The sequence below is a fragment of the Conger conger genome, chromosome 13 (assembly GCF_963514075.1).
Source record: "Conger conger chromosome 13, fConCon1.1, whole genome shotgun sequence".
Taxonomy (NCBI): Eukaryota; Metazoa; Chordata; class Actinopteri; order Anguilliformes; family Congridae; genus Conger; species Conger conger.
Window position 1 is genome coordinate 13606559 of NC_083772.1, and position 144179 is coordinate 13750737.

Sequence of the window (144179 nt, forward strand, 5' to 3'; positions counted from 1 at the left end):
TCACTGTTATCATGTCACACTCAGGAAACCATGGGAGAGAAAATCTGTATTTCAGATAAAATCAGATGAGATTGGGAAAGTTTCTAAACCAGAGAAAGGGTAAGAACTTCTAGTGGAAAAACTATCATGGGTCACAAATAACCACATCAATGTAAAGACGCACAAAGACCTGACAGATCTAGCCAAGCAGTCACTTAGTTTGCCCTTATGTGCCCTTCAACCCATGGTCCTCTTTCCTTATACTTCCATATTCACTCCCTACTTCATTACTGTTCCATTACTGCTGCCCTTGTGTGCTTCATACACACAGATACACATACACACATGCACACACACACACATGCACACATATACACACATGCACATACACATTTACATACACACATACACACATATACACACATGCACATACACACATATACACACATGCACATACACATTTACATACACACATACACACACACACACACATGCACACATATACACACATGCACATACACATTTACATACACACATGCACACATATACACACATGCACATACACATTTACATACACACACACACACACATGGACACATATACACACATGCACATACACATGTACACACACACATACACACATACACACATGCACACACACACACACACATGCACACATATACACACATGCACATACACATTTACATACACACATACACACACACACACACACACACATGCACACACATACACACATGCACATACACATTTACATACACACACACACACACACATGCACACATATACACACATGCACATACACATGTACACACACACATGCGCACACACACACACATGCACACATACACACACATGCACATACCAATTTACATACACACATACACACACATACACACATATACACACATGCACATACACATGTACACACACACACACATACACACATACACACATGCACACACAGACACACACACACATGCACACATATACACACATGCACATACACATGTACACACACACATACACACACGCACACACACACACACACACACGCATTCTTGAAAGCAAGAAACAAATTACAGGCAATACAGTGCTGCTAACAACCGATAAGCCGAAAGAGAAAAAAAGATGTGAAACCAGATAGAGAAAAGGGGACTGGGTGAATGTGCGTGGGCGAGGGAGAGAGAAGCATGACGAACAGGAAATCCCTGGCTGCACAGCGAGAGAGAGAGAGAAAGAGTAATATGAGAGAGAGAGGGTAAACGGTGAGAGAGTAGCGCAAGACAGAGGGAGAAAGAACAAAGGCTGAACTCAACATCACGAGGAAACAACGAAAACGCAGAAACATCACAAACAAGATCAGATTCGTCAGGGGCCAGTTCATCCACCTCATCTTTCACAGGGACGTTTGAGATCCCTCCTCTTGGACTGGTGCCTGGGCTATGTGACGGACAGCTTCCCATAGTCTGCTTTTGTTCCTGAACCGGGGGCAGATCGAGAGGGTCTACAGTGCCGACCAGGAGAAGAGATGCTCCTTTCCTGACGGAAGGATGGCTTACAGTTCATGGACTTTCACCGTCATTTTACTGTACTCACTTTGGAGACACACAGCAAGTAAGACCAACATAAATATTTATGTATATATTATTGTTTATGTATATAATGTTTTTACAACTGGTTACAGAAAAGTTACATTTTTCACAGTTCTTCTTCACACAGTTCGCACAACAGCAGTCTGTGGACAGCCGACGATTTCCCACTGCTTTGACACACAAGGCATACAATGATCACAACTTTCAAAATTATTTAATTATTTTCGTACTTTTCTCAGCCAATTTTACTAATATTTGCATTCATTATTTCAAAACCTGACATACAAAATTCAAATGGATGGCAATTTCCATACATATAATGAAATATATTCAAAATCCTAAGAAAGTGGACATGATGTTTATGGAGACAACTGGTGAAAAAACATTGATTTACAGTTTTCTACAATCACTTTGACTCTAATTTCAGAACCTTGAGGTCATTTTTTAAAACTGTAGACACAAAACTCAAAACGGATAATCAAAATGCCCATTTTTCTAAACTCTAAACAGTTTTTTCAATTGCTTTGGATACAATATCCATGAACCAAAAATAATTTGTTCGCTGAACCCAAATCATTTGTTCAGAATGACGCAAACTTAACGTTCAAAGTATTAGTATTTCAAAATGAAATACACAAATGACATTTGAAAATACTGTCTTTTCATTCATGACAATGCATCTAACTACCAAGGTACTCAACTACTCAAAATGATAAGTAACTGCAACATTACTCCTAAAGCATAGTTTTATGGAAACAGATTACTTGTAACAACATTCCAGAGGACAGTGTCTTTCACTGCAGTTGAGGATCTTTTTCCCACTTAGTACCTATAATTCTGTTGCTATGATTACTAAAATTCAGCAGAAGCTTGTGATATTACCACCAAAGTGATTGTAAAAAAACTGTAAGTTATGTTAGTGAGACCGACCACAGCTGAATCCCTCAAGTGGAGACCTACCCTGGTGTTTTCAATGCGATTACCTATATTAAAAGGGGACATTTTTAGACACCTCATTTTTGAAGCATCAACAGTAATGCTAACTTTGTTAGTGCTTCTTTTTTTTCTTTTTTTTTGTCTTTGTGTTATGTGACAGTTTGTTCTTACACTTTTGGTAGAATTATTTTATTTTGAGATGAATGTGCAGTGTGTTGGTAGTTCTGGGCATGCAATTAACCGTTGTGTCAAGCTGCACAGATAGCCTCACTGTAAAGACTTCAGTTTTGAGAAATGCTTGTAAACAACTGCAAGTCTTCATGAAGCGAGTTATGCTCCAAATAGAATTAAATATGGCTGGAGGATCTTTTCTAAATGTTATAATAGTAACATGTATACACAAATGACAGATCAAAGGCGTGTATTGCGTTTGAAACGTTGCGTTTTATACATTCGTAAGACTGGAATATACCGTATGTGAAAAACGCGACTGCCTGCTTAGCAGAGTTTTTGTGGTTGGTACGACTGTTCGCAGAAGTGCTTAAATTTCCCTGCAGTGCGCGCGGTTTTATTTTTGCGTATTTAAATTGTAGGCGACGTTTCCGTCTTCCACGTTCCGTCACGTACAGTCCAGTGAGTCAAACTTAAAAGATAGCTTACGATATTAATTATTTATGTGCCCGATATGTAGGCTACTATAGTCATCTCCAAATGTATTGGATCACAAAGGTCTATACCAAAGGTGTAATATGTTCTAAGTAATTTAAATAAAATCAGAAATTCTTAACTCTTGTCTCATCTTCATCTTTTTATCTCAACCCAAAATGTATTCAGTGTATTGCAAAAACAAATGAATTGGCTTGCTGTTCCAATACCTTTGGAGGAGACTGTATATTGCAGCTGCCATATGCAAGTTATTTCAGTTATTTACATTCAGTTCTGTCTGGCTACCATGCACAAGGGAGGTGAAACTGTGAAGTTGCAGTTCTGGAAACCCCGGCATCAAAGCTAACATTGTCGAAACACAGGGTCTTCCACTTGTCAAGAATACATTTGTTCTGCGGAGTGCTTACATATGAACGTCACACATAAGATGTTTATCCTGCTCGTTTTATCCTAAGTTCAGAGCTGTACCCCTCCCTCTGTCTCTGGGTGATTTATAATCTCTCATTTAAAAATTATATTCTTTCGCTCTCTCTGTTTCCAGGCCAGGAACCACAAAGCCCCAACAATGTGACTGTGGTCATTCAGGATGGAGAAGTGTCACTTGTCTGGACCCCCCCTGCCTCATTAGAGGCCTACTACAAGGTCCAAATTAAAAAGTGAGTGTCTGCATGCAGGGCCCTTTCCTTGTGGTGCCCCTGTACACTACAATAGTGTGCCTCACAATCAGGCTCCACTGACCGCCGCAAGGAAAAGAAACAATTCGTTTTATCATTATATTGTAAGCAAAATACGTCGTATGTGATTATCAGTAACTGAAGAATATTTCTGAGGGCCCCTATCATCCGAACCTCCTGAAACTCAACCACCCGACCGACACAATGTTCTCATCGTAACTGTGGGCAGAAAGCCACAGGTAGAAAGTCTTTCAAAATCGTGCTCACCATTAAACATGCGATTAATGAAGTTGCATTGACAGGTATTCCGGGTGCAAAAATTGGACTACCGTGCCAGGCTGTGAGCGGGTGAGGACCCCCCGCTGCGACCTGACGAGCCTCACTAATTCCCTGGACATATACTGGTGTCGGGTTAAAATGATCAAAAAGGAGATGACCTCCAAATGGACAATAAGAAGATTTAATATAATGAATGATGGTGAGTATTTGAAGTCTCTCTCAAACAGAAAGACTCACACACACACACACACACACACACACACACACTCTTGCACATGTGGCCACACACACAGGTCAGGCAATGTTAGTCGCCCTTTCAGCCTCTCCTTGACGGAAATGAAGGTTATGCATTCTCTCTCTCTCTCTCTCTCTCTCTCTCTCTCTCTCTCTCTCTCTCTCTCTCTCTCTCTCTCTCTCTCTCTCTCTCTCTCTCTCTCTCTCTCTCTCTCTCTCTCTCTCTCTCTCTCTCAGATACTAAATTAGTTTTTTTACTCCTTGTCTCACAGGTGGCCTGCTGCCCCCTACCTTCACTCTGTCATCCAGCTCCACATCAGTCAAAGTCAGAGTTCACAGAAAACCAGCCCTGGTGGCTACCTACAAACGTGGGCTCGACTACACATATTACCTACGAGAGAAAGAGCAGGACATCATGGTACGTCCATACAGCCTACCACCGAAAGCAGTACTGCTCATACTCATACTCATACGTGCCTGTGTTATAGACACCTACCATACACTTCAGTCTACAGTCGATAAGCATTTGCTTGTCTTTAATTCAGTCTGCATTCATGAGAAGTGTGATAAAGGGCACGAGGTGCACGATAGTAATTTATCATTATCTCTCTTTGCGGCCATGCAGGATTCAATTATGGGCTTGCAGGTGAACAAGACTCGCCATTGGGAGGCAGACAATGCGGAGGAGGAAGATGTGGAGTTTGATTACCTGACATGGGGACAGGAATACTGCGTCCGTTTGGACGTGAAGCACACCTCTGGGAATGCCGCCAGTCCAGCATCCTCCGAACAATGCATTCTTCTCCCAAGGCCAGGTAAGGACACGCTCCCCCTCTCCCTGTTGAGCATGACTTCCACGCCCCAGCATGGCATAACCCTTGTCTATGCTTACCATTCTCTATACTCCCCCTGTCCTAAGGGTAAGAAATGCCCGGCCTTCACTATTTTGCATGAAGAAACAACCTGACATTCACCGCAAACTTTGTCATGAAATTTTAAGTTGAAAAAATATATAATTTAAGGGGTTTTCTCTGCTGTTAAACATAGTTGTAATAACATTTTTGACCCTTAAGACAACACAAGGGTTAAGGGCCCTTGAGCTTACGCATAGGTTTTAGACAGAGTGCGATATGAATATCCGTCCCTGTGTATCCTTGCCAGCTTGTGCAAGACAACGACTCTTTTGTACCCAAAGGCAATACAGTTTTCTGCCCCGCATAACATTTTTAGTTGTATAGTCACAGAAATGACTAATAGGTAATGGTAGAAGCTCATGAATAGTATATTCAGAACTTGCAGTATGCAGCACTTTTGCTGAAATGAGGGATAAGGCAGGTTATAGTCGGGTTTCAATCAGTGTTTGTCCTTAACTTTTCTTCCTTTTCCACCTCAAAAACTAATTGATACAGTTATAATGATTGAAACGAGGTCTCGAAGACCCGCCCCTGTGTTTCTGGAGTACGGAATTACAGCGTGTGTTCTTCATCCGTTGACAGACTGGTACATAGCGGCCATATTGCTGGCCATATCGCTGAGCAGCCTAGGGGTGCTGGGCCTGCTGACTCTCCTGCTGCACTGCTTCCTGTGGCGGCCCAAGCCCCTCCCCAGCACTCTGGTGAGTGACCCCTGAACCCCACTCTCTCCACTTCAGCTACCTTCACCACGCGGCCGTATGGATGTGAAAAAATATATATTAGCAATATCAGACCTGAGCACAAAATATAGTTGTTTTGGATTTCTACGCTGTACTGGGCTGGGTCTGGTGTATTGGGCTCTCAAAAAGCGCATACCTTGCAACTGACAAATTGAGCACAGAAAAGTATTTGAAACTAAAAAAGTTACATATTTGACCTAGGTCTGATCAATATATTGGAAGACTTCACAATATATTATTTGCAAATATACTGTGCTAAGTATTGCCACTATAATGTATTGATCTTAGTAGATATTATACTGCTGTGATATATTTATCATTATATTTTTTTAAAAGGTCCATATTTTTAAAAATACATTGCAGTATATGCCATTTCCATAAGGGTAATTCCACAGTGCAACATATTGCGTGAAAGAGCACTTAAATCCACAATTCTAGGAATGAAAGCGGAATGAATATAAAAGGTCAAATTCAGTTCTCTTTTTTCATAATTGTCATTTGTGTATAAGGGGGAGGGACCAGGTTGCATGCTTTCGTATTTCAATTTCGCTCACATTCAAAGTACAAAGCCCAAGATGCAGTGGGTTTCTGAATCGCAAATAAATTAAATAAAATCCCCACCCCTCCATAATCACAGTGGTCAGTCAATTTTGCTGACTGTTGAACTCGCCAAATGGGGCTTGTATAGAAAATATCAAGTTGTGAGTTTAGGTTCATGGAACCTGCTATAATCGCAGTTCGTGTGAAATGTTTCTTTCTGTCCCTCAGAAGTGTCCCAGCAATGTCCAGGGCCCCCTGATCTTGGGTGAGGTCCTTGTGGAGAAGGTGACGGACCAGGGGTGGTTCCTGCTTAGCCGGAATAGGAGCAAGGAGCTGGGCTGGAACCAGAAGGCGAAGGAGACAGATGAAGGGGAGACGAGGAGGGGCAGCACGGACAGCGGGGTTAGCGTGGAACAGCCCCCATCGGAGAGGGCGGGAGGAGGAGAGCTAGGCGAGGCCAGGAAACGGGAAGACAGCGGCTGCGGAAGCCTCCAGGAAACCGACGGCGGCAGCGGAGGCAGCGGCGGCAGCAGGCGAATGTCTGGAAAGCGCCCCCTGCTGGAAGGGAGGAACTCCGGTGGAGACTCCCCTCAGATGGAGGACAGTGGCTTGAGCCTGGGGTGCGGGATCCAGTACAATGGAAGCGGTAGCCTGCAGGGGGAAGACTGCGGGCACCTCCCTGTGGAAGGGGTGGAGGCTGGGGATGGATACCGCAGCCAAAGGCCGTCCTTTGTGGTTGTCCAGGACTTTGAGAGAGAGAAACCCGGCGAGAGGACCACTGCTGAAACGGACAGCAGCACCAAAATCCCTGTGGGGTACCGGTCCGGTCTGTTCACCTGTGTGTGCCGGGGAGAAGGACTATGTCTTCGGTGTCAATCTCTCGCACCTCTCCCCGCTAAAGAACACTCAAAGTACAGCTATCCCACGGCACACCACAGTGACCAGTTCCCTGCATCTTCAATCACCCGCGTCCCAGGCAGCTATTTAACGAAGAGCCATCCGCACAATGGGGGCGATCTGGCAGGCAGAGACATGCCGTTTGTTTGCCACGTACCTCAAACAGAATCAAGCGAGTCTATCCCGCTGCTGATCTCTGTGCCACAGCTCCCCCTTCTGTGTGGAGGACTAGACGGCGGCGTGAATGCTCCATCTTTCTCGCTGCAAGATGTGGAGTTGACCTTTGGGTGAACGGTTACACCGCTTCCGTGTGAATGCAGGGAAACCAGCCACCAGCCATGTGTGAAATTCTAACCGCCGGGTGCCAAAACAAGCCCTCCGAAGGGCAACAAGCTAACTCAGAACGAAGAGAGCTGACATAGAGCTAACACAGAGCTAACTCAGCTAACTCAGAACTACAAGAGCTGACATAGAGCTAACACAGAGCTAACTCAGCTAACTCAGAGCTAACGTCGAGATAACTCAGCGGTGACACTGAGGTAACTCAGAGCCGACAGAGCTAACTCAGCTCAGGGCTAAAACCGAGGACGCTTACATATGTCATTACAAATATGTGAGGCAACAGACATTATACATCTTAATAATTTGCTTTGGAGACTGGTGTATGAGGGAAATGCAAATTGTAACAGACTTGTGCCTAAATACAATGAGGGTGTGAAGGGCACAAGAAGGACGGCCAATCATTACCTGTTCCATCTGATAGCCATTTGAAATAGACAAAGGCAATAATAGTGGAACATAGGCTATGAAAGGGGGGAAAACTGACACTCACTCGATCATTTATGCAATTTATGCCTCACCTGCCAGATGTGGATGATATTAGTGTGTGAGGCATAAGCAAATTACAAGGGCTAAAATCATAAGAAACAAAGACTTTTACATATTGTGTATCATTACTCGTTTTGCTTTGCAAGTTGTTGTATAGATGTCAAAATCTGCATATTGTCAATGATTTGATCTTTCACAAGATGTCAAATTGTAACACCATAAACCAGCAGAAAAGATACATTACTATGATCAAGTTACATTGAGACTTTGACAGCCCAGAAACTACAAACTACTACATTTCTGATCAAAAATCCATGACAGAGATTTAATTTAATCCCCAGTAGATATAAAACAAGCCAAGGAACCATTGAATGTATTTTGGGATGGATTCTGTGAATCAGGCATTTGCATTACGGTAGTTTCCCCCCTTCGTGGTGACTAATGTGCTGTATGAATATCTTTTTCTGCAACAGAAAAGGAACGCTCTGTGATCACTGTTTCATCTCACTTAATTTGAATTATTTCAGTTTTTCAAGCTATTGTATATGTATATTTATGAATAAAAGTGTTTTGTAATTTCACCAAATGACCTGCCACCATTTATGGTATACCACAACAAAATACAGAACGTACTGTAGTTGGTGAACATATAACAGTGTGATTTGATGGGAATTTCCTCAGAAAAGCCCAAAATATTCACAATAATGACTGCCTAACAATTATATCAAATGGAAGTTCCAACAATCTGGTTTCACAATACCAGTACTTTTCATAGAATGAAGGTCATACAATCCCAGAGGGCCAACAAATCAGAAGAGAAACTCAGCCAGCAAGTATCAGACCAATCAGACTTAGCCAGCAAGTATCAGACCAATCAGACTTAACCAGCAAGTATCAGACCAATCAGACTCAGCCAGCAAGTATCAGACCAATCAGACTTAGCCAGCAAGTATCAGACCAATCAGATTTAACCAGCAAGTATCAGACCAATCAGACTCAGCCAGCAAGTATCAGACCAATCAGACTTAACCAGCAAGTATCAGACCAATCAGACTTAACCAGCAAGTATCAGACCAATCAGACCTAGCCAGCAAGTGTCAGACCTATCAGACTTAGCCAGCAAGTATCAGACCAATCAGACTTAACCAGCAAGTATCAGACCAATCAGACCTAGCCAGCAAGTGTCAGACCTATCAGACTTAGCCAGCAAGTATCAGACCAATCAATCAGTTGTTGGCATTGCATTACAGCTGTCTGCTTCTGACCGGGCCATCCATCAACTATTGATGGCCCTGTACTATGCCATATTTCAGCGGTCTTGCCTCGGCTGTCTACAACTGGGCCACTGTAACGCTGACTTGATAAACGCCAGCGGGCTTATTGCTCTGCCAACTGCTAGTGGCTGCTGAATGCCTGCTAGCCAGGTTGCCATTCAGTGTACGCAAGCACATGCCAGATGTTCCACTGTCAGATGAAGATAACACCATTGCTATTGGCAGCATTTCCCTTTTAAGGGTCTCATGACATTATGAAGACAGGAAGTTGATATAAGTTGCAGCATCTGTGTTTGACGCAACCGTCGTGTTGACCAAGAAGTCGAATGGGTTTCGCTGAAGGATATATTTTAATCTGTGGGGAAGTTGGTGTACTTACGTACGTACGTGCGAATGGGCTTCTCCATTACAGCACTGAGTTATATATAAATTGATCCCTTGAGCCCTTAATACCTCAGAGAGGGCTTGTGTGGTGGGGAAGATGATATGTTTATTACATCATTGTTTTTGACTTGATTGTGTAATGGCCAGTTTATCGTATCCATGCTGGTTTTATGTCATATTGCTAGCTGTACAAGTCAGGATAAGAGGGTCTTCTGTGTATGAATTTAAATCAGATAATTGCCTTATTAGATACTTGGTGCCATCATGCAGTGTCACAAAGTGACAGCCCAATCTGAGCGCTTGTGGGCTCAGGGTAAGATCAGACAACACTTCCTCCAGTTCCTTCAGCTGAAACCAATTTCATTTAGCGCTTTTTACACAAACATTGTCAGGAGGATACAAAACAATATCCATCAAACAAGGGAAAAAAACTGATCAAACTCTTAAAGTAGTAAAACATCTCATCTCTGGAGGGGGCCCCATCCCCCACTGCTCAGCGTAAGCTTTTATGGAAATATATGGGTGCTGAGGAAACTACCAGCGCGAATAGACGGCGTGGTTAGGTAAACGCTGCAAACTCGCCCCTTGCACTGTGGTTCACAGCATGGACATCGCCATGGGAACACACAACCAGAATCATGAGATTGCATGAAAGAAAGTGCTGTGCAACAAGACGAAAACTATGACAAGGTAAGAGCGTAGCGCAACGGCATTCCCACATGCAAAACATCCCCGCACAGGGGAAGTCTCCACAACTTCCTGTTTCAAGCTGCCCCGGGGATTCCACACCTCTGCACGTGTCACATGTCATGCTTTCATGAAGTCTAATTAAAAACCACCGCAAAACAGACCACACAACACATGAGCAGGACAACTTGTGTTTAACGCGTCTGTAGTCTTCAAGGTAAAACATTGCTCTTTCTGAGTTTAACAGCAGTGAAACACAGTGGTTAGATGTAACATTCTCAGCATGTGATGGAAATTATGAAATTTCCTGGAGAGACTCAATTGTTAAAAAGTTGAACATCGCCCTTCTTTATATTTGAACTGAAGTGGTACACCATCCATTATAGTAATAAAAATCACTTATGCTGTTTTGTAGAAAAAACGAACAGTGTAGATTGAAGAAATACAGTCCGTGACATGCAGTAGGACTGTGAAGTAGGAATTCACAGGTTTATTGATTGAATGGCAGGTTTTTGTACATGTAAAATACTGATGTTGGGTTTAAAATTCTACGAAGAAGCCTTATCACAGGCACTCTAGCAAGGGTGGGTCATTTTTAACCCTGTGGACATGGGGTGCATATACAATATAATATGAACACAGTAAAATACATTGGTTATGCTACAGTTTAAGAAATACTCCTAAATAATTTTACATTTATAGTGTTTTCAGTGTCATCAAATCTAAAATTTGGTTCTGTCTTTTGTTTAGAGAACAGATACCAGAGTGGCAATGTTTCCCTTTTCACATGACTCATGTGTAAAAACCGAAAGCTTGGGGTGGTGTTTTGGGGGGGAGGGGGGCTGACCTTCACAATGAAAATGAAAATGAACTTCACTCCACTCTCTGACAAACTTTGGCAAAGAATTTCAAAACAAAGATGAAAGTAAAAAGGAATTAAGGGTTACTCCAAAATATTCTGTCATATTTTATGGACGACAGCATTAAATGCATTAATTGTGCTATTTTTTTATGTCTTATGATACAGAATGTTATATTAAAATATTTAAAGCTGTGTCTGTTTAGATGTCTAATCTGTAAGGGAATGTATCTTAATGTACTGTAATATTTCACTGTAAGTAAACATATTGACACTCAGGCAACCAACATATTTCGCACACACTAATGGACCAACTGGTGACCAATTCAAACGAATTAAAAAGAAACCCCAATCAAATAATAACTGTTTTACTTCATTTATTTAAAATACATGTAATTTTCATAAAAAAACAAAAGCATATAGAGTATCTGTATTATTACATTTATTATTACATTTCGTCACATGTAACTCATGTCACCTGTGTGTGGTCAATATATCATGTTATTGACATAGATTTGTGATAAATTGCATACGGCCTTATTTTGAATGTGATATGACTGGAAATGACCCGAATGAACGTTTTGAGAGGAAGCTGTTAAAACCCCCCACCTCTGTTGCTGAAATTACAGGTTGCCATTACAAGCAAGATCCCACAGGTGCTCTTACAAAAAACACAGCGAATTTCTTTCCAGCAGCGTATCAAACAAACAGAAAGCAACTCCTCCGTTTTCTCAGTTTCGCTCCAACTGTGTCAGAAAAGGCAGCACTTTCTTTCTGTGAAGGCAGCATATTTTATTGTCCGCTTTTATCACCGTGACGCCCTGAGTTTGAAACTGAGGGCAGACCTAATCTCTTCTGTCTGTGAGTCGTTCCATATCCCATTGACTCGTATACAAAGAGATAATGTTCTCAATAACAGGGAATCTAAGGCATTCCAAGAACATATACATGAGCAAACCTTGCCAGATAAAGAGATGCTTTGCACCAAGTTGCAGAGAAATTGAATAAGCAATATGGATAAGCTACTGTTCAGTCACTGAATTTTCCTCCTGAAGGCCTACATACAGTTTAATGAAAGAATCCAAAGATAATGTTTCATTTTTATTTTTTAGAAATGGAAGAGAAAATCATCACACCCTCAACATATTTTGATTTGACATTTATGTTAGGTTTATATTGATGGATATTTTTTTTCTATTTATTGAACTTTATTTTTGGATATTTGATAACACAGAAATCACAGGATATTGGATAACACAGGAATGAAAAGATAACCCAATAATTCAGTTAGTGATGTTGTAAAGGAATTAATAGAAATAAAAAATGGAATGACTGGAAGTTGGACCAATATTCATGTTATACCTCTGGACAAAGTCAATGAATGAATGAATCGATCAATCTATTCATTCATATTTGAATATAGATTTTTTCGTAATTTGTCTGTCTCAGGATACAGATACTTATTGGAAATGAGCAAGTACATCAATCTCACTCAGGGCCACACTAATATTGCATGAATTTAATCATTGGTATACAGATCTGCACTATAGTTTATACAGGCAGTGTGGAACAATTGGTTTCGGGGGGGGGGGGGGCAATGTACCATTCATGTACCATGGTACCAATGTACCAATGTACCATTTTCATGGCAATGTACCATTTCAAGATAAAGAGATTACTCAACTTGCCTGAGCCACTGGTGTGAAATGCGTAGTGCATTCATGCTTGGCACTTTTAAATTGGCACGGAAAGGGCGGTGAGATAGATTCTCACCGGTTTAGAAGAACCGCTGCCTGCAGTTTACAGGAAAGCAGGCCTGTGTACCTCCGGCCAGTGACTCTCACTTCTACTCTCACTTCACAGTAAATGTGTGATGAGACGCACCCACAGACACCACACACCGCAGAGGGTGACCCACGCTCCTACGGGGAGACCGTCAATCAACGGTGATCCATATCATATTTCCAGATCGTTGGCGAGAAAACTGGGGAACAATAACCGATTCCAAGGGGGAGATAACTACGGCTTGGTACAATAATATTTACCACAAGGTCAGCGCCTCGGGTTTTGGTGTGTGCGTGTATGGGGGGTTGTGTGGGAGGAGGAAGTGAGTGGCAGCTAGTCATGTCAGCCATTTTCTGAGCCAAGAGGGAAACAAAGCAGCACTCAAAGGATGGAAGCTCTTCCTTGTGACTTGACAAGAAGATTCCTTTCCATGTAGAAGGAAATTTCTGTGAATCAATTATCGAGGCTCAGCAGAAAAGTCCCCTAACTGGCAAGGACAGCCATTTTAAAAAGCACATTACATCAATACCGAATGCATCAAAATGGAAAATGGAACCTGTTTAATGATGAGATCTGCAGAATGTTTGATTTCCAGTGTTTTACTTCCCCCAGTGCTTTATTCCTACTTCTCTCTCTTCCTTATTACGTTTTTTTTTGCTCATTTCTGTTTGGTCACTTTGGTCATTTTATGTAATAAAATGTTTTTAGGTACAAATGTTCAAATTATATTTTGATGCTGAGTAGAGAATGAAGTGCCTTTTGATATTTTAGCTGCAGTCTAATGTTTGGCTGACCTTGAGATATAGCCCACATTAGCACACGTCAGTCTGTGGGAAGTTGTCTCAATGATTTTGGGGCAAGTTGTCACTTCTGCATTATCAGAAACTAGGTTTCTTGTATTAGGGCGGCCTGTAGCGTAGTGGTTAAGGCAAAGGACTGGGACACGCAAGGTCGGTGGTTCTAATCCCGGTGTAGCCACAATAAGATCTGCACAGCCGTTCGGCCCTTGAGCAAGGCCCTTAACCCTGAATTGCTCCAGGGGAGGATTGTCTCCTGCTTAGTCTAATCAACTGTACGTCGCTCTGGATAAGAGGGTCTGCCAAAATGCCTGTAATGTAATGTAATGTAATGTAATGTAATGTAATGTAATGTATTAGTACTTATGGTATTGTAAATGAATTACTGTACATGTATATACATAGATATAGTTTAGAGCAGCAGACATATCCCAGAACTACTGACAGACTTTAAGCTAAGTCTGACTATAAAATGGATGCCTGTACCCAAGGCCAGGGAATTTATGTGTGTCGGAACTGTGAATCTGACTCTGAGTCATATTGGTCAGATATTCAGTCAGCTAAAACTGCCAGATGCCACAGCATTCCGCTGTAATTTTGGAGATCGTTGATGGGGCCGGGGGAGCTTTGTTCATTGTAAAGATTATTGATGGGGGATGGGGGGTAAAGCAGGATGTTCTGCAGTTGTTCGGGATGGGGATTATTGATGGTCACTGACGTTTTGAAATTAATACAAATATGTGCCTGAGACTCGATTCTTTCATTTTGGTATGGCATGTATTCAATTATTATTGCAGGAGTATGTCTTAACTAATTACCATGGCTGTCTTGGCTTTGTTTAGAGGGAGAGTGAAATAGATATTTTTCCTGTACCTTAGTGAGTTGACTCAGAAGAGCTTTGCCTCTCAGCAAGTGTCATATCACTCAGCTCCATCCTTCTTCATTGGCCTGCTACATTGGACAAAATCGATCATTGGATCCTCCTCTCAACCTTCTCAGAGTGGGCTATCAGAAGCTCCACCCTCGCAGCCATATCCTGCTGATCGGTGGCATAGAGGGATCTGTCTACCTCCCCATCTTACTCGGTGTCCCACAGGGTTCAGTGCTTGGTCCGCTCCTCTTTCATCTTTACACTTGTCCAGTTGTCTCTACTCATGGAATGTTTTCTCATTCATTGGTGACATTCAATATAATATATATTATCTCATCTTCCAGAAACATTTAAAAACCTTGTCTGACTGCTCATATGTTTCTATTTAATAATTAAAAACTATCTAACTCCTCTTTCTCTTGAGGTATGGAAATTCTTGGCACTTAAATGACTGTGATCTTGCCTTTATACAGCTCTAGTGTTTGTTGACCATATAACTGCATTTCTATAAGCCATGTTTGCTAAAAGCACATTCTGTACTCAGGAAGGCACAATGGCTGAAAAATCTAAGAATGTTCAAGAAAGAGCAGTCTTGTGAACATTTAAGCAACTTTATTGGCTCTAAAAGAACACTGATTGCTATAAAGCATGAACCCTGAAATACATCCATGAAGTAAATCTAATTAAACTCAATACTCATTGACTGAACAATATGAATCAAGGGGTATCTATACAGTGAAGTCGCCAACAATATAATCAAACACATAAGGATTCTAAAGTGACTTAGTGTAGCAAAAAATATGCTTTATGAAAATAAAATATATCATTTAAATTAAACAAATTTAGTTATGAACATTACAAGAAACTCAAACTCAAGCCATTCTTCATGAGCCCAGTGCTTTGATACAGTGTTATATTTTTATACTTAAAGTATACGCAAAACAGAACATTGGCTGAACGGCTGACAACAGATTATATTGCCGAAGGGGTAAAGGAAACAGAAAGACAGGAAGGTAAGATATGTTTTTGACAAGAGAATGGTGTTCTTTCTTTGATTGACAGTGTGTTTATTTCACACCTTTTCTAAAAGCTTTAAAAAAAAAGTAGAAACCACATCCTGTTCATGATTGCCTTGCTGTCTCGTGCTTCACATGAAAACCATATTCTAATTACATAATCTTTAAAAAAAAAAACGAATTAAAATGGAAGATGGAAAATAGAATTTAGGAAAATGTTAGGGAATTTCTTTGCTGCCCCCTCCAAATTATGCTTATATCACAGGGATGAAAAAAACATGCCTCATTCTCAACAGCCAAGAGCCAAGGCAGGTCTGAAACAGAGTGTGGTTTTGCGGTAACAAAGAAATAGAGAAAAATTGAGAGAGAGTGAGTGAGAGAGAGAGAGAGAGAGAGAGAGAGAGAGAGAGAGAGAGAGAGAGAGAGAGAGAGAGAGAGAGAGAGAGAGAGAGAGAGAGAGAGAGAGAGAGAGATAATTGCACAAATTCCCCTTAAACTTGGGTGGCAGGCAAACTCAGAGGGTTAAAAGGTTTTGGGCATGGATGTGGAAAGTGGCGGATAACTTCTCCCTGATAAAAAGCACATCCAACTCCCACTACCCAGACTGTCATAAATACAAAATATACAAGAGACATTCACAGATCGCTAAACACATCTTTACACACGTATACGAGCAGAACGTCAGTGCAGAGACACTCAGGATGACATCTGCAAAAGCATGAATTAAGTGATCATATCCTATTTGATTGTATGTGTTCCACTGGTTGTGAAGCGATGGGAAGGTGTGGGAAGTATAAAGGATATAACGGACTGCTTACACACAGCTACAGTAGAGTGGGAAGGCACAGAACACTCATTCTTATTGCATTTTTTTAACAGGAAGCTTTGTGCAGAGTGTCCATCTTTTTGGAGGTCAAGCTGGTCACTGAATGGTGTAAACGGTGTAAAAGCATGTGACAACCTGCTGGCTCTGGGAGGGTGGGGTCATGGGGAATGGGCAGGTTGGCTGTTGCCACGGTACCCGGCCAAGATGCCCTAGCCTCTCCTCTTGCCAGCGGATGTCCCTCTTCTGTCTGTCCGTTTGTCCTGATGGAGAAGATTTGACCTCTTGGACTGTAATCAGATGGGGGGAGCGAGCGATGTTTTGCAAAGCAAAGAGATGGAAAGAAATCCCAGAAAACAAGACCAAAGACCATCCACACTTCACATGCCATGTTGACAGCCTTCTTCCTGCCCAGTGTGCATTTGCACACTGCTACTTCTTGTCCAGGATGGCACTGATGGAGAAGGGTTGTTGTTTTTTCTGCAGGCCCATTTTCCTGCACAGAGACATACAGTGAGACACAGGCCATCCACACCTAAGCCAAACCACCCACACCTAAGACAAACCAGCCACACACTAAAGAGCCAGCCAAAGCAGCCACACCCAAGCCAAAGCAGCCATACACTAAAAAACTAGCCACACCTAAGCCTGAGGTCTGCAGAACAAGGGAGGTATCAGTACAACACATTCTGTAATAGAGGACACTTACTTCATCATCTTCTCCTTCAGAGTGGGTTCTATAGTGAGAGAGGATGAGAGTGGGGTTATTATCATTAATGCTGAGGGTTTCTGCCAGAAACCAGGGCTGTGGTACAGTGAAGCTTACTTAGGCAGTATAACGGTATAGACGGCCACTGTCATGACATATAATAGCAGCGCAACAACATAAGCAGGCATATATGGATAGGTGTATCAAAAAGGGACAGAACCTCAAAAGCTCGATATGGAGTTTTCGAGATCGAGTCCTGGGTTTAGCTTTAATAATTTAATTTAATTTAATTTAATTTGTATTTAAGAGACTTACTTTTGCGCTTGCAGCACTTGCATTTCCGCCTCAGGACACAGATGATGATGAGGAGGAGGATGACACATAGACCAACAATCACCCCGATCCCAACTGGGCTCACCTTACTTTCTGTAAGAAACAGTCACCACTGGTTTACAATGGCACAAAGCCATAATGGACTGCATTCCACTGAAATTCAACAGGGCAGCCAAAACCTAGTATGTAAGAACCCTAGGATCTTAGCTCATAACAATACAATAACAAATACTCATTGTTCATTTTGGTGATTGCTAACCACAGCAACAGTTTATGAGGGAAAGAAATGGATATAGCAGGTTGGGTACTGACTTAATCTTGGCTGTGATACACAAATCTCTATTCCATTCTCAGAACACACAGACCCAGTCCTGACTTGCGGGAAAAGGAGTGAACAGTTTTGCACTCACTGAAGGAGGGAAACGGTGGGAAGGTAGGCAGGGATCCAAACGGGCTGTCCGTGTCTGAGAAAGCAGAAATCCCCGCAACAGAATTAACCACACCAGTCAAAGCAGGTAATGCTGTCTCACCTTGAACACTAAAAGGGGCATTACGAGGAAATCAGAAGTACTCCGTAAACGTTCTGATTGTGGTGGACGATTTCCATGGTTCCCCAATCATCTTCCGCATGCATTCGCATTTCAACTGGGGTTTTTCTGGGTCTTTGTGATCAACTTCCACATATATGGTTAAACTACCCCTGAAGAGAAATCACTTGGGTAGTTCTGTTCTTATCAACTAAAGGCACACATCAAACCATCAAAGATTGTATTTTAATCAGCTGAATGAGTTCATCATGTGTTCATCCAATGTGTTCGAGACATTGCAGTCTGGTTTTATGGCAAACCATAGCAGAGACTGCACTAGTTAAGATCATAGGGGCGGCCTGTAGCGTAGTGGTTAAGGTAAATGACTGGGACACGCAAGGTCGGTGGTTCTAATCCCGGGGTAGCCGCAATATAATCCGCACAGCCGTTGGGCCCTTGAGCAAGGCCCTTAACCCTGCATTGCTCCAGGGGGGGATTGTCTCCTGCTTAGTCTAATCAACTGTATGTCGCTCTGGATAAGAGCGTCTGCCAAATGCCAATAATGTAATGTAATGTAATGTAATCATAAATGATCTCAACATGAACACCGATGCCAATAAGCTCTCTGTACCTGGAGGTACTTCATGGGTGATTTTGAGGTACGCTTTGGATCATTGTTGTTGCTGGAATACCCAGCCTTCAGCTTCAATATCTGGACTAACCTTTGCTGCAGAAATGTCTCAATTTTAACTAGGTACCATTTAGAGTTCAGGTTTGTTTTCGATCATCTACAGGTTCATTCTGACAGACATTTAACCCAGGGGCGACCACATTTTAGCTCCATCCACACCTTAGTTAAGTGCATTTCCGATATAGAAGCTTGGATGACAGAAAACATCCTCCGGTTGAATCAAGACAAAACAGAAATTTGACTCATTGGGGCAAAGACCCTGAGAGAGAAATCTTTACTTGCGCTCAACACCACTCAATGTCATAATTGACACAGATATTAATCAGGAGGCTCACATCAAAAATGTGAAATGTTATCTTTTTACCATCTCAGAAATATTGCCATGGTTAGACCGCTTCTCTCTCTGGCTGATGTGGAAAGATTAGTGTCAGCAGGCCTGTTTACTGCAATGCCTTCCTGTCTTCTGGTATACAGAAAAAAGCTATTAGTTGCAGCAGCATGTGTACTGACCAAGACCAGACAGAGAGCACACATCACTCCAATTTTAAAGTCGCTGGTCAGTTTTAGAATTTTTTGTTTAGTTTCCTTTTATTGGTTTTTAAGTCACTAAATGGCAATGCACCCACTTATTTATCAGAAATGCTTTTAGCTATGCCCCTAGCAGAGCCCATAGGTCCTCTAATGCCGGTCTCTTAACTGTTCCAATGTCCAGAACCAAAAGGCATGGAGAGGCAGATTTTAATGCTTATGGCCCAAGAATTGGGAACAGCTTGCCAGAGGTCTCTGCATCTGTGGGCATTTTTAAAAGATAAATCTTAAGACACACCTTTTTAGCATGGCTTTTATCCATTTTCTTTTATATATTATTATTATTATTATTATTATTAATTCATTAATTCATTAATTCGTTAATTCATTAATTCGTTAATTCATTAATTCATTAATTCATTCATTAATTCATTCATTCATTATCCTAACCCTCTTATCCTGAACAGGGTCCAAAGGGGGGCTGGAGCCTATCCCAGCATATATTTGGCGAAAGGCAGGAATACACCCTGGACAGGTCGCCAGTCCATCGCAGGGCACACACACCATTCACTCACACACTCACACACTCATACCTATGGCCAATTTAGACTCTCCAATTAGCCTAACTTGCATGTTTTTGGACTGTGGGAGGAAACCGGAGTACCCGGAGGAAACCCACGCAGACACGGGGAGAACATGCAAACTCCACACAGAGAGGCCCCGGCCGACCGAGATTCAAATCCAGGACCTCCTTGCTGTGAGGCGGCAGTGCTACCCACTGTACCTTCAATGCCGCCATTATAATAATAATAATAATAATAATAATAATAATAATAATAGTATTATTATTATTATAGTATTTATTTGTATTATTACTATGACTACTTTTATTATACATTTTTATTTGTTTATTTATTATTTATAATGTTATTTTATTACTCTTAGCATGGCTCTTACCCTCCCTAATTTACGTTTTATACATATTTTATTTATTTGTACTGCTTTTATTCATTTTTATTTTATTTTAACTACTTACTCTGGCCATGTTTGCCTGTGCCACTTTTACTACTGCCCATTTTTTATAGATTTCATGTCCTTTGGTGTGAAATGTTTTTTGTATCTTTCAATCTCCCCGTTTGTTTTATATACATCACATTTCTATGCCCGCTGCAGGAAATGTGCTTCATAAATCAAGTTTGATTGAGTGATTCATATTTCATGTTTATATCCAGCATTTCAGACACACACACACACACATACAGGCAGATAGACACAAAATTGCACAGACCCACTTGAGTGCACACAGACAGAACGTACAGCTGTAACATCAGTAACCTGATGAACCACTGTTATTAGTAGTAGTGCTATTTCTGCATGGCAAATAATTTACTTGTAGATGTAGTAGTGTAATAGAGAAACAACAGACCCAACTGTCATGACATGCACACTGCTTGTTCTGAGTAATTGACTCATTCATTGAGAGGGGCATTTTCAATATACTAGCAGTGTGGCGTTTAATTAGAGAATAAATTAATTCTGTGAAAAAACAGGTGCCTCAGCTAAAATGATCACAAATGCTTTAAAACCCCATTGAAAACTTGTCGGGTGACATTAAAAATGCAGTTTCGGAAGCAAAACCCAAAAATTCACAGGAACTGTGGAATGTAGTTTATTCATCCTGGGCTGAAATACCTGTTTCTAGACGCCAGAGGTTGGTTGACTAGATGCAACGGAGATGCGCAGCAGTTGTCAAAAACAATGGTTATGCAACTAATTAATTTAAAGTGAAGCTAAATCATTAACAATTTCTTCAGTTTATACAGTGTTTGAGTTTGAAGAGAAAAATGTTGACACTGCCATTTTTTTGAACAGATTAATATTCCTTTTCTTTACTTCCTATAAAAGAATAACGCAGACTTCATAAAATTTGCTAATGCTTTGATTTGGAATTGAATGTGTAATGTTTCCACTACATTTGAAATATGGAACTAAAAGCTATTGAAAAATATTTGCACTTAATTCACTTTTTTTAACGCACTGCTATTTATTTGAACACAACTGTACGTGCATACATATATGTTTAACCAAAAATATATGTATGTTTGTAAGTTTAAGTTAAAGATTCTCAACCTTCTTTGTTCAAGTACCTTACTTCAGAGAAGGGGAACCCCTAATACTTAGAGGTTACAGCCCTGCACAAAACACCGGCATAGTTTACATTTAAATGTATGTAAAAGCAAATTACATACAGCCACGGCTGCCCAATACCGTTCATGGAGATCTACATTCTTATAAATAAATAAAAACACACCTCATTCAACAGCAAGCGATTGAGCTGCTAGTTAGTAGAATCTGGTGTGAATTTAAGGTTGAAATGAAAACCTGTATGACAGCTGATCTCCGGGAAACATGTTTAGACAGCCCTGACCAACGCCATCTTCGGCCTCAAAACTAAGTCCCTTCTTGATCGTAAACAGGTACAGTTCAAGCTCCTTACCAGTGCTCTCACCCGTAGCTTCACTCATGGTGGAGTTTCTCACAGTCTCTCTTCCGTCCGCACTCTTTGTCTGGATCTCAAACCTAGATTTTCCCCCTTCTCCTAATGTAAACCCGTAGTCCTTTATCGCTCCATTAAAGCAGAGCTGTTTATGCTGTTGTCCTCTCAGCCTTTCACTCTCTTTCTCTCCCTCTTGTTTTCCAGCTCTCCCCTTCTGTCGGGCAGTGCCTCCTCATCACTGCATTGTTGTCATTCTCCAAACTGGCCCATCTTCATTCCCTGACTCTCTGACGTTTCCTCCTCTCGTTGACGTAACAATTCATTATTTTGATTATATTTAGATATTGGACAAAAGATATTATAACTTGGCAACATTTGGTACAATTTACAGTGTATTTCTATATATTATTCTCTTGCACAACATGGTTGAGATAAAAACGCAGCAATAAAATATTTCGCCATATGCTGTAATACCTCTCTGTAATACATTTAATAATACATTTGAATGCATGTGTGCATACTTTATTAATATATATTGTCAGTTACTGTCAGAGGGCAAAGAAACTGCAATATAGCAATATATTTTGTAATATATTTATATGAATCCCCAAATTTCTCAATGAAGATGACAAAATGTTATTTCAGAAATACAATACCATTCGTATATGCTGATAAACAAAAACAGAAGGAAATATGAGCCTTGCATCACCAGTTCTTTTGGGGGGAAACACAGGGGCACACATGTATGAAGCCGTTAGCCAGTCATTCTGTTGCAGATCAGATCCAGAAATATGCTTGTTATATATGCATCAGCTACAGGCACACGAGGCTGTGTGAGTCATCAGGCGTGTTTCGATCCCTAATGCATTTGCTTTTAAGGGAGCATCACACAAATAAAAGGCAGAGATATTACAAGACACAAGCAAGATGTAGATACAGGTATAGGCCTCAGAGAAGCACTGAAAGGATCTTTACAACACAATGTGTCAGCTACCACAGCCAGAGAACATAACAGTACAGATAAAGCAGTCATGCAATAATTATTATTATTATTTTTTACAATTGATCATACCCGTGTCTCAATACTGAGTACACATTTTCAAAAAGTTATTTTCCAACATGCAACTTGGCACAACAGTAAATCTTGCACACAAAATGTACTAAGACTACCAAAACATTTAATACATGTCGGGCCACCAAAACACTTAATACATGTCGGGCTACCAAAACACTTAATACATAGGGGCGACATGGCTCAGGTAGTAAGAGCAGTCATCTGGCAGTCGGAGGGTTGCCGGTTCGATCCCCGCTTGGGCTGTGTCGAAGTGTCCCTGAGCAAGACACCTAACCCCTAAATGCTCCTGCCTTGCATGGCAGCCAATCGCCGTCGGTGTGTGAGTGTCTGTATGAATGGGTGAATGAGAAGCATCTATTGTACAGCGCTTTGGATAAAGGCGCTATATAAATGCCAACCATGTCTCAAAATAAATTAATTCTACCATAACACTGGCTAAAGGTGTCACCCAACAAGACTTAGTCACTCATTACAGAATGACCTAAAAACACTAACAAGAGCTGGCATTGCAAGATCATTTTCATTTGAAGCATCTTTTTTTACATAAACTCAAGATTCAATATAAGAATGGTACTTTGTATGCAATGTAAAAAAATATATTTCAAAGGAATGAATCAATAATGCAGCAATATTCCTCAATATGCTTTATTTTTGCCATATGTTCGCATATGCAAAATGCCAACGCAAAATGGAAACACAAAATACACAAAAAGAAACAACAATTCCAATACCATATTAGGGAAAAACACATGCTGTATATATAGAATATGTACTCATTGATAAATACTGTATGTACATCAATGCCAGACAACCTGGTCCTCTGGATTAGGCCACAAATTATCGTCTATATTACACCCTATATTCTCTCTTGCTAATCACCCTCTTTGAATGTCTAATCCATCCCAGGCAATCTTCCGCAGATGTCCTGGTATGTAGCATTTGTCGCATTCAGCAGAGACATTTTACATTTACATTTTAGTCATTCGGCAGACGCTTTTAATCCAATGCAATTTACAAGTGCATAGGTTCTTCCACAAGTTAAAGCATCACATCCATAACTAGTAAAATACACATGAAATTCTGTTCTGTTTTTTTTTTGGGGGTTAGACAAGAGGGATATCAGAAGGGGGGGGGGGATCAGGAGGGAGGACTAAGGTACAGTTTGAAAAGTCTGTGGAGGATTCTGGGGGAGGGATTCTGCTGTCCTGACAGTGGTAGGCAAGTCATTCCACCACTGAGGAACCAGAACAGAAAACAGGTGTGAACGTGCAGCTCGACCGCCAGGTGCTCGTAGTGAGGGAACCATAAGGCGACCAGAGCTGGCAGACCGGAGTGGTCTAGCTGGGGAGTAGGGAGTGATTAAGGATTGTATGTAAGGTGGGGCAGTCCCCTTAGCAGCCTGAAATGCCAACACTAGGGCCTTGAAGCGGATACGTGCGGCAATAAGAAGCCAGTGGAGGCCAATGAGGAGTGGGGTGACATTAGCCGACCTGGGCTGACTGGTGATCAGGCGGGCTGCAGCATTCTGGACCAGCTGGAGGGGCTTGATGGCACAAGCTGGGAGACCGGCTAGGAGGGAGTTGCAGTAATCCAGGCGGGAAATGACGAGTGCCTAGACTAGGACATCTGGCATCTGATCATGTGGACGGTGGTCATATACCTTCCACCTCCGAGACGAAAATAATTCCCCTGTGGGGTTAAGGAATGGTGTAAGGTGGGAGGAAAAGTGACGTCATCCTTGGACGGGCTTTGGACGAGGGCACGGGCGTGGTGAAACGCCACACTGTTCCATATGATGCCACATTTCACCGCACGTGTCCCCTTTCCTCACCTGGGACAAGCCTTCCATAGAGTGTTAAGAGTTTTGAAGAAGCGTACTCAGTGTTAGGACATGGGTATAACCAATTGTAAAAGAAACAGTAAAGCTAGGCGTTTATTGCAAAAGATATTGGAGATAGTCAATGCACTACTGCCTTTTCAGCTCTACTTCAAGTGCATTACATTACATTATTGGCATTTGGCAGATGCTCTTATCCAGAGCGACGTACAGACTAAGCAGGAGATAATCCTCCCCTGGAGCAATGCAGGGTTAAGGGCCTTGCTCAAGGGCTCAACGGCTGTGCGGATATTATTGTGGCTACAGTTGGATTAGAACCACCGACCTTGCGTGTCCCAGTCATTTACCTTAACCACTACGCTACAGGCCACCCCTACAACATATGTAACATAAGTGCAACATATGTAAGTCGAGGCCAGCCCACCTCGCTGATCGCATATAGTCACAGTAAATAAGACTTTCATTTCATGCAGATTCTGTATGAACAAACATACCGCAATGTGTGATTTCATGTACGTACACGAGGCCCTGGGTATTTCATTAATGGATCTTTCAGGTTTTTCTCCTTAGACCACATGGGAGCAGTGCATAGTGCATCTGTGGTCATGCGTGCAACTATTTTTAATTTCTCACAAAATATATATTCCCGGGCCTAACAATTCCTGTGTATAATGGATCATACGGTACCTATTGCAGCTGCCTCCTTTCTCTCCACCCAGTTGCCCAAATCTATCCCGGCATGCACCCCCAATTCTAGGCCACATTAATCATTCACAGCGGCACAACAGAATTAACATATTTTCCAACCCTTAGAAGGCCTTTCCCCCATCTTAATAAGTGCTCCGCAATCACATTGCTGTTGCAGCTCCATTCTCTTTTCTGCTAGAAAAAAGCCAGGCGAGATTTAATTCAATGAAGTGACTGCATTCTTTGTTTTCAAAATATATTAGCCATTTTGAAGTGAATTTGAATGCATCGCAATACATTACCATGTCAATTCACCCAGCTTTTCCCAAAGAACACATAACAACTAATTATTAATTACTTTTAAAAGGAAAATAAATTGGATAATGATTGTATTGATTATAAATTGTCTTTATTATTTTTATAGGTAGGTAAGCAGATAATTGTCATACTGCTCTGTCAAAACCACATGTTTTGCATTGTACTGTCATTGTAGTGCAGACGTGTGAGTGCACCTGCTTGAAGCCAGCTCATTACCTGCCAATGAAAACATTGTGAGAGGAAGCAGGACAGTGACATCTGCTGGTGAGATGTATTATTACTGCACATGAGCGTATCTCTGCTCGGGGAGTCTGACTGGGACCGTCTTCAAAAGGTTCACAGGGTTCCAGACTAACTCTTCCACTGGTAGCACTGGTGCTACCAACTTTCTCAGTTGGTCGCACCAGCATATGATTTGGTCGCACCTTTTTTCTTTGTACAGCATGGTATTAATCAATGACCTTGATGAATAGTTGCATACCCTAGTTTTGCATTGATGTAAAGATTGACAGTGACTCCAGACTTGTTATTTGCAAAATATTTTAATCTGAACATAACTGAACATAACAAAACATAAAAGCAAAGCATAACAGCTTTGCTTAGCATAACACTGTTGTATCCTTCTTACGTCATTTACATAGTTACAGAACTGTCCGATCACGCCGAATTACTGATAGAAACAAGATGAATTAATGACGATTCAGAAAATGTATAACTTTTAAAGATTTAAATAAATCCTATGGTGGGACTTTTGCCATTTATGGACGGTATGACAGAAAATTCCGGTGCCGTCGAACTTAATCGAATGCTTTTATTTATATCGTTCGAATGACCAAGTGCCGTTAAAAAGCAAATTGTATGGCTTTGTGCTATTCGCGTATGCTAGCTACATCATGCTAACATCGTACAGGGACCAGTAGGCTTAGAACACACTAGCACTTAGTTATTGTAAGTTTGATCACCTCTACTGTGAAGTAAAAACGTGGACAAATTACGTTTTGTGTGAGAAATCTATTGGCGAACTCACGTGCACACACAGCGGTCTACATTCTAAAGCTCCACTTTGCCCTCCCTACTAACAGCATAACTTATTAGCTGCAGCATTCATACGTGAACTGAACACTGCCAAACATTTAATGTTTTGGACCCACAAGATTAATGAACAGTTTTTATCCCAAGGCCATCACCACACTGAACTCTGAATTTTGTGGTATCCCAATGTCAATAAAGGAAATCTGAATCTAAATTCACCCGTTCGTACCGCAACCACGGGTACTGCGTTAGCCATTGTGTTCGAAAGCAATACTTTTTTTTCTTCAGTCGCACCCTGCTTCCACCTGCACTCTTCTCCCTGCTGCCTGCACTCTCATCATCAGTCGTGTCTGATTCGGGACATATTGTTGGCTCTCCCTCTCCACCAGCCTCCTTCTCTCTCTCCTCACTTTGTTTTTTAAAATAATCTGTAATGGACCGCTTAATTTTTTTTGATTGTTTGTTTGTTTCGCGCCTTCTGTCTTCAGCGCCGCTACGTGCACGCGCACTAATGATGAAGGTACAGACAGTAAGAGCGCAGGTAGGGAGAGAGCGACTGAGCCAGTGAAGAAGAAAAAGTACTATTTTCAACCACAATGGCTAACGCAGTACGCGTGTGATATTCGCTGCCGGAGCGGCACCAAAACACCGGTGATCATCATGCACTCGCACTAATGCGACCACGTGAAATTGTAGCTCGCACACTCTCAAAAAATGGTCGCATATGCGACCATTTTGGTCGCAGTCTAGAACCCTGGTTCAGCATAGGAAATTTCACTGAATTGCGCTGAAAGTTCAATTCATGGCAGCAGTGGGAACCCAATCATTGTGGCAAGGAAAGGCACCTTCCTGTCAGCATCACCTGTTCTAACAGCAAGAATCTCTTTTAAGAGCGATTTTCTGATATACACTTCATTCGTGAATGGATTATGGTTTATTATGATCATCGCAATGATTAAATGATCATATTGCAGTAAATCTCCACAGTTCATATACAGTTATTAATCACAAAAAAACTATGTTTTAAGTTAAATGTTTGCATTTGCTGAAAGTCTCAAAAGACAGGAAGTTAAACTGATCAGCCCTAATGCTAACATTAGCCTGATCTCCATCAAGGTATCAGCACAGATCTCTGACAGCATGCTACAGGCATGTACAATGTCTACTCTACGTGTTCACCACTGGGCAACGTCTAAAATAATTAATAATCTTAGCGTCATGAAATGTAAAGAGTATTAGCAATTTTGCATATTAAAGTTAGAGGCAATGTACTTTTCTAAAGCATGCTTTATTACCAGCATGTCCAATATGTCCTATTTGGGACAACATATCCTGTATTACTTATTCAACATAGCTTGCCCATAAACCGTGTCGGTGCATAGCATACAATTCTTGAACAAGTGTGATTAATTGATTGATTCTGCATTAAAACGTTTATTGCAGAGTATAGAGTGCATATTTCTATGATCTCATTCATATAGGCCCACTGTATGTCATTCTGGATAAAAGTAAAGAAGCAGATATATGGCTTACATTATGTACGTACACTCACCGAGCACTTTATTAGATATTTTTTAGACTTCTACTGCTGTCGCCTATCCACTTAGAGTTATGATGTGTTGTGTGTTCAGAGATGCACTTCGGCATACCATTGTTGTAATGTGTGGTTAAAAACATTAAAGTCTTATTGCACTTAATGCAATTTTTTAAGGGTATCCGTAACACAGAAATGGCACAACATAGTAATATCATAATCAGTACCATTGTAGTAGACCTGTGAAATGGCATTGTGATTGGTGTTGAAACAGGTGATATACTGCATTTATATATACAAAATATATTTGCTATTTTCAATGGCTATTTTCAGGCTTCTATTGTAGGGGAGACTGGAGATGGTTGTCACACCATTTACTCAGTTGTGACACACTTAATTTCAGCACGTCATATAAGAGTTTCAACACTAGCACTACCGTTTTAATCTTAGGCAATAGTATGTCTAACTTTTTCCTCTAACATTAATATAAGAAGGGCTTAATATCAGAAATGCTGATAAGTCATAATATATTTCTTGTATGTCTTGTGTCATTAGTCTCAAACCACTTTACGAGGAAGCAGGGTAGTTACTCTCCCCACCAGGCACAAATGAGCAGTGCTTTTTTCAGAAAATGTACTAGCTTATACAGTGGTGTGAAAAAGTGCCCCCTTCCTGATTTCTTATTTTTTTTGCATGTTTGTCACACTTAAATGTTTCAGATCATCAAACAAATTTAAATAATATAAAATTAATACATTTAAGGTTCACAACTGTTCTATGTTTTCGCCATTGGTGGATAATGGCTCTCACTGTGGTTCGCTGGAGTCCCAAAGCTTTAGAAATGGCTTTGTAACCTTTTCCAGACTGATAGATCTCAATTACTTTCTTTCTCATTTGTTCCTGAATTTCTTTCGATCTCGGCATGATGTCTAGCTTTTGAGGATCATTTGGTCTACTTCACTTTGTCAGGCAGGTCCTATTTAAGTGATTTCTTGATTGAGAAAAGGTGTGGCAGTAATCAGGCCTGGGTGTGGCTAGAGAAATTGAACTCATTTGAATTGATAAACCACAGTTAAGTTATGTTTTAACAGGGGGGGGGCAATCACTTTTTCACACAGGGCCATGTAGGTTTGGATTTTTTTTCTCCCTTAATAATAAAAACCTTCATTTAAAAACTGCATTTTGTGTTTACTTGTGTTGTCTTTGACTAATATTTAAATTTGTCTGATGATCTGAAACATTTAAGTGTGACAAACATGCAAAAAAATAAGAAATCAGGAAACACTTTTTCACACCACTGTAAGTATTGGCAGTTTGCTATTATTATTCATTGTTACACATAATTATTTTATACATACAGTATGTTAATGATCTCAGTACAGAATAGATGCTTACCCCGATGATGTTAAAATAATGTGGCCAAGGATAAGGCTTACAGAGGTTATTGGGGGGTGGGGGAGAGGCAGTTGGGAGGGTTTTATTCTGGGGAGAAAGTTGGTAAATGGTCTCCTTTCTAGAATTTTCTTTGAATCATTCCACAAAAGCCAGGCACCTATTTTTATACAGTCTATGGTTGGCACACCTGTTGGAATTGACACAATAGTTATTTTAGGTGCTGGCGAGACAGAATGGCCAGAGTTGTAAATACGGAACAATCAGCTTTTTTTTAAAGGACTGGAGCATGCTTTTTTTGTTCTCTCCAGAATACACATTACGGTCAGGTGACAGGGAGAACAAAGAGTGTGAAAATGATCTGAGAAAACCACAAAAAAATAAGAATAACGCAAGGAAAACCAGACCTGATTGAAGCAGAGTAGGAGGAAGAAGTCATTAGAGTGGTCATTAGAATCAGAGAAGGAAGTATCAAATAAATATTGCCTCACTCCTTCCATGCCACCCCCTCTCTATTTTTACAGATGCTCGCAGATTTTTATGACAAAGCAGCGCACTGCTGCTGCCAGTAAACTACTGGAGTGAATGAGATAACATCACAAGGGAAGTACTAAAATAAGCAATGCATTTCTAAGAATTGGGACAGTAGTGGGTGATTCATGGCATTGTTACTGGGCAAGAGGGGATCAGCATATGTGTGGGTCTGGCAGGGGAGTGGTGTGTTCGTGTGTGTGTGTGTGAGTGTGTGCTTGTGTATGCTTGTGTGTGTGGGTCCATCCACAGAGCCGTCCTTACAGAGTTACAGGACACATTGAATGATTACAGAATGGATGAGCATTTCCCCTTTAAAGCAGAAAGCACCAGCACCACCAGCTGAAATACAAACAGGTGCAGTTCAGAGATCAGGACAATGGAGAGACACAGGCAAGTGCTACCTTTCCCATCTGTCTGTCCATTCATCCCTTCTCCCTCCTCCAGAACAGTTGCCGAGAAGCTCCTAACACAAACCCACACACACACACACACACACACACACACACACACATTATATACCAACATCACTTTCATTTCTCATTTAATTTTCTACACACTGCCTAATTTTCTACTGTTTGTATTCTTTCTTTTTTAAATAAGTCTATTTTACACTCTATAAAATTGTATTTATATGCTTTACTGACTGTTTTTTAATGTTTCCGTTATTGTGCCTTTTTGAACTTTAAACTTCAAGTGACTCCAATGCAGTGTTTACAACGGCGATTCATAACACTGTACATCATTTTATTTCACGTCATCATATAACTCAACAGCAAATAAAGCTAATTCAGATTCCCCTGACTATATCACAATGATCCCTTGGTAAGTGCAGACTATATACAGATAAATACAAAAGTATTGGGGCAATGACAGATTTTTGGTTCTTTTGACTGTATAGTCCAAGGGGCCTGTATCAAAGATGCAAGATTACGGAGGTTTCCACGTAAGAGTCCACGTTCCTGATTTGGGAGGTTTCTGGGCGAACTCAGTAATCCTGCCTCATCATGCAGACTCAGGACATTGGATTTGAAATAAAATAATGAAAAAGTACAGACTGCCATCTTTAATTTGAGGGTATTTCCATTTACATTATAGGTCCTTTTATATACATACATACACTTGGTAGAAAAAAGGCTGTAATTCCCATATAGTATGTGGTGAATGAAGGCACTGCCCAGCAATCAGGATTTCTGGAATAAGAATGAATAAAATGTATTTGACAGTATCTAAAAATCAATCTGGCGAGGGTGCTCCAGTAGTCCTAGACTGCAAAACTATGGCACACTGTTAATGTAGTGCCCTCCCCATGCTGTCAATATTGAACAGGCACCAGATGATCCGGGAGGATGCTTAGGTGTGTGTGTGTGTGTGTGTGTGTGTGCATGTATGTGTGTAAGTACAGGGCTGTGAAAAAGTATTGTCCCCTTACTGTCCCCTGAACTCCTCTATTATTGCATATTTGTCACACTGAATGGTTCAAATCTTTCGAAGAAAGTTCTGACTTGAACCCAATAGAGATGCTGTGGCAGGACTAGAAACAAGCAGTTCATGCTGGAAAACCGAGCAATTTGCCTCCAATTTGGTTGCAATTACTGTGGCAGAAAGTAGTACAACCAGTCATTAAGTTTAAGGGGGCAATAACTTTTCACAGGGGTGGTTTGGGTGGGTGATAACTTTCTTAATTAAATAAACAGTCATTTAAAAAATGTGTTTTGTGTTTCCTCAGGCCCACTTTGACTAATAGTCAATTTTGTCAAAAGATCGAAAACCATTCAGTGAGACAAATACAGTATACAATAATGGAGGAAATCAAGCAGGGGGCAAATACATTTTCACTACACTGTATGTGTGTGTGTGCGTGTCTGTATGTATGTATGTATGCATACTTTTTTTTACATTTCTTAAGATTTGGGACAGACTGTACTCAGCTTTTGTATGATGCTGACAATACTATAGTTACACGGTTGTTACATAATTCATTTATGGGGGCATGTCTTTTCACAGGTTTTGTGATGTTTTTCCATGCCTGTGGGGAGGAAAACCCAAACGTGGCAAAGCTATTCAGCACATTCCCCATGACACTGTTGCGTAAAGATAAAAAGCAGTAGTATTACCAGACCAGGAAGCTCCTCAAGTCTATTTACTTAGGGGTAGGCGAGTTGATGTTGGCTGTTGTTATTGTTATTATTATTGTTATTATTATTATTATTGATTAAATTAAGTTAAAATATCCTTAGTGACAGCATCACAATGCAAACTGATAGGTGTTACAATACAGCTGTTGACATCTTAGCCAAACCAACCTCAGCAGAGCAAAGGGAAAATGTCACAACCCGATCATGTGGCAGTTGAGTGATCATGTGGCAGAGACGTGCGTCACCACGGCGACAGCAGGCCAGATAAAACCACAGCATGGGACACGAGGAAATAAGCTCCTGTATTTCAAGTTGGCTGGGGATTTAAATGTATGGAAAATGAGTCATGGCACAGAGTAGTTTCGTTGTGGGTCTGACGACAGCCTACTCATTGTCGAGAGGCAAGCCACAACCTGCCCAAACAAACATAAACAAATACACCTAAGAACAGCACAGCTAAAATGGCTTCTCAAATAGTGATGGGAGAGAGCATCTTCATGAACCCTAGTAATGGGTGGAGCTACCAATGAGCTGTCAATTGGACAACCTGAACTAATCAAAAGACCTGACTATTCAGTGCAGAATATACTGCACAACATTAAATTACTATCACTTATTAGCATGTCTTACCCAATGTCTGATGGACAATGGAGCCCCCCCATTCTCAGAGTTTTATTTTAGGTCCTGGTGTCCATAAGAAGACGTTTATGTGGTTTTTAAGTACCAAAAACAACCTCTATCCAGTTTTACATTCTCCAGTCCCTCTCATGAACTTTATCAAGAACAGGCTGTTCTAGTGACCGCGTCTTTAAGGCTCATAGACGTCAATTAACCGTTGTCCTGATTGGCTGGGTTGCTCCAACAAACTGAATACTGCTTGACATGTTCTGGCTAGAAGGGGGCTAAAGCAAAGAGCATGTCATTGTGATGTCACAACTTCACAGAATTCCAAACGGCTTGTTTCAATGTCCATTTCCTTTGTACGAATTGTGTGGATTTATTTGGGGACTGCATTTCGATACCTTCACAGTGTTCTGATAGCGACTTCAACCCATGTAGCAAGAGAAATGTCATTTTCCACATTATGGGACCTTTAATTTAAATGCTGTGTCAGGGGAGGCTGTAGATCCGGAGAGGGGCAGTGTTCCTGATGAGATGCAGGTCTGATGAGAACATGAGTGTCATGGCTGTGTCAGGGGAGGCTGTAGATCAGGAGAGGGTCAGCGTTCCTGATGAGATGCAGGTCTGATGAGAACATGAGTGTCATGGCTCTGTCAGGGGAGGCTGTAGATCAGGAGAGGGTCAGCGTTCCTGATGAGATGCAGGTCTGATGAGAACGTGAGTGGCACGGCTGAGTCAGGGGAGGCTGTAGATCAGGAGAGGGTCAGTGTTCCTGATGAGATGCAGGTCTGATGAGAACGTGAGTGGCACGGCTGAGTCAGGGGAGGCTGTAGATCAGGAGAGGGGCAGTGTTCCTGATGAGATGCAGGTCTGATGGCCAACACGGGGAGGCCAGTGAAGAGGAAGTTGCGGTAGTCCAGATGGGAAATGATTAACACGAAAGCCACACCCATTTTCAGGTTTGTTGACATGTCGCTTGCCTAACACTCTCCCAAGTGTTTGCACATGTGCATATGCGCACTCCAAACACCAAGGGAATGTGTTTCTCACCCCCTGCAACTAGGCTGTGTCTGTAACGGAGTCATAACGTTTTATCAATGTTGTTGAAACGCTGTGGATATGTTTGCATGAGAGGGAAAACATTCAAATTTCTTATTCTGAGAGCTTGCGTGGAACATCCCACTTAAATGTCCAATGAGTCCATTGTGCAGGGAAAAATTCCCTTTTTAACATGCACAAATAAGGTATCACAGGTGAGCATCGTCTGATGAAGCAGATCCAGTAAAAACACAACAATAGCTATTCTTCTATTTAACTTTCGCATTTATTTGCAAAGAAATGACAGAAAGTGAGAGAGCTTACCGGCTTTCTGATTTGAATCAGACATAGTAAGACTCTTATACACACTTTTCCTGAAGGGGGGGCTTTACCAAAACAAAAAGACATGAAGCTGGCCACAAACATTTATCAGTATTTTGTATACTTTGAATACCCCTTGTTGACCTTGCTGTAAGACCAGAATGTGCTAGCTGAGAAGCAGAGACATTAAGGTGAAAGGCTGTCTGTCTGCTGGAGAGAGACAGAGAAAGACTCATAGTAAGCACTTCATTCAGAAAGTGATCGAAGAGTAATAAGGATTATCACTGAAAGGTTATTTGTAATCACGTGATTGTCTTTATGTTAACACACATTGTCAATTAAGAATCAATTAAGAAAATTACCCTTACAACATTTATTTATTTATTGTAATATGTGTGTATATATTTAACATGTATTGAATATTTGTCTTTTAAGTGTGTGTGTTTCTTATAACATCCATGTATTTCTCAATTTAACAGTTTGTGTATTTTTTTTTTTATCTTTTGCCTTTCTTTTGATATAAAAAGTCTAACTAGGAACTGGAGTTGTGAAACTAGCAATGTTACGCTGGGGGGAACAGAGGAACCAAAAACAGACAGGGGTGAAGAAAAAATGGCAGATTTAATTGCAACAGCAGGGGCAGACAGAGTGGAGTCAAAAAACAGGCCAAGGTCAAAAACCAGGGCGTCACTCAAACAAGGCAGAGGTACCGATATCCACAACAAGCAAAGAAGAGTCCAGAAAGCAGGTAGGGGTCAGAACAGGAAATCCAGATATACAAGGGCAAGGACTCAGGAACAAGGGCAAGGAAACAAGGAGGCTAGAACTGGGGGAAGGAATAAAGGGCTCGGACTAGGGAGTAGACAATTTGTAGAGAATCAGGAGATGCACAGATACGGAGAGACAGGTGCGAATACTTCGCTGAAATTAAGCAAGTGATCAGCGATAGAATAGGGAGGCGGAGTTACAGAACAGAATTGAAACTGGAGATGCGTTAGTAAGTTAGTTAAGTGATTTAAATTACAAATACCCAAGACTAGTGAATGTTAGTTTGTTAGTTTGACAAACATATTAGTGTGTTACTATAATTAGTACTGTATATACTGGGATTAGTATATTTAGTGCTATGTACAAACATGAAATGGAGAGAAAGGTTGAAGGTTGAACCCCGGAACTACCATAAACACCCGAATAGTGGGGCACGCAGACAGGGGAGTGGCTGGGCTAGTAAACATTCAGACTCAGACATCACAGGGGAAGACTAGTGCAAAGACTAATGAATATAAACAGAACACCAGACATGAATATGAAAAATAATAAATTACAAGAATAATGATAATAAACAATGATAAACTAACACAGGACAGAACAGAGGAACAAAACAAGCAATAGCTATAATCTCTGAATGCAGAACATCACCTACATGAACCTGGTGTAAACTAGCAGTAATGATGCTATGTCTCTTGGTATTTTCCCAACTCAAATAAACATTAAATAAAATAAAAATAAAATTGAACTCTAATAAAAATAACAATGTCAAGAATGGGATCAAATATTGTCTATCAGGATAAAATATACTCAGTAGTAGTTGATCTTTTGCAGACGACCTTGCAGTGTATAAGGTGAGACCTTTATCACGTCAAAATGTGTCACTTCAGACTGCATGTCCATTTACTTTAGGTACTGCTGTGCTCGCTTCAAAGTCATTTTATTCAACTTGGAAAAATATGAATAGACATTTATTCCAACAAAACCTAAAGCCTAATCAAGTCTTTTAATTTGTTCAGATTGGTCAATGATTAAAGGGGCATATCATATTCCTCATGTGATACAGTTTATTACAAACGAATGACTGACCTGACATGGTTCGAAGTCTGCTGAACTCTATTTGCCCCCTTCAGAATGTGGCTGCATGTACACTCGGTGAGCACTTCATTAGGTAGACCTGTACACCAGCTTGTTAATGCAAATATTTAATCAGCCAATCATGTGGTAGCAACTAAATGCATAAAAGCATGCAGATGTGGTCAAGAGGTTCAGCTGTAGTTCAGACCATTATATTACATTAATGGCATTTGGCAGATGAGCGACGTACAGTTGATTACACTAAGCAGGAGACAATCCTTCCCTGGAGCAATGCAGGGTTAAGGGCCTTGCTCAAGGGCCCAACGGCTATGCGTATGTGGCATAGCCGTTGGGCTGTGGGTCCCAGTCATGTATCTTAACCACTACAATACAGGCCACCCGTCAGAATGGGGAAGACATGTGATCTAAGAGACTTTGACCATGGAATGATTATTGGTGCCAGAGTGGGTGGTTTGAGCCTCTCAGAAATTGCTGATCTCCTGGGATTTTCACACACAACAGTCTCTAGAGTTTGCAGAGAATGGTGCGAAAAATGAAAAAACATCCAGTAAGCAGCAGTTCTGTGGGAAAATGAGAGCGGTCAGAGGAGAAGGGCCAGACGGGTCAAATCTGACAGTAATGCAAATAACCACACATTACAAAAGTGGTATGCAGAACAGCATATCTGAACACATAATGCATCAAACCTCTAGGTTGATAGGCTACAGCAGTAGAAGACCAATAAATCTAAAAAATAAGTTGAATAAATACCTAATAAAGTGCTCACTGAGTGTATGTGTACACATCAACACCGGCACAGTCAAGTACAAAAGTAAGAGAGAATATATAAAATAAAATCATTTGAAGCTATTGGATACAAAATGATCGCAAAGTGCTCATTTCTCTTGAGACGTTATAGGCTAAATAAGAGAGAAATATGATTCTCTACAATACAAACAAATGTTGGCATACGGCAAATGCTTGCTTCGGAAAGGAGAGTTTTCCTCGAAGCCGGGCAGATGTTTCCTCCTCCCGTTTGCCTCTTTATAAACATTACATATCATCGTCCAAAAGGCTCTGAAGTATGAATTATAAGTTTCATTGTATGGTGTAGTCTTGTCGTTTGTCTGCGAGCCACAATTGAAATATGACACAACACCCGGCACGGATAATCACGAAACAAGAGAGGAAAAACTGCAAAGAGACTGTTTTTTCCACACCGACAGGCAGAGCTGAGGGGAACTGCAGGGCGAAGTTTGTCTTTGTAGACATTCACATCAGTTTCTGGGAAGGTATGGTGAGAACTGGGGGGGAGGGAGGAGGGTGCAAGGAGGGGGGGTGCAGGAGGAGTCAGGTGGATCGAGAAGAAAAGGCCAGATATACTGCATCACAAACTGTTTAAACAGAATAACAGAGGCGGCCGTTTGAGTTCAAACGCAGGCAGAGAGAAGAGGGAGAAGGGAAATAGCGATAAGGGAGAAACAAAGTGAAGCACGTAGTCCAGTAAGGGAAGCTGATAACAGACAGGGAAGTCCACGGATCGACAGTATATGCAAACTGTTCAGTTCCCTCTGACATTCACTCAGGATTCAGTTCACAAACACGGTAAGTGCATTCTGTTAACTCTTTCTGTTTCAATGCACACGCAGGCTTTAATTCATCCCACACAAAGCGTGGGATGACATAAATCATTGAAAAAATGAAGTCAGATTCTTAAAATATCTTAATGCTGTAGTGTTAAAATATAGTTTTAATATTAAATGTGATCTTTGACCCCGCAGTAAAAGAACCACATGCTAGAAGTGTCACATCAGTACAAGGCCCGTAATTAGGTGGTTGGTTGAAAGCTCTGACTTAATCTGATGTCACTTTGGAATGTGTTTCTTTTGAGAGCATGGACATGAAGGTAGCTACTCCCGTTAAGATCATGTAGTTTCAGCAATAGCACTATTGCGATTATATACGCATAATACAGTATGCATACCCAACAGCTCAAGCTAGGTTTTGAAATGGCTGATTGACCAGTTAGACCAGCTCTACACTCAATATTGTTTGACCAGCGCAAGCTATGTTTTCAAAACAGCAGTATAAACAGCAGGTAGCCGGTATTTCAAGCTGGTCGTAGCTGGATTTTAAACCAGGGTACATAGCATGTGCAGTGTGTCTCCTTTAATCATTGACCAATCTGTACCAATCAAAAGATCTGATCAGCCAAAGCAAACCAGCGGGTATTATTGTACGTTGTGTTCATGTAGCAGTTGAGTAGTCATGTGCATTAATGTGGTGCATTCAAACATCTTTATTATGATTGCAAGTGATTTTACATCCTAATTATTTGTAAGCCTGTTGATGAGAGGTACTTTGGTTACTGTCGTTTTGTTGAATAAATGTGTATTCCCAGTTGAATAAAATGAGTGTTGGACACACACTACGTAATCAGATAGTCCTCTGTCACACAGGCACGGATATGTAAATATTGTTTTGGGGCTGTGTCTGCGGTTCACGTGTTGGCAAGACGGAAAGAGAAAGAGTGGCACCGGCTTGCATGAGATATGGATGTTTTCACAGGGCGAGACTTTAATCTTCATTCTCTCTCTGACATAGGTTCTCTCGCTTCCGCTCTCAGTGAGAACGAGACACACGCAGGTGCGTGCACAAAACACACAGGTGACAAAGGGACTTAGAATTAAGAGAAGCGATGCATGCGTGCAACTGCTGCACCCTCTAGTTCTCTCGGCCCAGTGAGCAAAAGCAAAGTCTTTCATTCTGTTTTCAATGTGACACCGATGTGAAATCAATGTGTAGCCAGCACCTACTTGTCAAACAATCGACAAAATTTAGGAAGCTCCCTGCCTGGCTCGCACATAATCTTATCGCAGTGTTGCCGTCAGAGTTGGCCGTAGGGTTTTGGTGGCCTAAGTGAAAAGGGGGTTATTGGCACAGGAGGCAAGAGCTGCAAGGGTTCAATCCTGCCCTGGGTATGTCAAAGTGTCCCTGAGCAAGACGCCTAATGAGACACTCATCAATTGTACAGCACATTGGACAAAGGCGCTATATAAATGCAGACCATTTACCAAAAGGAAAAATACATCTTGAATTGAATATGGCCCAGAGATGGTTGTGAAATATTTATTACAGTGGCCAATTCTGGTCCCTGTAAAGTCGTTTTAATTCTACAACCCAAAATAAATGAGTAGTACAATTACAAATAATCAAAACAATATTTACAGCAACAAGATGCTAACAGCTGGGTCAAATGCCATCTATTCATAGAGCTGGTATTCACATCTTAGGTACTAAACCTGCATTCTTCATAATCAAAGCAATTGTAAAGTAGCAATGTTTGGTGAATAGACACAATTTTGTCTCTTGAAGGAAAACCATCTTTAATACCATCAGCAGCAGTGGACGCGCATGAGGAAATCATTACCTTCACTCTGAATTTCGTGTTCATTTTCACTCACAATTTAGAGATTTGCCTAATTATTTGCCTCAATGAAGTCTCGTCTCAGTCCCTATTCTATAGGCATGTCGTTACGTCAGTTGTGATTGGCCGGCACTTAAAGACTCTATTGTAATTACGATACGTTAGCCATAACCGTCTTGACAAGAGGCATGCCCGATTTTGCAGGAGTTTCAGCTTTCTGGGTGATGACCCCAACAAGTGTTTGAGGCCTGAGGGGTTTCGGATAATATTACAAAAGCATAAAAGATCTTATAGCAAGCGTCACAAACAGCAGTCTCGGAGGGCCGACAGGGTCTGTTTAAATTTAATGAACTTCAATTAAACTTTGACTAAATACCTGAGTGCAGGAACAAATTATAAAAAACCAGCAGACACAGGACGTGACCTTGAGATCCCGCATGGAAATTCTAGCTCCCAGCGTAAGATGGAACCCGTTTCTGGACGGGTCCCATCAGGAGTAAGGTGCTGGTCTGTTGTTGGTGCCACGCTGGCCCACCAGCTGGACACGGTCTCACAAGCATGGTTGTCATCTCAGCCATCTTGTTGCTAGCTTGACCATCTCTGAACCAGCTACAAACCAGCCGGACCAGCTTGAAACCATTCGGGAATCAAGCTGGAATTTGCACCAGGGATCCAGCATGAGGCCGAGCTCTGAGGAAGAACGGCATTGTCTGAGGATTTTAAGTGGAAAAACTCAGGCCAACTACTTGACACTGCCTCCTGTTACTGAAACATAGAAGTGTTGTAATAATTCTGGAAACGTGTTAGAGAAATCAGACCTTCACACGGGCAGATCTGTTTAAACCCTCATTATCTGCATAAGTAGGAGACGCTGAGGGCGGTCAGGGAATGTGTTGTCTTGTTATGTATATACTGTAATGATCTATTTATCAGAAAAACTTGGCATTGAATCCAACTGAAAAAGTTGCTCCACTTCCTGGAGATGGTGCCAAAAACCCTGCAGGTCCTTCAATAGCGATACCAGGATCTGCCACACCTGTTGTGGGAAAAACACAAAGAACCAGGATTGAGAGTGGTGAGGTTTCAAGGTATGATGAGGAAATTATATCTCCAGATATTCATGAGGTCCATAGTCTCGGAGGGAAGTACAAAAACAAAAAAAAAAACGTGCATTTATGGCTAACAAAGTGAGCATGTCAGTTTGAAGAACTATAAATAGCCAGAAGTGCCTTCAGGGCCGTCACCTGACTGGCCATGAAAGAAATTAAACAGCCCACGCAGAACATTATGACAAAATAACTTTAACAAAGTTGCAGCAACATTGTGCCAAATAAAAACTTTGTACTAGCTGGGAACCAGTGTGCCTGCTTTGCTGTGCTCCAGGTTTCTAAGCCAGTGAGAATCTGGCACACAAGTCTCAAAGTCCAACATTATGCTCACCTGCCCTTATGTGAGCACATCCAGGTTTATTTATTTAGTGAAGCCAGGGCTTCTTTGTGTGGGGCTTCTGACAGTGACTGTGTTTGCACAGTCCAGTTCAGAGTCGCAAACGCTGTTTGTCTGTGTACCACATGCAGGGGGCCAGTAGAGAGCACTACAGCACAGGTGAGCTTTTGTTTGATGGTCAGAGGAACTGCAGCTGATGGCAGTTAAGCTAAGCCAGGTGCAGTCCGAGACAATGGCCAGTAACCTGCAAGGGGGAGGGGGGTGGGGGGGTGTCACAAGGGGTGACGGCATGGAAAGAGAAAATTACAGACCCAAAAAGTAGTCTGGTTGTGGAGTGGCGCTACAATATGGTGAGGCCCATTCATGGCGGAAGCTGACAGCGGGAAATCATTCAGCTCTGTGGAACCCAGAGAATCATTCAGCTCTGTGGAACCCAGATAATCATTCAGCTCTGTGGAACCCAGATAATCATTCAGCTCTGTGGAACCCAGATAATCATTCAGCTCTGTGGAACCCAGACAATCATTCAGCTCTGTGGAACCCAGAGAATCATTCAGCTCTGTGGAACCCAGAGAATCATTCAGCTCTGTGGAACCCAGAGAATCATTCAGCTCTGTGGAACCCAGAGAATCATTCAGCTCTGTGGAACCCAGATAATCATTCAGCTCTGTGGAACCCAGAGAATCATTCAGCTCTGTGGAACCCAGAGAATCATTCAGCTCTGTGGAACCCAGACAATCATTCAGCTCTGTGGAACCCAGAGAATCATTCAGCTCTGTGGAACCCAGAGAATCATTCAGCTCTGTGGAACCCAGAGAATCATTCAGCTCTGCGGAACCCAGAGCGGCACATGCCGCTTAAGAGTGGCACACCCCAAAGAAACCCAGAGCTGCACAGAGTTTTGCTTGAATGTAATGAATGGCAAGCGGATGTCCAACCATGCCTATACAGGTGAATACAAGTGTCTTTTCTTTCACCTGACAAGGATCAGAATGTCTCTCTTTGTGGTTCAGGAAGTCCAGGCAGTTTTCCAGTTTAGTGTTGCACCATGATATGGATAAATTGAGCATCGTGTTAGAATACCCAGACCCAGACACAAAGGCTGATAGGCAATGCACATCTTTCCTGGTAACAGGAAAACATTGTTTGAGCTGCCAGGCAATTGAGGTAATTGTTTCCTGCGATTGGAGGTGTGAATAGACTGTAACAGAAGAGAATCCCAAAAAGGCCGAGGTGCCGTCAAGGTGAGAGGTGTCCCGTTTCAGAGCAGTTTCCTTTTTTCTTCTTTTTCTTGTTTGGCGAGGGGGGAGGGCTGCCCTGGAGGCATCTCCACTGATCGGCGCTCCCGTGCGACAGGACGTTCACCACCGTCCTGGGAGCAGAGAGGAGCTGGCAGGACTGCTGTCACGGAAACGCATTTTGGTGGCGAGAAGTGAGAGGCAGACAGAACAAAAGAGAAAGAGAGAGAGAGAGAGAGAGCGAGAGAGAGAGAGAGAGAGAGAGAGAGAGAGAGAGAGGGAGGGAGGGCAGAAGGGAGGTGGCTCAGTGTGCCATTCGGCTTTCGTGCGATTGGTATCTGGGCGGAGAGGAGCTCACAGCACCGTCCTGAAGTACAGGAGCGTTGGGAGAATTCCGGGAGGTTCCGTTCATTTTGGGCAGCGGCGCGCTTGTGTTCATTCGAGCCCGGCAAGCTTTCAGTTTTCCCCCCCACATACCTCCATCCTGTCCAGGCACGTTTTGGCTGAGACGGTTGCGGGACAGACACACCATGAGGGTGAGTAAAATCTGGGCAGGCCGCGATGACCTGAGTGGTGTCGGGACAACCAAACTTCAGCCGCGATTCATGAGAGGACAGGGCAAAGACAGGCCAGTGTGTCTGCAGTCAGTGACACAAAGTAAGACTAAAGAGTTCAAGTAGGGTGTGAAATTGTCTTTCAAAACATTGCATTCTCAAGCGATTACCTTGTCTAACATGTCTAGGTGCAGCCACTGCTACAGTGACTAACCTTGTTTACACTTATACCTCCGACATATTTCAGTTCAGCGTTACGTCAGTACATATAGTGTACACAAAACTATTAACATCGTCATTACCTGAAATGTAAGAACTTCATGTGCATATGTTGTCAGGTGAGCTAGGGACACAGGATAAGAGCGCCTTAGCATTGTGGCGCAGGTGTTTGGCCTGTTTGGATGGAGGCGAGGGTCACATCAGCATGCTCTGGGGGGGGGTTGGTAACCCAAATGGAGTGAAAGGCTGATGCATAACTCAAAGACGTGTTTCCAGTGGGCCGTGGGGTCGAATCCGTTTCAGTCTATGTTAGCCCTGCGGAGTGAGTGAAGGTTAGGGAGGAGTGGCCCGTCAACGTCCCGATGCCACGTATTTCTCAAAGCGCCGTTGTCTGGCCACCAGCTGAACGGGCAGCAGCCCTGCAGCGACAGGGAGGCACATCGCCGACAACAAAAGCCAAATACCCCTGTTATTCAAATTCAGGGTGACCCAGTTCTGGGCATTCAGTAAAAAAAAAAAGGGGTCTGCTCCCAGCGGGGCCTGCGCGCGCAGCGGCTGAAGCCCCAGTCTTAAGGACAGCCATTTTACTCAAATCTTCCAGGTGTCTTTCTTGGTGTTTTTCCAACTGTTTGAACTGGTTTAAAGTTTGTGAATGAATGCCAGCTTTGATGCCACCCGTTCCAGTTAAATGCAGCTTTTTGTGTGTCTCAACCACAAGAATGGCCTGCATATTGGTAATGGTACTGGTACCTAGTGGTCGGTGGGTGAAATTACAATGTCACAATAAGAATTAGTAACATTAGTAAAATGGATTGTTCCGGTGTTGATATCGCATTGCTTTGTTCTGGCAAATAGGCACACCCATCCCTTTAATGATTGAAATTAAATTCAATCACTTTGTTTTATTTTATTTATTTATTTATTCATTCATGTATTTTTATGTTGTTTAGTTGGTCTGTTGAGATATGTAGTGTCATGGTTAGATATTCTGACTGATTATGCATAGTCAGCCTGTAAGGAACACTACTGACTGCTACACAAAAGCAGAATTTCAGGTTCTGTAAGGTGATCCTATCTCTCCCTCTCCCCGCCTCTCTCTCTCTGTCTCTCTCCCTCTCTCTCACATCTCCTTTCTGTTTCCTATCTGCTCAGCACACTTGACCGATATAAAAAGTTTTTATTTTTTTTTTTACCTTTTTTAGCAGTCAGTAGCTTTGCGACACATTTTTGAGTGTTGATCCTCTGAACATGTACTCAACATTGAATGAAGCATCGAAAAATTTGAACAGGCAAAAGAGGTGTGGTGGTGGTTGGCTAGTTTGTTTTGCAAATCCGAGAAGGGCTGAAGGATCCACGCCTCTCGGCACTGTCACCAATCTTTCTTTCACTTTGAGTAATGTGAAAACGAGCCCTCAGCCAGTTCGGATTCTGGAAGAGACTCTGCAACAGACACAATCTCCCCCTCAGCCCGCCCCCCCCCCCCCCCTCCCTCCCTCCCGACCTCCCGACCTCCCGACCTCCCGACGTATTGTGTGTTCTCAGCAAATCCCATTTTATTAGCCTTTTCCTGTTAATTGATCAGCTAGAATACACACATGTGCATGCACAGACATTGCCCAAGTGCTGTCATTTTCAACTGCCTGAAACATATAACCAGAATTAGACTGTACTGAGATCTCGCTTTTTCCATATGATAAAACTGTATCTAGAAAAATTCCGTTGTACACAAAAGGCATCTCGGCCTAAAACTGAAATGAGTATTATTGTTAATAAGAGGAAGTGAGCTAGGCTTATAATTCTTATCATATTGGCTCCCTTTGTGGGCTACTGAGGTGTGTAACATAAACTCTTTAACTCAGGGGTCATGACTAATTACACACATGGCCCTGCTCAATGGCTCGGATCAATGCAGTCTCTCAATCCGCAATCTCCGTCAAGCTCCTGGCTGAAAATCCCAAATGAATGACAGCTAATTATGAGTTGGCCTAGAGTGCATGTAGCCACATGGCTCAGTATCTAAGGAGGTTTAAGCTGCTTTGGGTGTGTGAAGAAGTCCTGAAACCTGGTGTAGCATTCATTAGCCATACTCACGTCTAAAGGTATCGCTGCACTGGTGCCAGGAATTGAGGCAAGAAACATCTAGCTGCATAGGTTACACAGTAGTAGTTGCCTTTGTACTCACATCTTCCTCAATGACTTGTTAACTTCAACTGCTTGCTCTTTGACCCGCCATGTCCTGTCAATTGTGTTGGCACAAAAGCAAAGATTAGACTAGAACATCATAACAATAGGTAGCCTTACATAAAGACGTTCAGAACATTGACTGACCCCGATTTGCGATTATGAATTGAAAAGCAAAACGCGGGACAAATGGTTACGTATACCAACGTATATAACGACACATCAGTTGTATCTACAAGGTACACTTGTACAATTCCGGAGTATACCTGTTACACACACACAAATAAAAAACCTTTACCATTGTTAGGAAGAAGTGTGCACAATTTGTTCACTGGACGAACACGGTCCGCTTGCAGACCAATCAATGTGACCATAAAATCCTGTTTTCCCTGGACGATTTACAGCAGAATGGGCGCAGATAGAGACGAACCATTTACACATTGAAGGCAATAAGGAAACAACAGTACACTGATGCTCAATCCTCTCTCATCCCGCGCAAGGTAATACTTTCAGTGTTGACTGCAATTCGTCAAACATACGAACATCAGCAACCTTTATTTCGCGAGGAGCTTACGCAAAGATTTAGCAAGCTGCGATGTGGCAAGCGCACTAAATGAAAATAGGGCTGACTAGGTTGAGCCAATAATAAAACAATATAATTGTGTGTTAATGAGAGAAATCCGTCATCCGCCGAAGCATGAACGGCAGAATTTGGCTTCCAGACGGAGCTTTGGTGGAGTTGATTTGTATGTAATTGAGTTCAGCCGCAACCATACAGGTTTAGCCTTTTGTCACGAGTTCCCTTTAAAAGGTGCAGCACGGCTTTGCGTCCATTTAACAACTGAAGGACATAGGACTTATCAGCAGCCTGCACATTCATCAAAAGTATGGCGTATCTATAGCTGAAACCAGTTAATTAAGTTTATTACAGTAAGGGGGAATTGGCTACATGCAGAATGCAGGCTATTGCTTCAGGTAGGTGGTGTATGAGTTTCTTGCTGTCACACTGATCTGTTTGAAACACTCAATCATTTAGCTCCACTCACCAAACAATTAATCAAACTTTGTCCAAAACGTTTCTCAAACTCCTGGTGAATCACCTGGCGATTGGAGGAACTTTTCCGGAGCAAACGCAGAGGTCTAGGCAGAGGACCGAGCCTCATTTGATTCTTGGTCGAACCGGCTTTCGGAGTGGCCTGGTGCCCAGAGACTGTGTGAAGGTGGAAGGTTAGAGGACTTGGTGAGGCAGCCATGTTTTGACAGGATAGTGACACTGAGGTTTTCGTATTCATCTGCATAACAGCCGTGTTGTAGCTTGTTTCCCCAGATGTCACTCGATGACTCACATGAGAGATTCACTTTAAAGGCAGTACAGGTGTTGACGTAGAGCTCTGTGTTGCTGCAGGGCATCCCACACAATGGAGGCCCTACACCCCCTCAGTTTTCGGAGATTCATGACCCGACAGCACGTTTCTGTATGTCTGCCGGGCCTCTGAACTGTTCAGCTCCTGGTTTAATGTGGCTCACCTGATGCTGAGCATTTCCTGTTCTGTTCAGCCCTTACCTCAGATACACATGCGTACATTACCATCTGACCTGTGTAAACCTGAAACTAATGGACCTGGGACAAATGCGGAATCGTTTTGGATTAGAAAATACTTTTCTGTGCTCAGTTACTCTTACCTGATGCAATTGAGCCAACCAAGGGGACCAGAAGGTGGGGTTTGTATTTAATTTATTCCAATACATTAGACAAGCTCAGTAAAGTGCAGAAAAGTCTGAATCCAAAAAAACCCAGGTATTTGACCCCAGTCTGGTAACTAGACGTATTGGTTTCTTTTGAGTGTCCATCTGAGTACCATGTCTTGATAACCTGTGTTCTCCTCTCCTCTCCTTCTTCCTCTACCAGATAGATACACAGATTGCTGCAGAGAACACCAGACCTCTTAACCCTGGTAGAAGACAAGGTGAGTCGAAGTTGTTAAATGTATGAAACTACCCCAGGGGGCTGGGTGTGCTCCTGCTGGTGAGAATGGAGGCAGTGTGTGATCAGGTGTTGGGTCTGGTGTTGTGTTTAACTGCCGGGACGGCCGTCTCCACAGTGGCCCAGCCCGGCAGACGCAGGACATCAATGACTGCTCCCAAGCTATCATCGAGGGACAAGGCCGCCAAGCGGAAGAAGGTGTTGATCACTGTGCTGGCCGTGCTGATCGTGCTGGCGATACTGGGGGTGTCTGGATACTTCGGTAAGCCCCGCACACACATCCCCCCCCCCCCCCCACACAGTTCTTTCACTGGCTGAGCTCCCCAGTGCAAAGTCCCCAGTTCAGGACAGGATCCATAGAAAGTACTGTAGGGTTTTTTTTTGGTTTTTTTTTTTTTTTTTTAAAGAATCGTGTGCATTCTATTCTGCAAATATAGAGAATGTATATTTATTTCATTAATATAATAAATTAACATACTTCATTTAATAGACCTGGAAGGCTGGTGGTTCAAACCCCAGGGCAGCCAAGAGATGCACACAGCCCTTAACTGCACATTGCCCCCCCCCGGCCGTGTGAGATCCATACTTGCATTCTTGTAAACGATGACGTACACTCTTGCTAGGATGCTTGGGAGGATGTACTTTCGTTATATACAGAATGAGGATGTATGACTGCTCTCAGCCACACCCTTGTGTCTTGCTTCATGGCAGCCATTGTGACATGACATCATAGCGCCTATTTGTTGATCACGCTCCCTTTCCTCCCATGCTTTGCCCGCAGTTTGACCTTTCCCTTGCCCTGGATGACATCATATTGCATAATTCTCAAAAGCCTTTTATTGCATCATAATGCCATTTCTAAAACTCCTCTCCCGTGCTCCCCCACTTTTTCCTCCACATCCTCCTCCAGTCAAGAGACTCATTGACAGCAAGTACTACTTCTGCCTGAAGTCGGTGAAGTTCATCCCACTGGAGAATGCGTGTGATGGGACAGAGGACTGTTCTGGGGGGGAGGATGAGAGCAACTGTGTTTCCAGCCTGTCCGCCAATACCACCTTCCCAGGTAAACCACGGCTGGGCATCCACTGAGTCAATGTACATCATGGTTTAAGTATCGTCCATTTGTTATCCAGATTTCATGCTGCCATTTTATTTTTGAAAATGGAAAAAGTAATACGTTTTGTCTTTCCAAAAAACGCAAATGTATCCGCTTACTTTGAAACTCCCCAATTTGTACCATGCCTGTGAGGAGCCCCAAAAATGAACATGCCCTTGCTCCTTCGCCCCCCCCCTCTCCCTCCGCAGTGCGTCTGGTGTCCAGAAGTAAGGTTCTGCAGGTGTTCAGGCCCGAGTCGGGCTGGAGGACAGTGTGCATGGAGGACTGGAGTACCCAGCACACTGAGATGGCCTGCCAGCAGCTGGGCTATGCACTGTGAGTAACAGACCTTAGCCACACTGTAGTGTTCTCACCAGCTTTTCCATCACCTTACTGCTTCGTAACACCTTTATCTAGGGTGTGTTTGATAGGTGATGTATTAGTCATTTATGCAGATTGATATCCAGTTATAGCAGTCCAAAGGTACAATATCAGGGTTATACCGAGCACTCAAGCCTACAAGCTGCTGGGTTTGGGTTCAGACAAGTTGCCATTGTACCACCCCCAATGTACCAGCATGGTAATATCACATTTAATTCCAGCTAGAAATGGTACTAGCACTGTGTAATGCTGGCGCTGCACCAGGAACATATGTGACACTTCCTGTTTGTCAGCAATATTCCCACCCTTTTCAGTCATTGGAAGGGCATATCTTGTATATAAGTTTTGGAAGTGTACCCAACAACATTCTTAGTGATGAATGTTTTTGAAGATGCTGGCTCCACTTGAAGAAGACTAGCTGAAATGCTGCACGCACACTAATAGGGTGGACGACCTTTTTGCATTTTGCATTGCATTTGCTGCATTTATGTTCTGTCTGAACAATAAGTTCATGTTGAGTGGCTTGCCTTTGTTTTTCATGGGTGTGTTGTTGGGGTTGGAACTTCCAGTTTACTAGGCTAGTGGTATGCTAAGGTAAGTATTTGGTTAGCCGCAGAATATCACTGTGTACACATTGCCCAATCAGCCGGCACAGTCTGCAACTGGATGTTCAATTAATTTAACTTTGCTGTTTGCAAAGTTATCGACAGACTGTTAATGCACTGCACTCTCCAGGCCTGGCGTCAGATAGGATGCTTATGCGGGAGTTTCCAATATTTGGCCTTTTTGAATGATTTGGCAATTTGCAGGTTTATTTTCACTGGAAATGTTGGTCTCCTGCACTGTAATGAATGTTTGTTTGTATGCCTCCTGAACAATGTCTTAAAAGGACATTGCCTTCTCTTTCCCAGAAACCCTGGCAGCTCAAAAGTTGACGTCCGCAACCTGCCCTCCAGTTTTAGGACCTCGTTCTGTGGGGTCAGGCCTGGCCAAGGGGCGGCCTCCACCATTCAGCAGTCCGTGTTTGACCGGTGAGCTCCGGGAATATTCGGGACATTGCTCATCTCTTATAATGGAGTTTGGGTCTAGACCACCACAACCATCTGAAGTGGCTGCCCCCGCAGAGCAGATCGGGTTTGGGAGCAGCTGAGTTTAACACACTTAATTTGACCGCTACTAGTGACTGGGGCACCCACTATGATTTGTTATTGCCTCTAAGGTTTATTTGCAGTACCTTTTTATTTATTTATTTTTTATATATATATTTTTTTCTCCCTGAAAAAGCTGGCAGCCATGCTCATGCAGCCTCTGATAATTGACGAGTGTGTTCTCTGGAGCACCGGACATTAGCCACTGCTTGCTCTCGCACTGCAGTTAGCAACTCGTCTGCAGAGAAATGAGTCTGTGGATGGCACTGTGTGCAGCTCCACCTGCAGGGATCACTCCCATCCCCAGCCCCTCAAAACTCATCCCCGTCTATGGCCGATATGCGAGCCAATTGTGTGTCAGTCTATAACACTGGCAGGGATATACCGGACTGTGGGGCCGAATCCTGCACAAGAACGGCTCGTTAATAGGATGAGCCGCCAACAGGAATGACTTGACGTCAATAGAAATGGGGAGTGTGGCCCAGTTGCATCGTGGCATAACCATATTGACCTATTGCAAAGGTCACTGCCATTGCTCTGTGTGTGACTTGAGTCCAGCCACATTGCTTAACAATGTTGAGTCTCCCAGTGTCTCCCAGGGCTTTGGCGTCCTTGCATTACATTTTACATGTTTATTTGGCTCAAGCTCTTAGCCACATAAGAGAACATGTTTACACTCATTTGTGAACTCATGTATTTATGTTTCTACTTTAATATGAGCAATAGTGTCAGACCTGGCTAACCACTTTCCCAGAGCTGTGAGTTTACCTGGAATAACACAAGATGGCATATAGGGTGTGGTGAAACTGTTTTTCAAACACATGACACAAGGCCAGCAGCCGGTGGATAATTTTCTTCTGTTTTTGTAATGTAAAAAAATTGCCCTGGAGCCTTTTAAAGAAGGCAGGCTCATTCCCCCCTCAAAGGCATTTCTAATCCTGTCTGCACAATAAGCTGAACAGGGTGGATAAGTATGGCACTCAATTACAACCAGATCAAAGAAGGACAGCACCCTTGTGTGGGGATGTGGTCCAAGGGTGTGAGTGTTTGTGAGTATCTGCTCTGTGTGTGTGTGTATGGGACTGGGCTATAGGACTGGCTGAGTTAAAAAAATATATATGTATATGTGTGTATGTCTATGTGCGTTGAATGGGTTACTTTAAGTCCTTTAATGTGAGCAGCATACAATTTACTGTAAGGCTACCTTTACACAACTTTTGTCAATGGTAGAGTCTTGTGAGCATGAACGGCTGTTGTGCGCCTGTCCACACATGCGCACTTAATGGGTTTGAGAACGCCACCAGTACGCATGAAACGCTGAACTCGCAACCCCGCTCAGATTGTGAACGAGTACAGTCTGTCGTTTATGCTCATTTATTTTTTCATCCATGTTCTCCGATCTTATTGTGGCTTGACACTTTTTTGACACTCTCTTTCAGCCAGTCCTGCTCTTCTGGTGCTGTGGTTTCCCTCACCTGCTCAGGTAAGCGCTCCACTCCTCTTCCCAGTCCTCTCTGAGGTGTACGTGCTCCAGGAGGCTGGGCAGTGGAGCCGGTTATGTGAGTTTCCACGGCAACGGCATCAGAGTGTTCGGGGTTAGAGGGAACGTTGAATAAATGCAAACAAACGCTTTGCATGACCACAGGCTCGTATAGCTGTGCACAAACCCAGGAACACGCACACACACGGAGAAACTTGGACACGCATACACAGGTAGACGTGTGTGTGTACACGTATATGTGTGTATGTGTGTATATGTGTGTGTGTGTGTGTGTGTGTGTGTGTGTGTGTGTGTGTACACAAATGACTGGCTGAGATAAAAAGACATGACTGGACCTGCCCTTCAGAAACTGAATCCGATGCAGTAGCTGAGAAATGGGTCACATATTATAGATGGTGTTTGAGTGCATTATTCTCCATTCAACAGTACCGTTTCCTGCTACCTGAATGAATGGAAATGAATTAATAAATAATCAATCCTGGTACATGCATTCTTGGCATGTGTAGGCACTCCTCAACATCACATGTGGTTTTTGTAATGGTGTAGCTATCCACAATGTATTCGGGAATGAAAAGCTAGGGCATAAGCCTGCAGTGTAATGTGCCAGCACAGTGTACATTATGATGAATTACTTTTCGAATGCACGCTATACGTGGTAGTTCCGCTCCGGTGTAGCGGTGTGCTGTGTGGGTTCGGCTCGACTGGGTGGTCGTGCCGTGGGTGTGACGGTGCGTTTGTGTCCCGGGGTACAGACTGTGGGGAGAGGCCGGCGCAGGACCGCATCGTCGGTGGGAAGGACACCGCCATCGAGGACTGGCCGTGGCAGGTCAGCCTGCAGCAGAACGGCCAGCACACCTGCGGGGGCTCCCTGGTGTCCCCACGCTGGGTCGTCACGGCCGCGCACTGCTTCTCTGGGTCAGTAACGTCACCTCCGCCCGTCCTTCATCCCTCCCTCCCTCCCTCCTGTCTGGGGACACGAGTCTTAATCTCATGATTGAGCCATATTTCACTGCGCTGACACCTGCACTACAAGGGACATTCAATTAAGAATTACATTTTATATTTTGTCTGTCATCCAAGATGCTTCCATTATGTCGCAGTTAAAAACCAATAATGTGACCTGTACTAGAATTACAATGAAACCTGCTGCAATTATATTTGGCATGATTACAAGCCCTGCAATGACAATTCCACGTTGTCTCTCACCCATGCAGCAGTAAGAAGGAGCTGAGCCGGTGGAAGGTGATGGTAGGGCACGCGTACTTGGGGTACTTCGGGGGCTGGTCGGTGGACAGAATCGTCCTGAACGGGGATTACTCTCCCCGGAGCAATGACTACGACATAGCCATGATGCGGCTCAGCCAGCCGGTCACCGTGGGAGGTATGTTTCCCATCTCCCATCCCCCCTCAAACAAGTTTACAATTGATATGGGTAGCTACTGTACCCTTATGGAAATGGCATGAAACGGAACAACTGCAGGAACCAGTGTAGTTCAACCACCGAGTAGTTTTATTTATTTATTTATTTATTTTATTTATTAATTTTTTTGTGCGGGGGGGGTTTGGCAGTGTTCTCGTTGTAATTTTCACATCAGCCTTAAAATGTTCTTTGAATCACTGATTTTACGCCTTAGAGCAGGGATGGGCAACTCCAGTCCTGGAGGGCTGCCACCCTGACTCAATCAAATGGTAAATGAGGGAAATGTACCAGGAGGATGGGAACATAGTGTTGCCTGACATCTAGTGGCTGCTGTAATGTATTACAACTATTGGTGTGCCTGTTTTATTCAAAACTACCATTTTAGGATGCATTGCCCCTTGGCCAGTAAGTTGAGCACAATATCTTTGTTGAAACCCCCTATAAACCCATCCCATCTTGTGGACACTTTTCTAGAGCTGCTGCACTGTTTATAGGCGCATTATCCCTTTATTCCTGGAATATATGGGTTAATGGGACCCGATTTTTGAAATTGCTGGTGTGCGGCAATTCTGTCCAGTAGGGCAGTTGACTGGGGTGATTCTTTTTGTGGGTTTTGGGCCCAGTGTGCATGCGCACCATGATTAATATGATATGATTAATGCTGCTACGTGTTGAGTGCCTGAATAAGAGGATGATGATGATGATGATGATTTATGTTCCCCAGACACCAGCCGGCCCGTATGTCTGCCCCCCCACGGCCTGGACTTACTGCCAGATTCGCCCCTGGTGGTGACCGGGTGGGGCTACCTGGAGGAGAGAGGTAAGCTTTTGAGTGGGCCTAAACGTGAACACTTTGAGGTAGACTCGTCCTGCTTGTCCCGGGAAAGATTGGAGCTTGACATGCGTTCACGTTCCATGGATTCTGTTCAGGAATCGTATGTAGTGTTGAAGAATACACCGCATTTATCTTGTTTCTGTTCTGTACGGTTGCATTTAAGAACTTAGCAGGTGATCTGCATGGATATCTACAGTCAAATGCATGTCTGGCTAAATGTCAAAATGTAGTGCCAGATCGATGAGCATGGTGAATCCTCTTGGGGGCACAGTTGTGGTGCCTTGCACACTATATTGCAGTGTTTTCTTTTTAAAAAATTTTTTTTATTTTTTTTATAAAGAGTCCCTTCTGCTTCCCACCCCCCAGGTAAAGTGTCTTCCGTGCTGCAGAAGGCCAACGTGCCCCTAATAGCCAGATCTGTGTGCTCCAGTAGCCAGATGTACGGGCCCGTCATCTCTCCCAGAATGCTGTGCGCGGGGTTCCGGGAGGGCCAAGTGGACGCCTGCCAGGTACGGCCATTTTGGGGGGTCATTTCTCAAATACTGTTTGCTTTTCACCCCGCTGATGAGTGCCTTGCTCACGCTCGTGTAATGATGGGTAGGATAAGGCTACTCATTCGCAGCTCATCCTCCCTGTGGAAGGTACATGCGGTTTGATTGGTGAACCGCTTTTTTAAACTCCAGTGATGAACGCTGTTTAAGACACAAAGTAGGGGCTGGGCAGCCCTGTTCTTGGAGTGCTGCCGATTTTTGCTTTTTGATCCAGCTGAGCTTGACCCTGTGTTTTAAAGATTATTCAAGTAACATGAAAATCTGGCTGAGCCAGAATATTCGCAGACTGAATGGTGAAATGCTCTAGCACATGGTCCCCTGTGTTTATCACACCTGGAAATCAATCCAGTTGTGCGTTTGGATGGAGTAAAAGCCAGGAACGTCTCTGGCACTGCGGAACCAGGGCTGCCTACCCCAAGAATCATTTTTGCAAACTTTGTTTAATCCCCAGTGTGGTGCTGCACCCGTCTCTGAAGTGTTGAACACTAATGGCTCTCCTGTGTGTTTTTTAGGGGGACAGTGGGGGACCCCTGGTGTACTTGTCCAGTCGGTGGCAGTTGGTGGGGGTAGTGAGCTGGGGGCACGGCTGTGCCCGTAGGAACAGACCTGGGGTCTACTGCAACGTGGAGGAGGTGCTGAACTGGGTCTACACCGTCATGGAGGTCAGTACTCTCATAGAGCCGTGCACAAAGCTCATGGGTCTGACGACCAGCCCAGGGCTCTTCTGCTTATCTGCTGCACTTTACATGCAGAATCTGAAAGTAAATTAAATTGTCTAATCTTCATCAATGGGTGAAGTGTTTCTTTGAATAAACAAGGGGACTAATTTTAAGTCGTATTCAAAGCTGCAGAGGGGTGCTGATTTGAAGCCTTTGTGTTTTTTGTTTTTTTTGTTTTCCAGGTAAATAGCTGATTGGTTCCAACAACAAATGAGGGAGGAGCTGGAGAGGATCTTATGCACTGAGGAGATTTCATGACTTTTTTTTGCCAAAGATGTTAACATGTCTCAAATGCAGGAATGTGCACACATGCGCGCGCGCACACACACACGCATACATTCAGAATCACACCCTACCTTCAATTTCACATTTCCAGTCATTTCTGTGAATGATCCTTCACAAGAGTTGTACAAATCCATAAGCACTCATTGCCAGCTTCATTGGCACTGAATAGATGCTTATGAATATAGTAATCGGCTTATGAATCTAATTCTGTGCTCATTGACATGAAACTGTTTGTCAGTAACCTGCATATATGCATATGGTGTGTAATTTTTTGTGATGTCATGGTCACTTGCTGCATCAGTGGTGACTCAACACAGATTATGCTGGCATAATGAAATGATCTGTCATGCTTATGAAGCTGGTATTTGCTGCTTAAGGAGTAATGCAGCTCATATCTTATGTATAATAAACATATCTCAGGGCATCTCTATCTAATGAAAGGACACCTGCAGTATGGATGGAAAAGCAAACCCATCTGTATTTTACGCAAAATGGCTGCCAAAGCTACTTGGTCAGCCATTTTGATTAAACCTAAAATGTGTTGCATTTTAAACTGTACTGTACATCCGGATGTGAAATGGTAGTTTGCCGTTTCATTGCATGTTGGCTTGTGCCTTGAAAGTGATCAGTTCAGGTTTAACTTTTATATATTATAAGTTCTATATTCAGATGTGATTTCTGTTTCAGGTGTTTTTTACTTTCTATTTGTCACAGTGGCCTTACCATTGCAGAGCACAAGAAGGGATTAAACGGTATTGGCTTTGTGTAAATATTGTAAACATAATGATTTTTTCTAAGTTATAAATGCTAACCTTGTATATACATTACTGATTGTATAATTTTCTTGTAAATATCATGTGCAATAAATGTTTTGTGAATAATTTAAGTAATTGTTGATAATTGAGACTTGACTGCCACTTGAATCTGTTGCCATTCGTGTTGTGATGTGTTTTTCTTGCTGTAAAATGTTTAATCCATTTGTGTACCAAACAGGGGTTAACATTTACTTCAGTTTTGTGTAAGGTCAAGTGCATTGAAAAATTATCCCAGAATAACGTGCGCTATTGAATGCACTAGTTGGCATTCATAGGGCAAATGTAAATGATTGTTGCTTATAACTAGTAACATTCCCTGAGGTTTGTTTTGGTATTGTAGTAATGCCAAAAGTTCTGCCATTTGTGTGGGGGGTAGGAGATATTAAAAGGCTCCTGAGGTATTCAGTTTTTAATTATGATTTCATTTGTAATCATTTTGGGTCAACCATTAAACAGAAGTTCACATATTTCACAAGCAGTTTACAGAACCTGCGAAAAGCTTAATTACTCACACCAGCCAAAGCAAAGCCACTTCACAGCAGATGGATTTTTATCCAGTTTTATTTGTCATACATTTTCTTTTATTTTACAATCCAAAAACTATAGAGGTGCATAGTTATGAGAGGGCAAATGGAGGACATTGTACAGAGGAAAGGGAGGAGTAGAAGAGGAGTTGCACATTCACTTGTATTATTGTTGTTATTACTGAAATAAGCACAGACAGGATTGGACGACCACTCCAAGGTGGGTGTTGGCATTGAGTTCAGTCAGCAGCTGTGTTCGAGCATGTGGGGGTGGTCAGGCTAAGGGCCGGTTATCCCCCCCCTCCCTCCAAACAGGACACCCACCCCCACCCCGGCACATCAGCCCATCTGTTAGCCTAGGGCCAAACGGTTTGTTTTGGAGAACCGCTGGCAATGTGGGCGTGGCCGTTCGGGGGATCGAGCGTCTGAGGAGGGGGGCTATGTAACCGTGCACTGGTAAAGTTTGTGGAAGCGGGTAAAAATGTCAAGCAAAGGGAGTGGGATCCTACAGCTCATGGCCTTGTGGGGGCTGTGACTATGGTGCTTGTCTGTGGATCTGACTAAAAGACTAAAGCTCTCAGGAAGTACGGCCGAGTGTAACTGCGCGTGTGAGTTTGTAACAGATCCTCACGCTGTCTGCGTCTCTTCGGTAGGCTAACCTGGTCATGCCACAAATGTAGATACGTTTTAAGTTTGTAAAAATGTTTAAAAACTCTGCGGGAGAGTCCAGTAAAAACGGGCTTCGGTCTTACCAACTGGGCTTTTTACGGTACTTTTAGAAAATTAAACCCTTTTTTTTGTTTGTTTGTTTTAAAATGGCAATAGATGTGGTGGGTGGTTGTTGACACCGCCTCTGCACTGGAATGTGGAGAGCAGAGAGCGGACTGCAGACTCTTGGCGTGGCAGTGAGAGTTGGAGCCGCTCAGGCAGTGAGCCGCGGAGTTCCCGAAGCCGTTATCGAACAAGGCTCCCGATATCACTGGCTAGCAGTCGGAGCAGGGACGGGGAATGGCGCTGCCAGCGCACTGCGGCTCGAGCCGCTCCGGGTCAACTGAAAGCAGGCGAGTGCACTGAGTGAAGTTCGCCAGTAGGTGGCGCCCGTTCTGAATGCTTTCCCTTGCTCATCTGTTAAGACCAAAAGCAGCTCAAACTGCTGTCCAGTGCAGCGCCATCCACAACATCACTGAAATAGTGTGGTCTCAACTGCAGAATGTTTTCCCTGACTGGTTTAATTAATCCAATTTGATATGAATACATCATAATATTAGCGATATTATTATTATTAATATTATATATTAATGTTAATAATAATATAGATAGACAGCAGATCTATCTTGCGAACCGTTTTGGCTTCAGATGGTCCCAGTCGGCACAATATTATTTCAGGCTCTACTTATCAGATTGCCTTTGAAAATCTATTTAATTACTGTATCAGCAAGTTGAAGTGAACTTGCTGTACACGGTGGCCTTAATATATTGGCTATTTTTAAAAAGCTACATATGGCCGCTAGGCTATTATAAAACGGTTATTTTTTTCTAATGCAGTTTCTGCACGTTGTGGTGCAGTATTCAGCCTGAAAGTGTGATGTGAATTTGACTGGGACGCAGCGGATTGGATACGCCGCAGTACCGGTAAGTGCAGCTGGGGGCCGCTCAATCCAGACGGAGAAAATCGAGCCCAGACCTACGGATACGAGTATGAGACCAGCGATCAACCATAACAAATCGTCCTGAACGGAACAGATTATATAAAATACGCCTATACTGTTTAATTATTTTTTTTTTAGGAACAACGCGAATACTATTCGGCGACATACCGGGAAAAGGGGTACCTTAACTTTTTAATCTATTCTACAGCATTCTCAGATTTGCAAGCGAGATCAGTGGCTTTGAGTGAAGGTAATCATGAATATTAATGCATTAAGAAAACCCACTGAGAGATAAAGTGGACTAATCGGGCAATCTGTGTTGTCTCGCGTTCACGGCGCCATTCTCAGGTACGCACGGAATATATAAATGTGCAGTTGCTTTGAACAGTGCCTGAGCAGCAGACATTTTCAGTTATCTTTGCCCAGTTGCAGGTGCGTCACAATAATACTTACACAGAGGCAGCAGGTTTTTTTTTTTTTTATAGAGGCCTATAAGTTAGTTAAGCACTGGTTATTTAGATGGATCTGATGGTTTTCTGTGGGCTGGGGCAGACACCTTATCCAAGGACACTTGGTTTAAAAGTCCCATGGTCTGTGTATTTAGTAGCCTACAGTTGACTCTACACTGGGGACTTCAGTGACTTTATAAGGTTACAAAGTAAACATGTATTTTAGGATGTGAACCTATATCCCTCTGGTACAGGTGTGTCTGTAAATGTGTTGCCTTAACCCGCTGAACATGCGCGATTCTGGGGCAGGGATCGGAGATCACACAGACAGGACCTGAACAGTATACTCTCTGCGCTTTCAGAGAATTCACATAATGTCTTATGGCAATACAATGGTAAGGACATTCACCAGGGACCACATCGATACGAACAGATAAATACATCAGTGCATTCGGCAGGCAGAGTGGGGCGGGACCCGGCGTGGGACTATTTTATTGCTAACATTATCCATGTTGAAAAATGTCAAATGTCACGGTGCTAACAATGCGATTCACAATGTGAAAGACTCGGACATTTAAAAAGCTGTCCGGAGGCTGCTGTGACAGGCCCTGGTAGGGTGCTATAGCGGTGTCTAAACATTGCTATGATGTTTTTGTTAGCGAACGTCACAGTAGCGTAGCGTTGATGAACTCTAAAGGTGTGGATTTGCGGCCTTCCATACCGCCATTTTGTTTCTTTTTTCCCGCCCAGCGCGGCTACCGCGAGCCGGACAGCAGCCTCCAGGGCGACAGGGCCGCAGGTCGCGGGTCTGGCGCCACTCTGCCCGAAAACATCTCTGGCGGGTTTGCCAGAGCCCCTGATTCCAGAAGGAAAGTCAAGCGTTTTGGAAGACCTCTTGACATGTGCTTGGTTATTACAGAGACTGAGAGAGAGAGGAGGGTGGGGGGGGTGTGAGGGAGCGGTGGATGTCGATTACTTCCTCTTCCATCAGATTCAAATTTCCTTCCCCGTTTCATGCCAAAGTTGCCAGAATTTCCCCCGACACCCGCCACCTTCCCCACATCCTTATTCTCCTCTCTCATTTTTTCTCACAAAACCCACATTCTGCACACTGGAAAATAAAGGACTCTAGATTAGTAAAGTGCACAAAAGCCACCCCCTCCCCAAACCACCGCCAGCCTCCTACGTTATTATTCTTTGGGAAGTGAGGGGGATGGGTAAATGAGGGGAGGTACTATCAGAGTTTGAGTTTTTGGCTGAAAACACCATTACCATGATCTTTCACAATTACAATTATAACGGTGAATTTACAATTATAACGGTGAAATTCAATTTAAAAACCGATGTGGGACCACGGATCATTTTCTTTAGATCAAAAACCAATATGAATTAAAAAAAGATAATAAAATGAAAAAGAGTGACAGAATTAAGAATATAATTTAAATGAATGGCAATAGAAAAATTCAGTTCGTTAAGATGCCACCTTTTCACTAGATTACCTCTGAAATTGATTGGATTTGTTTCCAGATGATGCAGGCCACTTTAGGAGGAAGCCCAGCTCCAGTGCCCACTGCAGTAGTCATGCTTGCCAAGGTCTTGTTCACTAGGTGGGACAGTTCATTTCAGAAGTTCAGTTTAACAGGAAGCGTGTTCTGTCTGCAGCAGTGTTTGCCACACTCCTGCACAGGTGTTTTGTGGGGGCGGGGAATTTGGCTCAGCTAGTCTGGTAATACAGGTATTTTCATCCGCGGTGTGATTTGAACCCCAGCCTCTTGCCCACTCAAAGATTCCAAAGGCAAATGTGTTGCCAGTCAGCTAAAGGTCAAATCGCCCCTCGCCCAGTGCAATTACGTTATTTTGAATTTGCTATTTTACTTTGGTTGTGTCGCCGGAGAGTGTTGTCATGGCATGGCGCTTTGAGGCCTTCACTCTGCTTCACTAACAACTAAAAAGCTACAAAGCTACTCCTGCTTATTGCAGGCAGTTAAACTATGTGCTTAACCACAATATAACGGTCACTGTTTGCCTAATTCTTATCTCACTGATTATCAGGCCTTTTTTTGTTTCGCTAATATGATACTCTCTACAGTTTCACCTCCTGTTTGTCGTGAGTCTGTTTGGAATTGGGAGTGTCCCTTAGTAGTCTCTATTGCTCTTAATGAAAAAATATCAATGCATCAGTCGCCATGCCAACGATGTCCTGCAGCCGATCAGCCCTGTCTCGGGTCAGCGGAGGTTTTTTGGCAGTTGTGTCTCTCTGAGAGGCTCATGAAGCGACGGGCGATCGGGGGGGAAACACGTTTCTCCTGTGTGGTGCTGCGGCTTCTTCGCGTACTGTGGGCGTGTCACCTTGACAACGGCCCCCCCTGGGAGAGGGCCATATGTTCTTAGACAAGGGGCCGCTCGCTCAAACGGATACCTGCACCCGTCCTGCCCACTATGATGGCCTCAAGGACAACGACTGTGACACCCAGACTGTCACTGCGCCGCTAGTGGCCCTCGGAATATGTCTGCGAGGGGTAATTAGGGTAACATCAGTTTTGATTCATTTCCCTGTCATTTGATGAAATGGCATCTGAAGTTTTTGCAGTTTTTGGGAGAGGGGGGCGCAGAACCTTCATGACACCCAGGTAGCAGCGCACTGCCTCCAAGTGGGCGTGACCCGCATCTGTCACTGGGCGCTTTCCAAGTGCTTATTTTTACCTTGTCATTTCCTTTCCTTGTCTCTCTCCCTCGTTCCTAGCTCGAACTATTGGAGAAGGCTAGGAAAGGAAGCCAGGATGGAGGAATCGAGAAAATGTGAATTAGACCAATGGAATGTCCTTGCTCCTTGAAATTTCCGTTTGAAGCCACGGCAGTTACAGACGTGGCAGTTGGGGAAAGTTGGAACCACAGGTCGATCATTCATACGTCAGGAAATTGAATGTCCTTAAAGATGGCGGACCTCGATTGGATCTCGTGTCAGTCAAGGATCGAGGAGACAAGGAAGGATAAAATAAGCGATTGGAATGAGTCCCCCTGTGTGTAATGGGGTTTGAGGGAGCTAAAGCAGAACTGGGCAGTGGGCAGTGGGCTGGGCTTTGGCAATGGCCTCCAGTGAAACGTTACATACCAAGCGGGTTCACTGGACTCTGCTCTGTGGGGGAGCCACAGACAAGGAGATGTGTTGAGGTTGAACCACCTCAAAGCACAAGTTTGACCGCACATGGTTGAAGTGGTGGGGGCCATTGGAAAACAAGAGAAGAAGAATGTGTGTTGTTTTAAGCCTTGTGTACAGTATACAAAATTTCTCACATGCTAAAAAAATGCATCGGTTAATTGTTAGAAGCAGCATCATAAAAGTTCATTCATTTCTATAGGGAATTGGGGTTCAAGGGATTGTCAAGACCTTTTTTTATGCGTTTTAAATTTTTCTGTTGTTTTTTTTTTATATATATGTATTTTGTAAAGGTTTTACTTTTCCATAGCAGGTAAAGTCCTCCCCAAAGGCATGGGGAGCTAGAAGCGTTTACAGGCACCTGTGTTTCTAAAGCAAACCAGTGGGTGGGGCTCCTACCCAAAACCACACCCCCATGACTCTTTCCTGGGCCAATTCCATATCCCTTCAGTTTATGTCCTCTCGTTTGCTTTGTACAGCGGACTGGGATCAACTATTAGTCCCTGTGCTCAACCAGCCCTCACCTTTCTGGATGTTTCTATAGTTGTACGCAGCTCGACTTTTCATAAAATCGGTACGTGGTGCAGTGTTTCAGTGGAGTGGAATAAAAACTGTTGTGTTGATGAACTACAGATATCTCACAGGCACAATCTTTATATTAATATGTACTCAGATTCCATTTTTTACAGCTTCGTTCCCTGTCCGTGTGTATTGCAGCAGCAAACCCTAGGAGGTGCTTAGCAATCCTTTGAAGGCCCATTGACTGCAGGATCTCATGGGCGATCTTCGGCTCTCCTGTCGGGACGGACCCTATTCCTCTTACACCTGGGGTCGCGGTTCCCATGGCTCTCGCGGGCGACGTCCCAAATCCTGCTCTAAATCTGGACGATCAACACGGTGTTTGATTTCCGTCTTGTGCTGGGTTATAAGTATACGGCAGTTTGCAGGCCTTGGCAGTGTGACCACGGCGCATTCCAGCATTAAACCTGAGCTGCGTACAAGTATAGCCAGGAGTCGCCGGATCGACAAGATCCAGTTTACTCCTGTCGGGTGTTCGAGACGCCATGTTCTGACCCCTCAGAAGTGGTTTTGTCTCGGCCCTAATGAAGCGGGAAATGGAATTTGAATCTAGTTTGGTCAGCTTTACATCACTCCAGTTTGGGTCCAGTTTACAGCTGGTGTTGTCATGGGGGTGTGCTGTATCTAATCCAGTTCAGAGAATGCAGGGCACAATGGATGTTCCCCCAATGTCAAGCATACTTTAAAATATAAGTCATATATTTTTCTTATATCTATAAGTAGTACCTTTCTGTTTATATTTCTAAACCATTCTTTATAAAAACAGTCCATTGCTATATCATTCTTTCTATACACCTATTAACATACACATATACGTACATACATACACACATCCATACCTAAGCATATATATCCCTCTATGGTATACTGTCATGCACAAATCTTTTCTATAATTTTCATTCCTCCCTTATCCAATCCAGTGCCATTCTTTAGTCATGTGCTCGATTTGTTTGATATCCCAGCTAACATTCATAATGAACACAGGCCCCGAAAGAATATGGTGAAAGAATATGTGCTCTTTTAAGACTTATGAAAGAATGAAAAGAAAAAAAAAACGCACTCCACATGGTTAAAATAACATTTCATACAAATCACAGAAATGTTGAGGATAAATGTTTAGCACATTTTGGCACGATTTGTGCCAAAATAGAAGTTAGTGATTTTCTGAAAATGTGTTTTAAGAAAGACGGAAGTTTTATGGCAGAAAGCCAGTGAAAACAGCTCTAGTACCTGAGAGTGATGCAGACAGAGATGCTTATGAGAGGGGTTTGAAACTGTGGCAACAGTGACCACTGGAGGAGCAGCAGTGGTTGTCCAAGAGAAAAGAAGCCCATCACTGGATGAGCAGAAATTGTAGTAAAATTGGGGGTTTCTATAAGGGATACGAACCAAAGTGCAGTTCATTTGCATTTTAAATCGATTGTAATCGTATCAGCATAATGGAACTTAATGTGCTGAGAATTGGACAATAAAATGAGGTCAATCAGCAGTCGGCCATACACAACCAAGGGGAAATTGATGCTGAAGTTAGTTCTTGCTCAGGTAAGTGTCAAAATGGCGGCAAGTTAAGATGCTTGTTAAGATGCCAGGAATAGGAGGCACAGGAGTGTGATGTTCTGGGCTCAAATCTCAGTCGTGCAAGGTACTTAAATATCTAATTAAATATCCAACAGCAATCTGTCCGTAAGTGGATAATGAGTAAAAATATATGTACGTAGATTTTATAATCTATATGATTTATGAGTCACTCTGCCAGGATGTCAGCGAAGCAAATAAGCAAAAACATACTTTTATGACATTAATTCCAATTCTATATATAGGTGCAGTATCCAGTCATGGATAATTAGCAGTTTCTACCATAGAGGGTTTTATATGTACATGTGTATATATCTGTATAAGTGTGAATATATACTGTGCATACCTAGTATTTATGTACATATATGCATATATATGTATATATGTACATATGTATACATATGCATATGCATGTTCTCATGCCTTTGGTGTTGCTTTATTGTCAGCTTTGGATCCTGTGAGCCCATTTTCTGTGTTGTCATTCCCTGAAGAACTCACAAGGCACTCTTTACTGTTGAGGGAGATATGAGGAATAGCAAGGGGGGGTTATTTCAGAAATAACACTCTTACCCATATATTTCAATGACATCTCTCTCTCTCTCACTCTCTCTCACTCTCCTGTATACCTGATATACAATTCAACATCTATATAATGTATACAGTAAAATAGAAAGACAGTTTACTAGTTAACAAAGAAAACATTTTTGAAAATATGTATGGAAGGAATCTCTCTTTCTTTTATCCCCAAACCCCTCCCCCCCATACCCACTTACTTCTTCTCCCGCATTTTGCGAAGTGCAAAGAGGATGAGGGCCTTCAGGATCATGACGAAGACGATCAGGCCGATGAGCCCTCCCACCACGGACATGATGATGGTCGTCAGGGTTTTATCGACCACCTTCACTGGAGAGAGGGCCGAAAGGGCGCGGTCAGTCTCACACCACTCGTGCGGCGAGTTTAAATATCACTTTAAATGCGCAGTTAGCCCACCGTGCAAAGGTCAAACGTAATCACCCCTTGAGCTGCCACACCGGCAACGTTCTGCACCTGGAGGTTTTCTTCAAGTTCTGCTTTATAACATTCACGTAATGTTCTGGCGCTCTTAAATCTGCTCTGCTGCTTTGGGACCATCTAATTGGCCATACAGTCTGCTAACTATAATCCCTGTTTTGAGGTGTATGACATGGCCCAGACCTGGAATCCCATTGGGTATGTAGGTGGCAGTTTGGCACACAAAAGGATGGTTTAAGAAGATGCGTGAGTTGTTCACCCTGTCTTTCATATAGTTGAACCTGTAGTTCATATAATGTGGTGAACTTTTGTACTGGGTTTTGCAAACAACATACTGAAAAAAAGGGCCTCCGTGTTCTGCCCAATTAGTGTTTATCCTGGAAGAGATCAGCCATGTCCAAATCAACACACTTGCCCTAATATTGAGTATGCACATTGCATGCAACTTGTAATATCTTTTTGTTATTGTGCTGGCATGTAACATCTTATCCTGGCTAAACCAGGGCTTGAACCACCAACCTTCCGGTTGTATGCAAGTGTCGGCAAGTGTGCTGATTCTGTATGTAATCCCCATTCTATCAAACAAGATTTCTACAGAATGTATATTTTTCATGGAGCAGGTGCCAATGCATTTGCAGTGGGTAATCTTGACAATTTAATTATTCTGAATTTGGAGCGAGATTCTTGAAAATGCATTATACTTCATCCTCTGCTACACCATTTTCAGCCTCCTGGGTAGGAAAATTAATGAGGGAAACTATTGCCTTGTTTTCTTGCTAAATTTAAATCTATAATTTGTTATTTAGTTAATCCTTTTATCCAAAGAGACTTACTGTTGATTAGACTATGCAGGTGATAATCCCCCCTGGAGAAATGCGGGGTTAAGGGCCTTGCTCAAGGGCCCAACAGTTGTGCGGAACCTTCCTGGTCCCATTCATGTAACAGCCACTCGGCTACAGGCTGCCCCATATTATTCTTATAAATTATTCAATTTAAATCTGCTATTAGATTCTTGCTCTTGGCAGGAATCTTATGTAAATGTAATGTTTTTTTATTTTTTATAAACTGATATTTAACCAACTGAACCAACAATGAAGAGATAAACATCTTACAAAACATATTTAATTTTGCCTTTCAAAAAGTAAGTAAGTAAGTGAATTGTCTTCATTAATTTTTTTTTACATAAAAAGAGAGGAAGGAAGGACTTACATTCGTCTACCACGTAGAGCCTGTAGATGGCGCTGTGGTTGCGGTTCTTCTCTTTGGGGTTACGGGCGAAGCAAATGTATTCGCCGTCGTCCTCAAAGGTGATGTTGTACAGCAGGATGGAGATGTTGTGGCCCTTGCCCACAAACCCCACCCTGTCATGATAAAGCTTGACGTTCGGGTCCACCCCCTCGGCAGGAATGACTGCCTGGCACAACTGGAGGGAAAGGAGGGCCACTGTCACTGCCCCGCAGGCCAGGGCATAAAACACGCACGAGAGAGTTCTTGGGAAAGCCTACGTACGTATTGTATGTTCCTAATCTTCAGAACTGCTTTGAGCGACGACTAGAGTCAACATTGCTTTCCAAATACACAGTGCCTTTCAAAATTACATTACAGTCGTTTAGCAGACACTCTTATCCAGAGCGACGTACAATAAAGTGCAAATCGAGTGTGTTGAAAACCGTAGAGGGAAGTGCGGTTCCGAGGGCTTGGTGGGCACATAGATAAAAACCTGAACCCTTGTAGAATAATCAGATAAGTCCAGATCAGTCCAAATAGCAATGCCTCGGTTGGCAGCTAGAACACCTCCAATAGTAAAAGAATTAAATGCAAGTGCAATTATTACATATAGGATACACATACAGTAGCATACATGGCTAATTATAACTGAGGTATAGGGAAGGAAAGGTACACCCTGAAAAGGTGAGTTTTCAGTCTGCGCTTGAAAGTCAAAGACGTCCACAGATTATCCCACCACCGTGAGGCCAGAACGGACAGCAGACCGGGAAAATGAGACTGTACCACACATGCTCAATACCCAGTGGGGACCTTTTCTTAGATATAGCCCAAAACTTTGTCTTAGCCTGTCTGTTAACCTGTTTGTATTAGAACTGTGCTGGTGTATGCATTGCATTGTGTCCAGAGAATGATTGAAGAATACAACCAGTATGTCCAGTTTGAATAGGAGTAAGGCACAGGGCTGTGGCAGCAGTCCTAAATTCTAATCTAAAAAAATGCATTATTATTTGTTAAACATATCAAAATATATATGGGTTATTTCATGAAGTAACTTCATATTTGAAGATACAGAACCAACAACGCACTTGAGAACTAGCCTTTCTGGTCACTAGCTTGATGTTTTAGCGACAGTATCACATGTCTGAATATCCCCACCCAGCAAGCACAACCCGTTATTGCGTTAATTACAGTGTGAAAGTGAAGACATTTTTGGAAGTTTGACAATGATGCCCACCAATAGTAAGCTCTTCAACATCGGATACAGACATTTTGTACTCTGTGATTTGATTAAAGGTGGCTTATGGGCTATTATTATTACTTATTATTATTATTATTATTATTATTATTATTATCATTATGACTTTTATTTGATCAGGCGGGTCACTTAAGAACAAGGACGGCCTGGAAGGGGAGGGGATGTGGGTAGAAAGTGGCTGGGGCTCACCTTCACCATGGTACCGTTGTCATTGTAGCTCCAGCTGAAGTAGAGGTTCTTGATGCCGAAGCAGCTGGAATAGGTGCAGGGCAGGAGCACGGTGCTGCCGTTCATGGCCTCTATGTGGGGGACCTTCCCCACCGACACCTCCAGCGCCTGAGCGCACCACACCGCTGGGAACGGGAGGGGAGAGGGGCCCGCAGAGGGAGGGCGTGGGGAAGGAGGGGGGTGATGTGGGAAACGAAAGGGAGAAGGGGGAAACAGGGAATACATCTTATCCTCGTATCTTAGCCGTGATCAGGACAAGGAAGCTGATAGTCCTTATAGAGGGAAGTACAGTTCCAAGTGCTAGAGATGACCGCAAAAATAGGAACTTTGACCTTGTAGATCAATCTGATGAAACAAAGGAATGAAGGTAGCAATAAAACCGTCTTTGCAAACACAATGCTAATAGTAATAAAACAAGTACACACAATTGCCTGAACTACAATTACAGATTACAGGGAGGTGGGGAGGGGTGGGGAGAGGTGCAGCCTGGAGAGGTGCTTCTTCAGTTTGCGCTTGAAGGTGGTCAGAGTCAGAGGAAAGGAAGGAGGGAGATGACCCAGACATGAAACTTTAAAATGACTATTTGCGTAATTGCTAAATCTTGCATCTTTTTTGCCAAGCGCCGTTGAGTTAGGGGCTATTGGTTAAAGGTTTGGTAACACGGCTCATATAGGGATTGTGGCCCACCCAGGCCGGTCTCTGTCAGGGGATTATATAGACACTAGATCACGGGTTCAGTGTTAAGAGAGTCACTGTGACAACACTCCGATGGGCCTCTGGAGCAGGAGGCATCTAAGGTGAGGGATGCACAGGGGGGAGAGAGGGAGAGAGGGAGAGACGGAGGGAGTGAGAGCAGAGAGGGGAGAAGAGAGCGCGCCACCTCCCAGCCCCCGATGTTCACACCCCTCCCGCTGGCGTCAGTCCCGAGTGGGAATGGGACAGATAGCTATTTATAGCCCCTCCCATCTCTTCTCAACCATTGAGCCCTGGGACATGGGGTAAACAGCAGTAAAACACATGGGCGTCCTGTACAAGCCACCGTCCAGTGAGGCACAGGGCCGGTCTATCTCTCGCCCGGAGGAAGCTACTAAACATGATTTCGATTAGATTCTGGTTGAAGTACCCCCCTAGCGCCTCACTTTCAATCCTTGCAAACTCATTTTGGGTAATGGGCGCAGAGCATTTAACCGTCAACGATACTCCTCACAGATTTTGGATCATCGAATTCAGGCAGTGCAGTGACCTTATCGGGTGGCAGGGCACATTGCGGTGGACTAAGTCGAGTGTGGCCTTAATTTTGCCAATAGTTTTATGTGAAGAGGAGCTGCAATACGGACTGCAATCGCACCTCTCCCAATGTCAAAATGCATTCCTAAGGAATTTAAACACAGGGACATGCATACATACATATATTCGCACATACACATACAGTATACAATATATACGTTTTGCATACACTTGCATGTGAACATGTATAGTACTCACTCACACAGACACACCTGCAGGCACCCAGACGCACAAATACGCCCAATTTTGAATACAGATGCTTTCACACCGGAGTGTGTGACACAGACTACCCAAAGCAGGTCATTTATGTCCAAATGTTTTCCTCATAGATTTATTCTATTTCAGTGTTCAGTGTTATCTGCAGTGAAGCGACAGCCTCCGTCCCACCCCTCCGCCGCTGTGTGACGTAGCTGTCAGCGCCCACCAGCGCGCAAACACGTGTGGTATTACACGTGTGATAAACACAAACACTCAAGTGAAACACAAACTCCCAGGCGCCCGGCATTAAATATAGATGCGCACAAAACACTGAACGCGCTCAAACAAAATGACAAAAGTCCAAGCTTGAACGCACAAACATTAAAGGTATTTCATTCAGTTTGGGATCAGTGTGCACCACCTTGCATTACTGCAGCAGAACAGACAGAGAGGGGGAGAAAGGAAAAATGGGGTGAGAGACAGAGAGAGAGAGAGAGAGAGTGCATAACCTTCATTTCCATCAAGGAGAGGCTGAAAGGGCTACTAACATTGACTGACCTGTGTGTGTGCATGTGTGGCCACATGTGCAAGAATGTGTGTGTGTATGTGTGTGTGTGTTTGTGTCTCTCTGTTTGAATATTCTGCAGTGCTTTATGTGTGTGTGTGTGTGTGTGTGTGTGTGTGTGTTTGAGTATTCTGCAGTACTTTGTGTGTTTTTGAGTATTCTGCAGTGCTTTATGTGTGTGTTTGAGTAGTCTGCAGTGCTTTATGTGTGTGTGTTTGTGTGTGTGTGTGTGTGTGTGTGTGTATTCTGCAGTGCTTTATGTGTGTGTTTGAGTATTCTGCAGTGCTTTATGTGTGGGTGTGTGTATTTTGCAGTGCTTTATGCATGTGTGTGTGTGTGTGTGTGTGTGTTTGAGTATTCTGCAGTGCCTGTATGTGTGTGTTTGAGTATTCTGCAGTACTTGTGTGTGTGTTTGAGTATTCTGTGCTGATTTATATATGTGAGTATTTTGCAGTACCTTATGTGTGTATGTGTGTATTCTGGAATACTTTATGTGTGAGTGTGTTTGAGTATTCTGCAGTGCCTGTATGTGTGTGTTTGAGTATTCTGCAGTACTTTATGTGTGTGTGTTTGAGTGTTCTGTGGTGCTTTATGTGTGTCTATTCTGGTGCACTAAACTGCAGCACTGCAGTCTTTCAACTGCTTCTTCACCAACCACTGAAGCGATGCTAGCAGAACCAGCAGAACTGCTGTACTCCCCTTCGTTTCATGAATAACAATGGACCGCACTGCTATTTCCAATCCTGTTGAAATGTGAAAGGGCAAATACATGTTCATTTTGCTGCACAGTGTAATCATAGAGAGCGCATATCACAGGCCATGCGATTGTTCCCATTATTATTATTATTATTATAATATTAACATCATTTGACAGTGTGGGCGTGCGAGAACTGGACGCTGTCGCGCGCCGTCTCTTCTGTTGTCACTGTAAACTCTGTCGCTATTTGCAGTGATGCAACAAAAATCAATTGGTGGTTCAAAGGTGCTAATGGCTCATTAACTGCGGCAATTAACAAATGAGCTTCAGCACGCCCACCTCCATGGTTACGAGGAAGAGGACGGATCTAAAAGCAATGAGGGCAGAAGGTATCCACGGTTCCCAACTCTGTTTTTTGTCCCTAAGTGGCGTCCAGCTGTTTTCTGTCATCTCATCCATCATCATCGTTTGACTCTTTCCCTCTTTCCTTTTCTCCCCGGTGACGTGTGGATGGCGGAGGGTCCTGTGTTTCTGAAGCTGAATAGAAGGTCCCTGCTTTACTTTTGATGTGGTTAATTGAGTGGACAGGATTCTTCGTTACAGATTCGGTTCTCCCCCTTTTCAATGTCTCTCTCCTTCTCTCTCCTCGCCGCCTCTCCCAGGACACCATTAACGGCTCGTAAATGAATGAGACTGTGTGAGGATGTGTGTTCCCGTAGACTTTCCTTCTACACAATCGCGCTTCCTACATGTCTCCCTCTTTCTCCCTCTCTCTCGCTTTCTCGAAATCTAATTGTGATTAGTTTTATTTATGTATATCCATACAAGTGTATGTGCGTGTGTGTGTTTATGTGCAGTGTGTGTGCATTTGCATGTGCACACACACACACTCACACATGCACACACACAAACGCATACACAAACTGGCCACTTCTCTCAGCCCATACTCAGATCTCTGTCTGAGACACACACTGTCTCTCTATGTCTCACTGATGGTTTTAATTGTTATTCTCTCCTGCTGTACTATTCTCAGTTCAGCTCATAGTCAGGGTCATCTGTCTTTGGATTGTTCATCAATAAAAGGTTGATGCACAATCCTCTCTCTCTCTCTCTCTCTCTCTCTCCCTCCCTCTTTTGTATGGATATATAAATGACACAGTATAATTATCAGTGGTTGACTTTCTATGTTCTACAATGGTTTGTGTTCTGTGAGGTCTGAAGTCTGGATGCGATCCACATTCGTCCTTAACTTTTGTTCACAATTAAAAGCAACGGCTTGGTTTTGTCCCCTGACACACACAGTCCGGCCAGTTCATCAATCACCAAAATGAACTTGCCAAATTGCTCTTGCCAGGAAAAGAAAGATTGCATTTATTTTTAAGTCATTGTTAAGGACAAATGTGATTGAATCCAGGAACTTCGGGGAAGCGCTGGGGCAGGGGCAGAGGGTTCTCATCTGTGACCCTCCTTGGACAAGAGCTGTCACAGATGAGAACACCTGACTTCTGGGAGGAGAGTGTTAATCTTTCAGTAGTTTTAATTAAACACCATTAAACTTACTTTGTTTCCTTCAGCCAATTCCACCAACAACAACCAGTTCTCTCTGTCTCGCTCTCTCTTTCTCTCTCTAAAAATGTTCTTCTCCATAGAACACCGTTTTCATTTACTAGTGAATTACTTTTATTTATTGGACTTGTCAGGCCATCTGAGGTTGGCGTTACAGGCATGTGCCCTCTGATGAAATGTGATGTCAAGCCATTACAATTATGTTTGGTATTTTGGCTGTCATGATGTTATTTAAGTTCTATATTTCTCTAAGAACTACCATTACCAGTCAAGCTGGCTCAGACCTGTAAAAGGTAACATTCTACCTTTTATGCATTTTCTGACTGATTTTGTATCTATCAATTCAACGCGAGGAGCGGTATCATTGATCTGGGTGATTCTGCACCTTCTGGGGACTGGAACCGCGTAGCTAACATCATTGCACAAGTTAGAGTGGGAAATAAGCATGTAATACAATAGCTACATTTAAAACGTTCCAGCATCAGCAAGACATGCGATCGCACGAGTGTAACGTTTCATATTTATTGATTAATCTGAAGACAAATGTTAGATACGTCATTATCTACTGTTGACTAGCTCTAGCTAGCTTGCTAGCATATGTTGCCTGCTGCTGTGCTTGTGACACCATTGCTGACATAATGGTTTTTCATTCATTTCTCATTCATTTTTCAGGGGTATCCATAACACAGTAATGGAGCAAAGCAGCTATACCAAAATCTGTATTTTGGAAGTCCATGTCCATTGTACTGGACATGTGAAATGGCATTGAGATTGGATGTGAAACTGGTGAGATATTGAGGTTCAAATTTCCCAATTTCACAAGGGAGAGTTGACCAACGCAAACATATCCTGCTAGCACGCTCATTATAATGTATTGTAGATTGCACTGGGCCAAAACAAAAACACATATTCATCTCAGGGAGGACGTTACTGGTAAAATGAAGAGTAGATAAATACGAAATTGGGATGGGAAGCTCTGAAATGGGGTTGAGATTCAGGGTGTTTGTCCATCTCTCATGGGCATGGGGAGCTGCAGAGTGTGGTCCAGGGGGACACGGCCGTTCAGAGGGCGCGTGTCCCCCACCCTGGGGGCATTAGCAGCCGGGCGGAGAGGGGACACAGCCGAGAGCGTGCTCGTGGGCTTGCGTACGAGGCTGCCGTAAATGTCAGCCATCTGTGCTGTTAAATGTGAATCCACAGCGGGCCTTGTCTACGGGAAGATACAGCAGCGGCTCACAACCTGAATCCGCAATCTGTGGTAAACCGTGTCCCTCTCTTTTTCCCTGTTCTTCTATCCCTCTGTCCTTCCCTCTCTCCCCCCTCTCCACACCCGGGGTCCCCTTACGGTGCTGCGCCCCTTTCTCCGCACCCCGGGCCCCGGGCCCCAATCTCCCGGCACCGGCCCTGCCTCTGTCCATCATTACCGAGCTAAGAGATGCTTAATAATTCAGTTTACTCTACTGAGAGACAGGAATGCTGACAGCGGGATTTTTTCCTCTTTGCCTCTTGTGTCCATCTGTCCACATCTCTCTCTCTCTCTCTCGCTCTCTGTCTCTCCCTCTCTCTTTCTCTCTCCCTCCCTCTCTCTCTCTGTCTCTCTGTCTCTGTCTCTCTCCCTCTCTCTCCCTCCCTCTCTCTCCCTCTCTCTCTCTCTGTCTCTGTCTCTCTCTCTCTCTCTCTCTCTCTCTATCTCCCTCTCTCTCTCTCTCTCTTCCTGTCTCTCTGGCAGGGTCAGATTGCAGGGAGGTCTTTCATTCCGAGGTTGTTGTTCATGCAGCTCTTAGACCAGCTGAGCTCTCTGGCCCAGTCCTTCCTGGCTGTTATTGGACATCACTTGGGAGGTTCTGAGGGGAGGGGGGGGGGGGGGGGGGGTCTGGTTATCCTTGCTTCTCCTCAGGCCCCTCGGTTCCGCGTCCGCAGGGGCAACGATGTGCAATTACTTACGGTAATGCTTCGGGGGGCGGGGGAGCTTAATGCACCAGAGGCTGTATCTGGAGTGCGAACGGGGCTCTGACTCACAGGCTAAGCGCAATTAGCATGTGGCGCGCTGCATCCGTACGTGCCTCTGCAGCCCGCGGCCGGGTGGGCAGATACGGAATCGAGAAAAGGGGCCTTTTCCTTTCCCTCATTACACTCCGCTGCTTTTGTGTTAGGGCGGATCGTGCAAACTCTGCCTGCGCCAGACGGCGCAAACGGTCTGTAACCAATTTGTGGAGCCGGATTGCTCTTCTCTGACCGATGTGACTTATGTCTTTAGCTTAGCAGCGCTGCCACAGGCTCCAGTCCCAGAATTGAGTGCACGCCGCTGGGATTATACGCTTATTCACACTCCTCGGGGACCTTGGTCTGAGAGATTTCTCCTGCCTCTCAGAGTCTAACCTCCCTGCCTTCCCTGACCTTATTTGTCCACTCCTCATCCTCCAATTTCTCGATAATCCGCAGAAGCCGCAACTTAATTTTTGGGGCATAATTCAATTCAAACAGAAATGTAAACAAACCTCTAATAAATAACGCGCTATGTTACACTGAGCTCATCCCAGGATTCAATCCAAGCTGGTAAACCTAAAAGGAATAAGTCTTTTGTCATAGCTGATTGAATAGGATTTTCCTGTTACACTCGCCATGGTTTCTCCTAGGAGTGTCCAATCTAATCTGAAATGGGCCAGTGTGTGTTTTAGCCCAATCCCAGCCATCAGGATTCAGGGGTCTCAGTGCACCCACCCTTATGGGATATGATTGGACACCACAGGTTTTACCACAGTTCTTGTGACTTCCAGTACACACATGGTAGCGTAGCAGTTGGTACACAGCAAATAAAATGCTCTGTATAGCATACAATTTCCAACCACAAGGACGGTATGTACACTTATTTTTGCAAAAATGAAACACATTTCAGTTACAATTTACCAACACAGACAATCAATGACATATGTTGTCTGCATGTGGAAAAGGGGAACGCATGTCTCCCGGCCTCAGGTGCTTTGGGGACCCTGGCCGCAGGATCACCGCGTGACATCACATTGAATATTTAGTCGTGCGGTGTCGAAACCTGGTGAAATGCGCTGAGCGAGATGCTACTCGGGACATAATCCCGTCGTCTGAAGGCAGATTAAAAGGGAACGCGTGGGTGATGAGTCATCGTTCTGGAGGTGTGATTCTCCTGATACCGGAGGAGCCTCACACACAAACACAACACAGGCTGTGCCGCTGCTCACTGCTGTAACCCTGCATTTACATTTTTTTTAACATTTCAGTCATTTCGCAGACGCTTTAAATCCAAAGCGACTTACAAGTGCAGCGGTTCTTCCGCAAGTTGAAGCGTCACATCCATAACTAGTGAAATACACATGAAGTGCTGTTCTAAACATACAGTCATCATAAGCGCAATTTTTTTTTTTTTTTTTTTTGGGTTAGACAAGAGGGATATCGGAAAGGGGGGGGGGGAATCAGGAGGTAGGACTATGGTACAGTTTGAAAAGGTGTGTTTTAAGTCTGCGTCGAAAGAGGGAGAGGGATTCTGCTGTCCTGACAGTGGTAGGCAAGTCATTCCACCACTGAGGAACCAGAATGGAAAACAGGCGTGAACGTGAAGCTCGACCGCCAGGTGCTCGTAGTGAGGGAATCATAAGGCGACCAGAGCTGGCAGACCGGAGTGGTCTAGCTGGGGAGTAGGGAGCGATTAAGGATTGTATGTAAGGTGGGGCAGTCCCCTTAGCAGCCTGAAATGCCAACACTAGGGCCTTGAATCGGAAGCGTGCGGCAATAGGAAGCCAGTGGAGGCCAATGAGGAGTGGGGTGACTTCCGTCCCATCAATGCTTATCACACTGAAACTAATCGCAACCTACTTCACCATTATGAATGAAAGATTACAGAATACATTGTCGTGACCTGCATAATGGAACAAACCAATACAAACCCAGGTATACTTAATGGTTATGTCCTTTGTCCTTGGAGGAATATCGAAAGACAGGCTGAAGTTCATAATACAGGTGCTCTCATGGCTATTCTAGACATTGAGCAGATAAATCGGCCCTGTGTTCGTTCTGTCCCTCTTCGGTGTGTGAAAGACTGACCGCATACTTTTACGGCAAATCACCGAGGAAACCAGCGCATCCTGTGGTTGTCCGGGAGCAGGTCTAGACGAACCCCTGCTTGAGACCATCGCCAGAAAGCACAGACCAGCTCAGGCCCGGGCTGAAAGCTGAGAGATAAGGCGAGAGGCAGGTGCATAGGCTGTGAGTCGGAACTGTTCCACCGTAATGCTGAACCTGAGGGCTCTGGGGTCAGGTCAAACGAGTCAGCTGCTCCGCTCCTCGTCCAGGGAAGGCCTGCTTCAGGGCTGACCTCAGGCACCACGCCCAGCGGAGACGTGTCCCTGCAGATAGCTACGTATGTACACAAACATGGAGGCCCCCTCTCCCCTCTCTCCTTCTCTCACTTCCCAGGATGATGTGGTTACACGTCTCATGTGACAGGAGACAGGAAATAGAAACCGCAGTGCATTACATCCCAAAGCTTCCCGGTCCTCCACACACTGCATTTATTTCATGATTTATTATTTAAATTATTATTTATTATTTATTATTATTATATTTATATATATATTTATTAGAGTGGATGTTTATCCGTATGCATTTGCGATTTGTGTTGCAGTTGTTACAGGTTTTTATAGCTTATATTTGGTGTTTTAGTAATTATACCAAAACATTCATATTTAGTATTCATGTTTTAGTAATGCTTTATTCATTTAGTGCTTTACTAATTTAGGTTATCTGTGCATATTCTTGATTTGTTTTTAGGTTAAACTGCTATATTTGTATATACAGTATAACTTACATGTACAGCTTTATTAATGCAAGTTATCTGTACATATTCTTGATTTGTTTTTAGGTTAAACTGCTATATTTGTATATACAGTATAACTTACATGTACAGCTTTATTAATGTAAGTTATCTGTATGTATTCTTGATTTGTTTGTTTTGTTATATGTTTGCATATAAAGTATAACTTGTAGTGCTTTATTAATGTGGTATACACCCTCTGACCTGGGAATGTTGTCAGTCAGGACTGTTACTGTTCATATCACTCTGGATAATGACTGTGGATGAAAAACTCTTTTACAATTTACTTCAGTTACCTTTTGCAGTGATGAACAGGGGAATACAAGTGGGCGGGGAATGCAAGGGACTGTGTAGACAATCAGATTGTTAATGAGCTATTATGATCTGTGCCGTTCCAGGAGGGAACAATCCGGTTCCCAAATAGCTGACATAGGGGCTATGCTTATGAGCAATTACCACACACCCTACCCTGAACAAAACAGCAGTAGCAGCATATTCTCACCAGGGGGCAGTGGCCAGACAATCAGTCACAGTCCTCGAACGAATGTCTGTTCACTTCTCATTTTAACACCATTAGAGTCTCAGTTTATTGGATTTCTGTACAACCCAAATAAACTGCATGATTTTTATTAAGACATACTTCATTTTTTAAATGTTTTATTCATACATTCATTTTACAATGAATGGGTGAGATTGTGTGGGGTGGCATTGGCTCGCGAGGTAAGAGCAGTCATCTGCTGATTCGATCCCACCCTGAGTGTATGTCCCAGCGCAAGACCCCTGACCCCCAATTGCTCCTTATGAGCTGGTTGGTGCCTCGCATGGCAGCCAATCGCCATTGGTGTGAGTGTGTGTGTGTGTGTGTGAATGGGTGTGTGAGAAGCATCAATTGTACTGCGATTTTGATAACGCCGCTATATAAATGCCAGCCATTTACCATTTAAAGGTTGAAGGTAAGAGGGGTGATAGAAAGGGATGTGGTAAGGTTGTGTGTGAAAGTAAACGTGGGGGTTGGTGTGGTAAGGTTGTGTGTAAAAGGGAAGGTGGGGGTTGGTGTGGTAAGGTTGTGTGTAAAAGGGAAGGTGGAGGTTGGTGTGGTAAGGTTGTGTGTAAAAGGAAAGGTGGAGGTTGGTGTGGTAAGGTTGGGTGTAAAAGGAAAGGTGGAGGTTGGTGTGGTAAGGTTGTGTGTGAAAGTAAAGGTGGAGGTTGGTGTGGTAAGGTTGTGTGTAAAAGGAAAGGTGGAGGTTGGTGTGGTAAGGTTGTGTGTTAAAGGAAAGGTGGAGGTTGGTGTGGTAAGGTTGTGTGTTAAAGGAATGGTGGAGGTTGGTGTGGTAAGGTTGTGTGTTAAAGGAAAGGTGGAGGTTGGTGTGGTAAGGTTGTGTGTAAAAGTAAAGGCGGAGGTTGGTGTGGTAAGGATGGGTGTTAAAGAAGAGGTGGAGGTTGGTGTGGTAAGGTTGTGTGTTAAAGGAATGGTGGAGGTTGGTGTAGTAAGGTTGTGTGTTAAATGAATGGTGGAGGTTGGTGTGGTAAGGTTGGGTGTTAAAGGAAAGGTGGATGTTGGTGTGGTAAGGTTGTGTGTGAAAGTAAATGTGGAGGTTGGTGTGGTAAGGTTGTGTGTAAAAGTAAATGTGGAGGTTGGTGTGGTAAGGTTGTGTGTAAAAGTAAATGTGGAGGTTGGTGTGGTAAGGTTGGGTGTTAAAGGAGAGGTGGAGGTTGGTGTGGTAAGGTTGGGTGTTAAAGGAGAGGTGGAGGTTGGTGTGGTAAGGTTGGGTGTTAAAGGAGAGGTGGAGGTTGGTGTGGTAAGGTTGGGTGTTAAAGGAGAGGTGGAGGTTGGTGTGGTAAGGTTGGGTGTTAAAGGAGAGGTGGAGGTTGGTGTGGTAAGGTTGGGTGTTAAAGGAGAGGTGGAGGTTGGTGTGGTAAGGTTGGGTGTTAAAGGAGAGGTGGAGGTTGGTGTGGTAAGGTTGGGTGAAGATCGGGTGTTCAGGCTGATGCTGCGTCTCCTCCAGCCCGCGGTGTCTCTGTGCGGCAGAGGAGAGGAGAGCAGTCTGCTCTGTCACAACTAGAGCTACTGCAGTACTGTCTACCGCATTGACACAGGGGCTAAACTCCCGACACACATACACTCTCTCTCACACACATGCACACACACACACACACACACACACACTCACACACTCTCTCTCACACAGACACACTCACACACTCACACACACACCCACACACACACACGTACACTCACACACGCTCTCTCTCACACACACACATGCACACACTCACACACACACACACACACACACACACACTCTCTCTCTCTCACACATACATGCACACACTCACACACACACACACTCTCTCTCTCACATATAAATGCACACACTGGAAATCTCAGTGAGTGAGAAAAACACACAAATAAATATGCAACATACAGCCAATACATAAAATGACACAATTAATTAACTCATACCACACTATACAACTCACATACTGTACATATATAATCTGCATATTCAATAAAATAAGACAAGGCAAATTAGCTATGCTTCATATCTGTATGAACACAGTGTTCATTTAAATACAAATCAACAGCTCCAGCCATATTCAATGAGTTGGTGCATTCAGTGGATTTAGCAAATCTTTTTAGGCTATTGATTTTGTTTTGTGTGAGGTTTTTTACGGGAGAATGTTCTTTTTTTCCCCCCCTGTTCTGAAAACCACACACATCCAGCCCCATCCATCAACACTGCAGAACGCCACGGTTCTGACTGGCCACAGAACAGGCTATGTGCATTGGGGGGGGCACACTAGGTAATTGAATCGGGTCATTAAATTGCAAGAGGTGTTGTTGACTCAGACTTTGTGTTAAATTGTCAATTCCTGGGCTGTCACCTGTCGCTTCCCTCTTCTTCCCCGTGTAAAAATGTTCAGTAGCCGTAGACAGGATTCCTAGTTCTGCCAGGAGCTCCAGCCTGCGCTCCCCGTCCCCTGTGTTCAGCAGCAGGTGTCCCTTCCGCTGTCCGTGCGTCCTGCTGACACCTGACCCACGCTGTCGCTACGCTAGCTTTGACTGCCGTCTGTCTTCAACCAAGTCGTTATGTTAGACTTCAGCTTCAGCCTTTGAGCTTTATTGTCCTGGAAATTTGGTTTGAATTTGGCCCACAAAGGTCCACAAAAGACAAAATAGGAAAGATCAAATAAAATAAATAAATATAACAAATTATAAATTATAAAAAATTAACAGACAACAAAGACGGAAAGAAATCGCTCCTATTTGATTCAATATGCAGTGCAAAATCTAAAGTGTCAAAATGTGCAAGTTAATAGAACTAGCCCATTATTATTTATTGTAATTCAGCATTTTCATTGCTGCTGCTACGAAGGACTCTCGGGCAGACCTGGTTTTTGCTTTAAGCGCCGTAAACCGGTGGCCCGAAGGAAGGAGAAGGAGCTCCCTGTGGAGCGGACGATCCGGGCAATCTAAAATTGAGTAGGTCTTCCTGGTGACCTGCTCACAATGTCCTGCAGCTACGCTTGATTCACCCCAGCCCCTTTACTGCCTACTGTGACCAGACCAGTCTGCCTGTTTTTATGAGCCAGCCAAAGGCTACCAAACCAGACCATAATACTGAATGCTGAGGAAAATAAATGATGATCTTGCACTGGCTTTAGGGGCTTAAGAGTTTCAGGGGGAATAAGAGATGTAAAATGGTGAGTTTTGCATCCGCCACACCACTCCCTGGATCCCTGGAACAAACTGGATCCAGATGACTTTCCACCTGAGTAAGGACCTCAATTTTAAATGTTTTTCAAAGCATCTCATCATCAAAGAAGTAAGGTCAACCGGTCTAAAATCATTAACTCGTTAAAGGATTACTGGGTTTTTATTTTTGAGAAATTGAATAATAGTAGTTTCCAGACCAATTGTTATTGTTATGTAGGGGCGGCCTGTAGCGTAGTGGTTAAGGTAAATGACTGGGACACACAAGGTCGGTGGTTCGATTCCCGGTGCAGCCACAATAAGATCCGCACAGCCGTTGGGCCCTTGAACAAGGCCCTTAACCCTGCATTGCTCCAGGGGAGGATTGTCTCCTGCTTAGTCTAATCAACTGTACGTCGCTCTGGATAAGAGCGTCTGCCAAATGCCAATAATGTAATGTAATGTTATCCGGCATGATGAGTAGCACTCATCATGAGGGTCAGGGAACAAACGGCCTTTGGATTTAACTACTTGGACTGGGTCGGGTGTGCTGAAAAAGTTTTGGATGGATGCCGTCCGCTTCAGGAAGTGACAAGTACGTGTGCTTTGTGTGTCGGCCATTTAAGCAGCAGGGACACATTAAATTCTTCGCTGAACTTCTCCAAACAGATGTGCATTGTGCAACTGCACAGAAAACCATTATGCCAAGGTTCTCAGTATACTGTGTACAGTCTTTGCAGAAGTCAATGCAGGCTGTGATCATCACTGCCAGCGCCAGAATGGCCCCACAGTCCTTTAGATGGAGCTTTAGATGGAGCCTTATTTTCAAGCGCTGTCAAAGAACTCCCTGCTCTCCACAGCTGGACAGTGAGGAGGAAATGAAGCCTTACATAAGGCTCCTTTGTTTTCTCCGTGATTCTGTCCCTCCTTCCACATTTCACGCTATTCTCTTTCGTATGCTCGCTTGAGGAGCAAAGCATACTTCCTCCCTGAAGTGAGGGGTCAGAGGTTAAAGGACAGAGGGCACGTGGAGGACTGGGCGGCGTGCCAGGGCTCAGAGGATCGAGGCGATGACTGGGCAGGCAGCTGGCATCTGGCCAGCGTTAGCGAGCCGTTCTAAGCCCGGAGATAAGCCCCGTTTGGCCTGTCCCGTAACGGGACCAGGGTACCCCTCCTGAAACACCCAGCGGCTGTCAGCAACACCTCCCAACAGGTGAGCAGCCCCCAGCCGGGACTCGGTGAGGACAGACGGACAGAAGCCGCACTTCTAAACATGAATAAATTATTCCCTGCCGCCGTTTTGCTTTGGCGTATCTATTTATATAAAATAAGCCGTTGCTATGCACTGTTTCTAACCGTGGGCCACTAATACCTTTTTTCTCAGGTTCACATGTCTCGGATAGCATAATCTTTTATGGAAAGTTATTGCAATCATGACAGTTAATCGCAGCCGTAGTGACGGACGCATACAGGACATACTGTGAGGTTCAAAGGCGGGAATATCCGCCGCCCCAAATGTGGCAGTTACAGCCTAAATCCCACAGCAGAGGGCATTACTCCAACCGAATCCTTAACTACCTCCCAAGGCCCACAGTGGCAGTGGGTGGGGAAAGGGTCGCCTTAGCACAAGGTCGCATGATGACACATTTTTTGCACTTGCACAGGTCTTTGGGAAAGCAAGATTAGCCGCAGCCAAATCTGACTGCGACAGTAAACCAACACCGGAAACAACCGCAAGCAAAACCCTGGAGACAGATTAAGGAAAGACTGCTGCATTTATCAACCAGCCCGTCCAAGAGACAGCGGGCACGTTGAGCCATGTGGTGAGAACACGGACACTGCCACGGATAATAATTACACACTAAGCACTAATCGTAATAATCATCATCATCATAATCATAACATTGACATCATAACACAACAGGACGTGCACGCACGCATACACGCACAAACACTCACACACAGCCAAAAGGTGTTCTGTACTAAAAAACGAATCACAACGTCAGCACTCTCCTGCGTGTCAGGAACTTTGACCAGGTAGGAGTAAAATAGTGAAACGAGAGAGAGAGAACAATAAAATAAAGATTGCAGAAGGTGTACTGAAGGGCACGCGTGTTGGGCGAGATTCGGGGGGCCGGTTGCTTCCCCGTCGTTAGCGCGTCGATCCAGAGGCAGTGTCCGGGCGACGGCAGAGGTCAGCCGAGCTGCGCAACATGATCGGCCCTCCACTGGAGCTCCGGGATTAAGCACGACGCTATAAAACCCACCGTGCCAGCAGCCCTTTGAACACCGAGCCACCGCCTGGCATTTTAATGCACTGCTATTACCTAGTAATAATTAGCGCAACTGCAACTATTATGATTCACCTTCATTTTGTAGGTAATCGCATTCGCGGTGACTTGCGTTAGTTATGTGTGATGTATTACCAACGCTTAGCTCTCGGGAGGTATGGGGAAACATTAGGCTGGACAGTGACGCCCACCTATGCCCCGACTCTCGGACCTGTGGCCAGAGCCGTGACCTTCGTCTTCGTCACGCTCACCCTCTGTGGCTGAAAAACCGGCTGTCAGACGACGGCACAGTCAAGCCGGAGCCCTGCGGAGTTACGATCCCAGATATCCCGCGCCCGTCTCCCGCTGCCCGCGTTCACTGAGGGAGCCGTAACGTGTCCCCCGACACCGCCAACGTTCAGCGAAGGGAGGCGCGTGAGGCAGGCTGCTCGTAGTCGGGCTGCGGGTTTTGGAACGTGCCGTGGCGCCGGCCTCCCCGGGTCCCGCAGACTCTGACGCAGCGCTGAAGTGGCGCTGACGCCGTAAGAAGGACGCACGGACGACGGCAGGGAGCAGGAGCTGGCGAAGCCAAGGAACGCCTCAAGCGCGCCAATAATCCCTCCGCCGATCGTACGCTCCGATCGATATACGCTTTACTCCTCAAACGCCGGTCACTCCAGCTGCCTACACCTGTGTCAGCTCGATTCGTGCCAGCGGTATCCCCAAACCGCTCTTTTTCACGCGCGCGACAGAAAAAAAAAACATGCAATTTGACACGACCGGCAGCTGAAAAGTTTCAATCTGGGGCAGAGTGAGGATATCTCAGTCTGGATCACGTGTATGAAGTGTGCAGACTGCCCTCATGGGTCCACGGGAGCTCAGTGACAGTTTTGGGGTAAACCGAAACGTGCGGCACTGACCGTATGCGGGGATACACAGTTATGCAAGGCGGACTGCTGTCTCAGTTCAGACTCCTGCTGTGGGAGAGGATGGCTCATCAGTGCAGAGGGGTTTTAGGAGACCGGAACCTTTTAAATGTTTTAGCCAGGGAAACTGCGCATCCTCCAAACCCAAGAAAGCCCCCCGGCACGGATGGCTGCCGGTTCCCCACGGATGTCAGCTCTCGAGTCTCCCCAATCACCCAGCGCATACACAAGCTGACGCCGGTACATTAGCTCCACACCCGCCCGCAATCCACCAAAACTACCTGGGTCCCGCTCCCTCCCTCCCTTCCTCCCTCCTTTGCCAGCAAAGAAGGACAGGGGGGATAGAGAGTCTCTCATGCGCTGTGGACCGAGCATCCAGTGGGCGAAGTGCATCACCAGCCAGAAGAAGACACTCATGCGATGTAGGGATAGCTGGCGGTGTGGTTTAAATCGATGTCCTTGAGTCCTTGCAGCGCGGCACGTATGAGTAAGGCTTGCCCTCTACTCACAGTTAAAGCAGAGAGCGATTCACAACTCAGCGCAACACAACATACGCAGCACAGCGCCATGGCGTATCAGGATGCGGTGCAACATTACTAACGCATAAGGGCTCATTTCAGCACGTTATGGAACTGCGCTTGACTTGTACGTGGAGTAATCCCGCGTTGTTTATTCAGAATTCCGACTGTAAGTTCACGTCCGTCAAAAGTGCAGACGGGCCGCCGTCAGAACTTCTGGAGGGAGAGGAGGAGTGAAATGGTTTGGGGTGGGGAGCGGGATGAGGGGGCGGTGTGGTTAGGGAGTTTTCATGTTTTTCATGAAATGTTTTCATCCTGGCCGGGAGCAACTTTTTAAGTGGTCAGCATCGATCTCTTTCTACCCACTGGCAAATCACGTACGGAAATCAAATACAGTCTGTGACATAAACATTTTGGCACATACACACTCACGCACACAGACACACACACACTCACACAAATACTAAAATGCCCCTGCACTGCATCTTAGTAAGCTCGACAGATGCTGCACACTTGTGCAGGTGAGAAGGAGGTGAGAGCGTGAAGCTGGAGAAGACTACAGAGTAGACCTACAGCGCTGTCCCGTCAACAGAAACAGCCAGCCAGCCTTCCCACTGAAAGTCACACTGAGCGCTGGAGGGACAAGCTGTCCCTGCAGCAGTGGAAGTTTCATCCCAGTCTCCCAATATAGGCAGACGTGAGTGCCTTCCCAAATAAACCCTCAACGCAACAAGTAAATAAGGTGGTGCGATCCTCCCCTCTTAAATTTGTGCAAGCAGTGCAGAAACTGCAGTCAGTTTGGCTGCCGCCCCGGTACGGATGAGGACAGTGAGGAGAGAGGCAGAGAGAGAGAGGGAGAGAGGTAGAGAGAGGGAGAGAGAGGAGAAGCATACAAAAGACGGAGCCAGCTGGGGCACTCACCGAACAGCAGTACGACGGTGACGCCGGCGTAGACCGCATCGCTGGACCGGGCTGGACCGCGCGGGACCGCCCCGCCACTTCTCCTGGGCTCCATGTCCGTCAGTCTGTCTGTCTGTCTGTCTGTCTGTCCTGGTCTCCTCTCTTCCGTCCCTCTGTCAGCCCGTTGGCCCCCGCGTGCCTCTGGGTGTGAGTCCGATTTGGGAGTGGGGTGAGGGAGGGGTTGGAGGGAGGGAGGTGGAGGAGAAGGAGGAGTGAGGGGAGGGTAGCGGAGAGAGGCGGGACGCGGACCGAAAAACGGAAAAAAAAAAAAAACCAGCGAGCGAGCGAGGAGGACTCTCCAGCCGCTCAGCTGCAATCCTGCGGACGAGCCGCCAGTCCCACACAGACAGGAGCGGAGCAGAGAGGAGCCGGGAGGAGGAGGCAGAGGCAGAGGCAGGCAGAGAGAGAGAGAGAGAGCGTGTGGAAAGAGCTCTCAGCCTGTCAGGAGGGAGCGGGGGAAGCCTGGGAGAGCCGCGGTCCGGTGGCGGTACCGGCTGCAGGTTGGCGGGTGTTGCAGGTGCTCCTCCGTCAGTTCCCCGCCGGTGATCTGCAGCGGCCGGGCTGAGTGCGCTGAGCGAGAGACACGGGGAGGGGGGGTGTGGGGGGGGGGGGGGGGTGCTGCGGGGAGGGGGGGGGGGATGTCACTCGGAGGAGGGAGGCGACGCGTTGCGCGGGATCCAGTCTGGGTGAGCCTGTCAGCTGCTCCTGAATGAGCGACTGCAGAGATTGGCGGCGGTCGTGGGGAATCAGGGGGGTTGGGGGGGGGGGGGTGAACGGTCGGCTGTAAGCAGGAAGCAGGCAGCGTGTCTCCCAGCCTGTGCAGAGTGAGAGAGAGAGAGAGAGAGAGAGAGAGAGAGAGAAAGAGAGAGAGAATCTGCTGCAGAGGCCCAGAGGATGGGGGGAGAGGAAGGAGGGGTGCGTGGCAGTGGGAATCTCTGGGAATCTGGGAGGTCTAGCGGAAGGACAGGGTCCGGCTAGTCCTGGGGAGAAAACCAGCTGGAGGATTCAGGGCCGGCTTTCTCCATTCTCTCTCTCACTCTCTCTCTCTTTCAGCCACTCTCTCCCTCCCTCTCTCTCTCTCTGTCAGCCTCTCTCTCTCTCTCTCTCACTCTCTCTCTCTTTCAGCCACTCTCTCCCTCCCTCTCTCTCTCTCTGTCAGCCTCTCTCCCTCTCTCTCTCTCTCTCTCCTTCAGCCTCTCTCTCTGTTAGCCTCTCTCTCTCCTTCAGCCTCTCTCTCTGTCAGCCTCTCTCTCTCTCTCTCCTTCAGCCTCTCTCTCTGTCAGCCTCTCTCTCTCTCTCTCTCTCTCTCTCTCTCTCCTTCAGCCTCTCTCTCTGTCAGCCTCTCTCTCTCTCTCTCTCTCTCTCTCTCTCTGTCAGCAGCTCTGCTCTCCCCCTCCCCGGGCTGACTGCTGGGTGATTGCACACGCAGGCAGTTTGTGCTGAACAGTTCCAGTTGTGAGGGATTTCTGCAGTGCAGGTGAAGTCACAGAGTCGTATATCAGAGCGCGGCTGGATCAGAAGGCACACGGCACACAGAGTAACAGCACGATCGCTCTTAGTTATATGATATACGGATACCAATACATACGTGTGTGTATGACTCACAGCAGCATAGCCTCTACAAATTATTTAATTTCTCAATATTCCCACACCTCTTCCTGATCGTATGAATTCACAAATTTCGATGTTTTCGCATGACCAAGGCACATTTCTATTTTATTGGTTTGGCAGTTTTAAGCATTGGATGGGAGCCAAAAAAGAAAGGGATGAATTCAAGGAGATCTACGTATTTATAATGAGCATTTATACCCAAATATGTGTTTGAAAGTAATGAACGGACACTTCGTCCTTTGAATAAGCAGTCGCGCTGAAAGCTCATGGCAGTCATGTGTAATCAGTTCTTCACTCAGTTTTGTGCACATGTGATGTTTGTTTGGTGCAATATTTCCACCATGCTTCCCACGGTGTGATAGGGTCAGGTTTCAACCCCCTCTCTTTCTGACATATGCATGATGGACAGCTTGTGCCATCCCCCCCCCTCCCCTCAGCTGGACTGGGGCAGGTGTCAGTTTCTCCTTGCTCAGGGCACCGGTCGTTTGGGCCGGTGGAGCGGGGCATGGCGTGACCGGGGGGGTGAGGGCTGGTGGGGGGCACTGAGAGCCCATTGCCAACACCCCCCCCGAAAGGTCAAAGTAAGTCAAGTCATCGGGAATGCTGAGAATTTTTGTGTGGAATCGAATGCGAGATTGGATCGGGCCTATCCGCAACAGCGGAAGCTACAGACCAATGTCTCTGCTGAATCTTGTTTTCAAAATGGCTCATAATTTTCAGCACACATGGCTGGAGGCCAGCTCTCTGAGCATTTAAGGACGAGGCAGTGGTCATGTGTCGGATCTTGTTTATGGGATCAGTTGCTTGCATCGTAGATGGTTCCCCGATGTGACACACCAATCCATAAACTATGATTAGAAACAAGCGTCATTCTGCAGCAGGCTATAGGTGGATAGTTATGGTGGCCGGTTATCTGACAGCCACTCTGACTGACCTGAACTGGTGCGCCTGTATGCGGCTTCGTGTATGCATAAGCAATGTGCTTTTTCTGAATAAATATATGCACTAAGTATTCAGGTGTGTGCGTCTTTGTGTGCATTCATGTGCATGCTGTGAAAATAAAAATCTATTTCCCTACACCAGGCATTTTCAATAAAAAAGGAATAATTAAGCATCAACAGCAGCTAAACCAGCAGGCGTGTTAGTCGTATGTCACCCCCATGGAACTTTGCGCATGGCGTGGTTCCGACACACGATTACACCTCCATCAGCAAGCGGGAGTAGAAAAGAAACAGAGCTTACTGGGACGTTTGTATTCCGTTTCCGTTCTGTGTCACTGATTTATTTAGCATCTTTTTGGAGGGCGTCGGGAGTAAATCAAAATCCCATGTTGGGTACAGTGATTTATGAGACTGTCCAAACGGGAGGGTCCTCTGGGTCCTCCAAGGGAGGCCTGCCCACTGCTGCACACGTCCCCAATGTGACCTTGGAAACCATATCTCAGCATCACGGGCCAACGCTGTGCATGCGTTTCGAGCGAGCACTTCCCATAATGCAATCTACTGTACGGGAGCAAGCAGGAGAGGGAGGGGCAGGCGAGAGATGGACGGAGAGAGGGAGGATGGAAGGCAGGTGCAGAGAGAGAGAAAGAGAGAGGGAGGTGGGTGAAGGTGGCATTGAAAGGGATGCAATGGGGGAGGGGAGGGGAGAGAATATAAAAGGGAAAGAGTTTGGGTAGAGAGTTTGAACAGATGCACTTTGGAAGAAGGCAGGGGAAGCTCCCAGATTTTGGGCTGAGGGTCGGACCTGAGCAAAAGGATTAAAAACCAACCAATGAAACTGCGCCGGGGTCTCAGAGACCACCTGACCGATGGGGATGCTGACCACCGGAGACTCCACACATTTGATTTAAGTTCACAGGACAAACTGTCAAACTTTCAGACGGCAGTTAAGCGGAATTGGTGAAACGTTCCTCGATTGAAAGGTCTTAAACAGGAAAAGGACAAAGGAAAATCGAAGAAAGGGGAAAGGCAAAAAGAATATGGAAAGAAAATGGAAAGTGCAGGAGAGAGCGACTCCCGGCTTCTGCAGTGGAAGCGGAGGGGAATGATAAAGCAAAACTCTTTCACAGAGTGAGCCCGGCCCGGGAGGGGGGGGGGGCATACAGCAGGGAGCATGGAATGGAAGTCTGATGAGAAACCACTGTACTGTATCTAGAGAGCTGAGCACTGACCTCTCTTTGTCTCTCTCTCTCCCTTTCTCTCTCTCATATACTCTCTCTATCTCTCTCTAACACACACACACACACACACACACACTCACTCTCGTCCTCTCGCTGTTTCTCCTTTACTCTCTTTTTCACTTGCTCTTTCTCTCCAGCCGAGCGTGGCGCGGCAGCACCTCGTCCCTCAAAACGGAAACGTTCTCCTCTCTCCTCTTTCGTCTGTGACCTCACTCAGCTATCCCAACAAGAACTCAGAGAGTTTCAGGGAGAAGCGAGAGACGGAGCGTGCCTCTTACCCTCCTTTCCTCCCTCCCTCTCTCGTGTCTCTCTGCAAGGGCATGGGGGGGGGCGGGAGGAGGAGCAAAGAAGAGGGGGCTCAGGGAGGAGGAAGGCTGTTTGGCGGTGCTTTTCTCAGTGGCTCCAGGACCAAGTTAACGGTAAGAGGATCGTCCCCTGCAGAGTTGGCTGCACTCTGCAGAGTCGTCGCCCTTCTCGCCAAGATCTCACACATGTCTAAGATGCTGAACTTAAAGGGGAAGTAGTGACTACATCTCTCCCCGCATCTGGCATGAAGGGGTTGCACCCTTTTCATAGTTTCACTTTTTTTGTAATATCAAAAATTTATCCAGCAGAGGCTGTTAAAAAAAAAAGTCCAGTTACAGTAATTTCAAAACAATACAGTTCATATTGCAAGGAATAAGTCTTTTTTATGGAATTGTGTGAGGATGTTGGAAGCTTTGATGGCTGTTGGATCACAGGGGGATAGTGTATGAGCAGGTATACGAGTTATCTCACATGGACTACACATCTCACATTTGCTGCAGGCGGCTCAGATTGAGCAGTTCCAAGCCAATGAAAATGCTCTTTCTGTCCTTTTCCACAGTGGCCCAGGCCACAGGCATGGCGTCCATGAGGCCACGGAGACAGAATTGCCATGGCTAGCTCAGAAAGGACTGGTTCCAATGTTTCACAAAATGTTAGTGCTGCAAAAGCTTAATTTGAAATAAATATTTGGCAGTTTCTTATTTGATATATGAAGTAAGCGTTTACTGTCTGAAAAATTCATTATTTTCCTATAGCATATTTTGTTTGATGATTTTGTTTTTTTAAATCTGCTTTGCACCTGCGTTCAGCCTGAATCTGCATTCTGCAGATTAATGGCTGGCCATTGATTCTTGAAGGAACTGCTACTGTTAAAATGCAAACATGAATAGCAATGTGCAACAAAGCACTTATCTTGATGTGGTTTACTTTTGTTAAGCTTGTGTAATGATCCCAGATCATTGTATTCCTGTGCTGATCAGGTCAGGATTGCTTTGCGGCTGCACTGTATGGATAAGTGTCTGCATTAGCGCAGCCACTAAGGTTGGCCTGGGATGTAGGAAGGACTAACAGGAAATGTTTTTCCGTACTTGTTATGAAATACTGTATGTGGGTGTCGATATGAACTGCTGACATGTGTTCGGTCTTCCCATTTTTCGGAAAACCTTATCCCACCAGAGAAGGGTTAGACAAGTCGATCTCATACTACTGGAATCCACACTGTGTTGGTGGGGGACATTATGTTCTTATCGGTCCCCCTCATTCGGGAAATGGGTGTACAGCTATGTCCCAGATAATTCACAGAGGGTTCATTCATTACTGTTGGCCCATTTTCAAAGATTCTCAGATCCGGCTTGAATTGTTGCGTAACCCTAAAATTCTTTGCTGTTTTTCTGTGGCAGAGGTTCTCTTGAAAATGGTTTCCAGATGGTCTGATCTGCTGCAAACAGGACTGGCCATCGTTCCTAAATTAAAAAGTATTTGCCTTAGGCATGGCTTTAGAGTGGCCTAGTCAAAGTCTTTACTTGAACCCCAGAAATATGCTGTGGCAGGACCTGAAACATTCCTTCACAGCGATGTGAAAGATTGACATCAAATAAGTAGAATGTAGTTTTGGTAATGTCAGTTACAAGTATGAAATCATGGTAGTACCCAATGATTTAAACATATGGCTGTTGAGGCGGATCGGTGCAGCGTCAGCAGTAATGCGGGCATTGTGCCGGACCGTTGTGGTGAAGAGGGAGCTGTGCCGGAAGGCACACGATAAACCAGTCGATCTACGTCCCAACCCTCACCTATGGACACGAGCTTTGGGTAGTGACCGAAAGAACGAGATTGCGGATACAAGCGGCCGAAATGAGCTTCCTCCGTAGGGTGGCCGGGCTCAGCCTTAGAGATAGGGTGAGGAGCTTGGACATCCGGAGAGAGCTCGGAGTAGAGCCGCTGCTCCTTCGCATCGAAAGGAGCCAATTGAGGTGGTTCGGGCATCTGATCAGGATGCCACCTGGGCGCCTCCCTTTGGAGGTTTTCCGGGCTCGTCCAACTGGGCGGAGACCCCGAGGTAGACCCAGAACCCGCTGGAGAGATTATATATCTCTCCTGGCCTGGGAATGCCTCAGGACCGCCCAGGAGGAGCTGAAATGCGTTGCTGGGGAGAGGAACGCCTGGAATACCCAGCTTAGCTAAGTGCCACCGCAACCCGACTCCGGATAAGCGGGTGATAATGGATGGATGGATGGCTATTGAAACACCACCACTGAAGAATTTACCCTAATCAATTATGTTTGTCTAATTTTTAAAAAATTTTATTAGCAGACCACTGTATCTAAATATAGACTGAAGAGAGAGAATTGGGTTTAAGATGAGCATATGGGCATCCCTTCTGAAAGAGGACAGAGAAGTATTAAGCAGGAATAGAAAATCAATTTAACTTCACCACCTCACCTCACATTTAATACCCAAAAGAACACTCTGTACTACAGGAGAGCCAGTTCCTATTTAATACACAAAAGAACACTCTGTACTACAGGAGAGCCAGTTCCTATTCAATACCCAAATGAACACTCGGTACTACAAGAGATCCAGTGCCTACTTAATACCCAAAAGAACACTTGGTACCAGGAGAGATCCAGTGCCTACTTAATATCCAAAAGAACACTTGGTACTACGAGAGATCCAGTCCCTGCTTAATACCCAAAAGGATTCTCAGTACTACAGGTGAGCCAGTTCCTATTTAATACCCAAAAGGATGCTCAGTACTACAAGTGAGCCCGTTCCTATTTGACCCTTTCCACTTTGCCCCCATTACTACAGGAGAGGCAGTATCCTTAATATCCTTAAGGCCACTCAGTGCTACAGAATGGTCTTTATAGGAAGCATATCACTGATCGAAAGGGGAACCATGTCTCGGATCTTTGAAAACAGTATTAAGCCTGTGGGTGCTTAATACTTTTTCAGGAGGAACTCTAGCTGACATTACCTGTCTGTACCACTGCTGCGAATAAGCCAATCACGTCTATCTACAGCAAAGAGTCAGCTTATGGGAGGACTCAAACATACTGTAAAATACGGCCCCAGCTGGAGCTTACTGTATACACTGGCTGATATTGCACATAGTGTTCTGCCCTGCCTAAAAGAGCAGATGAATGACAGGGTCTTAAAGGGTATCTTGGCCCTTGTGCTGTTGTATTGCTGGGCTGGGTCATAACTGCTGCTTTTGAGACAGTGGCCATTAACCTGAAGGCTGGACCTCTGGACACTCTTTAGACATAAAACCAAACCATCTTCCTTTAGCCACGACTGGCTGGTGATGCCATCATGAACGGTACCTCAGTATAACGCCCTGTGGCTTATGCATGGTGCATTCCTCTGCCTCCTCCAAATTCCTTCCTTTAAATGGCATATGACCCTTTTTTCATTCACATATTTACAATTAAAATGTTAATGCTACTTTTAAAATTAAAAAAGATATTTACACGTTCATTGAAGAACGAAATTAAGCAAGAAAACAAGACTCACTCAAAAGGCAGTGATTTATGGTTAATTCATTGTTACACTACTTTAATCAGCTGAGAGTTGTAGCTGCAAAAACAATCGAAAAGAAAAAAAAAATTTTGGGGAGCACAAACATAGCTTGTTGATTTGACCCTCAAACAGATAATGGTCAAGTGATGTCAAGTCCTGGTCTCAATGAAAGATCAATCTAACCTGATGACTTGAGCCTGACAGGGCCTTAAAGCCAGCCTCCACGGTGGTGCACCAGGTCAGAGAAAGGCTGGCAGGCCGTTCTTGTTCAGAATTTGCAAGGTGTACTTGCTTTAGAAATGGGCCATGCTAAGCCTTTGTGCTCTGTTAGCATTAATTCTTGGTGTTTTTTTGTCTTAGAGAGAGATTTGTCACTGTCCCCTGGTTAGTCTTGGCCCAGTTTCAACTGAGATAGGGGCTTAAAGGCTATGTTTCTAGCACAATATCTACTGGGACATGAGCAATGGTGGGAGTGTGTGTGCAAACGCATGTGTGTGTGTGTGTTTCTGTGTGTGTGTGTGTGGGTGTATGTGTGTGTGTGGTTAGGATTGGAGCCTCTTGGGACTGCCAGTGTGCCGTGCATTCTGGGATACATTGCATCAAATAAATGTCTGTTTTGTTTTGGGTTGGTTTTTTACACTTCACTATGCTGATAAGCGCCTTCTTTTGACAGGGCAGCCTGTAGCGTAGTGGTTAAGGTAAATGACTGGGAGAGGCAAGGTTGGTAGTTCGAATCCCAGTGTAGCCACAGTAGATCCACACAGCCGTTGGGCCCTTGAGCAAGGCCCTTAACCCTGCATTGCTCCAGGGGAGGATTGTCTCCTGCTTAGTCTAATCAACTGTACGTCGCTCTGGGTAAGAGCGTCTGCCAAATGCCAATAATGTAATGTAATGTAATGTATTTCTCATGGACAACATCAACTGCTGCAGAGGATTGTGGGTAATATCAGTGGTTATGGCAAGACAAGGACAGGAGGATTCTGTGCTTGACATAAACCCATGAGGCCTCTCAACAAATGATCCCATCTGTGTCTGTAAAAATTCCACCTCAATAATTGACGTATTAGAGCATACTGGATTTGATATATTGAACAAATATGAGCAGAAGCATATGTTATGACTTACAGCTCATTTTTGACATGTGGTGCAAATCAGTCACATTAGAGCCACTGGAATTGCTCAATGTCGTCCCGCAAAGTATTTCCTTTGGAAACACAATCTGACTAAAACCTTCAGACACTGGTTGTGTTTCAGTTAACTGCCTACTATAAATAGCAGGTCATGTGATATAACAAATAACAAAATCTGATCTATTCAATGGAAAAATCATCACAGGCCCATTGCTTCAGTAACCATATTTCAGATTGTAAAGGAGTACTTGATTAGAGGGGTTCATCTATAAAATTTGCCCTATTGAGTTAAAAAAAAAAAAACTTGGAGGAAATCTCCACTTTACAATGCGTTACATCGTTGTGGGATTATGGTTTTGGACGGGTTTCAGAATCTGGATCATGGAGTCTCTTATGTACAGTGCCCTCCATAATGTTTCGGACAGATCATTTATTTACTTGCCTCTGACTCCACAATTTGAAATTTGTAATAAAACAAATCACATGAGGTTAAAGTGCACATTGTCAGATTTCAAGAAAGGGCATTTTTTATACATTTTGGTTTCACCTTGCAAAACTGACAGCAGTGTTTAAACATAGTCCCCCCATTTCAATGCACCATAATGTTTGGGACACAGCAATGTTATGTAAACGATAGTAGTCATGTTTATATTTTGTTGCATATTCTTTGCATGCAATGACTGTTTGAAGTTTGGACGATTCATGGCCATCACCGGTTGCTGGGTGTCTTCTCTGGTGATGCTCTGCTAGGCCTGTGTTGCAGCCATCTTTAGCTCATGCTTGTTCCGGGGGCTAGTCCCCTTAAGTTTTCTCTTGGACATATGAAAGGCATACTCAATTGAGTTCAGATCGGGTGATCAACATGGCCACTCAAGAATTGTTTTTTATATTGTACAAAGAAATTGTGGAGCACAATATCTGGAAGCCGATTGAGGTGAGTGTAAACGAGCAGATGTAGGCACTGCATGCAAGGAAGCCAGAGGCCAGATTTAAAACAATTCAAGAATGGTAGAGTGGTTCACAACTCACAAGGCAATTTGAGAGACTGATCAATACTCACAGGAATGGTTTAAAGTCTTAACTGCTAACAGTAATTTTACTGGTTATATGAAATGTCTGATGGCTTTGCTGAGTAGATAATGGTAACATTGTAACTTTGTAATTATTATTTCCAATATCACACTTTTTAAATCTATAATAGACATTTTTATTTCAAATGTATACCAGGGAATGAAGATCCGTTCTATATACTATGTACGTTGACCTTTTGGAAATAACGTGATCATATTTCACAACAATGAAATTAAAAACATACTGTACATTGCAATAACTAAAGACAGCGTGTGTGTGTGTATTGTAACATTTTGATAATATATGAAATGTCCATATATTGCAGTATATTCCGTGTCCGTAACAGGACCCGGTGCGCGGTTCAGTGCGTCCTGGTTTTGGAGACCGTGAGCAGCTCTCTGCAGCAGTGCAGCAGCGGGCAGTATTGATTAATTTGCCTCCCCATAATACTTCCTCCGCTGGAAAACTCAGAGTCATCAGAAATGGCGGGCTTCCGGGCCCCGCTGAAACTGCAGTATCTGGAGGGTTTCACCCAGCACAGCACATCTGTTCTCTGGCTCTTCCTCTCCGTTCCCCGCCGGCTCTCCCCCACAGCACCACTGCTGCATCCTCTTGACCCGACTCACAACTATTTAAAGGGCCAGCGTCCCAGATATCAGTAATGACACATTTCAAAATAAGAGTGGAAAAAAAAAAACAGCACTCAATCTCTGCCCTCTCCCTCCTCTCCTCCATCTCTCCACCCTGACTGCTGTGCACTTGTGAGCAGCCCTGCCTCTTCCCATATCAAAGGCCTTGGTACCAAGCAATTTTGTATATGGAGGAACCATTTTAATATGTGATTCTAATGTTCTGCTGGTCAGTAGCCCGATTATTCATCTAAATTTGGTTTTGTCCATATTGTGGCTCCCATACAGAAAATTTTGTCACAACAGAGTTAGTCACAAAAGTTACCCTGCTGTAAAATCTAGCTATGACAAGCTTGAAATACCAGCTACTAGCTATTTCTAACTTGAGCTGTTCAAACCATGTTGAGTATGGTGCTGGTCTGAGCTGGTCAACTAACTACCAGCTGTTTCAAAACCTAGCTTGAGCTGATCAAACCATGTTGAGTATGGAGCTGGTCTGAGCCGGTCAACCAGCTACCGGCTGTTTCGAAACCTAGCGTGAGCTGTTTTTTGTTTTTTTCAGCAGGGTAAACACATTGACCAAAAGAATAACAAATAAATGCAAAAACACATTTGTTTTTTTCTCAAGTTTATTTCAAAATATGTATGTGATTATAGGTTGGTCTTAGTGAAACACTGTGCAGCACGAGCATATTGTCTTCCCTATACGAGGGGCCCCGTCAGAGAAACACTGCAGTAATAGCATGCATGGACACACGGACAGGCACACACAGGAGCTGGGTCCTCCACTGTCCCAGCATTCACTGTGTCACTGAGGACTCCAGTTAGAGGGGGAGGGGGGGTCAGTGTGGGTCAGGCTGGGCGTTTCTGGTTTTCTTAAAATTTTGTTATTTTGTTTTTTTTTGTTGTTTTTTTTACTGTCATTACTCTTGGTTCCAGTCAGCATCCACAACATCTGGAATAGTCTCAGACCTCCTTGACCGGCTGTGTGTCAATGTGCGTGCGAAGAGAAAGTGAAAGAATGGTACTGCAGTTTTTTACAGAAAATATTAACCCTAGAATGATACGAATACAAGGCTCAGGTTCTCAGTGTACTGTAAATCAATTTTGGCATGTTATTGAACGGTTCAACATCCAGTAACATCGGGCTGCTGTCCCCTGGTCCCTCCTGACTTTAGGTTTTCTTTGTGCATCGAAGCGTCTGCTGTTACCCAGCTAACAAAAAAACATTCTCACAATGTTCCTGGTATGTAGTGCCAATGTAATAACATCGACATTCCAGTAACATTGTGAGAACATTCGGTGCTAGCTGGGTAACCCGGTGCTGTCTAGGTTTTGGCTGGAGCACATGACTGCAGGTATTCCTGCAGGGTTTCACAAAGTGAAGGTTTTAGGTCATAATAACAGTGATCTTAATAATAAAAAATAAAACTCCAGTCACATTGGAATGTGCTTAACACTTTTAGGGCTTGTAGCATGCAGGCAGTTGTGCCCTATGGAACTACAACAATAAAATACTGGGATGTCCTTATTTCCTTATCCTGATTTCATAGCATATGTGCATTCATGTGCGTTATTTTTTGGCAGAACCCCTTGGGTATTTTTATCGCAAAATTCATAATAATTATCAAATTTCAAGCTCCCATTAGAACCCACTGATTTGGTTCGTTTGGCCTCACGCCTTCAAAAGCTCAGGTTCTGGTGCCGACCTTGCCTGTTTTCGGGCTCAATGCTGTACTTTGGGGGAGATTTAAAGCACTCAGAACATTTCAGTCTGTGATCTCTAAGCAGAAGTGCAAAAAGAAGAAATACTGGCAGGAGAGATGCACAAAAAGCATCACCTCCCTTGGGAAGCTTATTTAATGAGTTTTCTTTGACTAACTGCACTGCTACCTACTCCACTGGGTACAGCCCTTACCCATCTATAGCACTCTGGAGTCGGGGCAGTGTCAGCTGTGGATGATTACAGCGCTCAATATCTAGGGCGCATGGATGAAATTAAAGTTATATGGGTTCAGATTATCTCCATCTACCTCCTATCCCACAATGCATTGTTCAGCAGAGCCACGGAATTGAACACCGCTCCCTGTTTTCTGAAAGGCTTGTCGCAGGGGTTTCTCAAACAGGGGATGTCTTTTATTCCTCCTACCACAGGAATTATGCATGCTGGATTAATTAGTCTGATAATTATCTGTTAATTACAGGGTGAAGTGGAAATTAGACTTCCCCTTCCAGGTGTTGTTACCCTCTCACATAAGATTAATAAGTGTCTGAGGTACACCCACATAACATAGGAGTTCAAAAACAAAACAACAATATAACAGTAACTACAACATCAACAGCAAGAACATCAATGATATCCCAAATAATCATAGTCACATTCACAGAAATAACAGTAAAATTTAGAACAACACCTATCAGAAAGCACAGGTATTAACTGGCGTTAAAAAACTGAAATATAATAATAATGGTATTACTAGAAACAACAAAAAGTGAATATGATGGAAAGAGAGGGGGAACATTTCCTTTGGCAGCAAGTGATGCAAAGGCAAACAGGGAGAATATTGAGAAGTAAAGAGCTCAGCAGCAAACAGGCCAGCAACTAGCAGTCTGTCCCCAGGTATGATCTGGCACAACTGGGCATTTTGAGTCACCGTGGGCCCAGGCTTTAGGCCTCACCAGTGGGAACCGCCAATATCAGAGGAGCGGAATCGAATTGTGGTACCCACCCATGTGCACATTCACTTAGCTAAACCTCTAGTCCACCAATTCACTACCCGATAACTGGAAACATTGACCCTTGCTCTTAAATGAATGAATGTACAGTGCTGCTGCTGTGTGTGCGTGCGTGTGTGGGTGGATGGGTGTGTGCATGTCTGTGTGTGTGTGGGTGGGTGTGTGCATGTCTGTGTGTGGGTGGGTGCGTCATGTGTGTGCGTGCATATCTGTGTGTGTGTGGGTGGGTGTGTGCATGTCTGTGTGTGTGTGGGTGGGTGTGTGCATGTCTGTGTGTGTGTGGGTGGGTGCGTGCATGTCTGTGTGTGTGTGGGTGGGTGTGTGCATGTGTGTGTGTGTGTGGGTGTGTGCGTGCGTGCATGTCTGTGTGTGTGTGGGTGGGTGTGTGCATGTCTGTGTGTGTGTGGGTGGGTGCGTGCATATCTGTGTGTGTGTGTGTGGGTGTGTGCATGTCTGTGTGTGTGTGGGTGGGTGTGTGCATGTCTGTGTGTGTGTGGGTGGGTGCGTACATGTCTGTGTGGGTGTGGGTTTGTGCGTGCATGTCTGTGTGTGTGTGGGTGGGTGTGTGCATGTGTGTGTGTGTGTGGGTGCGTGCGTGCGTGCATGTCTGTGTGTGTGTGGGTGGGTGTGTGCATGTCTGTGTGTGTGTGGGTGCGTGCGTGCATGTCTGTGTGTGTGTGTGTGGGTGGGTGTGTGCATGTGTGTGTGTGGGTGCTTGCGTGCGTGCATGTCTGTGTGTGTGTGGGTGTGTGCGTGCATGTCTGTGTGTGTGTGGGTGTGTGCGTGCATGTGTTGTCAATTGTAAAAGTCTAAATATCTAAATATAAGTGCTTACAAATGTACAATACATGGTCCCAGTTCTCAGTCAAGTTCTTGATTTTTTTTTTGCCCCCCAGAAGGCGTGACTGGCTGCTTGTTACTGCGCGTTTACAATAGCTACACACAAGTTAAGCAGTGCTGTTAAACTTTCATTGAACTGATTCATTGTGCATTAATTGGTTATTACAAAATACCAGCTTTAAAATTCACAGTCTGCAAAATCAAAAGAAATTTGGCACTTGTCAATTGCAAGGTTTGTCACATTTAGAATCATGGTCCCATGCCCACGAATTTACCCATACCTGCAATTAATACTGCACATATTTTCTAATATCAATCTTCCTTTCATGCATCAAGCCTCTGTTTTATTCAGTGCAATGTCAAAATATACACTCAGTGAGCACTTTACTAGAAAAAAAAAGAGTTATTGGTCTTCTGCTGCTGTAGCCTATCCAGTATTCAGAGATGCTCTTCTGCATACCACTGTTGTAATGCGTGGTTATTTGTGTTAGCTTTGACCAGTCTGGGCTCTGACCTCTCTCATTAACAAGGTATTTGCCCACAGAACTGCTGCTCACTGGATGTTTTTGGTTTTTCACATCATTCTCTGCAAACTCTAGAGACTTTGCAGGTCAGCAGTTTCTCAAATAGTCACCCTCTCTGGTGCCAACAATCATTCCATGGTCAAAATCATCACATCTCTTCCCCATTCTGGCATTTGGGCTGAAAAGCAGCTGAACCTCTTGACTATGTCTGCATGCTTGTATGCATTTAGTTGCTGTCACATGATTGGCTGATTAAATATTAACAGGCTGGTGTACAGCTCTACCTAATAAAGCGCTCACCGAGTGCATATTTTGATATACTACCCTGCTGAAAATTCTAGCAAAGACGAGCTGTTGGTCTGTGGCTGGTCAAAGCTGGTTCAAGCTGGCTAGGCTGCTAGAGTAAGCTGACTACAGGTACAGGCTGGTCAGTTGGTGAACAGCTGGTTGAGCAGAATACCGCTTAAACTAACTTGACCAACTCAGACTGGTTTCAGTTGGAATATTCAGCAGAACACAGGCAGTTCTTTCAAGAATATATAGGACAATTAAAAAAAGAAAAAGCATACAGTTGTCACTTTGTAACATATACCTTGCTGGATTTTACCTTGTCTATTAAGGTATCTGAGCATTGAAAGGATATACCCAGGAAACCATAGGAAAGTGGTTGACACCAAGCATAAACAGATTATGCTGCACTTTGAAGGGTGATTGGGAAATGTCTGGCCCAACCATAATTATTCCCTGGGTTCAATTCTTTTTTTGGAAAAACAACTGATAAAGTGTCCTTGAAGGTGTCTTAAACAGCCCTAAATAAATGGCAATTATTTTAAGCCCTAGAAATATTACCTCTTTTATTTCATAAAAAAATATCTGGCAGTAGATACTGACTGGCGGTTCACTAATTGCACCGATAGGTTGACTCCATTCACCAGCTAATATGTCAAGCTAATAGAATTGACATAATATCTGCAATGTCATCTGCAATTCTATTTTAAATTTTGTGTCAGTCATAGTATAAATATTTCCGAGGAAAATGTGCAGAGGTTAAAAATCTCTTACATTTAAACAACAACAGTTAGTAGTTAAGACAATCAGGACAATATTAAACAATAGAAACAACATAACTTTATAAACTACTGCTTTGTTTTTCCCTTACAAAGTAGAAATCTATTTAATTTAATCGAATCTACTGTATTCGTACAAATTTTTTCACTTTTTTGTCTCCCTGAAAGTGTGTGTGTGTATTGGTATGTGTATGTGTGTGCGCATGTGTGTGTGTGTGTGTGTGTGTGTGCCATTGTACATGAAAGTGTATTGGTATCAGGGGGACATACATACTTTTACATTTAAAAAAATATTAATAAAGATTTGTCTGTGTGTGTGTGTGTGTGTGTGTGTAAGCGGGTGTGCATGTGTGTGTGTGTGTGTGTGTGCAAGCAGGTGTGCATGTGTGGGTGTGTGTGTGTGGAGGTAAAGTGAGAGACGAAATGTCATATTTTGTGATGGGGCCTGAGCATACGACAGATGATGGCTCATTTACCGATTCCCTGGAATATATTTACAATCCAGACTGGACAGTGGCATGCCTGTCATTATGTGTGCCAAAGTAATACTTCAGATTTAACTGCATGCAAATGTATGGTACGGACAGCAACACTAATACATGTATTGGGCTATAGTGTATGTATGCAAGCAATGCAGGCAAACGAAACAGTGTCGATTCAGGACTGTACAATAAATAGCAATTTTTTTTTGTAATAAGAATGACCGTCACCATGAGGCATATAGACAATCTATAGTCTTAGTGTTTTTCTACTGAATGCGGTGTTATAAAAGGCTAATGTTAGATGGCATGTGAAATGCTTCTGGGAAAAACATCATCAAACAGCCCAACAGCTGTACTGATGTTTTGGCGGCTACACAGGGTGTTTGGTGTTTTGAACTACCAACCCTATGGGTCCCAGTCATGTACCCTAGCCACCAGGCAACAGGGCGTAGCCCTATCATCACTGACATCTATTGGGTGTTGATAAGACAAGAACAGAGGAGCAGAACTTCTCTCTGATCATGTGATTTTTTTCTTCCAATCACACGGAAGCTGTAAGGCCTTGCTGCTGTGATGTTTTTTTTTTTCCTGGAAGCATTTTACAGCCATCAGTACTCAGTTGTGCAAGTGCTATTTCCCAACATGAGGGAAAGTGCCCATTGGATACAATGGTGCTCTCTCTCACATACACACACACACACACACACATGCACATGCACGCGCACACACAAACACACTCATATGCACACACATGCACACACATATGCATGCACAAATGAACACACGCACATACACACACACGTGCACGAGCACACAGGAATGCACTGACATATGCACACACATGCACAAGCACACACACACATGCATGCACACACACATATGCACACACACACACACACTTGCACGTATGCTAGCTGTTTGAGAGAGTAGCTCTTTGACTCACAAAGTGAAGGAAAGAAAGAGACAAATAAAAAGAGAGGGATGGAAAGACTCTGAGCAAGAGATAGAAAAGTGAGTTAGGTATGTGTTTGGAAAACATGCCCCTAAAATTGCCCATGGGGTAGAATTTGCACCCGTTTCTGGCAAAATCTGAGGAAAGCTAAGGCAGTAGTTTGTTCCTGGGAGCTGAACCCATTGGCAGGCTGTTCCCTTCATGTTTTCTGTTAGTTTGGGGCAGTTAAATGCTTACAGAAACTGCTGGGAGAACATGGGGGGAGGTCAAATATTTGGTGAGAGACAACAGGAAGAAGCCTCTTTCATATAAAACATTAATAAGAAATGTAACAACAACAAGCATTCTCTGTTTTAACCCATATCTAGTCCCAGATCAAAACGGTCCCGGGGAGTGCAGCTTGACACCCTTGACGTGTCCCACCGAGTGGTTTGGATTCTGTTGTCTTCTCCCATTTGAGGTTCGCGACTAGGAGAGGAAGAGCCAAAATGGTGGCCGATGGTGGCGAGGGGCACTGAAATGCCCTGCAGTGGGACCAGGCCAGGGAAGGTTAGGAGCAGAGGTAGGGGGTTGGGGGGTGGGAGGGGGGCGAGGGTTTCAGTCACAGGACGACGATTCAAGCAAGGTTTAATACTTGTCTTCAGGCAAGGAATATACATGTCTAGGGGACAGAGAAAAAGAGAGAAGAAGAGATAAAGAGCAAGACGTCAACATGTAATCAACCACAATGTACACGGCTGAAGGATGCGACACACCACAGAGACGCACCACAGAACACAGCTAGGACAGGCAGCAGAGCCGATAAACATGAAGTCAGATGGGGAGCACGGAATCAGACATGACTAATCAACTCATGATTGATTCTCCCCACTGGTGTGGCTCCCAGTTGTTTTCGAGTGAATGTGCTTTGCAGCCATCATTAATGGCATGCAGTCTAAGCATACTGTAGGAGCCAGCATCACTACTTGTTTAGCCTTGCTTCCAGGGTGCATGCTTTACATAGGTGCAATACCAGCACATATTGTGTCATCTTTGTAGACAGTGGTGGCTCTTCTAGTGTAGCGTACCACCCTGGATAAAGGTACTACCAATGTTTCTCATACATGACTATATGATGATGATAATAGTGATGATGTTGATGATGATGATGATGATTATTACTATTATTAGTAGTAGTAGTAGTAGCATTAGTAAACAGTGATTGTATTTTAATGTTTACTTACAGTAACTAGTAACTAGCTACTGTAACTGGCTAGCTTGCTCTCTGATTTAATTTGCTAAGAGATTAAATACGATATGGTGGCATGGATGGTGCAGTGGGTAGCACTGCTGCCTCACAGCAAGGAGGTCCTGGGTTCGAATCCCGGTCGGCCGGGGCCTCTCTGTGTGGAGTTTGCATGTTCTCACCGTGTTAGTGTGGGTTTCCTCCCACAGTCCGAAGACATGCAGGTTAGGCTGATTGGAGACTCTAAATTGCCCATAGGTGGTGAGTGAATGGTGAGTGAGTGTGTGAGTGTGTGAGTGAATGGTGTGTGTGCCCTGCATTGGACTGGCGACCTGTCCAGGGTGTATTCCTGCCTTTCACCCAATGTATGCTGGGATAGGCTCCCTGTTCAGGATAAGCGGGTTAGGATAATGAATGAATGAATGAAATACTATCATTTATGCTGGATTCTTTTGTCAAAAATACTTAACAATGACAATGAATCGCTATGCCGGCCCTTAGTTATATTTCACAGTTAGTATGTTATGCATTTTCAACTGGTCATTATAAAAGCTTCAATTAGCACTTCAAATATAAAGTTTGCAGCTTTGAATCAAAGCTTCTGAAGGCGTAAATGCTTCCCTCAATTTGGCAGTTAATGAATGATGATGTATGACTCAGGCGGGGTGCTCCTAACAGAACAGTGTGGTTTGCACAGACCTGAACACACACAGACACACAGACACCCAGACACACACCTGTAACGCTTACAACGCAACAGAGACACCACTGGTCCAAAATGCAATTCTCGATTTACTCGAAAATAGCATAGGGAGAAAAGTTTTATAGGTTATCACAAAGGTAGAAAGGTCGACAGCCCCACCTTGGACTGTAAAAAAATGCACTGAAAACATTTCTAGGTTTCCCAGCAAGCACACACACAACCTTGCCACAATACGAGGTTAATAATGTCACAACATTATAGCAACGTTAAAGGATCTGGCATGCGGGTTCACTAGCCGGGCCGAGAATCCAGGCATCTAAGGAATGAGTGTACTAAAAGAGGGGGATGCGCATTCGTTTTCATACCTCTGAGCTCAGTAGGATTAGTGACAGGGGTGTAAAGTAGCGATTGAGAAGTCTGAATGTCTATTACCTTATTTAAAGGAATGGTCACACAGTACAGATGAGGTAATTCCATTTTGACTGGACTATATCCACCAAGACTTAATGGCCTGTTATGGCACCATCTTATTGGTTAGGCGGTATTGACTGGCAGGGAAGCTGCCCTATCAGACAAAGGTTGATGAAGGTTACTTTTTGGGGGTACACAGGAAAGGGAGGAATGGGCAGGGGTAGGGGGCGGGTGCCAATATCACATGACCACCAAAAAACACCAGGCAGGAGTGATTTTACCAGCAGGAGGGAGAGGGGCCTTCGTCAGTGCGCAGGCATCCTGGGAGCACGTAGGCTGGTTATAGTTTCCTGGTTCATTTACCCCACACACACACACACACGTACACACACAGACACAAATGTACACACACGTACGCACATGAGAAGAACATGAAACACAACAAAATGAGGAAACATTTTTCAGAGAAGGTTTTGATAGTAGACGGAAATTTCACCCACCACTGAAAAACAAACTTTTTTTTTCATCATTTGTTGGAGATGCCAAGTCTGTCGTGAGATTAGTTTGGTTTAACAGCTAAGACCATGGAACAGGACCTCCCATGCTTGTGTTTGATTGGCGTGTTTCCTGCAGGGCACTTGATGTGTGTAACGCAGGGGGCATTGGAGATGTGAGCATGATAATGCTGGGACAGTATCCAGTAATGGACCCTTCCTACCTAATTTCAGCTCGAAGGCTTAAAGGTACAATAGGTAAGATGTTTGTGTTCAAACATTGTTGCAAATCCCTTCCTATTATTGAAAAAGGCTCACTGACATGTTGACTCACCCTCTGCCTGTGTTTGTAGTTCTTAAATTCAGGTTTCAAAATATACAGTTGACGGCCCAACACTCTGTACCAAAACATTGTATAACTGTACAATAATTCAAGCTCATTGCTTGAAAATTGGTTTTAATTGCCACAGCCAATGGCATTTCAACATCAGCGCATTTGCAGAGCAGGGGGAGGGATAAACAGTGTTGTGGTTTGTTGCTGCTTTTCCTCTCTTGACCGTTAGAAGTCAGAAATTACCTATTGTACCTTTAAAGTGAAAACTTTACTTCCGTTTCAAGCCTGCAACTTCAGGTAGAGCCATCTTCAAACTGTCAGCCAGTCAAACTGATCTTGCCCCGCTTTATCACTTCACGTATTAAGGCCAATTAAAATTATATTAAATTATATTTTAAATAATACACAGTTATGTTAACTATTGAATAGAACCTCTAGGCACTGCTTCATTTTCAGTTTGCACAGCCGTGCTGAATTACAGCTGTAGGCCAAAAGGTCCAGTGGTGACACTGAGCAGTACAGCTACAGACCAGCCGCTGCAGTGAGGCTGCATGTACCCTAAGTGACCAGAGGAGTCGCTAGTGAGCACTGAAGTGGGAGTTACCATGCCAACTGAAAACCCTCATCAACATGTTACCCAATGGATACTTCTGTCTCCAGCCAGCTCAGCCAGTTCCATGGGCACCACTACATCCCACACAAGCGGATTCACTATTCACTAACTGGGAGTGCATGTTAGAGCCGGCCATGTTTTCATAATTGTCACCGTGATTTGGTTGTAAATTTTAAACCAAGAATTACTGCATATTTGTATGTGTTGGTATCGGTAACTAAATGGAATGAGAGTTTAGCTTCCGCTAGTGGTTGTATGTGTGTATGACTAACTCGAAAAAGTGACATGAAGAAATGATGTGGTCCCACGTCCTTTACAACTAAACCCAAAATGTATGTTTCTGTTTTCAGAAAACAAAATCCTGTCTTTTGTTTTGATACATGTTTTAGAACAAGTATTTTATAGTTCATTTTGATACATGAGGTATTTCATATTTTGCATCAAAATAAATACATTTTGTTGTATTTTGACCATCTCTGATCCTGGAGGGGCAGGAATTTTAAGAAGCTACAAGGTTTTTAAAATGCTACAAAATAAACAGTACGAAGCGAAATACACTGAAATACACATTACAAAAAAAAAAGAAAGAAAAAAGAAAATGTTTAACTGAGAGGGGGAATTTTAGCCTTTCTAAATGTGTTATATAGAGAAGAATCAATGCTAAGTGGAGTCAGATGAAGTGGGCCAGTCAATGGGAGTATGGAGTTCATTATGAGCCAGTGGCTTTTTCAGGAGAGCAGGACAGTGACACACACAACAAAAAATTTTTTTCAAACTTTAACAGCAACAACCGGTGTTTCCAACAAAATGCTAGCATTCTTTTTGGGCAGTGTGAAAAAAGCAAACATATGGAGCCCATACACTGTCATTGTGCTAAATGGACCATATCTGAAAAATGCATTGGAACATACTACTGCACACTCTAAAAAATGCTGGGTTATAAATCCGAAAACCATTACCTGTGGGTCGGGGAAATATTGCATTGGTTAGAGAGATAGCCCAACCAGCTGAATTTAAGCCAGTGCTACTGTAGTCCAGACCCATTGGGTTAGACACTGTTGGGTTATAAACACCCAGTGCTTGGCTAGTGTCGTATTTTTTAAATCATAGCATTGATCGCTATAATTTTTATAATTACATAACCAACCGGTTGTGCTATAGGTTGGGTTATACAATCACATTTTATGTCGATTCACACTTTTAAAAATTGTTTAGTTTAAATGGCCGCTTACCAATGATTGATAAATTGTCCCACCCATTACAAATGTCTGCCGCAATTGCTATTCTAAACAACAAATTACTGTACAAAAAAATTTAAAGCAAAATGTTTCTTTATTTCAAGATAGGAAAACAAATAGCTAAGTGCGCAGTTAAAATACATAAATATAGCTTTTCCCTTCTCTAATCTTGTAAACGTGTAAAACCCTTACATAATAAAATACATTTTCAATATAAACAGCAACAAACAAAGAACAAAACACAGTTATATTTATTAAAATACTTACAAAAACGTTGTAGAACTTATTACGTCTAGTGATCTATTTCCCAGAATGCTATGCTGCGTGGCAAAATTCCTAGGTAACAGTACACTGCTGCACAAATTCAACAATAAAAAGCTTTAATTGAGACTATGTTCAATACCCCCTGTGCAGTAACGGCAGCAAACGTCTCCTTACTTGAGACATACTATAGTGCATTCATTTTAGAACTACTCAATAGTCACAATAGTGAAAAATCTACCCCGCTACAATGGTAAAAGAGTGGTGTAGTGCCTCTGATTGGTGGTGTGGTGCCTCTGATTATACCCGTAGACTCTGTCGTTAGGCATATAGCTGGAACTTGACCATGACGTTCGCCGGACAGCAATGCATTACTGAATTTCCCATCTCAGACTTTTTGTGTTGCTTCTGGCTTCATCATTAAGCTACAATTACAAATTAAAAATGCTTTAACTTCAAATCAGCTTTCCATTCCCACAAAATCTCTTGTCTCTTGATTATTCATAAATATTCTTAAAACTCATGGCACCAGTTTCACAGATACAGATTAAGCCTGACCCATAGTACCATATGTATGGACACTAGCCAGTCAGCAACTTCAATAATACTGAACCACATGGAAAATGAGCAGAGGCTGTGGCCCTCCAAGATTCAAGTGTGAGTTCCCTGAACTTATTTTCAACCAATACTTACAATATGCCACCAATTTACTAACCAGCCACTAAACAGGTACGGTATGTAAAAATGGAGAACTGGGTTTTCTGAATTCAGCTGCCATCATAATCCAGACAGATTTGTTTTTGTAAATCCCTCTGAGGTACGTACATACAGTATGATGTGGGACATTACCCATACTGACGGTGACTGAATGAGAGATTCAATAGCGTTGGGTGGGTAACCTAACCCAACACTGTAAAACAGGGCAGCAAAGCCAAAAGTGACCCAACACCTGTGATTTAAAGGCAGGGTTCTACGAACAACCCAGAATTTTTCAGAGTGCATCGTGCAATGGGTAAAACGGAGAAAGAAAGACAGAAAGAGGATTAAAATAGTAAAGGGATCAGCGAGACGTGAAAGGAAGAAAGAGAGGAAAAAAACAACATGCACCAAAGTGAGAATGAGAGAGAATGTGTGTGAGAGAGAGAAAGAGAGGGAGAGGGAGAGAGAGAGAGGAGAGGGAGAGAGAGAGAGGAGAGAGAGAGGGAGAGGGAGAGAGAGAGAAGGCAAAGAGACAGACAGAGAGAGAGAGGGAGAGAGGAGAGAGAGAGAGAGAAAGAGAGGTTCTCACTTGGTTCCCTCTTCGGCGCCCCCCTCTCCATCCGTTTTCCCCTCCTCGTCGGTCTTCTGCTCATCGGAGAGCGGCTCCTGTTTCTGCTTCCTGCGTATGCACTTCACCACCACCATGGACAGGATGAGCAGGGCCAGGATCCCCCCCACGGACGCGCCGATCGCCACGGCGATGGTGGAGTCCCGGGGGGGTGGCACTGCGCCAATGGAGAGGGGAGGGAGGTCACGGCAGACCGGAGAGGTCAGGAGATTCAGGGAACCGTTAAAAGCACGGAGAGCGAGCGCCCATCGCGGGGAGAGGGTTTGACAGAGAGAGGGAGAGAATGAATGAGGGTGGCAGGTTGAGATGGGAGGGAGAGGGACAGAGAGAGAGAGAGAGAGGAGTTATAAACGTGTAGGAATGTGCGGGTAAAACTAGATTTAGCGCGCCCGGGCCATTACAGCGGCAGGGCCGGGGCAGTAAGTCACAGGTCCAGCCGAAGCCGGCTCTGGGTTATTAAACTGTCATTTAACCAGGCTCTGCTTTAATGGCGGAGGCCTGCTTGGTCTGCAGGCCTGTGGGCAGATTTAAAGCTTCCAGCACGCTACCGGAGAGCTACCACGACCACAGAGGATGGCCAGCCCATCAATAAGTAAGCGCAGGACTCTGCTGAGTCATTACCCCCGCAGCCTGACGGCCTGCTGGGGCCGAACCCGGGGGTTAAAGAGACAGGCAAGGTCCGTTAAGCTCTCAGAGAAGACGGCGGTACCATCGCCCCTCACAACACAGTGTCAAACGGCCAACTCACCTTAGCTTGGAAATTAGCATATCGCCCCCGCCGTTTCCATACGTAACCAAATTATCTAGATGAACTGAAAAGCAATTAACGTTTTGAATCTGCTCAAGGACACGTGTACGACATATCTAAATCCAACAAGTTCATGCCTCAGCACTTATACTTAGCCTTCAGCTCACTAAAGGTAACAAGAATGACTTCAGCTTTTCCAATTAGATTGGTTTAAATAGTAATTGCCTGCATTTTTATAGCGCCTTTATCCAAAGCGCTGTACAATTAATGTTTCTCATTCACCCATTCACACACACACACACACACACACACACTAATGGTGATTGGCTGCTATGCAAGGCACCAACCAGCTCGTCAGGAGCAATTAGGGATTAGGTGTCTTGCACAGGGACACTTTGACGCACCCTCCAATTATGGCCGACCGCTCTTACTTCCTGATCCAATGTCTTCCCATACTTAATTGACTCATAATTAATTGATTGAATGAAACACTTGAGCTATTGAGTTGTTAGAGTCGCAGTGCTTACGTTCTGTGAGGACGGAGAGGTTAATGGCACCATGCCCCTGCTGGCGGTCCGGGGGATTGCGCACGTAGCAGTTGTAGATGCCGTTGTCGGACAGCTGTATGTCGGAGATGGTGACGGACACGTCGTTCTTGTCCAGGTTCCCCGCGAACAGCACGCGGTCCCCGAAGCGTGCCGTCTTCACTGTGGTCATACGGTGCTTGTAGGTCATGAACTGAGGAAACAGGATGATTAAAGGATGATGCGTGTGTTTGAGAGAGAGAGAGAGAGAGAGAGAGAGAGAGAGATGGGGGTGGGGGGGTGCGGGGTTTGGCCAGTATTAGAATATTATTAGAATGTTACGCACCTCTTCAAGCAGCACCTCTCCCCATCCCTCCCTACCTCCCTGTGATCCTTAATTCCTGTCTTTGTGATTTACTTTGTGTTTTGGTATTTTTAGTTGGCTAGGTAAGCAGCATTTGGATAGTTAAGTCTGGTCACTTTTGCTTTGTTGTTTGTTCATTTGTTGTTTAAAAAAATAATAAATAAATAAATAAAAATAGGCCCTGGTCCTTATCTTTGTACGGGTAGCAATTGAAATTGTACTTCCCTCTAGGGTCTTTCTGCGCACTTAGCCCTGGTTATGGGTATGCACTTTGTTGTACGTCGCTATGGATAAGAGCGTCTGCCAAATGCCAATAATGTAATGTAATGTAATGTAATGTAATGTAATGTATTCAGTTATTTAGTCAAGATCATACTAATGGTTAAATTGACTCTCTTAATTTATTTTATACTGGCAGAATATATTTAAGACACAGACTATAATCTCTCTTCGGCTCCATCTGAAGTAGCACCTTCCCTCTCTTCCCACAAAACATTTTGACTTTGACCTCCAATGAAGGTGAAGCAAAGAAGGATGCCATTTTGAAGTGGGGCCAGTCCCACAGAAATGCTTAATAGAGAAGTGGTCACAATGAAAGAAAGAGAGGAGGTTTGACAGGAGGCCAGAGGGAAGTAGAGCGGCGCACACAGGAGCGATGGATGGAGGGATGGAGAGTGAGGTGACGGAGGGGGGGAACAGACTCAGTGAGTCTCACCATCTCCTCCTCCTCGTCCGTGGCGTTGCTGGACTCCTTGTACGTCCAGTTCATGGCGAACTTGGCGTGGTCCACCTTGTAGCAGGAGGTGAAGGTGCAGGACAGCTTGACCAGCGTGCCGTTGAGGGCGTTCAGATGGTGGGTCACCAGCACATCCATGCCGGAGGCGGGAGAGCCTGGAGAACACGCAGTGCAGCGCTGACACGGCCGCCATTTTAATCACACACTCCGTGAACATGCTACTTTACAGCGCTCATTCACACACTCTGTGAACATGCTACTTTACAGTGCTCATTCACACACTCTGTGAACATGCTACTTTACAGTGTTCATTCACACACTCCGTGAACATGCTACTCTACAGCGCTCATTCACACACTCTGTGAACATGCTACTTTACAGCGCTCATTCACACACTCTGTGAACATTCTACTTTACAGTGTTCATTCACACACTCCGTGAACATGCTACTCTACAGTGCTCAATCACACACTCCATGAACAGGCTATTTTATAACAGTTGACACACTTTGTGAACATATTACTTCAGCTATTAACACACTCCAGTAGTTAATCTATAGCAGCTACTCACAACAAAAGGTGTGGTTGTTACGTTACAGTACAGTACACACTACGAGCAGTATTTCCTTTGTAACATTTATTTATACATTTGTTGTAATTAAATGCATTTTCAATAGGATTTCTAACACTCCTTGTATATATGCTGCTTAACCTTACACATGTGAATATGTAATAATAATTATAATAATAATATAAAGGAAAATATAATAATAATAATAATAATAATAATAATAATAATAATAATAATAATAATATAATGACAATATAATATCATGTAATAATAATAATAATAATATGTCACTTCAGAAGATGTTACTTCAGAACATCTGTTCAACAGGTGACACACAGGTGCTGTGATCCGGGCAGGAAAGGTTTGCTTTGAAGTAAATAACATTTCCTGACACACCCAGTCTTTATGACACTCACAAAACACACACTGCAAATTGTTAATGTTCAGAGGTCATTGATGCGCCCAGTGTAGCTGTCAATGTAGTCAGGAAGGGCTGCCATTTGTGAGGGGCATGAGAGCTGGGGTTTCTGGTCAATGTTGTTTAAACTAGTTTTGGGGACTGTCAGGCCGAAGGAGATAAGGGGAAGATGTTTTAGTTGAGGGGTCAATAAGTCATGGGAATCGTGACCGACTACCAGGCCACTTCCAAGGGGGAAGACTCTCATTTGGGCACTGCTGTCATTACACCGGTGACTGCTCTCCTAGATTAAATATTCAAAACTGCTATTAAGATAGTAAATAGACCTGGTAAAACCTTGAAAGAATTGTCCATGTGATCCTTGTATTATTGCATTAAGTCTTATGTAAATGGATAATGAGGAGGGACGTTTCATGATAACTGCAACATAATACATAAGGGTAATCTGTTTGGTATGGATGTGATCTGGTAAAATCAAGGAATCGGATGAGATACATTTCATACCAAATGGAGTTTAATTACTCAAGGGAAAACCTACACGTCCTCTCCTGGTAATCATCTCATTTTCCCTACTTAACAACCCCCAAGGATGTGTTATGTACGGTGCAGAGAACCCAGACGCAGACCACAGGATAATCCAAAAATCTTAGTTTAATGTTCAGTGGTCAAAAGCCAAGAGATCCAGTACAAAGCCAAGAACGAAAAGCAAAAGAATAGTCGAAAAACAAGCGAGAGGTCAAAATCCAGGAAATCACAGGGCGAAGGTACAAAAGGGCAAAAACAAACTCAAAAATACAAAACAACACGTCGAAAAACCAGAAGATCAGATGAGCAAACAAAACAAGAGGGCAAGGCAGGTACAGAAGTCAAGGCAAAGGGGTGTCTATCATGAATCTCAATAATAAGGCTTAAAATCGGCACTTACTACGATCAACGTTCTGACAAAGAAGCATACTGAGAATGGGGTTTAAATACAAGAGGGAAGGTGACAATCTAGGCGGGGCAGAGACAAATGTGGGCTAAACAAATTGACAACAGGTGGGAAAACATAATGGGTTAATAACATAATAACAGAGGGGAGACGAAAACGCGGACTGGATGCACAAAACCAACATGTAGAAAACATACGGCTCCGGATTAGGGAGTAGACATTGCACAGGTTGAAGACGTAGTGATAGTTAAGAGACAGGTGCGAACACTTCGCTGAAACAAATGAGTAACAAGGGATAGCATAGGAAGGCGGAGTTATAGAACAGAGCAGAAATGCTAAGAGATTAAGTTAGTGAGTTAGTAATGTGAATATTTCTAAACTACCAAATAAAATGATTGTTAGTTAGTTAGTTAGACAGACTAATACGATATTAATCGTATTAGTACTGTACAAAACCTAGATTAGTAGTAGTTAGTAAGAATAGTGCTTTACAACATTTAACTACCAAGACAAAGCAGGAAGTAAGAAAACGTGAGTGATGAAAATAATTGGAAACCTGAAAATACCGTAAACACCTGAATAGTGGGGCACGCAGACAGAGGGGTGACTAGACTGGCAAACATTCAGACGCAGACATAACAGGGGAGGACAATAGAGAACTGTAATGGAAAACATAAACCAGGTAACTATGAAAAATGAATAATAAACAAGAATAAACATGAAAACATACAGAACAAATACAGAAACATTACAGGGTGGGGGTCTAAATTCCAGATTTGACCACCCCTCCAGGTTGATTTATGGCACTGCCGCCTGGTTTCGAACGTATGATTTGGCATAAAAGCAAGGGCGACAGACCAATCTGGGAAGATCGTATTCGACTTCCCACACAGCATATTGTATGTATATGTAAGTATCAGGAAGATCGTATTCGACTTCCCACACAACATGTCCTGGGTATGTATGTATGTATGTATGTATGTATGTGTAGCAGGGGAAGACCGTAACCGGCTTCCCGCACAGCACGTTCTATATATGTGTAGCAACGGAAGATCGTAATCGGCTTCCCATACACGGCATATGCTATACTCTTTGTTTGTGTGTAGCCAACGCAGGCTAGGTACGATGATTTACTCTATCTCTATTCTTAATTTGTGTATTTGTAATTGACTGTGATATTCTACGCTAACTGCCTACCTGTCTGCGAATAAACTATTTTGTTTGTAACTTGCGTGATCTCCATGACTCTAATTCATCTTTTACCTTTTCAGCCTAAATTACAACTGAATACTGGATACTGAATACTGGGAAAATGGGGGCTAAAGACCGACCGATCGGTGGCTTGGTACATCTGTCGTAGTTCTAAGCTGTGAGGCCAGCAAGTTTCTGCCCATTAAAGGATCGGTGACGCACAGCTCTTGTAATTTGATGGGAAGGGAACCCCTGGGCGTTACGGTGCTGGTTCCTGTCAAATTAGCTCTAAGGAGCCCAGTTAATGCTACACCGACCTGGGCTCGCAACTATCATGGCAGGTTTGCATGTAGTGTGTTGACTGGACCCTCAGCCTCTGAGTTCTCCACCGAACTGATTTCAGCAATAATGCTAATCCCGGGAGCATATATTGAGTAATGGTGGCGCAGGTACGAGTCGAGTGTAATCACTCCCGAGGTTTGCGTAAGTTTCAAACCTAAATTTCTAAATTCTAATCTTAAATGGAGTCAGATAAACGAGTAAAACTATAGTAACCACTAAGCCTACAATATGGCCCCGTTTGAGAACGGAGAATATTAAGAATTGTACTGATCCGTTTCAGGCCAGCCGTAAGCGGGATATGGGGCAGGTCAATCCATATCCGATCCGTGGCAACGGACCCAGTATATTCTTAAACATAATTGTGCTCTTTTCTTGGACAGAAGATAGTAATAACCCTACTAATGTTCTCCCAGCAACGCCAGAAGGAGAAGCACGCAAAACCCCCTTCGGCCCTCGCTAAATTCCGTCATTGGGTTAGCGTGGGGTTTTACAGCCTGTAGCGTAGTGTGACTAAGGTAAATGACTGGGACACGCAAGGTCGGTGTTTCTAATCCTGGTGTAGCCACATTACATTTTACAATTGTTTTCACACTTGTCTCAATACCATGTCCACTTTTTCAAAACACTTAACACATTCACCATATCATTAGACTATGTGAACTAAACTGTGGACATTTTAGCATTGCTTTCATATTAAAGGCATTCAATCGCCACGTCTTCCAAAATTCATGAATACCTCTCTCAGCCAGTGTTCACTACCAGCAAAAGTTTGTACAAATACAGCAAATTTTAATAATATAATAATAATTTTTTTTTTTTGCAGCCTTGTTACCATCTATACAAAAGTGATCATACTTGCATTGAAATGTGCATGTATATATGGTAAATATAGATGTAGTTGTCACTGAAGAGATTTTTCCACTATTACTGCTGTATATCTACTGTTGAAACACCTGGCTGTCATTTCAGTTAACAACCTACCCAGGTGTTTGTTGTTTGTGTCCCGTTACCACATATACAAAAGGGGCCACCTTTGGATTGGCATTTTCATTCTTTAGCCTTGGTGGGGAAAATGGATGCAGCCAGAGGTAGAGGAAGAAGACGTCGTGGAAGAACAGTTGTGTCTGATGAAATCAGAGCCACAGTCATTGATCATGTGGTAAATCATGGTCTGTCCCTGAGGGAAGCAGGTTGAGGGTTCAACCAAACTTGCATAGATCCACAGTGGGTTCAATAGTGAGGATTTTAGGAGGATACAATAGTCGGGATGGTCATTGTCAACAACAGCATCAGGTTGAGAGAAATACGCAACAACATAATCGCAGAGAAGAACATATTTCCAAACATTGACAGTGTACGCACTACAACCATTTCAAGAGTGCTACAGAAACATCAGATCAGGATGAAGCAGTTGTACACTGTCCCCTTTGACAGGAACTCTGAGGGTGTCAAGGAACTCAGGTACCAATATGAAGTTTATGAAGGTATATGTGAAGGTTTAGGAGCACCACCCACATGAACAGATGTCACTTCTAGATGCAATGGCTGCTGCTGGTGTATGGACATAACAGTGGAACACATCCAGGGCTGGATAAGGCACGCAAAAAGATGTTTTCCTCGGTGTATAGCAAGAGATAACATTCGGAGTGATGTTGATGAAAATATATGGCCAAATGCAGAGGACAGGATGGATGGGCCAGGCCAACAGTAGACTTTACTGATAGACAGGCAGTATATGCGCAAATTACTGTATATAGTGAAAATATTGCTTTTTGGGATGTATTTGTTATTGATTGTAATGTATTTTGAGTAATTGATTGTATTGCATTGCTCCAGGGGAGGATTGTCTCCTGCTTAGTCTAATCAACTGTACGTCGCTCTGGGCAAGAGTGTCTGCCAAATGCCAATAATGTAATGTAATGTGTGTGGTAGCACCTTAACAAGTATTTACTGACACCCCCAGTTCAGAGCAAACTTTCAAACACACTTACAAAAGCAATACTTCAACAGAGACACAACAGCCCCTCAGCAGCAATTACAATATCACACAATTACCCCCATGACCTCTGCACTGATAGTCTAGTGACTAATGCTCTGAGCAGAGAAGTCATTACATAACAGCGTTATTGCTACAGAATCTGTACTTATTGTCTGCGTGTGTGTACATTTGGACTGAGAATGCTGTTGGAAATGATGATTTGCATATGAAAGCCCTTTTGGTCTGTCTCAGTGGGCAGAACCACACATTGCAGAACACCCTGTCACTGTCTGCGACGGCAGACGCAATGCAGCGTGAGATTGTGTGTGTCTGAGTGTGACTGTGTGTGCCTGCGTGTGTGAGTGCGACTGCAAGTGTCTGTGTGTGTTTGTGTGACTGTGTGACTGGAGTATGACCGTGACAGTGTGCCTGTCTGTCTGTGTGTGTGTGTGTGCATGTGTATGTGCATGTGTGTATGCGTGTGTGTGTGTATATGTGCATGTGCGTGTGTGTATGCGTGTGTGTATGTGTATTTGTGTGTGTGTGTCTACGTGTGCATGATTATGTGTGTGTATATGTGAGTGTGTGTGTGTGTGTGTGAATGTGAATGTGTGTGTGTATACATGTGTGCATGCACATGTGTGTATGCGCTCTGCACCACTCCCTCCCTCTGCAGTTGGGAGTTGCTGTATTCCTGGACGAGTTCCCACTGTTGCTGCAATCATTCTCCATCAGACTGGACCACTGCAGTAGCAGCAGCAGCCGCCTCTACCCCCTCCCCCTGCCACCCTGTCCCATCCCATCTCAGCCTACCCCCTCCTCTCTCTCCCTCTCTCTCCCTCTCTCTCTCTCTCACCCTCTCTCTCTCCCTCTCTCTCTCTCTCCTTCTCTCTTTGCAGCACTGCAGTCCCCCCACCCCAGCAGGACCAGGTGTCCTTTGGTGACAATGCAGCATAGCACCTTTTTGGGGGGGGGGGGCAGGACAGAGGCCCGCTCCCAGTCACACTCTCGCCCTCACTCACACACACGCAGTACGCCACACTCTGACACTCATTCCCCCACGCCGCATTGGGGCGCGTGCCGGAAAACGCCGGTTGGCCCCGCGCACGCGCTCCCAGACATGTGCCGAGTCAGCAGCGCAGGGTGAGGAACCGCCCCCCCCCCCGCCTCTCCCGCCCGCGCCCCTCACGCTGTGCGCAGCGCCCTCCTGCTCCAGAGCCGGGGACATCACAGCCCCGCTGACCGCACAACTTCAAACGTCCGGGGCGCGGGAGATAAATCTCCCACCCAAAGTCCCAGGGTGACCGCTGAAGTCACATTGGCACAAGAACCCCAGCAGCTGCCCGACAGGGACTGAGACTACCTTGGCACTGCCGACTGTGTTTCCTCTTTCCCCCAGAGAGTCTCTCCTCTCGCTGTGTCGCCACTGCTGAGGTTAACGCTCGTGGCACACGCCCGCTCCTGTTTTCGGCAAAGTGCTGACTGCTGGTTAGCGTCAGGATCCGTCGATCGGTGAACGCGCGTATCGATGTGCCGTCTCCTGCCATGCAGGGTCAGCCAATCAGAGAGCTGCTGTGTCACTCACGACCAAATTCATTAGTCGCTGAAAATCAATACCTGATCATGTTGGAACGACCCCCCTCGTGTGCCTTTCACAGTCAGGACTGGCGCAGGACATTAAACGCTACAGCATATCTCTACCTCCTGTCCCCATCCCCCTCTCCACCACCGCCCCTTCTCTTTCCTTCTTCCACACACCCCACCCTTCTCTCCTCTCTCTGTCCTTTTCCTTTTTTTCTCTCCACAAACTCAAGGTCACTGGAAAAAATACCTGTTTTCAGTGTTCTAAAGTGTCCTGCACAAGCACACACAGACAAACACACATGCACAGACACACACACACACACACACACACACCATTCATTCACACACATGCACTCACGCAGCATTCACACACTGACAGGCAAGTGTGCAGGCACGCGCACACACACACAATGCACCAAAATAATGCACTCGTTCTGGCTCAACTCAATAAACACCAAACAAAATCTCTCTTGGGTGCATCAGCACTGTTTTAAAAAATGATACAGAAACATTATACAGAAACACTTCATGAGGCAGGAGTGGATCTGTCAGTGACCTCTGTCCGCAGAAGACTTCACAGGACAAACAAACAGAACAAACAAGCTGCACTGCAAGATGCAAGCCACAAGTTAGCCACGAAAACAGGATGGCCAGGTTACAGTTTGCTAAGAAATATCTAATAGAGCCCACCGAGTCTCTTAAAAAGGTAATGCAAGGCTCTTCTTGGTTCACTTGCGGCTCATTAAGGGAAGAAAAACTGGTAGCCCCACTTATAGTCCTATGCAAGGGTGTCAAGAGTCTATCCCATCCCCAGCCTCAAAGTCTCAGAAATCAACTTGACCCATGAGCAAGGAGAAATTTTGGCTTGCAAAACTGAAATGTCCCCGTGGCTCATATGCTATTCTGTTCACCTGCTTCGTGGCTCCATATTTATGGACCTAAAAAACGCCACAAACAGGCAATCTATTCAGAATGTCTGTTAAATACTAACTTACGTAACTTGGAAAATGTGTGTTGTGATGACTGCCTGGTGCATGTGGACTACCGTGTTTCTTCCCCGCTACAGAGATCAGCTTGTAGAAACGTTGCTCTCTACTCCCTCTAGTGGCGGATCGCGTAATATCCGTTTGAGGAGAATACGGGTACTGTGTAATGAGCCCGTCCGCGCCAGAACTTGTTATTCCTGCACCGTCATCTTCATCTGGCAAATGAAACGCGTACGTGGAAGCTTACTGTAATCGGTTCTAATTTTTTATTAGGAAACACCTTTATCTACAATTTCACTTGTAATTATTTTCTTGCAAGGTTACCCCAAATTAGAAATGTAAATAATAACAAATGGTAAAATAACCGTCGGTGTGTGAGTCTGCGTGTGAATGGCTGAATGGGTCAATGAGAGGCAACAATTGTAAAACGCTTAGGAAAAAATGCAGTCCATTTACCAATAACAACAACAATAATAAAAATAATAATAATAATAACACATTTAAAGTAATAGTAATATGTTGCACATTCATGGGTGGCAGAATTGATTGACTTTGTATTTTCATTTACATTTGCATTCAAGTATTTGCATGCATTTTTATATATTTTAACACTTATATTCATTCATGTCCACATCGCAAAGTAACATCAAAGGACATATACAGTAGAGACAGTCAATGCATAATAACGATATGGAGACTTTCAGGCTCATTGGGTATAGGTAGCAGCGCCACCTCCAAACACGCGCGCTCGCGCACACACACACACACACACACACACAGACGGGGCAGGATTCCTTGGATTTTTGGCAGTTATTTTTAGCCTCCACAAGTTGCTCTTGACATCACTCTAATACAAGTGAATCTTCGTCTCATTTGTCCGCAAGACCTTTTTCCAGAACTCTGCAGGCTCTTTTAGCAAGCTTTAACCTTAAACGCATCCTGTTATTACGGCTTACTGTCCTCCAAAAGCAATCAAAAGCCTGGAATCAAGACCAGATACTGAAAGCAGAATTATATCTGCATTAAGGAAGCGATTGAACACACCTGACTTACACCACTAGCTATTTGCGCCAACATTATGGTGAGGTGGAGGATCACAAATTCAAAATTGTGGTGTACAGATTCAAATCAATGAAAACATATGTATTTTCCCCAAGACTATGGAGCTCACTGTATACCATTCATATTACAAAAAAACGTATTGTATAATGTATTAGTATAACGTATTTCCCTACTTTCAACAGCAGGGAACGATGCAGAGCATAACGCGTGCTTGTGTTATTTCTTATTAACTCCTCTTTAAATAATTTGACGAGCTGCTCTTTGAATGGTGGTTTACTTCGATGCGAAAAAAAGTAGTAGCCTACAGAATGCAACAAGACATTGAATGTGGTCTCTTGTCCAGATGTTCTAAATGGCCATCACTCCATAGGCCAAGGTGTGGCGAAAACCGTGCGGATCGGCAAGCTAACAGTTGCTCTTTCTGTGCAATCAATTTATTTGTAAGGGGAGAATAACATCGAATTGGAATTGGAAAGTTAACAGAAACAACAGTACGGCAATAAATACTGCCCGTTGCTGTTGAAAGATACCGTGCACGAGAAATTAGCATAACTGGTTGCTAAGCAGATTTGGCACCCGTTGCAGGAGTGGCTAGATTGTTGTGCAGCTACTGCATCGCCTGGCGCAGTACCACTGGTAGTAGGCTAATACACAACACGCAACAAACCCACACCAGCCACCACAACTGGTCGCACGGAATTATTTGATTTTAAAAAAGTAGGCCATCCTGCTAGCCACGAACGTTGCTATAAATATGCGCTCTCCATAATTAATATAGTAGCCTGTCTCAATAACATCACCTGCGTGCGACACCCTACTGCGCTTGCGGCAACAGTGTTAGCATGGTAGTTTATTTAATGGCGTTATATTGTCAGATTGTAGACTACTTATCATATAGCCTGTGTGCCTGTGTCCCACACGTTTGTTGTAAGAGGTTTTAATGTGAGGCAAGGACAATCAGATGGGTGATGATCAAGAGGGCCTCCCCGTACACACCATATCCCAAACACACACACACACACACGTTTATAGTTATTACTGTATGGTATAATTTTCAGTCCGATCACACATCCACTGGTATTATTCGTAGTCAGTAGGATACATACCTCCGCGCACGCACAAACAGGCTATTCTACGTGTTGCACAACAATCACTTTCTGCGCATTTAACACTCGATATGCAAACACGCGAGTTTTTATCTTAATTCCCGTAGCCTATTAGACAAGCTACAACGGAAGACACCGCCGATAGAGCTTTTTAGTACTTACCCATCATAAGAATCACCAATCCTACAATGCTCAGGCTGACTGCTGGCATCCAGGATGCGCTTCGCGTTTGAGAAGATGAAGACATTTTGTGTTTAGTTTTGACGTGTTCTTTCACACAGACCGCGTATAAACGTTGCTATCTTTCCTGTCTTTCAATTAAAAAAGCGTAAACAAAATAGGAAATAGTGGCATTATTTTTCAGTGCTATAATATGGCTGGCAGTGACTGTAGCCGAGGATAGAGTTGATTTTACGGTTGCGGGTGTCCCATGGAAGGGGGGGTTAAATAGTCATTTTCACTCTGCCTCTGCCTGCCCCTCCCCCAATTACAGCTCTTGGAAAGATTATACACGGTAAAGCTAAAACCACATAATCTACAATTACATTAGGGCATGATGTATCTAATTGACCTATTGATGGTAAGTAACAGGTTTAAAAAAAAAAAGTCAGACGCAGACTGAAGACCCATCTCTGCAGACTACATCTTGTCTCGCCTACTATTTCCACCCACTAGAGCTCCAATTTTTGCATTAATCCATCCCATTTATTATGACTTTTTTTACATGTATGTATTTATTTATTCTTTTTTCATTACTGTGTATTTTGCGCGTATACTAAGTGCATTTAGGATGTATACTGGTCTGGGATTGTCATTTCCTAGGTCTGGCACAATTCCACTTGTAAAAACATGTTATGATATTCTAGATTGCTATGGATAAGGGGATATGAATATAATAAAATGTAGTGGAAAATATTTTCTTAATATGCTTTTATATCTGTTTTGTACAGTGTAGACATATGCATTTACTGTATGTCTACACATTTCTCAGTGGGTGGGGACAGACAGACAGACAGACAGACAGATACTGTAGGACTGTCCCAGACACAGTTTTTAGAAGTGAATTGTTTCACGTATTTGCTGTTTGAGGAGCAGCCTCAACAGTCTGGATTGGTGGCAGGCTGTGTGACAGTAACCCATCCTTCCCAGTCCCACACCCCCATAAACACACCATACTGTGGTTTGTGCTGTCGAAACATGTCAGGGTCCACGCTGTGCTTGAGAATCCGGGCGTGCGCGTTTGGGGGTACACACGCCCGGGAGAATCGAAGGGTTTTAAAAAAGTGTGCCAGCCGGTCCCGTGAATTATCAGCCTTGTCTCCCAGTAATCACTGCGCAGAATACATACATACTGAGGTTCATTTGGTGGCATACGAAGGTGAAAACTGACAATCAACAAACGGACGCGAAGTCGACGCGTGCCTAAAGTGACCGAGTGACTTTGCACCGCCCAGGAAAAGAGTTTAGGTTACAGTACAGGGTGTATTTACTACATATGGAGGAATGTGTCATTCACCTGGGCTTGAGGTTCACAATGTACCGTTCACAATGTCCCGTTCACAATGTACCGTTCACAATGTCCCGTTCACAATGTACCGTTCACAATATCCCGTTCACAATGTCCCGTTCACAATGTCCCGTTCACAATGTCCCGTTCACAATGTACCGTTCACAATGTCCCGTTCACAATGTCCCGTTCACAATGTACCGTTCACAATGTACCGTTCACAATGTACCTGCTGTTCTCACTTTTTAGGGACGGCAGGCAGAATAAACACATTCAAATACATTCAAATATTGCTTGTGATATCAATATCACTTTTTTTTTATAAAACTCAGAAATATATGAGTGCATAAATATATATATACATACATGAGTATGTATGTATATACACACATGCATAGAATTGAATTATATTATACATTGAATTGTACATATTTTGATTTTAATTATGTTTAATATTTTATGAATAGATGTGCAAGTGATGTGCATTGGCTAATGTACAGGAGGGCACGGAGAGGGTTGGGGATGCACTATAGGACTGGGATGAACTGTACAGAGGAGAGGGTGGAATAGGACACTGTGCCTTTAAGAACCCCGCCTACCACAGTTGCTGGCTGGAAACATGGAGAATTGGGCTGAAAATCCAGGCTGCCGTCGCCACTAAACTAAAATAAAAAAATAAAATAAAAAAAGCAAGCTGCTTGCAGCTGGAGACCCCATCCCAGAGGAAGACTGAGAAAGGAGGGAGGGAGGGAGGGAGCAATGGATATGAGGAGGCGGGAGATGATGATGTTAAGGAGAGGGTGTAATAAAAAAGGCAGAATAAAAGAAGGAGAGGAGACCTTCAGGAGAGGGTGAATAGAGAGATAAACAGATTTGACATCAAGAGGGAGGGAGTGAGGGAGAGTGAGAGTGATAGAGCATGAGATCAAAATTAATCAACAACAGAAAATAAATGGAAAAAATCTATATATATATATATATATATATATATATATATATATATATATATTCATAGGCATTTGCAGCTAAGCATTTAGGTCACTTGCCCACATGATGAAAATGAAAGAATAGGTATTGTGCGGCCAGAGCCTTTGAGAATGAAAGCCCTGGAAAAGTATAAAGGCAGCTCAGTTTCATGTTTTTGGTGTTTTAAGTGACAGAAAACAATGAATAGAAAAGCCTGATGGCAGGTCTGAGTCACAGTTTAGGATGCTGAATCCCGTCCAGTCCATTATCAAAAATCCCCTTTAACAGGCTACCCCTCTAAAACATAGCTGAAGAGAACACAGTGCACTGCATGCTGGGATACGCTTGTGTGGTCCCACCTGGACTATTGTACCTGCAGCCCAGCCGGCCTACCTGCCTGTGCCTACAGGCCCCTCCAGCTTATTCACATGTCACAAAGCATGTGTGCCAGGCACGTCCCCATCTCCTTCTACTGACTAATGGTGACCAGAATAGACACAGAACCGTGCCCCTGGCCTGTGGTGCAGCCAGAGGAACAGCACCCGCTTACCGAATGACTGTTATCAGAGCCTGCACTTACACATTACATTATTGACATTTGGCAGACGCTCTTATCCAGAGCGACGTAATGCTCTGCATCCACTGGTGACTATACTGCCCCTCCCTTTTTAATCTGCTTCTGATCCATCCTGGCTCAATTAGGTAAGTACCTGCACACACAATCCTGCTTCACTTGATTAGATTAGATCACTGTATCCATTTAACTGTGTGGACACAAGAGCAACAGATAAAGGATCCTATGTACTGCCGAAAGGCCAGGTCAGATGAAAGACGATTAGAAATGTTATTTTGTGACCGAAAGGGGTGTGTGTGTGTGGGTGTGTGTGTGTGTGTGTGTGTGCGCGTGTGTGTGTTAGGCCCAGAAAGGATTTTGGACTTGGATAAGAGAGGCAAAAAAAGAGAGGCAGGTGAAACGATAAGGAGGTGAAGCATTCAAAATCTGACTTGGCGTGAAGAGCACATTATTTAGTTATAAATTTATTATTTAGTGCTCTTAGCCAGAGTAGGTTAACAGCACAAAGGGACGTACACTCACAAGCACTTTATTAGGAACATTTTTCCTTTATTACACCTACTTATTCACGCGATTATCTAATCAGCCAATTGTGTGGCAGCATATGCAATGCATACAATCATGAAGATACGGGTCAGGAGCTTCAGTTAATGTTCACATCGATCATCAGAATGGGGAAAAAAATTTGATCTAAGTGACTTTGACTGTGGAATGATTGTTGGTGGCAGACAGGGTGGTTTGAGTATCTCAGAAACTGCTGATCATCTGGGATTTTCATGCACACTAGTCTCTAGAGTTTGCAAAGAATGGTGAAAAAAAAAAAAAACAGTGAGCACCAGTTCTGCAGACAGAACGCCTTGTTAATGAGAGACATCAGAGGAGAATTGCCAGACAGGAAGGTGACAGTAATGCAAATAATCACACATTACAACAGTGGTATGCAGAAAAGCATCTCTGAACACACAACACATCATAACTCTAAGTGCATAGGCTACAGCAGTAGAAGTCTAAAAAATAAGTCTAATAAATACCTAATAAAGTGCTTGGTGAGTGTATATGCTACCAAAGGCTAAATTCTGACCAGCATCATTGTCTTCTTTCTGATCACTAATCAGAAAATCGCAGCTGCGATGATCTCTCCTTCGGAGGTCCGGATTGGTCAATCACAGGGCAGAAGCGGCACCACTGATTGGACATAGGAAGGGAGGGTTCCCCTTTTGTATGTGGGGAGGGTTTTCTTGAGCGTACCACACCGTTGGGATGGCCTTCCTGCTGTGGCCTTGCTGGGACTGCATCGCGGGTGGAACCGGTCGGCCGTGCTGCAGAAGACGAGGGAAGAATTAAAGGGTGACACCACCATCCAGCAGATGTTTAGAGCACATATATTGAAAGTCAGAAATCTTTCAAATTAAAAAATATATATTGGTAGGAACATTTCAGCATTCTCTAAAAGTTGGTTGGAACATATCCCTACTGTCTATATATAAATGTACATCTACCTGTTAACATTACTGGTAAGTCAAAGGGTTGGCATTTATATAGCACCTTTATCCAAATTAATGAACCTTTATCCAAATTGTACAATTTATGCTTCTCATTCACCCATTCATACACACGCTCACACACCAATGATGATTGGCTGCCATGAAAGGCACCAACCAGCTCATCAGGGGCATTTGGGGATTAGGTGTCTTGCTCAGCTACACAGGGCGGAATCGAACCGGCAAGGCCCTGACTGCCAGACGACTGCTCTTACCGCCTGTCAGTAAGGACAAACGTTTTCAACATTGTTCAGGCTCCAGGAACACAACTGAGCCTGACCCCTCTGTTCGGCAACGTAAGGCACATCAGCTCCAAATATGCCACTCACCATGGTGATGTAGATGCTCTCCTCTTTGGGCACTGGAGGGGGGGCCTGGCCCCTCTGTAGTGTCACATAGCAGTCTGTGTCCTGGGACAGAGGAGAGGGGTTGTGGAGGTCAGGGGATGAGTAGTTTAACTCATCTAACCTAATATGAAACTCAAAAATTTTTCTTCAACCTCACTTTGTTTTTAACATAAATAAAAAATATACATATATCTCATTGTAACTTCTTGCGTAGCCACTCCTTAATTTTTTTCCCGTCTCTTTGTTCTTGTTATGTTTCTGCAGTTTGTATTTTTATTTATCATTATTTTAATTTACATTTTTAGTATTCAGTCTTGTAATATTTTTTTCTTCCTAGGGAGAGGTCTTTGTACAAGCACCTTTGAGTTTTTTTACCTCTCCTGCAAACCGTTTGTTCTGTATGTTTCTTTTGTTTAACTTGCTTTGATTATGCAAATAAGTAAATTACATTAAATTGCTGCAAATAATTCCCTTTAATACGGTGTTGACTTTGTCAACAGGCATACTCTTTCTGCAGAAATAAAGACCCTTATAAGTGTATCATGTGTGAAGTGTTGGGCTGCCTCTCTTTTACAAGACAAGGATGTTTATTCTCCTCAACCAACAAGTGTAACACTTGCATGTGGACATCGGTGGAGTGAGTAGAGATATAGACACTCCTAGGCCCTTGAGAACAGCCAGCTCAAGTGAACCTGTTTTGAGGAAGGGTTATGCCCCCAGAGTATTGGAAGATGTTTGGGGTAAAGCTGCTCTTCATTAATAGACATGGTCACACGTTTCTTCGCATTTCCCTGGATCAAACAGCAGTTTCATCCTCTGGCCTCCAGTGGGCAGCACAGGACGTCCTGAAGCCGTGCAGTAGGCAATCGACGCCCACCATACCGCAATCCAGTGGTTCCCAAACTTAGGCCTGGGGGCCCCCTGTGTATGATGGTTTTTGTTCCAACCATTCCCACGTTCATATTGTGCTATATTGCAAACAATTATATGAACATAAATACATTTTTTGATTAAATTAAAGAGGTTAATCAATATGCTCATATTTAGGTTATTGTTTTATTTAATTAATAATTGACTCCAAACAGGATTGGCACTTAGGCATTTTTATTGTCTGGATTTATTTCAATATCTTCCTGATGGTTAGTTTTAGTAGCCAGGTATCCTCATTTTCACCAATTAGGAACATATTGATTCAACTCAGACTTTAATTTGATCATTTAACAATTTAATTATTTTTATGCTGTTCTTTGCAACATAGCTCAATAAGTATAATATGAACTTGGGAATTGTATTATTAAAATGCATAGCTATATCTGACATAATTTGGCTTACAGAACCCCTCTAAACATGAAGCACCTAATTAAGCCAAATCAACTGCTTGTTAAAATTCTGAGATTGCAATTATGGTTGGAACGAAAACCATAATGCACGGGGGACCGAGTTTGGGAACCACTGCCTAAATCAGCTCTATTTATCATTTAGTTGTTACAGGTGTGACCAATATTATCCAAGAATGGCTAGTGTGGGTGCAGCCATTTCTCATTGCCCAGCCACGACACATGATTAAACCTGTGTGTGAGTGTCTGTCTGTCATGTGCATCAGGTACCTTGTTCTTGTGAGGACGCTGTGTGTCTTCGGTGGGTGCAGGTATCCCGTGGTTCTTTCTGAAATGCCATATTGTCAACACACTAAATTAGAACGCACATAATTGTTTTAGATTCAAACACTTTGCTGAGCTTGTCTGGTGTATTGGATTGGAAACTATGAAATACATCCATCCATCCATCCATCCATCATCACCCGCTTATCCGGAGTCGGGTCGCGGTGGCAGTAGGCAAAGCCGGGTATTCCAGGCGTCCCTCTCCCCAGCAACGCATTCTGGCTCCTCCTGGGGGATCCCGAGGCGTTCCCTGGCCAGGAGAGATATATAATCTCTCCAGCGGGCTCTGGGTCTCCCTCGGGGTCTCCGTCCAGTTGGACGAGCCCGGAAAACCTCCAAAGGGAGGCGCCCGGGAGGCATCCTGATCAGATGCCCGAACCACCTCAATTGGCTCCTTTCGACGCGAAGGAGCAGCGGCTCTACTCCGAGCTCCCTCCGGATGTCCGAGCTCCTCACCCTATCTCTAAGGCTGAGCCCGGCCACCCTACGGAGGAAGCTCATTTCGGCCGCTTGTATACGGGATCTCGTTCTTTCGGTCACTACCCAAAGCTCGTGACCATAGGTGAGGGTTGGGACGTAGATCGACCAGTAAATCGAGAGCTTCGCCTTCCGGCTCAGCTCCTTCTTCACCACAACGGTCCGGTGCAACGCCCGCATGAAATACATATTGAATCCAAAACAATGACGTATTTCACCCAGGTCTGAGAAACACGCAAGCACACACGCTTGCAGATGCACACGCACAAACACGCACAGACACGCACAAAGTTGCACACACAGACACACACACTCACACACTCTCATACACACAAACACACACACAACACTGGGGCATAATGGGGCGACATTGGCTCTGGATGATGCCTGACAGTCGGAGGGTTGCCTGGGTTTGTCAAAGTGTCCCTGAGCAAGACATCTAACCCCCAAATTTCTTCCTGACCAGCTGGTTGGTGCCTTGCATGGCAGCCAATCGGCGTTAGTGTGTGAGTGTGCATATGAATGGGTGAATGAGAAGAATTAATTGTACAGCACTTTGGATAAAAGCCGCTATATAAATGCCAACCATTTACCATTTACACAAGCACAAACACACACACACACACACACACACACACACACACACTCTTCCTGCTCCTGTTGTTCTTACTGCTGGTCCTGTCCCCTCCTCCAGTACACTCCAACTCCCAGGATGCATCCTGCTGCCAGCAGCCCCAGCCCTGCAGCACAGCTCCCCAGGATCAGCCACAAAAGTGATGACACCACTGGGGCAGAGTTCACCATAAAGCGTCTGCCTGTAACGTGGATGAGGAGGAGATGGAATCTTTTTTCAAACCGGTTACATTTCCATCCACTGAAAAACAAGGCTATAGTATTAAAAAAATTAAGAAAAACCCCAAACATGAATCTTGGTCCAGTAGTAATCAAGCTCAAATAACATTGTTTAGCTTTGGGGTGAGCTTATCTTTCATAATCTATCAAAGAAGGGCATGTTTCTGCTCAGAGGCATTAATCTGTGGACTGTTTCAGCACATTTAAAAACTCCAGTAGAGACTCCCAGGAGCTGTTCTTGCAAAAAAAAAGTTTTCTTTCTGACTGAATCTGCATTTCCGTAGAAAATGCTGTAGTGAACCATTCACTGGCCTGCAGGCCGTAGTCAGCAGCACTGACACGGTTAGGCCTCCATTACAGACTCTTGTTTTCACGGATCACACCACTGCAGTGAGAACAAGCACTTCAGCAACATACAGCGGAGACAGCTCCTTAAATTCTCATTTTTTTCTTATCAACACAAGCAGGAAGCCAAAATACGCTCCAGCCAGAAATACGCTTACAAGGTTTGATATGTGTTACTTTGGCGGTCATCAAATGCTGCAGCAGTCCAGCGCAGTACCGGTACCTGATCTGTTGCGGGCGACGGTGAGCAGAGTGTGGTTTTTGTAGATGTCCAGACTGTTCAAAGGACGCACGGAGCAGGTGTAGGTCCCGGTGTGCTGTTCGGTCACGGACCGCAAGATTACCGAGAAGTCACCTGCCAAAATGTCCCCCACCCATTCTGTGTTGCGCCATTTCCCAACACTTTGATTTTTATAATAAAAGAAGACAAAATCCTGCACGGGAAACAAAAAGCTATGAGATATTCTGCAGAGTCTTCAGAGACATACATTAGCTTTGTGTTCAGAGACATACATTAGCTTTGTGTTCAGAGACATACATTAGCACTGGAATGGTGGACATAAATTGTTAATTTGTATGTGCTACCAATGTTGTGCTAGGTGTTATAAACTGGTTTACTATACACCTTATAATATTAAAGTGTGCCGTTGTGGCTATGGTGTGTCATTAAATCACGTTGCTGCATTGATAATATGTTTCGTCCGATGTTGAACAGAGAGAAAAGAGCATTGCCGTGTCGTTGAATTCCCAGTCGACGTGGACAGTGTGGTCCAAGGGGCCCGGACAGGTGGAGAACGTGCAGGCCAGACGTACATCTGCCCCCTCCTGCACCCGGTGTGCGGGATCAGTCCGCACACAGCCCCTGCTGCAGCCCAGGGAGGACACTGTATACAGGGGCACATATACGACCGTATATTACACATACTGTAAGTGCATGCCTTCCATACAAATGGTGTAGTCCGTATTTGGACAGTGACATATTTTTTGTTGTTGTTTTCACTCTATATTCCAGCAAACAGTTTTTAAAAAATCACTATGTGATTAAAGTGCTTACGTTCAGCTTTAATTTGAGGGGTTTTTTTACATCCATATTGGTTGAACCGTGTCAGAATTACAGCCCTATTTCCCCCCCAATTTTAGGGGACCAAAAGTAATAGGACAAATGAGCACAACCTGAAATAAAGTAATCATATTGACTATGACTGCCTGAAGTCTACAACCCATAGACATCATCAGATGCTGGGTATCTTCCCTGACAATGCTCTGCCAGGCCTGAACTGCAGCCCTCTTCAGCTCCTGCTTGTTTTGGGGGCTATTTGCCTTCAGTCTGGTCTTCATCAAGTGAAATACATGCTCAATTGGATTGAGGTCAGGTGATTGACTTGGCCAACCAAGAACATTCCACTTTTGGGCCCAAAAAACCCCTTGGTTGCTTTGGCTGTATGTTTTTGTCCTGCTGCGTGATGAAGTTTCATCCAATCAGTTTTGACACATTCACTTGGATCAGAGCAGAAAATATATTTCTGTAAACTTTGGCATTCATCCTGCTACTAAAAAATATATATATATATTAATCATAATAATAATTCAGATGATCAAATAGGCCTGGTCCTTATCTTTGTTGTGCAGGTAGCAGTTGAAATTGTACTTCCCTCTAGGGTCTTTCAGCGCACTTATCCCTGGTTATGGGTACGCACTTTGTACTTTGTTGTACGTCACTCTGGATAAGAGCGTCTGCCAAATGGCGTTAATATAATACTGCCGTCAGCAGAGACATCATCAATGAACACAAGTGAGCCAGCGCCTGTGGCAGCCGTTCATGCCCCAACCACCATGCGTCTCAGATCAGGGGGGATGCTTTGGTTCCTGGGCAGTTCCTTTTAGCCTCCACAGTTTGCACTTTCCATCCCTCTGGTACAGGGTCATTTTTGTCTCATCTGTCCATGGCACTTTGTTCCAGAACAGGTTTTTTAATGCACATTTCTGCCAACTGTAGCCTGGGCCATTCTATTCTTGAGGCTTGCCAGTGGTTTGCATCTTGTGGTAATCTTATCGTGATGGTCATCTTTGTCTATTGACAAGCACACATGTTCTGCAAAGGGACTGAACAATGTGAGAAGCCTAAGCAGCCATTTGAATGCATCGTATGTTTTTAGCGATATGGCGATCTTTGGAAATTCCCTCTTCCCACTGCAGGTAAATGGTAAATGGTTGGCATTCATACAGCGCCTTTATCCAAAGCGCTGTACAATTGATGCTTCTCATTCACCCATTCATACACACACACTTAAATCATGATAAAGAACTAAATAAAATAGGTTGCAAAAAAAATAATAAAAATTCATAACAAACATCCTCTCACATACGTATTGCCTTATTTCCAAAAAAGAAAAATGATTTATGAAACTAATAATTTGACAAACATCAATGAGCTATTTAAAGCTGAAGTTAAACCAAGTTAAGATCTTGCCTACTTCATACAATAAGTAAAGACGATGACCACACAGCATCAGACAACACTGCTGAGAAGCAAGAACACACTATCACCAACCACACCACACCAATTCATTACTGCATACCCAGCCAGGTTGATTATGAGCTTGATTATATTTTTGGCAAGAGAGGTTTGAAGTTTGCACACTTATAACGGTTCTCTCCATCACCGTAAACACATTAATGCTAAACCTGCAGCATTGTTTAGATCGGGGGTGCCCACACTCGTCCAAAATGGGTCTGTGTGGGTGCAGGTTGATGCTTTAGCCCAACACCATGACACCGGATTCAAAAACTTCAAACAAGGTGTTGATCAGTCTTTGTGCTGGGCTGAAACAAAAAACTGCACGAACACCAGCCCTTTTCAGATATGACTGGGCACCCATGGTTCGGACACTGTACTGTACGTTCCATAACAGCCATAAAAAGGACTAGCGTTATAATGTTACTGTACTTAGAGGACCCTAAAGGTCACTGTTCCAGGATTCAAGCTTACCACAGAAGATTAAGACTGTCCATACAGCACTGTCCATCCTCTGAAATTACATCAATATGGTAAAAAAAGGAAAGCATAAAAAGGTCAAATATACAATTGTTCATATTATTGTTTCTTTAAACACAGTTCATTTACAAATAATTATCTGGACTGCCGAAACTTATTTCACGAAAGATGTCTGGCGAATGGAAGACAATTTTTATTGTGACATGGCAGACATTTGCTTGTGAATGCTTGCAAGTAACAATGTTACATTGCCAAGATCCTTTTAGTGATCACACTCCTAATTGATACTGTCTCAGTTCCTTGAATAAAATGCAGAATTGTACACATGCTGCAATGGAAGTTCCCATTGCAGCATGTATACAATTATGCAATTAGGAACTTCCATTGCAGCATGTGTCTGCAATAACATTACAAAGGCAACATTCACAATGGTTTTTTCAGAATGGTATTTGTAGAATTTCCAGAAGCCAAGCTGATTAGTTTGTATGAGAATTGATGACTGAGAATGAGTGATATCTTCACCAATTGTGGGGTTAATGAAGCCACCATGTCTGCTCCTCTGACAGTATTGTCTTTGTCCTTGCTAAGGTTTGTGCTTAAGGTGCAGTAAAAACTGTCCCTCTCCAACCCCACAATGCTGCTCTAAACAATTCATTTTGCATACTGAGAGTCCATTACCTATTCAAAGGAAAGCACAAAAACCCACAGATGGGTACTTGAGTTTGACAGCACTTGTTCGGCCATTCATTTCTCCATCAGATTTACCTGAAAAGCACAGTGTCTTACCTGGGTTTACTCCCCTCTTTCCTGCGGTGGCGTAATTGGTGAGTTAACTGCTGATACAGCCACTCAATTCAGTGCTGGACCTGGGGTTGCTCCAACCATCCAACACCAACCGAGGCCAGTTGCTGCACTGTCTAGTTGACTCTGCTGGTAGAGAAGTTAAGATCCTGTTATGGGCTCCGATCCCGCCATTAGACACTAATCTCGTCTTTGGACCTGGGTGTTACACTCGTTTATGCTAGACTCCAATGTGGTGGGGTCTCTGGGTTTTGTCCTTGGCTCAACCACGGTCTAGCTGTACGAATCTCCACTGGACTCGGCAGTGAAAGTCCAGAAAGGAGTATCCTCCAGCTGGATGTGCTTCGTTGTTGAGAGCTCTCTGAAGACTGACAGGGCTGTATTTCCTGTGTATTCACTCAGGGGGCTGTGGCGGGCTGTTTCACTTCTACAAAGGCCATCAAAACTATTACTTCTGCACCAATAAAGCGGGGGGAATGACGACACATCCCACACGTTCTTCAGAAAAGGGATGTCAAATTCCACACACTTCCTACTTCCTGAAACGCTCCACAGGTCCCCGCTCCTGATTGCACATTTAACGCAGAATTCCGCGAAAACTGCACGCTCCTCCAATCTTCCAGCCAGCCTGTCTCAAGCCTCTCTGGGCAACTCAAGATAGGAATAAAGCCCTTATCAATGAGTAGCAGGCATTTTAAATATCCAATCCTTGTGGTCAGAGGCTATATTAAAAATATACCCAGCTTGCTTACTTTAGATTTCCTGTGAGAAGAGCACGTTTATGATAGCTTGGTCGAGCAATGGTCAAGCTGTAGCCCTTCTTACAGAAGGGTGTTACATTGCCTGGAAGAGGGCAAAATGTCTTTGCATGTAAGCTATATACTAGCACTTGCGCTATCTTAGCACTAAGATGTTTTCACAGTATGGTATTGTATGGTATTCATTTGCAACTTTGTTTCGTTGTTTATTTGTCTGATACAATATACAGTCCTCTCAGTGAGGACTTTATTATGTGTTTATAACCTTTTTTTTTATTTCTACTGCTGTAGCCTATCCACATAGAGTTATGGTGCGTTGTGTGTTCAGAGATGTTCTTCTGCAAACCACTGTTGTAATGTGTGGTTATTTGCGTTACTGTCACCTTCCTCTCAGCTTTGATCAGTCTGGCAATTCTCCACAGATATCCCTCATTAACAAGGCATTTATTTCTGCAGAACTGCTGCTCACTGGATTTTTTCTTTTTCTTTGTACCATTCACAACATAGAGACTAGTGTGCGTGAAAATTACAGGAGATCAGCAGTTTCTGAGATACTCAATCCACCCTGTTGGCCAACAACAATCATTCCATGGTCAAAGTCACATTTTTCCCTCATTGTGATAGTCGATGAGAACATTACCTGAAGCTCCTGAGCTGTATCTACATGATTGTATGCATTGCACTGCTGCCACACAACTGGCTGATTAGATTATTACACCTACCTATTCATGCAATTAAGTAAAACATGTTCCTAATAAAGTGCTTGGTGAGTGTATATATTTTTCTGTATATTTACATACACACAAGGACAGTTGCACAGGAAATAATGACCAACAATAACAAAAAATAAATAAGACAAATACAGACACAAACAACACACACAAGAATGACTACAATATACAACCAACAAAAATGAACAACAGTCTATCTGCTAATGCAAGAGGAAGAGAATACCATTCAACTTTTTTTTATAATCAATGCATCTGTGAATCAGCCAAATGACAATGCTTGCGTTTTGTTTTTTTCATGATTAATTATTTTCACATGGACAAATTATAGAGTGTAGTATGTATTTTATTGAGCAAATGGAAAAATCTGTATATGAACAATATGTGCAATAATCTCTATATAAACTCTGTACTTCATATAAAATATTACCAACTTCGGTATAGGAAATTATATATTAATGTTCTTACTTAAGGAATTAAATGCCAAGAATATCCAGGAGTCAGATATTAAAAATACAAGTTAATAATTACATTTTCTCCTCATTATGGACAAATATAAGAGGAATCCCTTAACTCGGTGCATTATCGCAGTCCCACACGAAAGAGAAGCATGCAGCAGGGAGGGATACTGTGATCATACAACCACGCACGGTCAATTGGCACTTTTTTTTAGGTCCCACCTGTTAGACCACGCAGTTTTAAAACCATAACCAGTCCAGAACTGTACCATTCCAGTGCTTAAACAGCACGAAGAATAGAGGTTGGTCAACCACAAGAATTCCACTTCCTGTGAGCACAGCAAGCGGTTCGCACTTTCACTGTGAACGGAGATCAAATTACCATTTACAAATACAGCTCAAAGTGAGGACCCGGCACTGGCCATCGTGTAATAGGATTACCTCGGCTTTCTGAAAGCACTCAAAGTTCCACAGGTTTCCATCGAATGAGGATCGGACATTTCACCCAAAAAAAAATAAAAAAAATAAAAATAAAATAAAACACAAAATGGCTGTTGTATTGTATTGTTCTGGACCAGCCCAAGAATCTATACCCATGCAACAGTGTACCTGGTAGCACATGAACAAAAACAAACAGTAAATAAAAAAATAAAATAAAAAACACACACATTATAAAGTACACAATAACTTACATTATAGACTTGAACAAGGTTCACTTTACAATTACAAGGAAGAAAAATGGGTGGAAAAAAAATGATCAGTGCTTCCACAGAAAGATCAGCCGTGTCTCAAAGTGGCCCCGCTAGTTTCCATTCAGCTGTTCCCCTGTGAATCTCAGTGGCCTGTTACAGGAAGACAGAGACCAGCAGCAGGGGAGGGAGTGGAGTTTTCTGTGGAAGCACTGTGGGAGTGGAGATCCTTGGTTTTCATCAAATCTTCATTATTTATTTATGACTGAGCTCTCAACTGAACAAATATTGTTTGGGAATATTTGTCTGAATAGAAACAAGTAAAGTCATCTCTTCCTTAAATAAAGCTTTACACAATAATTGAGTTTAATTCAGAGTTCAATTGTCCAATTTAAATCCCAAAATGGGGATGGTTATCCCGGATTCCGGAGGGCTGCTGGATCCGCCAATTTTTCTTCTAATTTGGAGGTGAAAACAAAAAGCAGCAGCACCTACTGACCTTTACTGGGCTTCCATGGCGAGGAACAATTTAATGATCAGCTAATGATTTGCAACAAGTGCCCAAAACTTTAAGGGGGGAGACAGTTCCAAGAACTTGCCAATAAAAGCCCTGTTTTTTTAATAAAAGCTCAACCAGTCCAGCATTATCCATCAAGAGAAAACCAGGGCTGAGAACACTCAGGGACCCAGGACAACACTGAGAGCTAGAGCAGACCTGAATACAGCACAGCTCTTATATGGATCTACAGTTGTGTACGTGCCAGGTGTGTGTGTGTGTGTGTGTGTGTGTACGTGCCAGGTGTGTGTGTGCGTGTGTGCGTGTGTGTGTGTGTGTGTGTGTGTGTGTGTGTGTGTGTGTGTGTGTGTGTGTGTGTGTGTGTGTCCCGCACTGCCAATAGGCAGTTAGATCGGCCGTGTCACAAAGTGGCCCTGCTAGTTTCTATTCAGCTGTTCCCCTGTGAATCTGAGTGGCCTGTTACAGGGAGACAGAGACCAGCAGCAGGGGAGGGAGTGGAGTTTTAAGGCGGCCAGTGTACCATGTTGTCCTTCACCATGTGAAACATCCACAGCCCCTGGAGCAGTCCTTTTCTACCAGGCCTCCATGAACAAACATCCTCACCCCTCCTGTTCCCACCCCGTCCCGGGAGCAGGAGGAGGGAGACTGCTGCACTTCTCCTGCTCCACCAGCAGAGGGAGCTACAACCCGGTCTCTGCGACAGTTTCATCTCCCCGCTGTTTCTCGTCGTGTAAGTATAAATCTTCTTCACAGTCAGAATCCTGTGTGAGGAAATGACAGATGCATCAGGTTTGGCTTCTAACCAAAATCCAACTCTGATCCTGGTTCTGCACATAAACAAGCATAGTGCTTTAAGAGAAAGGAAGTCCCTTACCTGGAAATAGAGCTCACAGCACACCACACAGTGGCCCTTCTGTTTCGAAGGTGGGTTCTGATAGACATTTGCCTCACTGTGAATGCCAAAAATAATAATATTACATTTTCAGAACAGTAAGGGAACATTTTTATGGTTACAGATATGCATTCCGCCAAGTTCCTTAAGCAAGTAAGATCACAAATATACAGTTAGAATGTTCTTAACTGAACATTCTAACGGTTATGTAACAATCAATACTGGCCAGAATACTGACTAAGAATTTTGAAAAACATTCTAAAATGTTAAACTGAAGCCTGGTTTATCTCATCGTACAGCCCTTGCGATAAGTGTCATATGACGAAAATAAGTGTCACGCGGCGTTTTGCTTATATACTTTGGGGAAGGTCTGCGATAACGGTTGAGTTGTCTCTATGGTAACACGATGACAAACAGCTGATGTTTACATTATTGAATGCTGTAGCCAATCCATGACAATGAATTGCACTGTTCGATCTGGCCGTCCAATCAACGCTGTGCGACAAAGTATGACTGTTCCGCCACAAAACACAGTTCTACAGGTGTGCGACACTGAGGGAAAAGTGTCGTACTACACTTTTTCCAGTTGGCTGTACGGCAGTATTTTAAAACAGGAAGTCCAACTTGCACGCATGCAAGTGCTGTTCAGTTTCAGAGACATCACAGAATGCTGCAGCATGCTAAGGGCCTTCAAATGGCTGTGTGAGGCCATTTCTAATGCATCCGGATTTCTGAAGGAAAAGAGATCTCATTTCCGCATCAATAACATGGGTAAACAGAGAGGGGAAACACAATGTTTTTCATTTCTTTTTTTTTGTTGGCATAGTGACTATATAGTTAATGTTCATTTAGAATAAGAATAAGAATAAATATGAAGTACGGTGTCTGTGATGGGACATTCTTCAGAAATCGCCCGTCGAAGGGTCATGCAAGCCTGCCTCTGCTGCAGAGACACAGAACGTCACAGAAGACTGTCCTAGTGAGGACACCGTACGGCGACCCCAGACTGCGCACTCACTGCTCTTTGACCTCGATGGGGGAGCAGGCAGGCTTTGACCGCTTGACCCCACAGGGCTTGCCGTGGCACCACATGCGACCCAGCAGGATGGGAACGATGATGACCGTTGGCAGCAGAACCAGACCCATCAGAACCGCCACGTCGTTGAAGCGCACCGTGACCTCTGTCAGAGAGGGACACATTACAGCGACCGTGAGAGCACGTCTAATGCGCAAGCTGGGTGAAGATGACTGAGCTCACTCTTCAGAACACATTCACACTCTCTCTGCATGTCTCTCTGTCACTCTCACATGCAAACACACACACACACACATAAGCACTCCTATTACATGGCAAACAATCAGGAACACACACACACACCTCTATTACATGGCAAACAAACCGGAACACAAACACACCTCTCTAGTACATGGCAGACAGACAGACAGACAGACAGACAGACAGACAGACAGACAGACAGACAGACAGACAGACAGACAGACAGACAGACCTCTACTATATGGCAAACAAACAGGAACACATACACACACACACATACACACACACACACACACACACACACACACACACACACACACACACACACACACACACACACACACAAGCACTCCTATTACATGGCAAACAAACAGGAACACACACGCGCAATGCCTTCCACAGCCCAGACTGGACCCACACTCCCGCAGGTTTACCTACTTTTGGGCACGACGGACAGGCGGACCTGGCTGGGGGCGCCGTGCACGTCAGGGGGGTTCTTGACGCTGCAGGTGTAGGTGCCATTGTCGGTGAAGGTGGCATTGAGCAGCAGGATGGAGCAGTCCCCCCGGGAGGGGTTCCCCACCCACCTTATGCGCCCCTTAAACTGCCCCTGCGGGGGTGGGTGGGGGGTGGAGTAGAAGTAGAAGACCTGGAGGAGAGAGAAGAGGGGACATGGGAAGAGAGGGGTGTGAGAAACTTTACCAAAAAAGGGAAATTCATTCCACCAAAAAAAGCCTCCTCTATGCCACCGACTGTGGTTGCTATGTGTCTATGTGTCATTTGCCTATTTCTCAAGTTGTGCTACACTAGCATTTGACCAGGGCTGAAGCAAGAATTCAAAAAGGTTTGGAAAGCATTTAAACACCATAACTGATACAGGGTGCGCACTTCATATGACCAGATCAGAACTTCCTCTGAAATTTTTTTAACTACATTTTTTTTTTTTGTTAAACATTGCACATGAATACAAATGCATAGAACATGTATTTGCTAGTGAGCTAAAACAGTTGGAAAATGGGAGACACGTGAAGAGGGGATGATCAGTCACTTCAGAAATCAGGCCGTTTGGACTTTTCTAACCCAGTCAATGGCATGAAATAAATGACTTTTTACATGTATACCTGAGGAAGAATTATAAGCAGGGGGTTTTCAGTGAAATTTGGCTTGGTAAAAATAGAACAGACATTGAATGCTAACGCTATGTATAAAGTACATAGGTGTGTACCAGCTCAAACACAGTGACCTGGCCTCTCACATCCCCTCCCATCTCACAGGTGAAAACAGCACCTGCACCTTCTGTGGCCAGTGCTCTCTGTCTACACTTTCTTTTTCTCCGCCAATCCCTCGCTCCGCATCCGTTCTCACTCGCACTTTCCGTAGAAAAACCTCAGCCTCCCCACTTCCTCAAAGTCAGTGACCCCCCGAGACCATGACGACACCCAGTCAACCCGAACGGACCTGCCACACGGAGTCAATGCCATCGCCACGCATAGTTATGTTCGCCTTCCACATCCAGCCCACGATTTATTCAAGCTTTCTCAAAATACATCCTTCTTGATTAAAGCTGGGACCATTGAAAAATCCATAATTATTGACAACCAATGGCGTTATGTGAAAAGACTGGAGAACTGTGTGGTATACATTTTGTAAGATAAAAATGTTATTTTGCACTTATATACAAATAGTAACTACTACCACTTCATTGCTACCGTGAGCTTTGTACACAATGTCAGTCAATGCATGACCCCCTCTGTAGGGGTTTGTGTCTGTAGGCGTTTTAAATGAAGCAGGCTCTTGTACGTCATGCTGTTTTTGAACGAGGAGGGACAAGAGTAATGTGCTGCCCCCTTCTGGTAACAAAGAATGTCTCATATACTCTGGTTTTGACGCAATAAATGCAACAACTAATCCATTTATTTTTTGATAATTTATTGATATATCCCAGTCAATTTACTAATGATATAAAGTAGGGTGTCACCTCAACCTTAATTTTCATGGCATTTTACGCCCATTTAGCATGATTGGTGAATGGATTCCTATATTCCGTTTATCCATATTTCCACCACTGTTAAACACTAATTAGGTAAGGCATATATTCATATCAATATCATTACATTACATTTAGTATTAATTAATGAAAGAGCAGGCACAAAATGCGAGCAGGAATGATTTGGATCACATCATCATGACATTGCAGTCTAGCTAACCCCCTGGCCCCCCCTCTCTCCCTTCTCTCCACAGACTCAGGGCTTTGTGACCTGAGACACAGAGGCCAGAGGACTGCTGCCACAGGACTGGAAGTCACACTCTACTCTGCATCCACACAGACCAGGCAGGCAGTCACATGACCCATCTCAACCACAGGCCATCATTACATTACATTACATTAATGGCATTTTGGCAGACGCTCTTATCCAGAGCGACGTACAGTTGATTAGACTAAGCAGGAGACAATCCTCACCTGGAGCAATGCAGGGTTAAGGGCCTTGCTCAAGGGCCTAACGGCTGTGCGGATCTTATCGTGGCTACACCGGGATTAGAACCACCGACCTTGCATGTCCCAGTCCTTTACCTTAACTACTATGCTACAGGCTGTCCCATCATACATACGAGCTTCACTCTGGCCAAAAAGCATACCCATTCCACATTGGTGTCAATGTTTATGGGTTTGCTATATGTCCACATATAGCTGGAGCAGCATCCCCCTGAAGACTTATTCATACACTGCGAGTCTGTGTTGTTTTCCAGATTCATATAGATATAGTGGTGAGAAACTGCAAGTGTTATTTCAAATGATTAAATAATCATTTGAAATAATCACCTAACTTCAGACCTTTGGCATCAGAAAAGCCTGTGGAAACACAGTTCACCAAAATGGACGCCAAAATAAATGAAAAAACTTTACTACATTACTAAATAACCGTGTCTGACCATAAAAAATAAACAAACAAAAAACGATGAAACGATCATATCAGTAAAATTCTAGCACTAAAGAAACCACCAATCACGGAGCAACCTCTACATCCGTTTCAGGATTCTGTGCCAACTTCTGGTCTCAATTATTGAATTGACTCAATCATATCTTATCTGACATGTGTATGAGTACTGGCTACAGCTGCAGACTGCAAGTGTAACCTAAAGATTTTACTGTGCTCAAGTACAGGCTTGAACCAGGGTAATTTATAGAGCTGTCAGTAAATTAAAAACAAGACAAGTGGTTGGAACAAAAACCAGTACACAGACCAGCCCTCAAGGACCGGTGACGTGCACCCCTGCTCCAGATATACTTTGAAACACTGTCTCCGCCTGCTGGTCTCCACAGGAATGGCTCTGTACAAACACCGCACCCCTCTATCCGAGCACCCCAAAAATTCTAATTTCACATTATATAATTCCAAAAAAAGTTGAGGAGAAAGAAGTGACTAATTCCCTCCTGAGACAGCACATTCACTGTTGCGTTATAAAACGCAAGTAGACAAATAACAGATTGCACAACGCAGTAATCAAACACACCCTCTGAAATCAGGTCTGACAAGTTGAGGACTATTATACATGGTCCACACACCAGTCAGAGAGAGACTGATGACTCCACCAAGCTAAAATTCCTTCACACAGTCAACCTTGGAGCAGAGTTCCTTTGCCTGTGGGAGAACCAAGGACTTTTATTTTGGGAAGTTGTCAGGGTACGTCTCGCCAGCAAAACAATGTTCTTTAACATTGCAACACAGCCACAAGGTTACAATTATTTAGGAGCCAAACTCTCTTTGGCTGCTAAATAATTAGAGCATTCTTCTCTCTCTCCCCAATGGGGTTTGGGCCTTGTTTTCCCATTTTCCCATAAAGCATCTGTATGTCAGTGTCTGTGTTAAAAGCCCGATCCCATAAAACCCGGACAGAACTGAACACATCTAAAGCACTATCCAGTGATTTTGGAGCAGTCAGTGCGCCTCCCCGGGACAGTCTGGGAAACCTGGCTGCTCTCCCACGGCTGCACACGTTCAACAACAGCGGGATGACGTGACAGTCCAACATTCATGTTGCCCAAGATGAACGATTATAACAATGAAACCCCTGTGTTATGCGATTTGAGTACAGTACAAACGCTAACCAGAACCATTTCAGAATTTAAGGAATACTGTACAACTCTATGCTTAACCGGCTACATACTGTATGTGAATAACCTTGTTCAGAGTTATATTTGAATCTAGCTTGCTTAACCACATTATTAGCCCTGTATGCAGCAAAACCTTTTTGGCAAAGGCATGCCTGCATGCGTACTGTAGTGTTGGAATGTGCTGCTCCCAGTAATTACCTACGGCCTACTTCATATCGCGCCAGACCATTCTGATTAGTCATTTTGTTTTGTGATGTTAAAGAGTGGAAGGATAGGCCTACTCTTCCCCTTTAATGCAGGGGTGCACGGCAAGGGCCGAACTGTTTCAGGATTTCGTGGCAACTTCTGCACTTAATTATTATTATTTAATTAACTCAATAATGTCTAATTCCGATACGTGCATAAGCACCAGCTACAGTCACAGACTGCAGATGTATCCTAAAGATTTTACCGATCCAGTACAGGAGTGAACCGGTGTAGTTTAAAATCGAAGGTAACGGGTAAGAACAAAAACCAGCAGGTAGATCGACCCTCCTGGACCGGAGTCGTGCACCCCTGCTTTAACGGGTGGATTTTCTGGATGGCCCGGGCCATGTCTCACAGCGGCGGCCCCCGGGGGGGAGCGCGGCGTGCTTCAGAGGGGTGCGGCCGACAGGTACTCACTGACTGCGAGGGCCCTCCGCTCTGCGGCTTGTAGGACCAGTCCACCGACACGAGGGAGGTGACGGAGCTGCTGGACGTGAAGGTGCAGGAGAGCGTGGCGGCGCTGCCGTTCACCGCCTCCACCTCGGAGGAGGTGCGCACCTCCATGGCACACACCTGGCACGCCGCTGGGGGGAGGGGGGCGAGGAGGACACGGAGGGGAAGCGACATCGAACGGGAGGAAGGGTGGAGAGACGCGCGGAGGCACAGCAAAGAGGTGACACAGGAGTGTGTGTGAGAGAGCGTGTGTGTGTGTGTGTGTGTGTGAGAGAGAGAGAGTGTATGCGTGTGTGTGTGTGTGAGAGAGAGAGAGAGAGAGAGTGTGTGCGTGCGTGTGTGAGTGTGTGTGCATG

At 44.0% G+C, this 144179-nt stretch overlaps 6 protein-coding genes and 1 long non-coding RNA gene across 15 annotated transcripts in view; 3 read left to right on the plus strand and 4 right to left on the minus strand.

Moving 5' to 3' along the window:
• Nucleotides 1-1252: 1252 nt before the first annotated feature.
• il10ra (interleukin 10 receptor, alpha) lies at nt 1253-8886 on the plus strand. Its single transcript, XM_061217517.1, has 7 exons — nt 1253-1614; nt 3736-3850; nt 4171-4346; nt 4654-4799; nt 5007-5196; nt 5878-5996; nt 6804-8886. Exons 1-7 carry the CDS (start codon nt 1551-1553, stop codon nt 7761-7763), a joined length of 1770 nt encoding a protein of 589 aa, XP_061073501.1. The 5' UTR covers nt 1253-1550; the 3' UTR covers nt 7764-8886.
• A 6663-nt stretch (nt 8887-15549) lies between these two features.
• scn4ba (sodium channel, voltage-gated, type IV, beta a) lies at nt 15550-85982 on the minus strand. Of its 3 annotated transcripts, XR_009704654.1 has the most exons (9): nt 85390-85982; nt 67866-68029; nt 66404-66617; nt 64957-65086; nt 45517-45570; nt 18249-18302; nt 17821-17931; nt 17506-17533; nt 15550-17292 (listed from the first exon to the last, which is right to left on the minus strand). XR_009704654.1 is itself a non-coding variant. In XM_061217989.1 (6 exons), exons 1-6 carry the CDS (start codon nt 85481-85483, stop codon nt 40886-40888), a joined length of 684 nt encoding a protein of 227 aa, XP_061073973.1. In that variant the 5' UTR covers nt 85484-85982; the 3' UTR covers nt 38783-40885. The 3 variants fall into 3 exon arrangements, 2 of the variants coding, with proteins under 2 accessions (XP_061073973.1, XP_061073972.1); XM_061217989.1 differs by lacking the exons at nt 15550-17292; nt 17506-17533; nt 17821-17931; nt 18249-18302 and adding an exon at nt 38783-40913; XM_061217988.1 differs by lacking the exons at nt 15550-17292; nt 17506-17533; nt 17821-17931; nt 18249-18302; nt 45517-45570 and adding an exon at nt 56794-64694 and having other exon boundaries at nt 85390-85980.
• On the plus strand, nt 37886-56321 carry tmprss4a (transmembrane serine protease 4a). 4 transcript variants are annotated; one of them, XM_061217987.1, is made up of 13 exons: nt 37886-38055; nt 47425-47482; nt 47618-47761; nt 48410-48562; nt 48805-48931; nt 49888-50007; nt 51564-51607; nt 52378-52540; nt 52840-53006; nt 53770-53865; nt 54247-54389; nt 54944-55093; nt 55333-56321. In XM_061217987.1, exons 3-13 carry the CDS (start codon nt 47647-47649, stop codon nt 55342-55344), a joined length of 1290 nt encoding a protein of 429 aa, XP_061073971.1. In that variant the 5' UTR covers nt 37886-38055; nt 47425-47482; nt 47618-47646; the 3' UTR covers nt 55345-56321. The 4 variants fall into 4 exon arrangements, with proteins under 4 accessions (XP_061073971.1, XP_061073968.1, XP_061073970.1 ...); XM_061217984.1 differs by lacking the exon at nt 37886-38055 and adding an exon at nt 42827-43097; XM_061217986.1 differs by lacking the exon at nt 37886-38055 and adding an exon at nt 45928-46015.
• A 2725-nt stretch (nt 85983-88707) lies between the features above and the next one.
• On the plus strand, nt 88708-90185 carry LOC133108052 (uncharacterized). Its single transcript, XR_009704639.1, has 3 exons — nt 88708-89111; nt 89359-89640; nt 90087-90185. It is a non-coding gene; the product is annotated as an uncharacterized LOC133108052 (long non-coding RNA).
• Nucleotides 90186-100025: 9840 nt separating this feature from the next.
• On the minus strand, nt 100026-122271 carry scn2b (sodium channel, voltage-gated, type II, beta). 4 transcript variants are annotated; one of them, XR_009704643.1, is made up of 6 exons: nt 121789-122271; nt 111438-111613; nt 110362-110572; nt 109048-109243; nt 105101-105169; nt 100026-103141 (listed from the first exon to the last, which is right to left on the minus strand). XR_009704643.1 is itself a non-coding variant. In XM_061217588.1 (5 exons), the coding sequence occupies exons 1-5, from the start codon at nt 121871-121873 to the stop codon at nt 103108-103110; spliced, it is 702 nt and encodes a 233-aa protein (XP_061073572.1). In that variant the 5' UTR covers nt 121874-122271; the 3' UTR covers nt 100026-103107. The 4 variants fall into 4 exon arrangements, 3 of the variants coding, with proteins under 3 accessions (XP_061073572.1, XP_061073573.1, XP_061073571.1); XM_061217588.1 differs by lacking the exon at nt 105101-105169; XM_061217589.1 differs by lacking the exon at nt 100026-103141 and having other exon boundaries at nt 105085-105169.
• A 2930-nt stretch (nt 122272-125201) lies between these two features.
• LOC133108051 (myelin protein zero-like protein 1) lies at nt 125202-134111 on the minus strand. Its single transcript, XM_061217462.1, has 8 exons — nt 133678-134111; nt 132886-132925; nt 130629-130780; nt 130120-130330; nt 129370-129514; nt 128169-128226; nt 126544-126624; nt 125202-125992 (listed from the first exon to the last, which is right to left on the minus strand). Exons 2-8 carry the CDS (start codon nt 132920-132922, stop codon nt 125837-125839), a joined length of 840 nt encoding a protein of 279 aa, XP_061073446.1. The 5' UTR covers nt 132923-132925; nt 133678-134111; the 3' UTR covers nt 125202-125836.
• A 1392-nt stretch (nt 134112-135503) lies between these two features.
• mpzl3 (myelin protein zero-like 3) overlaps nt 135504-144179 on the minus strand; it is a 13173-nt gene continuing 4497 nt past the window's right edge. Inside the window, exons 2-6 of the mRNA XM_061216212.1 lie at nt 143788-143954; nt 139449-139659; nt 138753-138915; nt 137717-137792; nt 135504-137603 (exon numbers count right to left, since the gene is read on the minus strand). Coding sequence (XP_061072196.1) covers nt 137523-137603; nt 137717-137792; nt 138753-138915; nt 139449-139659; nt 143788-143954 — 698 coding nt within the window. The 3' untranslated portion in view covers nt 135504-137522. The remainder of the gene's footprint in view (nt 137604-137716; nt 137793-138752; nt 138916-139448; nt 139660-143787; nt 143955-144179) is intronic.

Excerpts from the sequence above, each read along its gene's own strand:
- il10ra (XM_061217517.1), top strand. The coding sequence starts at position 1,551 with ATGGCTTACAGTTCATGGACTTTCACCGTCATTTTACTGTACTCACTT. Across the intron at positions 4,347-4,653 it reads ATTTAATATAATGAATGATG|GTGGCCTGCTGCCCCCTACC; the intron begins GTGAGTATTTGA and ends CTTGTCTCACAG. Across the intron at positions 5,197-5,877 it reads CATTCTTCTCCCAAGGCCAG|ACTGGTACATAGCGGCCATA; the intron begins GTAAGGACACGC and ends ATCCGTTGACAG.
- tmprss4a (XM_061217984.1), top strand. Across the intron at positions 47,483-47,617 it reads TAACCCTGGTAGAAGACAAG|TGGCCCAGCCCGGCAGACGC; the intron begins GTGAGTCGAAGT and ends CCGTCTCCACAG. Across the intron at positions 52,541-52,839 it reads GCCGCGCACTGCTTCTCTGG|CAGTAAGAAGGAGCTGAGCC; the intron begins GTCAGTAACGTC and ends TCACCCATGCAG.
- scn4ba (XM_061217988.1), bottom strand. The coding sequence starts at position 85,483 with ATGGAGCCCAGGAGAAGTGGCGGGGCGGTCCCGCGCGGTCCAGCCCGG. Across the intron at positions 66,618-67,865 it reads ACAACGGTACCATGGTGAAG|TTGTGCCAGGCAGTCATTCC; the intron begins GTGAGCCCCAGC and ends CTTTCCCTCCAG. Across the intron at positions 65,087-66,403 it reads GCTCTACGTGGTAGACGAAT|TGAAGGTGGTCGATAAAACC; the intron begins GTAAGTCCTTCC and ends CCCTCTCTCCAG.
- scn2b (XM_061217587.1), bottom strand. The coding sequence starts at position 121,873 with ATGTCTTCATCTTCTCAAACGCGAAGCGCATCCTGGATGCCAGCAGTC. Across the intron at positions 110,573-111,437 it reads CGGACGAGGAGGAGGAGATG|TTCATGACCTACAAGCACCG; the intron begins GTGAGACTCACT and ends CTGTTTCCTCAG. Across the intron at positions 108,185-109,047 it reads GGCGCCGAAGAGGGAACCAA|CTTAATGATGAAGCCAGAAG; the intron begins GTGAGAACCTCT and ends TTGTAATTGTAG.
- LOC133108051 (XM_061217462.1), bottom strand. The coding sequence starts at position 132,922 with ATGGACAGTGCTGTATGGACAGTCTTAATCTTCTGTG. Across the intron at positions 130,781-132,885 it reads GACAGTCTTAATCTTCTGTG|TGTCCTCCCTGGGCTGCAGC; the intron begins GTAAGCTTGAAT and ends CCCTGTATACAG. Across the intron at positions 130,331-130,628 it reads ACTGGGAATTCAACGACACG|GATTTTGTCTTCTTTTATTA; the intron begins GCAATGCTCTTT and ends TTTCCCGTGCAG.